Source organism: Ovis aries, chromosome 6 (genome assembly GCF_016772045.2).
Source record: "Ovis aries strain OAR_USU_Benz2616 breed Rambouillet chromosome 6, ARS-UI_Ramb_v3.0, whole genome shotgun sequence".
Taxonomy (NCBI): Eukaryota; Metazoa; Chordata; class Mammalia; order Artiodactyla; family Bovidae; genus Ovis; species Ovis aries.
The window spans coordinates 103,021,286-103,165,464 of record NC_056059.1 but is presented as its reverse complement, the minus strand read 5'-3'; the positions used below and the strand labels follow the sequence as shown (position 1 = coordinate 103,165,464).

Genomic DNA, 144,179 nt, shown 5'->3' with positions numbered 1-144,179 from the left:
TCAAATTATATTCCTAGGATACGTTTACTTTCTTTTGGAGTAAAATATTTCCCTGTCTGAACATACCACTAATTATCAGTTCTCCTATCACTGGGTATAGGGATTTTCCTTAGTTTTTGCTATTTCAAATAGAATGCTTCTGTGAACACTCTTGTGAGTGTGTCTCCTAATATATGTGCAAGAATTTCTTTGGGGTGTATATCCAAGAGTAAAGTTATTCATCATTGGTTATATGAATCTCCAACTTTAAAAGATAATGCCAAATTATTTTCCGAAGTAGTTGAACAAATTTACATTACCAACCAGCAAAGTATAAGGCTACTCAGGCACATTCTCTCCAATATTAAATGATATTAGATGTCTTCAATTTACAAATGAATTGGGCTTAAAATTGTATCTCATTACAGTCTTCTTTTTAGGTTGTAGATGTCCTTTTCATATGTGTGCATGCTTAGTCCTAAGTTGTGTCCAACTCTTTGCTATCCCACGGACTGTAGTTCACCAGGCTCCTTTGTCTATGGGATTTTCCAGGCAAGAATGCTGGAGTGGATTGCCATTTCCTCCTCCAGGGAATCTTCCCAACCCAGGGATCGAACCTGAGTTGCCTTCACTGCAGGCAGATTCCTTACTGCTGAGCCACCAGGGAAGCCCTCCCTTACATATTTTTACTATCAATTCTTTGCCAAGGTGTTGCAATTATTTTGCTTCTATTTTTCTTTTTCACTTTCTTAAAGATACCTTTCATTACACAGAAATGTTCAGTTTAATATGTGGAATTTATTTTATGAGAGAAATCTGCTCTTATAAATATTCAAGGGGTAGCCTTAAAAGATAATAATAAGGGAAATCCCCTTCAGACTGTAGACCTGAACATCCACTTTCAGTGAAGAAAGAAGCAGTGAAGGTTAGAATATACAGGACACACGGTCAGTGGCAAATGCTTGGCCCACTGGTCAGGGATCATGTCAGTTTCCTGGAGCTGCCATACAAATTGCCACAAATTGGGTGGCTTTTTTTAGATATATTTCTTCATACTTAAGGTGGCCAGAAGTCTGAAATCAAAGTATCATCAGGGTCGGTTCCTTTGGAGGCTCTGAAGAAGAAACCATCCCACGCCTCTCTCCTGGCTTCTGGTAACTGCCAGGAATCTCTGGCATCCTTTGGCTTCAGACTCATCACTCCAGTCTCTGCCTTTACTATGACATCACCTTCTCTACGTATCTCTGAGTGTCCTCTCCTTATAAGAGCACCAGTCATTGGCCTTAGGGCCCACCCTGATGTCATCTCAAGATTTTTAACTAGTTACATCTACAAAGATACTATTTTCAAAAAAGATCACATTCTGAGGTTCTAGGTAAACATGAATTTTTGAGAGAATCTGTTAAATTCACTACAAGGCCTCAGAAAGATTAGACTATCAGGGAAAAAGAAAATCCAGGAAACAGATATATCGCTGGACATAAGAGAACAACCGTGAAGTATGAAGAGCTTCATAACACCCACCCAACAGCGGCAACATAGAAGAGGCTTCAAACAACCAAGCAGAAAAAATGCTGGGCCATTTCCTGGCCAATCACAACGACTGTCATTCTCTCCTATCACACCTACTGCCAGCACTGTGGGCAAGTGGATGGAGTGGCTTTATGTCGGGGAGAAAGGCTAAGCATGTGTCCAGTGTATAGTCCTATTCACTAAGACTGATGTAGCCACTGCCCTTGCCAAATGTACAAACCGCAAGCAAGAGAAGCCAACACTAAGGCTCCATTTAGCGTCGTGCTTACAATGCAGGAGACTTGGGTTCAGGCCCTGGGTTGGGAAGATCCCCTGCAGAAGGGAACAGCTACCCACTCCAGTTTTCTTGCCTGGAGAATGCCATGGACAGAGGAGCTTGGTGGATTACAGTCGGTAGGGTCTCAAAGAGTTGAGCAACTAACACTTTCACTTATCTCACTTATTTCACATTTAAATTGTGTCGGGACTTCCCTGATGGTCCAGTGGTTAAGACTTCACGTTCCAAGGCAGGGAGTGCAGGTTTGATCACCTTTTGGAGAGTTAAGAGCTTCCCAGGTGGCACTAGTGGTAAAGAACCCATCTGCCATTGCAAGAGATATAAGAGACACAGCTTCGATGCCTGGGTCTGGAAGATCCCCTGGAGAAGGGAATGGCTACCCATTCTAGTATTTTTGCCTGGAGAATCCCATGGCCAGAGGAGCCTGGCAGGTTACAGTCCATAGGGTGGCAAAGAGTTGGACTAGACCTGAAGCAATTTAGCATACTAACTAAGATCCCACATGTCTCATCACCAAAAAAAAAAAAAAAAAAACCCATAAAACAGAAACAGCATTGTAACAAATTCAATAAAGACTTTATAAATGGTTCACAAAAATAAATAAATAAATAAATTGTGGAAATGCTAGAAATCATTTGGATTTGATCTAATTTATTATTTTTAAGAGCCACACAGTACTCCAGAGTTTCAAGACTTCCTACTATGGCCTCCCCTGACATGACAGCGCTGTGTTAAATTCCTCTTGTGGCAGGAGAGTGGACCAAGCAGCCAAGAGCAATGGACAGTGAGGACACCTGAGAAGAGCCTGTCTGAGTGGCTAGGCCCCCATCAAACAACATTCTTCCTCTTCTCCTGCTCCAATTTCATTTTACCTACCTACATTTAACGGGCTTCCCTTGTGGCTCAGCTGTTAAAGAATCTGCCTGCAATGTGGGAGACCTGGGTTCGATCCCTGGGTTGGAAAGATCCCCTGGAGAAGAAAAAGGCTACCTACCCCAGTATTCTGGCCTGGAGAATTCCGTGGACTATATAGACCATGGGGTTGCAAAGAGTCTACATTTAACTGCTCAGAGCATTGAATTTCTTCAGCTGGTTAAGTTGAATTTTGGGAACTGACTTATGTATTTTAAAGCCATTTGGGGCCACAAATTAGTAAAGCTCCTGTTTTCTCAAATAAATGATGAAAACAGAGAAACAGAACCTTCCCAGGAGACTTGGCCCTAAGGCAACAGTGCTCAAAAAGTTAGCTGCAAAAACATCCTCGGGGTCATTGTACGTAGAGGAAGGTCAAAAGCAAGTACCAAGTTCTGGCGTGAAAGTTCACATAGGTCCTTTTGGAAGATCACTGTATATGCACAGCTTTCTTCCTGATAAGCCTCTGATGGATACAGGAAGGGGAAGTAGAGTGGAAAAAGACACACGCTCGTCTGGCTTCCGGCTGTCCGTGGAGGAGCAGCTGCTGCTGCCGGATGTCCTTACATGGCATGGGTTTCCTGTTGTCCCCAAGAGGAGTCTGCCGGGACACAGCCAGGCAAGTGGTACTTGCCATTTCCTGGAAGACAACCACAGGCCAACTCTGTAATTACTCAGAGGCCCCGTCTAAGCACCACAGCAGTAATCAGGCATTGGTCACCAGAAGCAAAGACGTATTGGGCTCTGGGTAGACGTGTTGGTCGGGGAGGGTGAAGGGTCCAAACCGCACTGGTCAGATTCTATCAGTAAAGTGATCCCCCCACAGATGCTGTAAGAAATATTCTACACAAGACGGTTGACTACCACCTCAGACGGCCCTACTGTCCAGAATATGTGAGTGGGGGCAACATTTCATGGAAGTGTACAAAGACGTCTGGAATGTTTAGAGACTGCCGTTTGTATTGGCAACAAATCCTGTGCTAGGTTAAGCTAAGTCATTTTGCAGCTGCTTTGTCTTGCATAACTGGATCTCAGATTAAAAAATCACTGCTCTACCAACTATCGGCTGGTTTTAAACAACTTCGAGGAAGAATCCACCAACAGTTTTATTTCTCTGCAATGCAACAAGCAGGATACTAGTTATGGCTACCATCAGCATCTGTAATTTCATAACATACAAATTCTGATGCCATGTCTAAAATATGAGGCTATTTGTAATCACTTCCCTTGGAAGTTGTAACCACTCGTTACCATAAATAATAATTCAAACTGCCTTCTAAAGCACAGCTACTGGGAATTCCTTAGCCGTCTAGTGGTTAGGACTCTGAGCTTCCAGTGCCGGGGGCATAGGATCGATCCCTGGTCTAGGTGTCCAAAAAAGACAAAAAAATTTAAATAAAGCATACCTACTTATTTTATTAAAAACTAAATTATTGTACATGATTTGATTTTTAGTGTCTCAAGAAATTTTTGTAAACTTTCAGAAGTGGTTTCTGAACTTTATCCCAGAAACTCTCTATAAGGAATCTTCCCAGAGGTATAAACAGATAAACGTGGAACTACTCTAATGAAAGCATTTTCTCCTCTCCTTGCCTTCTTGTTGTTCGGCCGCTACGTCACATCCAGGCACATTCTTTACTGGCTCAGCCACCAAGGAAGCCCAAAGTGTGCAATAGCCATTTCTTTAAGGGGTATGACCTGGAACTGGCACACAATCACTTCTGCCGCCATTCTATTGTCAAGAACTTAGTCCTAAGGGCATAGCTAGCTGCAGGTGAATTTGGGAAGTAGAGTCTCCAGCTGAAAAGCAGAGTCTCCAGCTATGACTCAGGAGTTTTAATATTAAAGGAAAAGGGGCAGAATAGATATTTGTAGACTCTCTCTAGAGTCAAGAATATGAAGTGCATCCTCTTCTCTAATGTCTTACTAACATTCACTAATTTCTATTGGTAAGTGATTGTACTTCATTGATAAACAAATATATATATATATATATATATATGGATAGGAAAGAGGAGGAAAGTTTTTTAACACTATAAACAGAAGACTGTATAAGAGTAAAGTTTATGGGGTTTTCTTTCCTCCAAACTTGTCACATTGCCTAGTAATGAAACAGCAGTAGATGCAGTGGTCGCAATAATAGTAATAGTAGTAACTGTAGTGTCAAATTAGAGAAGATGTCTTTTATTGCACACTTGTTATATGTCAGGTTTTCCCTAACTTATTTGTCTATGCCATTTTGTTGGATCCTTATCAAAGTCCTTTGCAGTAATTTGCCTCTTGAAAATGAAGCAGAAGTAAAGTAAGGTGAAGCATCTTGTCCCAAGTTGCATAGCAAGTAAGTAACAAAGCCAGAATTTTAATTTTAATGGCTGCCTATGTTATACGTACCTAAGAGCTACCCTTTATTAAGGCACCATGATAGATACTTTGCGTATTTATTAGCTCATTCTATCCTTGTATAATCTCTTGGTATTATTCACAGTGGCCAAGATGAGATTTAAAATGTTAATAACTTTCCTAAGTCACACAACTCTCAAATAATGGAGCCAAAGGACTTCTTTGGTGGTCCAGTGGTTGTGATTCTGTGCTTCCAAAGCAGGGCCACTGGTCTGAACCCTGGATGGAGAACTAAGATCCCACATGCCTCATGGCACTAATAATAATGGATCCAAGATTTAAACCCTGGCAGTCTAATTCCTGTCCTCCAGACTAATCCAGAGCTCAGGCTCAGAGCTGTGCTCCCTAGGAGCACCCTTGTCCTGCAGAAGAATGCATAAACTAATGGAACCTTATTATCTTCTAATAATCTTTCCCTCCTGCCTTCTAATTCAGCCAGCGTACACTGGGATATGAAGTTCAAACAGCTTCCCGAGAGTGAACAGGTGGGTCTGTAACACTAGATTTGTTTTGTCTGATGAGTCATCTTTGTCTTGTGTCTGGTAAAGATGAAGTTGTTTTGTCTCACTGTGGCCCTGAGAGATATTTGAGGTCATATCCAGGGATATCTTGAGTTTGTCATCTTTGTCTGATGATAAAAATAAAACCAGATGGCCTGCTGCAGGTATGAGCAAGAAGGTTGGGTGTAGAGACGTGGAAGGTATGAGAGATTCAGTGAGTGACAGGAAATTTTTCAGCCACACCATTGCAATTTCTTGCAAAAATATCCAAGCATTTTCCTGCATCTCAGATACCCATCAAAATCAACCCTCGGAAAATTCACGCAGTGCAATATATATCACTACTCTGCTCCATCTCTGTCTTCCTTCTGTCCTTGTTTTCAGAGTGTCTTTGAGCTGCCCTCTTGACACTCAGAAGTTCCTCATGAAGCCCCTGCCCGAGCTACAACTCTGTCCCTATCTATGTTTTAACCAACCCACTCTTTTATTCATCAGATATGAAAGACATGGCTACTGTGAGCTGGGCACAGATCTAGGCTCTTGAGACCCACTAGTGAGCAGAACAGAAATCTCAGCCCTTGAGAAATTTACATTCCAGCAGAGGCAGACAGAAAACAAACACATTGCATCATAAATAAATAAATTACTGGACTTCCCTGGCGATCCACTGGTTAAGATGCCACCGTACCTCTGCAGGGGGCATGGGTTCAATAGTGGTTGGGGAACCAAGATCCCACATGCCACGTGGCACAGCCAAAAAAAAAAGGAGTGATTATTTAGCTTGTTAAAAGATTGTAACTGCTGTGTAAAAATGGACAGATGTTGAGCAGGAGAGGAGAGAAGGATCGAGACAGCTGAGGGGTGAAATTAAAGGTGTGGTTTTTTATATTAAATAATGCATTCAGTACTCTTGCCTGGAAAATCCCATGGATGGAGGAGCCTAGAAGGCTGCAGTCCATGGGGTTGCTGAGGGTCGGACACGACTGAGCGACTTCACTTTCACTTTTCACTTTGATGCATTGGAGAAGGAAATGGCAACCCACTCCAGTGTTCTTGCCTGGAGAATCCCAGGGATGGGGGAGCCTGGTGGGCTGCCGTCTATGGGGTCGCACAGAGTCGGACACGACTGAAGTGACTTAGCAGCAGCAGTAGCAATGCATTTAGAAGAGGTCTCCTGGAGGAGAAACTGCAGCAAGGACTTGAGGTTGTCAGAGAATGAGCCAAGTGGGTAAGCAAGAAAAGAACATTCCAGCCTTGAGAAAGAGAAAGTACAAAGGCCCCAGGTCAGAGTGTGTCTGAAGGGTTTAAAGAGCAATGAGGAGGCCTGCATTCCAAAACAGAGTGAGCCGGTGAGGTGAGAGGAGCTCTAGATGAGGTCAACGAGACCACAGTCATCATAGCCTCTGGACCTTGCAGACCAACACCAGAAATTTGGATGTGAAATGAATGCAAACAGAAAGCAAATCCCATTTCCTCTTGAATTTAATTGATCTAGACAGATTTCTCCTTTTTCAAGTTTACTTCAGATCAGTCACTCAGTCATGTCCAACTCTTTGCAACCCCAGGGACTGCAGCACACCAGGCTTCCCTGTCCATCACCAACTCCCTATGAGTTCAAACTCATGTCCATTGAGTTGGTGATGCTATCCAACCGTCTCATCCTCTGTCGTCCCTTTATACTTCTGTCTTCAATCTCCCAGGACTGGGGTCTTTTCCAATGAGTCAGTTCTTCACATCAGGTGGCCAAAGTATTGGAGCTTCAGCATCAGTACTTCTAAAGAATATTCAGACTGTTTCCTTTAGGATGGACTGACTTGATCTCCTTGCTGTCCAAGGGACTCTCAAGAGTCTTCTCTAACACCATAGTTCAAAAGCATCAATTCTTTGACACTCAGCGTTCTTTACGGTTCAACTCTCACATCCATACATCCTTTTTCAAGGAAACATATAAAAACCTAAAAAATACCAGAGTGGGAGGACCAATGACATTACCAACCCAATTTTCCACATCCAAAGTGTTTCCACTTTGCTAGGAAAGAGCCTTGTTCTGGATGCTAGTCACTAATCTCTCCTTAAAAACTTTTAGGCAACTTAACTAGAAAGGCACATAAGCGTAAGTATTAGTCGTTCAGCTGTGTCTGACTCTTTGTGACCCCATGGACTATAGCCCGCCAGGCCCCTCAGTCCATGGAATTCTCTAGGCAAGAATACTGAAGCGGGTTGCCATTCCCTTCTCCAGGGGATCTTCCCAACCCAGGGATCAAACCGGGGTCTCCTGCCTTGTAGGCAGATTCTTTATCATCTGAGCTACCAGGGAAGCCTGGTACATAAGGCACATAAGTCAATCTTACAATATATTCTTTTAGTCTGCATAACTCTTTGAGAAGATGTTCTGTATGTTGAAGCTAGAAGGTTCCAACCCTTCAAGTTTACCAATTGGGATCTCCATTCATGTAGAAGCCGCTGTTACCATGCTCGTTCTATGTCCCAATGAACCTAAGACCTCTAGAAAATTAACAAACAATCAAGGACTTCCTTGTTGGTCCAATGATTAAGAATCCACCTTTCAATGCAGGTGACACAGGTCCAAACCATGGTTGGGGAACTAAGATACTGCATGCTTAGTTGTCTGCATGCCACAACTAGAGAATCCTATGCACTGCTGTGAAGGCCCAGCCAAAACTTAAAAAAAGAAAAATTTTAATTAAAAGAAAGAAAATAAAAAAGATTAACAAGCAAACATGATTTCTTCAAACAGAAACTTGACAATTTAGATTTCGTAGACATTAGAAACTGAAAATGTTAGTCACTCAGTGGTGTCTGACTCTTTGCATCCCCATGGACGGTAGCCTGCCTGGCTTCTCTGTCCATAGGATTCTCCAGGCAAGAATACTGGAGTGGACAGCTACTCCCTTCTCCAGGTGATCTTCCTGACCCAGGGATTGAACCCAGGACTCTTGCATTGCAGGCAGATTCTTTACTGTCTGAGCCGCCAGGTTTAAAGCCACAAACTTCTCTTTTCAGCCCCAAGTTAATATTTAGGTGAAGAGATTCGTTTCTCTGGTTTTAATTTTTTGTGCAATTTGCTATTTACCCATCACTTGAATAGGAAGGATGAGATGGGATCAAATTAATATACATTCAAGGGGAAACATTTATGTTAAGACAAAGAAGAGTTTCTCTATCTAAATTTATTTTGTAAAGACACTATATTTGTTCAGGAAAAAGTGCCGGCAAGCTTCTTGAGTGAAGGCTGAGACCTCAAGGGAATACTTGAGTAACAGAAGATAGTTGATGAAATAACCACTGAATGAAGGGAGAAGGGATGAGAGGTTGGAAGAAAAGCTGTCCTTCAGGGAAAGAAAGGGGCCTGGAATGAGGACAGAGAGGAAGGAAAACGCTGGGACAGAGCAGCCACGGAGACTCCGAGAAAAGCAAACACTCTAGTTGTGGGTTTCTTCCATGGATTTCTACACTCCGTGTCCTGTGACCTTCTCTCTGTGACCCCACAAAGGCACAGCAGACATAGAGGTTTTAAGTGTCTCTAAATTATTTAAACTTTTTAAAAAAGTCTTGAAGCAATAGAGCTACAAAATCTGGAGACATGTAATTCTCTCTCTCTTAATAAAGAGTAATAATTCTCATTGTTAGGAATTTTTAGTGTTTGAATGGTTTACAGTGTTTTATGGTCATTATCTCCTCCCAGGGAAGGAAGAGATGTGCACCTGTTATTAACCTAAGTTGCATATGATGACATCACCAAGGCAACAAGAAAGCAAATGGCTTGGAAAGGAAAAAGGAAAATGCTAACCATGTTATAGGGTAGGGTTTTGCAACCTCAGTACAACAAACATTTTGGACAAGAAAATCCTTTATTGGGATGTTGGGGGTAAAAGGATCCTATCTTTGGCATTGTAGAATGTTTAATAACATCCCTGGCTGATGCAAAGTTGCACCAAGATTTCTAGCAGTGCCTTCCCAGTCATGAAAATGAAAAATGTCTCCAGACTTTGCTAAATGCAAAATCCCTCCAGTGGAGACTAGTTGCTATTGTTATTTTGTTCAGTCACTAAGTCATGTCCAACTCTTTGGGATTCTATGGACTGTAACATGCCAGGCTCCTCTCTCCTTCACTATCTCCCAGAGTTTGCTCAGATTCATGTCCATGAGTTAGTGATGCCATCCAACAATCTCATCCTCTGTTGCCCTCTTCTCCTTTTGCCTTCGCTCTTTCCTAGCATCAGGGTCTTTTCCAATGAGTCAGCTCTTCTCATCAAGTGGCCAAAGTATTGGAGCTTCAGTTTCAGCATCAGTCCTTCCAATGAATATTCAGGGTTGATTTCCTTTAGGACTGACTAGTTGTCAGAGTGACCCTATGGTACTATATGTAATTCTTAGCTCATAGAATTCCTCAAAGAACAGTCAAAAACAAAAAGGAGTCTGATGATATGTATGTAATTTTGAAAATTATAACTGATTAATAGGTCAATAGAAATAAAAAAGAAATTTCATAATTCTGCTTAGATGGGATCCAATTAATGCCTTTGCAGTGACCACGTGGATATTTTGCATAGAAAAGACACTATTTTATATAAACTGGTGCTTGCTGATGTGATCAAAATGTAATTCATGTAAAAAAATGTATCAATTGCTGAAGGAAATGGAAAGCTGAATATTTTCTTTCTTTCGTCAAAAGGTGAGCTTATCCCTTTCCTTCTTCTTTTTAGTGAAATAAAGACATAGTTTGAAAACACACCTACCCATTTGGCTCAATGGTTAAGTCTCGTCTGGCTGTAGTGTAAAAATAGACATTCCTCTGTCTGAACATGAAAATAGTACTTCCCCAACAAAACCCAAACATCTTTGAGCTGCAAAAGATGTTTACTTTTATATAAAAGACTTTTCCTCTGGTGTTTATTTTGAGATTGTGTAGGTGTTCTAGCAGAGGTAAGCAGGTATATAAGGGTCAGAGGCAAACCTATAAGAGCATGCTTCCTGCAGCATGTGAGAAAGTTGTGATGATCACAACTTTCTACATGTTAGGTTGAGAATATATGCTGGTGTAATGGATATCCTCTCCTTTTGAATGCATGAAAATAATGATGATAATTGTAACTAACTGTCTAATCTTTGTGGAACACTTTATACTCACTCACTCATTCAACAGCTATTGAAGACTTACCATGTACTTTTCAGGCCACACTGTTTCTCCCTCTGCCATTGGAGGGCAAAATCAGCCATAGTCAAGACATTAAAAAAATGAATCCGATTGCGTTACAATAAAACTTTATTTAAAAAAACAGGGGGTCATAGTTTGTTGACCTCTGAAATAGGGTGAAAGGAACAAAGAGTTCAAGAAGGCCATCAATTTAAAATGAGATGATCAAGGTGAGACTCATTCTATCAAACACTAGAAGGATTACTCAGCCATAAAAAGGAATGAATTTGAGTCAGTTCTAGTGAGATGAATGAATCTAGAGCCTGTTATACAGAGTGAAGTAAGTCAGAAAGAGAAAAACAAATATCATATTAATATATTAACACATATATACGGAATCTAAGGGCTTCCCTGGTAGCTCAGCTGGTAAAGAATCCACCAGCAAGGCAGGAGGCCCCAGTTTGTTTCCTGGGTCTGGACGATCCCCTGAAGAAGGGATAGGGTACCCACTCCAGTATTCTTGGGCTTCCCCGGTGATTCAGATGGTAAAGAATCCACCTGCAATGCGGGAAACTTGTGTTCGATCCCTGGGTTGGGAAGATCCCCTGGAGGAGGGCATGGCAACCCACTCCAGAGTTCTTGCCTGGAGCATCCCCATGGACAGAGAAGCCTGGTGGGCTACAGTCCACGGGGTTGCAGAGTCAGACACTACTGAGCGACTAAGCACAGCACAGTATGGAATCTAAAAAACGGTAGTGATGAATCTATTTGCAGGGCAGGAATAGAGATGCGGATGTAGAGGACAGATTTGCAGACACAGTGGGGGAAGGAGAAGGTGCGACAATCGAGAGAATAGCATTGGCTTATATACATTACCATGCATAAAATAGGTGACTAGTGGGAAGCTTCTATATAGCACAAGGAGCTCAGCTCAGTGCTCCGTGACGACCTAGAGAGGTGGGATGGGTGGGGAGGAGCCTCAGGAGGGAGGGGATACATAGATACTTACGGCTGCCGATTCACGTTGTAAGGAGAAACCAATACCACAGTGCAAAGCAATTATCCTCCAATTAAAAATAAAGCAACTAGAAGGAGGTGAACAAGTCAGACACTTGGTCATAGACAGGAAGAGCATTCCAGGCAGAGGCAGCAGCCAGTGCCAAAGTCCTGTGGCATCACTGTGTCCAGTGTGTTTAGAAGCTCAGGAAGGAGACCGGTCTCATTAAAACAGAATGAGTGAGCTACTCCATTTCTGCTGCTACTGCTGTTGCTAAGTCGCTTCAGTCGTGTCCAACTCCGTGCGACCCCACACACGGCAGCCCACCAGGCTCCTCCATCCCTGGGATTCTCCAGGCAAGAATACTGGAGTGGGCTGCCATTTCCTTAACCACTCTCAACTGGTCTCTCCAAGTCCTTTTCCTCTTTTCTCCTTTGTTTTCCCCTCGCTTAAATGAAGTATGTTTTATAACAATAGGTGAGGGCTCAGAAAGGGCTTCCCAGGTAGTTCTTGCGGTAAAGAACCCACCTGCCAGTGCAGGAGACATAAGAGACAGCGATTCAACCTCTGGGTCAGGGAGAGACCCTGGAGGAGAGCAAGGCAACCCGCTCCAGTATTCTTGCCTGGAGAATCCCATGGACAGAGGAGCCTGGTAGGCTACAGTCCATAGGGTTGCATAAAGTTGGACAGGACTGAAGCAACTTAACACACACACTCACACTCACACACACACACACACACACACACACACACGTGTTCAGAAAGGTAGCAATATTGACACGCGTTTTGTTTTGTTCCCATGAAAGTCTTGTTTCAACTCAACGCTGAGAACTGGAGTGACAGACCAATTCAAGAACACCAAGCCACAGGGGTTTCCTCTAAGAATCTTTCACCAATGCTTTTCTAATCCTCAGCCCAACTGGCAGAGTGAAGGCTTATAATCAAAAAGCAACTATAGAATACCGCCTCTTTATTCACTCGGCCTGTTTGTTCCTGTGTGTTTTTAAGAGGCCGCGGACGGTAATACTTAACAAAACCAGAAGGCAGGGCTATTATTTCTAAATTGTATATAAACCTGTATTCTAGGAAGAACTCTCTAATTCTTGATCCTGATGTGCTGCAAAGGAGGAATCACTCGGGATACCATCAGAGCAAAGCCGATCTGTTCTCAAGCCCACGGGTTCACTGTGTCTGTGAGTGAAACCCCATGTACACAAGTGAGCCTTGATGGAGTCGTGATACGTTCGTGAGATTTTTTTTAACTTAATGTCTGATGGAGGCAGTTGGTAATGCAATGCAAGTACGGGAATAATGACTTTTAATTTATCCCTCATCTTGTTCCACAAAAATGAAAACGTTTTTATTGTGAAAAGATGACACAGACACAAGATAGAGGGTGAAACAAAAGCCTGGGTAAGCCCAGGGTGGAGTCCACCTGCAGTATAGGAGAGGCAGGAGACACTGGTTCGATCCCAGTGTGGTCAGGAAGATCTCCCTGGAGGAGGGCATGGCAACCCACTCCAGCATTCTTGCCTGGAGAATCCCATGGACAGAAGAGCCTGGAGGGCTGCAGTCCAGAGGGTTACAAAGAGTCGGACCTGACTAACGCGACTGGTCACACATGCACACGTGAAAGACCACCCAACTCGGTGTCCTCTCAAGACTGGCCTCATCCCTTCCCCACCTGCATCTACACTTCAGCCCTCCTGGAATTTATCTTCCAGTTGTCAGGATGCTCAATGCTACTCCCTTCTGGTCAGGAATGCCAGCGCCCCACCCCTCCAACCCCACCCCTGCACCTCAGGTCATTCCTACTCATCCGCAGGTCCAAAGGGCACATCTTCAAATTAAGTCCAGTACCCCTGTTACACATGTCATGCTATAAAGCTTCCTTTCCTTCATCGCCCTTTTCAGTTGACACACTGACCTGTGTGATTAATGAATATCTGTCCCCTCCACTAAGCTGTAGGCTTCATGAGGACAGAAATCCTCTACTTGCACTCCCCATCACAGCTGGCACAGAAGGGGCTCTTCATAGATACCTGTTGGATAAAAGAAGCCTCCTGGGAGTCAAAGGAAAGAGAGAAATATGATACATTAAAGCATTTACAAAGTCAATGAGGAAAAGTAAACAAGTTTTCCAGGCAAAACACAGGTTTTCCTATGTTCTGAGTTTTGAGTAAATTTTCTCCCATAGGCCCTCAAAAACAGAGGATTGTGTAAATTTGCAGGATTGCCTGCAAATCTTTATGTTGATATAATAATACATTTTAAACAGCTGTCTCTTAAAGTATCCCTCAATATAGGCCTCTGCATGCATGCAAAGTCACTTTGGTCATGTCCAACTCTTTGTGACCCTATGGACTACAGTCTGCCAGGTTCCTTTGTCCATGGGATTCTCCAGGCAGGAATACTAGAGTGGGTTTCCATGCCTCCTCCCGACCTGGGGATCAAACTCACATTTCCCTGCATCTCCTGCATTGCAGGTGGATTCTTTACCCACTGAGCCACCTGGGAAGCCCAGTACATATATACCCCTTCTTTTTTTAATTTTCTTCCCATTTAGGTCACCACAGAGCATTGAGTAGAGTTCCCTGTGCTATACAGTAAGCTCTTATTAATTATCTGTTTTATACAGAGCAGTGTATATATGTCAATCCCAATCTCCCAGTTCATCCCACCCCACCCCATCCCCCCTTTCATGTGCTTATATTTGTCAATATAAATAATTAAGGGGAGCAGAACAAGGTGACCTACGAGTGCAGGTTTCTCAGGGTTCTGGCTTAATGCAGAGGTAACATAACGTCAGTGAAACTGAGAGAGAGGGTTGCCTGTCCTTCGGGTCCTCTTCCCACAAATATTTCTTGCAGTCAGGATTAAAGTGTAAATAGACAGCAGAGAGCTGAATGTTATATTCTCTGTGAACATAGAAAGGGCAAACCCACACTCATCTTCTGATGATCAGCTGGAAGGAGTATGATTATTCAGTTGACTGTTGCTCCGAAGGAAGCATGCGTTCACCTGGAGAATTCTTCAGTTCCTCTCATTTGTTTGTGAAAGATGACAGTGGTTCATACTCCCCTCTTGTGGCCACTTCCAAGTTTACTGGCTTTCAGGCACACTATAGGAGCAGAGTAAGGCAAATGAGAAATCATATTCCTTTTCTCAAGTCAGGTAATCTTGGAATCACCCCATCAGTCATTCTAGAATGTCAGACCAATTTTTTTTTAAGTGACAGGATGTTTAACAGCATCTTAAAACAACATTTGAGTTAAAACTGGCAGAAGATTTGATGAAAATACATGAGAGGTCTGATCATTCCTTGTGTATTACCCTTCCTTAATCACATTTGGCTTATCTCAATTTGGGCTTCCTAGGTGGTGCAATGGTAAAGAATCTGCCTGTCAGTGCAGGAGATGCAAGTTCGATCCCTGGGTCAGGAAGATCCCCTGGAAGAGGAAATGGCAACCCACTCGAGTATTCTTGCCTGGGAAATCCCATGGACAGAGGAGCCTGGTGGGCTACAGTCCATGGGGTCACAAAGGGTTGGACACAACTGAGAGACTGAGAAAATGAGTACTTATATCTCAGTTTAGTCCCTTTAAGTGGCACAGGAGTCAATTTGGAATTTGGGGAGGGAAATCAGAAGGAATGGCCTAGTGGATGAAGCAATTGCATCACAAATGCTCATATTACAAATGTTTATTGAGTACTTGACCCTGTAGGGCATCGTGAAAGTCACTCAGTCATATCTGACTCTGTGACCCCATGAGCTGTAACCTACCAGGCTCCTCTGTCCATGAAATTTCCCAGGCAAGAATACTGGAGTGGGTTGCATTCTCTTCTACAGGGGATCTTCCCAACCCAGGGATCAAACCTGGGTCTCTGGCATTGCAGACAGATGCTTTACCCATCTGAGCCACCAGGGAAGCCTGAGGTTGCATTTAAAAAATAATCCTTGCTTTAAAATGTTACCCAGTAGGAGAGATACCCTGGTGGCTTAGATGGTAAAGAGTCTGCCTGCAAAGTGGGAGACTTGGGTTCGATCCTTGGATCCAGAAGATACCCTGGAGAAGGAAATGGCAGTCCACTCCAGTATTCTTGCCTGGGAAATCCCATGGATGGAAGAATCTGGAGGGTTACAGTCGGACACAACTGAGTGAATTCGCTTTCACTCTCAGGGGAGACAGGGACTTATATACATATAACTGTGTCACATGATGAAAAGTGATTGATTCCAAAGAAAAAAATTAAATTAATACTCTCTTCCCCTCTGACACAGGACAATACCAGAGATGAGAAGTGTTAGGGGCACAGTAATATGCTACGTCTTCTGAACCAACACATTCTAGTGCAGGACAAATATGGACAAAGCATTTACTCTGCATCAGATCTTCTAAGCATCTTATCAAAAATAGTATGCTATTCACTCCACACCCATTAGGATGGCTGCTATCCAAAAAGAAAATAACAGAGCCTTCCCTGGTGGTTCAGTGGTTAAGACCCTGCAGTCCCAGTGCAGGGGGCCCAGGTTCGATCCTTGGTCAAGGAATATCTCACCTGCACTGTTACACAGCCAAAAATAAATAAGTAAATAAATTTTTTAAAGTGTGCAATTCTCTTTTTAAAATAGAAAGGAAGTGTTTGCAAGGATATAGGTAAATTGGAATCCTTGTGTACTATTATTGGGGATGTAAAATGGAATACCTACTGTGGAAAACAATATGGCCATTCCATTCCTCAAAAATAGATAAATAAAATTGAATTACCATATCAGCCAGCAGTTCTACTTCTGACTATATTACCAAAGTAATTGAAAGCAGGGATCAAAGAGATATTTGTATATCCATGTTCATAGCTGTAAAAATAAACAATAATAAAAATGTGGAAATAACCCGTGTCCATTGACAGGTGCACAGATAAATGAAAATATGATACAGATGTTCAACAGAGTATTAACCAGCCATAAAAAGGAAGGGAATTCTGACATATGTGCCGACGTGGATGAACCTTGAGGACATTATGCTAAGTGAAATAAGTCAGTCACAAAAAAACACAGTTACCACTGTGCAATTCCATTCATATGAGTTACTTAGAGTAGTCAGAACTGTACAGACAGAAAGTAGAACAGGAGTTCCAGGACTCTGAGGGATGAGAAGGGATAGGGGCTATTGTTTAATGGGTAGGGAGTTTCAGTTTTACATGATGGAGAGTTATGGTGATGGATGGCCTAAAAAGTATTGAAAGTGTTAGTCACTGAGTCTGACTCTTTGTGATCCCATGGACTGTAGCCTGCCAGGCTCCTCTGTCCATGGGATTTCCCAGGCAAAAATACTGCCATTCCCTTCTCCAGGGGATCTTCCCAACCCAGGGATTGAACCCAATTCTCCTGCACTGCAGGTGAATTCCTTACTGTCTGAAAGTGAAAGTCACTCAATCCTGTCTGACTCTTTGTGACCCCATAGACTATACAGTCCATGGAATTCTCCAGGCCAGAATACTGGAGTGGGTAGCCATTCCCTTTGGTCAATATTTGATAAGCACATAAAGTTTCAGATTTTTGACTTCTCTTTAAAACAATAAAATTATCTGGCAACACTGGACATTTATTCCCCCATGGGAATAAGAATGCAGTAGTAGAATGACAGCTGACCCTTTTTAGATCAGGGGTCCCCAACCTCCAAAATCTAATGCCTGGTGATCTTAGGTGGAGCTGATGTAGTCATAATGTAAGTAAGATGCACAGTAAATATAATGTGCTTGAATCATCCCCAAACCATCCCCCACCCTGGTCCATGGAAAAATTGTCTTGCATGAAGCTGGTCCCTGGTGCCAAAAAAGGTTGGGGACCGCTGCTTTAGATGGATCATCCTTTACAGTTCCCAAGTCCCAAGCACTTCCTCTTGTCTTCCTGACACAGGGCCCAATGTCAGCTGCCAGTCATCATTATCCTGAGTGTGTTGCTTTCTTGCTTCTGACCTTCTCCATTCTTGTGTCCTCCCTGGCCCCTGTGGGCAATTACATCTGTGAATGTGAGTCCAGAGGGAGAGAAGAGTTGGCTGTGAGGTGACCAGTTCTTCCAATCAGGAAGGTGATCACAGGAATGAAGAAGAAGTTCATGTGCTAAAAATACTTATCCTGCTGTTTTTCACTGAATCTCAAACTATTAACATATAACCTAAGAAAAGCTGACAAAATGGAACAAAAACCTTGTAATTATGAAAAATTTGACTACATTTCTTCAGAAAAGCAACTATAATGTTTTCAGAAAGTTTTCTGACCTTGTTCCTTTATATAAGTTTTAGAGTAATGAATGCTGTTAGATATTAGAAAAGGTGTATGGATTCATTACATATTCTAATGTGTTGTCTATAGATTATAAGATAAAATCAAGCATGTGCCTGCTGATACTTTTTAAGTTGACCTGTCTTTATACTTAGAAATGTCTCTTAATAGTAGGCTTTCCTGGTGGCTCAGATGGTAAAGAATCTGCCTGCAATGCAGGGAACCTGTGTTCAATCCCTGGGTTGGGAAGATACCCTGAAGGAAATGGCAACCCACTCCAGAATTCTTGCCTGGAGAATTCCATGGATAGAAGAGCCTGGCAGGCTATAGTCCGTGGGGTCACAAAGAGATGGACATGACTGACTATCACTCATATATATTAAAAAGAGTTCAACAGGAAAACATAAAAGACTCAATCTCTCCAACCATGAATTATTATAGTCAATTGAGTGTGTGTGTGTGTGTGTGCACGCACTGTCATGTCTCACTCTTTGCAGCCTCATGTACTGTATTGTAACCTGCCAGGTTCCTCTGTTCATGGAATTTTCCAGGCAAGAATACTGGAGTGGGTTGCCATTTCCTACTCTAAGGGATCTTCCTGAGTCAGGGGTTGAACCCACGTCTCCTGTTTGGCACGTGGATTCTTTACTACTGTGCCACCTGGGAAAGTGATGAAAGTGAAAGTCACTCAGTCATGCCCAACTCTTTGTGGCCCCATGGACTATATAATCCATGGAATTCTCCAGGCCAGAATACTGGAGTGGGTAGCTGTTCCCTTCTCCAGGGGATCTTCCCAACCCAAGGATAGAACCCAGGTCTCTCACATTGCAGGCAGATTCTCTACCAGCTGAGCCATCAGAGAAGCCCAAGAATAGTGGAGTGGGTACCCTATCCCTTCTCCAGCGGATCTTCCCTACCCAGGAATCAAACCCAGGTCTCCCGCATTGCAGGCAGATTCTTTACCAACTGAGCCACCTGGGAAGCTTCAGTCAATTGATTACACTACAATAAATGGTATGTTTTTAAGCATGAGATGTGCTTTAGTCAATTGTTGAGGCTCTTTAGTCAAGGGTGCAAAACTGACTCTTGGGAGAGGTAAAAAATCCTATTCTTTTTTGTATATAAAACAAAATTATGGATAGAATACATAAATGCATGTCCAGTGTAGCTATGATATTACAGTTTCGTGAAGTGGGAAGAGCAGAGGCACTCAGGAAAGCAGTTTCAGAGGGCCTTTGGCAGAGTGACAGTAAAGAAGAAACGTTGAGAACTACTAGACTAGAAAGAACAGGCATTGTTCAAATCACCCATGGTGTCTCCACTTGAGTTGCCAGCCAGTTAACGCCAGTGCAGACTCTGAGCTGTTTGTGTTTAGTTGCCCAGTTGTGTCCGATTCTTTGAGACCCCATGGACTGTAGCCAGCTAGGCTCCTCTGTCCATGAGATTCTCCAGGCAAGAATACTGGAGTAGGTTGTCATGCCCTCCTCCAGGGCATTGAACCCAGGCCTCCTGCATTGCAGGTGGATTCTTTACCATCTGAGCCACCAGGAAGGCCTTCTGATCAGTCCTGATCAGGCTCTCTCATCATTTGCTAGAGATGGAGCCTCAGTTGTAGCACTGCCAATGCTCATGTGTACAACCAACCCACGTGACATCTCTCTAGCAACCCCAGTGCTCTTCCACGACTGAATTATTGACAAAAATACAAATGCCCTTGCTCAAAACCAAGAAGAAAACACAAGCACTGGAGCACATTTCCAGGACAGGATTGAATTATTACACAAACAGGACTTCTCAGTCTAAAACAGCTTGCTCTGGGAACTAGACAGTACAGCCAAAAACACATCAGACAGATTGAGAGGAGGGCGGGCTTTGGCGAAGAACAGCAAAATGACCTCACCCCTGAGATGGCCTGAGCATAAACTTCAGTCCTGGTGAGCAAGACACATCCTGTGAGTCAAATGCACAGAAATGTGAAGTCCAGCTGCACCTCACTTGGACAAGAGATCTGAACACCGAATGTTTGACACATTGCGTTGTGTGTCTAGCCCAAAGTGGGATCAGGATGAGAGCAGCTCACACTGCTAGTACAGGGCCACCCAGATTCCCCCAAACTCAATGAGGGCTCTGTCTGAGAAAAGACAACAACCCAGGCCTCCAGGGACGGATGTGAGCAGCTGCTGTGTTTGTAGAGCTTAACTGAAAGGATGTGTTTTAGCCCTCTGCCTGAAAGCCATCATCCTTCAGAGGGTTTATTAGCAGTTTTTGTGAAAAGAGAGGGCGTTCTAATCTCTACTGCAGAAGGCTCCATGACACTTCCAGCAGTATCCAGCTTCCTTATTGGTGGCTTCACCATTCATTTATTCCCCAAATAAATCCACCACAGTTTATTATTATTATTAATTTATTGCTCCTATTCCAGTCATGCATTAGACAAAGCATTATGCAGACATCATCTCTTCCTCAGAATTACCCTATGAGGTAGGTATCGGGTTGGCCAAAAAGTTCTTTTGGGTTTTTCTGCACCATCTTATGGGAAACCTTGAGCTACATTTCAGGGCAACCCATTATTATTAACATCTTCATTTGACAGATGAGGACCTGAAGACACAGAGAGGTTAAGTAACTCCCTCAAGGTCACACAGCTAGCAAGCAGCTAGGACTTGAAGTCAAGTCCGTCAGACTCATCAATTCTCTACGGTACTTCATCCTGGGAGAAGAAGGATTTTCAATACATGCTCCACCACCTGAGAGCCGGATTGGTATCAATCATATTGAAGGTAGCAGCACTTGTTTCTGGTGATATTCAGTCACCTCAGTGATTAGAAATATCCTGTAGGCCTTTTTAATGTCCTTTGATAATCTGGCATCTGATAGGGAAGTCAGCACAAAAGAATGAAGGCAGAAGAAAATGACAGGCATTGAATTTCAACTTTTAATGTCCTTCAATTTAGAATTTACCAATTTTGAATCAAATCACTGGATTTATGTATCTATGGGTAACTTTTTAGACTGGGACTCAGACATGGGTCTTGCATCTTAGTAACGAATTTAACAATTATGTTAATAGTCAAGTACTATCAGACTGGGTCCTTTAGGAATCTTTCAGTGGTGATTAAAACTTCTCAGGGGACAAAAAAAAAAAAAGAGGAAAGATTTCTCGCTATTGTGATGAAGGACTTCAGAAACACAAAAATGGAGACAGGCACTTAACTACTAAATGAAAACCATCTGCTCACATGCAGGTGCAAAAATATCATCATGAGCTGGGTGGCATAAAAAACAGCTGTGGATTTTGATTAAGCTGAGAATAACCTTAAGCAATTACAGAGGACAAAAATATGTATGAAATTCTCCTGTTTCCTTCATCAGGCCATTGCAGCTTCACTTTTTTGAATTTCAACTTTAGTCTTTAAACTCAGCTCTCTAGAACAGAGATGCAGACATAGAGAGTGGACACGTGGCCACAAGGTGGGGAAGGGGAGGGTGGGAGGAACTGGGAGATGAAGACTGACCTAGGCATACTACCATATGTAAAATAGACGGCTAGTGGGAACCTGCTACAAGGCCCAGGGAGCTCAGCTCGATGCTCTGTGTTGAGCTAGAGGCATGGGATGGAGCAGAGGCGGGGAGGTCCCAGAGGGAGGACATACATGTATACAGGAGATCAACCCTGAATATTCATTGGAAGGACTGACGTGAAAGCTGAAGATACTTTGAACACCTGATGCAAAGAGCTGACTCATTGGAAAAGACCCTGATGCTGGGAAAGATTGAAGGCAGGAGGAGAAAGGGATGACAGAGGTTGAGATGGTTGCATGGCATCACTGCCTTAAAGGACATGGACGTGAGCAAACCCCAGGAGATAGTGGAGGACAGGGAGGCCTGGTGTGCTGCCTGAGGTCCCAAAGAGTCGGACACAACTTAGCAACTGAACAACAACATAGCTGGTTCACGTTGCTGTATAGCCGAAACAACACAACATAGCGAAACAGTTATACTCCAATAGTAAAACAAGAAAAGAAAAGCGGAGCCTTCCACCTGAAAGTTGCACACAATCATTATTTTCCTTATGTCTTCAAAGACTTCTCACATGTTCCCAGATTCTCAGTAATCACATCTTCAACTTTGTAATCTCTTGCATGGCTCATCCGGGGTCATCCACTGTCTGGGAAGCTACTTGAGGTGGGTCCTGCTCTGAGACCCATGACTGGGTCACCAGCCATTGCCCCCTCCTATTTAGCTCCTATTTAGTGCCCCTCTTGGGCACCACTGAGCCACCAACCTCACCAGGCCCTCTGCCTCTGCCCAGCACTGTCGCTGCTAGTCGACATCACTATTGCCATCACCCCAAGGGTCTACACTGCACACTGTTGCTGGAGCCAATGAGATGCTCCAAGTAGCTCCATGTGCTCTGGAGTCATCCATACACCAGAGCCTGCCATGCCTTGCTTGACCCTGAGTCACGTGGTATGCAAGTGGGACTGCTTATCAAATCAAGAGACTTAATTAAATAGCTTGTTCCATTTAAACCTAGTGTCCCCCTCTTCCCAGAGCGCACTTGAGTCCACTGAAGACTGGCTTAGGGTCAAATATAAAAGAAATAAACTATCCCACCACTCCACAGGCTAGATTATTGAGCTAATCTTATCTCCCTGGTTTCCTGTTCCCTTAGAATGAGTCTTTCCCAAGAAGTCCTTAGTTCTTCCCAGAGGATCCATCCCACTCATCCTGCAGGCATGCCCAAATTTTTCAGTTGTGCATACAACTAGGGGCCAACTGAACCACAGAATAGATATCAAAATTTAATTGCAAATAAGAATTACATTTTTTTGGAGTTTTGCTAATATCAAAATGGAAGGATAAAAACCAAACTATCACAGATTGTTACTGTCTCATAGAATCTTTTACTTAACTAGACTTTAACATTTTTCCATTATCTATCCACCTTAATGACGTTGTAGTAAACAGCAGAAAGAAGTGTGATATTGTAAGCATCCTCTAAGGGTACCATTTGCTGCTCTATATAGTGCCTTATATATTTTTCTGAAATTTTTTTACCCTATGAGTTTTACCATTCATCATAGTTTCCACATTCCTTTAGTTAAACTGGAAGTTTATGGTTAAATTGCAACCCACCTTGTAGTGGGTGGAGTTGTGTTCCTCAAAAAGATACATTCAGGACCTCCCTGGTGGTTCAGTGGTTGAGAATCTGCTTTGCAAAGCAGGGAATGCAAGTTCGATCCCTGGTCAAGAAATTAAGATCTCACATGCCATGGGAAACTAAGCCTGTGTCCTGCAACAAAGCCTGGGCCAGTGCAGCCAACATTTTTTTAAAAAAGATATATTCAAACAATTGGTCAATAAAATATGGACAAAAGTGATGTGTGTCACACCCTGGCAGAAACTTTAAGAACTAAGCAGAGTTTCATCATTGATCCTATGTATAAAATAGGTAACTACTGAGAACCTGCTGCTACTCAGTGGTGACCCAAATGGGAAGAAAAAAGAGGGAAATATATGTATATGTATAGCTGATTCACTTTGTTGTACAGCACAACCCTATAAAGCAATTATACTCCAAAAAAAATTGATTGAAAAAAAGAACTGAGCATAGTTTGCCATACTTCTTCCTCCTCTTTCTGTGTTGGTCCACCCGAATCCTGGAGTAAAAACAATGCAGAGCAGAATTTCCACAGAGCACAATAAACTTCATGGCAGATAGACGGGGAAACAGTGGAAACTGTGACGGACTTTATTTTGGGGGGCTCCAAAATCACTGCAGATGGTGACTGCAGCCATGAAATTAAAAGACACTTGCCACTTGGAAGAAAAGTTATAACCAACCTAGACAGCATATTAAAAAGGAGAGACATCACTTTGCCCACAAAATCCTGTCTAGTCAAAGCTATGATTTTTCCAGTAGTCATGTATGGATGTTGAGAGTTGGACTATTAAGAAAGCTGAGGGCTGAAGAATTGATGCTTTTGAACTGTGGTGTTGGAGAAGACTCTTGAGAGTCCCTTGGATTGCCAGGAGATCCAACAAGTCCATCCTAAAGGAAATCAGTCCTGAATATTCCACTGGAAGGACTGATGCTGAAGCTGAAACTCCAATACTTTGGCCACCCGATATGAAGAACTAACTCATTGGAAAAGACCCTGATGCTAGGAAAGATTGAAGGCAGGAGGAGAAGGGAATGACAGAGGATGAGATGGTTGGATGGCATCACCAACTCAATGGACATGAATTTGAGTAAACTCCGGGAGTTGGTGATGGACAGGGAGGTCTGGTGCGCTGCAGTCCATGAGGTCTCAAAGAGTTGGACACAAATGAACAACTGAACTGAACTGAACAATAAACGCGGAGTAGGGATGAAAACAAAACATTTGTTGTAGGCCCCTGACTTTCTGAAGTTCTTTTGTTATTTCAGCATAATCTGTCTTGATAGATGTATTTTATGTTTTTGCCTTCCTACTCTTTCTAATCTTCTAGAGCTCCTTTCTACCTAATGATAAAAGAGCCAAATTGCTTAGCCTGACATACAAAATTCACCCAACCCTAAGCACTCTTCCTCTTTAGATTTTTTTTTTTTGCTTTGAGTTATAAGGAGAAAGATGGCAATTAATCACATTCAGCACATGATATTTAGCAAAATACTTTGCATATTTGCAACTGTCTTACTTTTTAATTACTTCTGTCAGTCAAGCCTCTGCTTAAGACCTAATAAAGGGTGTGACTAAGCCCATGGGTGTGCTGGGCCAGGGGAGGATGGCTACAGCAACGTCTGCAAGTATCCATAGTCAGGAATTGACCCCACATCTGAGACATTGGAAAAACCAATTCAACGTTTCAGCACAGTCATCTCATTTCTAAAACAGGCATTTAATATCTACTGGGCTATTATGAAGATAAAATGTAAAACAGAATGTTTAGTGTTAGTCACTCAGTCATATCTGATTCTTTGGGACCCTATAGACTGTAGCCTATCAGGCTCCTCTGTCCATGGAATTCTCAAGGCAAGAATACTGGAGTGAGTAGCCAGTCTCTCCTCCAGGGGAATCTTCCCAACCCAGGGATTGTACTTGGATCTTCTGCACTGCAGGTGGATTCTTTATCGTCTGAGCCACCAGGGAAGCCGTAGGAAAATAGAAAATAGTGATGGAATAAGTAAAGAAAAACTATATTCTCTAATTCAATAAAAAAGTACAAAGATGAGAAAGAAAAATTAACTGAATGAGTTGATAACCAAGACAGAACTGAGAGATCTGAAATGGTTTGGTGTCAGGATATGATGGTAGTGCAGAGGAATGGAGGAAATTCCATAGAAAGAGGTCAGAGACTAAGCCAGAATTGAGAAATGAGTGTGGTTCTCAGAAGTAAGGCCCATAAAGAAATACATTTTAAAAAGTCCGAAAAATACATGGGATGCTATGGACTGAATGATGTCCCCCCCCATATTCATATGTTGAAGCCCTAAACCCCAATGTGACTGGATTTGGAGAAATAGCCTTAACAGGTTATTTCAACTAAGGTGAAATGAAGTCAAAGGGTGGGACCCTAATCCAACAGGTCCAGCACCCTCATAAAACATGGAAGGGGTCACAGGGGTGTTTGAGAGTAGAAAAAAAGAAGATAAAGTGAGGACACAATGAGAAGACAGCCATCTACAAGGTAAGGAGAAAAGCGTCAGGAGAAACCAGCCAGGCGGCACCTTGGTCTTGGACTTCCAGCCTCCAAGACGTAAAGAAGGCTGAGCACCAAGGAACTGATGCTTTAGAATTGTGGTGCTGGGAAAGACTTGTGAGAGTCCCTTGGACAGCAAGGAGATCAAACCAGTCCATCCTAAAGGAAATCAACCGTGAACATTCATTGGAAGGACTGTTGTTGAAGTGCCAATGCTTTGACCACCTGATGTGAAGCACCAACTCATTGGAAAAGACCCTGATGCTGGGAAAGATTGAAGGTAAAAGGAGAAGGGGGTGACAGAAGATGAAATGGTTAGATAGCATCACCAAGTCAATGGACATGCATTTGAGCAAACTCCAAGAGATAGTGGAGGCAGAGGAGCTTGATAAGCTGCAGTCCATGGGATCACAAAGAGTCAGACACGACTTAGCAACTGAACAATGACAAAGCTTCCCAGCGTGTGTACTTTGTTATGGTGACCCTAGAAAAGTAACACAGGGCATCAGCAAGCAGAAGGTCCTACAGACTAGGTCTCAGCCGAAATAATCGTCGACACTGTTTTCACTACATCTTCCCTTCATCCAGACTCACTTCCTACCTGGGACTTTCCACTCTGTGAAATAAAATTCTTATTTTATGGGACGACAAGAAAAATTTAAACATAAACACTTCTTCTCTGCCCTTCGTTCTCCTCTCTCCCTCACTGTGCACTGTGTATCTGATTATACATGGACCAGCCCTCCCCCATCAGCAGGATTACCTGCTCAACCATAAAGAGCGATGTTCTCTTAGCATCAATACAACAACTTCTTTAAAAAAATCACATTCCTTCTTGATCTTGTGCAGGGTCACATGAACCACCATGAAGACACTCAGATCTGGAGTAGGTAAACTGTCAGTAATAATGTCATCTGATCAATCTATAAGTCTGTTTGTGCTTATATTTAAAATGGATAACCAACAAGGACCTATTGTATCACACAGGGGACTCTGCTCAGTATTCTGTAATAACCTAAATGGGAAAAGAATTTGAAAAAGAGTAGATACATGTGTAAACATAACTAAATCACTTTGCTGTATACCTGAATATAACACAGCATTGTTAATAAATTATATTCCAATATAAAATAAATTTTTAAAAATATTATGTCATTTGATGTACAGCCCTCTCTCTCAAAAAACTTATATAACCATGCTTTGACTTCTAATGGATGGAACAAGTCTCAGAGCTTGCTGAGCTGTTCTTCCTGGGCTATAATCCTCAAATCTGGCTCTATTGAAATTTTCCTTTTTTTTCTTAGGTCAGCTGATCAATTGTTCATCGACAACTTGTCCAAGGTAACCATGCCCTCTTCTGACAATGAGTGTACTCTTGACCCTTAGGTTCCTAAGACGCAGGAACTATGACATTTCTCTCCTATCACCCAGAGATTTGTGCTGTGTATAACAAAAGGACTTATCTGATGCTTGAGGACTGGTGAATATGTTCCGTGGTCCTTAACCTGAATCAAAGGTTCTTAACTTCAGGGAGGTTCATGGATGAACTTTAGGAGCTTGGCCACAGCTTTCACTAGGGTAAAAGGGAGTCCTAGAATTAAAAGCTTGAAAAACCACCAACTTTGAAAAAACACTTCAAGGGTCTGACTTTTGTTGGACCCTTCTGACCGAAGCTGATTTTATGTGGGTCAGTTCATATGTAGGAATGTAATAAGCTCCTTTTTATCAAAGTTCTCCCATTTAGATACTGGATAAGTGTCTAAATCCATGCCACAGCTCCATCTGTTAGTGTGGTATTGGAGTAGGCTTATTGTCCTCAGCTTCATGAGCTGTAAACTATTTTAGAAACAACAATTTTAGAAACAATTAGTTTGGATATCTGCCCATAAACATTTCCAAAATAAAGTCATACTTAGATACTGTGGATTCAAGGTTAAAAATACACACATTGTCTCTTTTCTCTGTTATCTAATTGTAAGAAATACAATGGGTCTTTTTAATCATTTAGATTAATAAGACCTAGAGCAAAATCCTATATAACTGACAGTCAAAATTCTCAAGCTTTGCCACCTACAAATTCCTTAGGTACATATTTACATTTGAGAGATAAATCCAGTTTACTCTAACCAAGTTATTTGTTATGTTAACAGATTTCTGTAGGAAATTTTATTAGGATCATTTTGTAAAAACATAAAATATCAATTTTAATATTAGAAAAAATACTTTTCTTGGTCAAATCTTTTCCCCACAGCCCTCCAGCTGAAACTTTCCCTACGTTCTCAATGAATTGATATAATTACCTGAAACCAATCTCATGAAGACATGTCAGACAAACAGGGAATGTTGTTATAAGAAGTTAACACTTTAGGTCCCAGAGAAAATTTTCTTTAGCCTTTCCAGGTAAAATCTTCGGTAAAGCTCGTCCTTCAGTAACGCTTGTCCTATGTACCCTGTAGGGCTTCCCAGGTGGCGCTAGTGGTAAAGAACCTGCCTGCCAATGAATTAAGAGACATGGTTCCTTCCCTGGGTTGGAAAGATCCCCTGGAGGAGGGAATGGCCACCCACTCTGGTATCCTTGCCTGGAGAGATATCCCGTGGACAGAGGAGCCTGGAGGGCTACAGTCCATGGGGTCGCAAGAGTTGGACACGACTGAGGTGACTTAGCTCACACACGCGTACCCTGGAAGAGTCCCACCACACCTGAGGTCCTCAGAGCCTTTGAAGAATCGGTGCCCATGTCTCCCACACTTCTCAGACCCAGATGTGTGCAGAGGCAGAGGAGAACCAGAGTTTAACACAGCCCACCCCTTTGATCCTTCTCTGAGGAGACTGCTCACACCCCAGACCTTGGCTAAGGAAAAACATCCCATTGTCTGAGGCAAAAGGACATCACGTCATTTCATCCTGCGCCTGGCAAGGCAGTTTGGAACAAGCGATCCTGATTGCAGAGACATTGAGACAGTTCCCAGCTGCACCGTGACTTGTTTGCAGTTCCTAGGCAACTTGCCCAGTTTCCTCTGCTCCCAAATTTTCCCAACTGCAGAACTGAGATAATTCTTATTACCTTTCTCTTGCAGTGATCTGAAAAATAAATAGGGCCAATGTTTCTAAAGTGACTAAAGACAATTGTCTGAGGGCGTATTTGCCTAGAATTACAGGTGGGGTTTTTCTTTCTTTTTGATAATGTTGTTTGCCTTTTGTGCCAATTTTGGCATAAACGTAGTAAAATTTAAAGCTACTTTAAACTCTGACCTACCTAATGTTAATGGAACGTTCACATTATGCCAAACACTGTGCTAGGCACATGGAGAAAACACAGAGACATGTTCCCACCCTCAGGGACCTCGCAGCTCATGGAGAAGGAAGTGTTAGAGCCTAGATATTGAGTAGCGTCAGTCAGCAAGGTAGCTGGGTTGGAATCCTGCTCCACATTCTACAAGCTAGAGACCCTGGAAAAGTCACTCAGTTTCATCAAGCTCCCGTCTCCTTGTGTAAAGCATAATCACTAACATTTGAGGGTCTACTGGGTGGCAGGAGGTATTTACCTACTTAGGATGTAGAACAGCCATCTGAGATGGACACTATTATTATCTCCTTATCTGTATGCACATCTTATAGATAAGGATTCTGAATCATAGAGACTTTATGTGACTCATCCCAGGTCATACACAGTTAGGAACCAACGTGCAAACCCACGTGGTGTGGCCTCAAACGTGCAGACTTTCCCACCAAACCACACTATCATCGAACGGACGTGATGGTCACTTCATGTAGACTGGGCAGGATCAACTGAGACGGATGCATAAAGAACTGTTAACCAATGTCTGACACATAACAAATGTTCAATAAATGTGGAAGTAGCAGTGGAAGAGATGAAACACATATGGAAGTAATGGAAATAGTAAGTCTGTTTCATGGGAAAGCTCCCTCTTACAGATCAATCATTATACAGGGGGTTATGGTAGGGAGTTCTGTTGTGGAAAGAAAGGTTTATGAACTGCAACATTTCTGGATCAACATATAAGTGATCCAGACTATGAAGGAATAGTGCTTCATATATATGTAAATTTCTGAAGGTCATCTTTTGAAAAGTTTAAAGTACCTGCAATATCCTGCTGTTACTAAATTCAGACGCATTCGTGAGAACAGTTTTTGCACAGGAGACGTAAAAAATGCATCTACTACGATTATTCTTTCCCCTTCCTTAACCCCCATCCCCCTCCAAGTTCCTTTAGGAAGAAACCACAGCATGGAGTCTCTTTTCAGTCTCTTTTAAAATTAAAAAACTCCCAAAAAGAGATCCTGCTTGTAAAACCTTTTAGAGTTGTTTGAAAAAGAGAAGGGGGAGAAAAAAAGGCGCATAAGGAGCCAAGTGCTTATATTCTGGCCAAGTTATGAGCCTCTGAGAACAAGAGCTTGAGGGGAGGACAGTTAACCCCATTCTCTCGGGCAGAGTGAGCTCCTTCCCGCGGGTCTGCACTGCCTGTGACGCTCAGCGCACCCTCGCCCTCCTCGGGAGAGGCTGGACCGCCGGAGAACTGCGGGAATCCGCAACAACAAAAAAAAACGATGACAGTCTGAAATATGTCCCAGTGCCAACCTCCGAATTCGTCTGTCACCTCAGACCCTGACGAGTTGACAGAGCAGCAGAATTTCAACTCCAATAGACCTGAATGTGTTTCTGGGCAAAGAAGCAGAGCTAAACAAGGAGAGAGATTTAAAGAACATTGGGCATTTGTCAAACTTATTTCCAGGCTGTGTGCAAAGACAGGATTCAGCTGCAATTTTCTCCCACGGCTCTGGGTCCAGCCACCTACCTGAAGGTAAATTTTAAGAAGTTTACTGTATTGGCTTAATTGTATTTGTTAACCTAGTTTGCATGATCAGATAGAGAGGTCTAATATTTTTGCCTAATACAAAGCCACTTGTTAACAACAACAATGAAAAAAAAAAATCCTTCTGCATGATTTACAGAAAAACTACTTACTAGGGAATTTTAACACTAGAAGTCATGTTTCCTTTCCTTCCCCATGGTTAAAGAGCAAATACTAATAAATGATGTTTACAAATGTAAAAATATTGTTGGCCAGACTAGCATTCAGATCTTGGTGAAGTCTGAAATCCTGAAATGTGTTTTGCAGAAATACTTGACTAACTGTATTAAATAAATCAAAAGAAAGGTGGTTGTTAAAAATAAACTTTCAAATCAAAGTAATTTGGGTGTTTTCCCTGTTTAAATTATCTAAAGTTATTCAGTCATCACCACTTTCCCAGTCTTTTACCTAATAGCAATGTAGAAATGGAACATTTTGCTTCTCCAAAAGATAAGAAAATTTCTATAGTATTATATTCATCTTTGATCGCTTCTTTAGTTATTGTGAATATTTTTTTTCCTGATTCCCTTTTAGAGTTTTCTGACTCATTGTCTCTTGTCTCCTTCCATTATTTTTTTAGGATGCATACTCACATACACAAAATTCCTAATTCCTAATAATGTTTTATTTAGGAAGAGATAAAAGGGGAAGGGAATCAAAGAGCTAAAAAATTATCATAACTCCTATATTGTGAGGTACCTTCATTTCTGACTCTATCTTCTAAAATAAAACAATAATGCAAGCCATGCTTCCTCATTCCTTCTGGGAATTAGAGGTCGCCCTGCAGGAGAAAGCCGTGCTTTCAACTGCAGATCAACGCTGTTGATCTATAACCAAGAGGTCTTGCGGAGAGTGTATCCCTTTCGAACTGCCATTAATCTGCAAAGAGGTTAAATATGTCACCTTGGCATTATATCCGAGCTCCCCTCTGGCCCAGGGCCTAAGTACACTGAATAGAAATGTTCACTTGGTCCAACTCAGCAGAAATCTTTTTTTTTATTCTCCCCTTTCTCATGGATATCAGTCTTTTTCAGTTCACAGCTTATTCAGCTCAGCCCTGATGGTTATGACTATCATTCACTATGACTATTTAAAAAAAAGGACACCCCTTTCAGGAAATATTTAAGTTTATATTTCTGTCCATTCAGTAAGAGCCAGCAAAGCACAGAAGTCTGTTTCATCTACTGACCATCCAGTGCTGCTTTCCACATTTTGGAAAAGAATATATATATGTTATTAATCAATCTTGTTTATTTTCTTTCAGGGAATTTTTGTACAGCCATTTAGTAATTCAAGTCCTGGGCTTTCTTTTCCAGATCCTTTGGTGTTTAATCCCCAATAGGCACTCAGGCACAGTTTTACTTATCAACTAAGTAAAAATAATAAATAGTGATGACAGAAATGAAATGAATAGTGATGTGTCTAGACAGTTTCAAACATTTTTCATTTCATTTCCTCTCAACTGCTTGTTATTTTTATTCAGTTGATCTGTAATATAAAACATTGCTATCTTATTTAAATTTAGCACAAGGTCCAGAATGTGTTGGGAATCTTTTTCCCCCAAGAATATAAGTGACTAATTTTCAGACTCCACATATCATTTTGGAACAACCTCTAGTGAAGGAGAAGGAAGCCCCAAAAATTCAGAGGAACTTCCCCTGTAGGCCTGGATGTCCAATTAGGCTAGGAACTGGTTCACACAAGGCCCGCAGAGCATCTTCTCCCAAGGGCTGTGCTTGCAATGGTGGTACCACCTGAGGCTAGCCTGATTTTTATCTTGGGCATTAAAAAATGGTCAGAAGTCTGGGGAATAGAGTGTGTGGTATGGTCTTGACTGATTGTAGGGAGATAGTGTAATAAAGTGAGTAAGATCATGGGCTCTTTAAACATACAGATCTGGTTTACATCTGGCCTTTACCAGGGTCTGTGACTTTGTGAAAATAACTGTTTGATCCTCAGTGCCCTCATTTGTGGAAATCGGGATCTTAAAATTAGTTACTGCCTTAGCAATCTGTTGTGAGAATTGAGAGGAAGTTAGCTATGCCTGATATATTTGAATCAATCTATCGATCAGAGCTAATATGAATGGAACTCTGTAGAAAGGGAATTCACTCTAGCTTTTCCCTCAGGGTTTCTTCCTTGTAGTTACACACTTGCTGTAAAATAAAATGTCAATGCCAGGTCTATGCCTAGAAGAGTAGGTAGATCATGGGTTTCAGTGTCTTACACGCCTGAGTTTAAATCCTGACTTCTGCCTCTTACAGGCTATGCGAGCTTGTGGGGTCACGTCACACCTTCTGGACTGAATTTACCCATCTATTAAGCAAATAGTGATAATAATGCCTACACTAGGGTGGTTGTAGAATTTAAATAAGGTGTTTTTTTAATGTCAGGTACCTCACTTGGCAGAATACTAGACACAGAGTGAAGAAGTTTTTAATTCATTTTTATTGAAACATAGTTGCTTTGCAATGCTGTGTTAGCTTCTCCCGCATAGCAAAAGAAATCAACCGTATGCATACATATATCCCCTCCTTTCAGATTTTCCTTCTATTCAGGTCACCGCAGTGTGCTAAGTAGAGTTCCCCATCAATTGTCTGTTTTATACGTAATATCAATATTGTATACGGGTCAACCCCAATCTAGTGAGGAACTGTTTGATTACACACTTGGAATAATTTTTCTTGCAGTAAAATTGGGGGTCAAGAAAAAAATATTCTTTGAATTTTCTTTTGATTCAAAGAAATAGAAAAATAAATAAATCTGACCCCTAGTGAATTCCCTTGGGTGTATGTGGGTGGGTGGGGGGAGAAGCTCAGCATAAAGTATTACTGCTTTACCAATTAGTTGCTTCATAATGGCCAAGTCAAGTGAAACCAAAGTGAGCTTTCTGTTTCAGATTGCTGTTAAGAGGGGTGAGACGAAATGGGGCTTTGTGTTCAAATCTGTTTTATTGGCTACTTGGACAGGAGAGAAGGCCCCAACATTTCTCCTTTCTTATCTTTTCTAAAGGCAAGAATAGGAGTTTTGACTTGCTCTTGGGGTTGTTGTTGTTTTTTTTTTTTTCTTGCTCTCTCTAACTGAAATTCTCACGCCAGGGTTTGGGTTTTGTTTTTTGTTTTTGTAAACCTCTCCCCTATGTTCCTAGGACCGAAATGTCAGCTGCTTTTTCTGGCTACATGCAGCAGGAGCCTCCTGTCGTCATAGCAATGAAAGCGTATAGAGAGACTCGAGTTTCACAACCCTCTCTGTGAAATCACTCTTAGTCGGCTTTAAAAAGCCTTCTTTAGAAATGGAGCCTCCCGTCCTGGCTTCTTTCCTTCCTATTATGCAACCAACTTATGTACACCAGTGGCAGTAGCCAAACATTTCCTTTAAAGAGTCAATGAATGGATGTAAAGACAATGAACAAGAAAGTTACTAAATGGTGACCATTTTACTGTGGAGTGCAGGGAACAACCACCGGGAAGGCCAAGGAGGAAAAAAAAAGCAAGGACCTCACTTTCTAGCACAGGCTGCACATCCCACAATAGAGCCATTTTCCGAGTTCCCACTACCTCCTCCCAGCTTCACCATGAGCTTATCCAAATGGTTATCAATCAAGGGGATACAGGGGCAGGTTTCCTGGAATCCTGGCACTCAGACTCTCTAGATTTTTATCGTCTCCACTCTTCACCTCATCCTCCCATATATAAAAGAAAGATAATAGTGGTCATAAATTTGTCATGGGAATTGAATGAGCTACTGTGTGTAAGACTCTTATTACAGATTCTGACCAGTGGTAAAGGTTGGCTATGAAGCTCACCAAGCCTCAGTTTCCCCTGCATCTTAAATGGGAATAACAGCTAACATAGATTGTTGTAGGGTTCACTGAAACAATGGATGGAAGTGCTCAAGAAGCCATAGCTCTTTTAATACTCTTCTCATTAGGTCTAACTCTGATAAGAATGACCTTTTTGAACCTTGAATCTCCCAGTAAGTAAACTATAATGAAAACAGGCCTCAGAATTGTCACTGTATAAACATGAACCCTTGAGTATCTTAAGAGAATAAAAGGGAATAATTGAGGATTTTTACATTTATAAAGAGTAAATAAAAATTCTTCTCATCTTAATTAATGCTAGGGCAAAAGGTATCAAAGCATTTTATCTTTCATTAAAATGCTTTTTTTTTTTTTTTTTTAGTTTCTGGCAGACCAGTGGTTAAACTTGTGCTTCCACCACAGAGGGCACTGGTTTGATCCCTGGTCAGGGAACTAAGATCCTGCTTGCCACACGGTGCAGCCAAAAAAGAAAAAGAAAATTCCATTTTAGTTTCCTCAGTGTTGAAATATTACTTATTTCTTCAGGTCATGAAACAAATAATATTTTTATCTTACATCTCAAATGGCTAATATGATGGCATCACCAAATCAATGAGCGTGAGTTTGAGCAAACTCCAGGAGACAGTGAAGGACAGTGAAGGAAGCCTGGTGTACTGTAGTCCATGGGGTCACAAAGAGTTGGACACAGCTGAACGAATGAACAACAATTCTGTGTGAAATTCCTGGAATACTATAGGTGCAAACAGAGAAGGGTTGTGTTCTTGTAGCACTTACTATGTAGTTAGGCAAACAGGTATTAACCAAATCATCACGGTAATAAAAACTGGGAAAATATATATTTTTGTTAAGAACATATGTGTGTGTGTGTGTAATTGAATCACTTTGTTGTATAGCAGAAATTAACACAAAATTGTAAATCAACTAGATTTTGATAATTTTTTAAAGAAAGTACCTTTGCCCAAACATAAAGTGGCCTCAAACAAAAAGTCATCTTCATTTTTCTAATGAAAAGATCCTCAGGCAAAGTCTTTGGCCAGCCTAAGTGCACAGATGGATAATATATTGTAATGTATACTTAGGACACTTACTCCATTGTTACAAATACATTAAGTCTCATATCATTTTAAATATTTTATGCTTCTAAAAATACTTTTTACCATTCTTCTATTTCCTGAAACGATGTTGTTAAAACTCTCTCTGTGCATCTTTAGATCATTGTGTTCACCGGATCCAGTCTGTAATTATCTAATAGAGAACAGTGCATCATCCATCTTCCCCAAGTCACTTCTCAGAAATCTGCTGATGCTGCAGATTTGAGCCCCAGGCATAAATTCTCATCCTCTGGTTATGATCTCTACATTTAATTACCTGCTATATGACTTTTTTCCAGTGCTCTTTAAAAGGCTTATTTAAAACCACCTGAGTCTATAAAGTGTGGTTTTCTAAAACTGTGTGATTCCAACACTTGCAAAAATGAAGTCATGCCTCAGGAATAATTACCAAATCTGCTTTAAATATCTTCATCTCTTTTTTTCTTGTCCAGGTGACCTTCTTAAGATCAAAAATAAGGCTTGCTTTAGATCATTTCAGGCTGTTTGCCTGAAATGGTACTCTGTTGTTGAAAATGAAATAACTGAGACCATGACCTTTCATGTAGGAGACATCAGAAGTACTAGAATATAAGGCAAATCCCTCTTTTCTATGGCTTCATCTGGGGTGGGGGGAGTTTGCATTATATGGAGCATGAATTGTATATAATTATATGCTGATAAGTGTTAAGAAGGCAAAGCACCTTTGTTCTAAGAATGTATATAAGGAACCTGACCTTCACTCAAGGTCAGTGATGGCTTCCCTTGATCCAAGGCTAAACAAAGATTAACTCTATGAGAACTGTGTGTGCTGGGCAGTGGTGGTTGGGGCAAGTGGGTGCTGGCAAGAGAATTGTGAGTGTGTCAATACTTTGTGCAAGGACCCTGTAGCAGGAGGGATCATGGTATATTTGAGGAACAGAGAGAAGGCCAGCTCTTGTGAGAGGAAGGAGCAAGGCAGTGGGAGACATGAAGTGTAAGCAGGTCCCCATAACACCCTCTTCCCTAAGTACTAAAAGTATTTATCCTCTGCTTGAGTTATGTTTAATATTCAATTCTGGTTAGAATTGAAGATCCAATGGGTATGAACTGTATCCATCCCTGCCTAGACTCGCATAGTTGTTTTTGTTCAGTTGCTTGGTTGTGTCCCACGCTTTGTGACCCCATGGGCTGCACAATGCCATGCTTTCTTGTCCTTCACTGTCTCCCAGAGCTTGCTCAAACTCACATTCTTTGAGTTGATGAGTCAATGAGGTCCAACCATCTCATCCACTGTCACTCTTTTCTCCTCCTGCCTTCAATCTTTCCCAGCATCAGTGTCTTTTCCAAAGAGTCAGCTCTTCGAATCAAGTGGCCAAAATATTGGAGCTTCAGCTCCAGCACCAGTCCTTCCAGTGAATATTCAGGGTTGATTTCCTTTAGGATTGACTGGTTTGATCTCCTTGCAGTCCAAGGGATTCTCAAGAGTCTTCTCCAGCACCACATTTTGAAAGTATCAATTCTTCAGTGCTCAGCCTTCTTTATGGTCCAACTCTTACATCTGTATGGACTACTGGAAAAACCATAGATTTAAATATATGGACCTTTGTCGGCAAAGTGATGTAGGTTCAGTTAGTCAAGATGACAGGCAGGTGAAGGTCATACCCTTAGAAAGGTCTGCATCTGTGAGTCTGAGTGTATCATACACTGGAAGGGCTGGAACACTTTGATATCAAATGGTGATTCAGCAGAGATCTCGAAATAGAAAGCCATCTTTCTTAATCCTTCAGATTACTGTAACACCCAGATACAGAGCTCTCCCAAGAGATTCACTAATATTTTAAAAGCCCTGAAGCAACAGAGTTAACTCTGGATCAGGTAACAACATGTATACCTTAGCCAAAATGTGACTAAGGGATTTGCTCTCTGATAATCTGGCTTTGTGTAAAGGCAAGGTGGAGGAGAATGTTCTGCTTGAGTCTGATTATGAAATATCTATAATAATCATTTTGTTCACTCCATTTCCTTGAAGGGAAAATTTTCCATAGCTGTAATAATTTCTTAAAATAGCAGCCTACAGTCTTCCCCTGATATAAACAAACTTCACCAAAGATACCTGGCCTTATTTGGAAGCGTGGACATACATACTCTGGGAAAGATACTAACAGTAAGAAGAAAAGTGAAGTAACAGGGAAAATGGTCAGTGCAAACCTCTCCTTTTTCTAGGGCATATGTTATGTTGTGTTCAGTTCTTCTTACTTCCAATGAGGCAAGATGATCGGATCAAGTAGTCATCATCTGCCTTGAAAACCGAAAATGGTAAAGGAAGTTTCCTAGGTCTCAAAGAAAAGGAATAGGACTTATAAGTTTGGCTGAGGCTGCCAATGAAGGAACCAACAATGGTAGAGTATATACTGGCTGCCTGAGGAACTCGAGTCAACATGAGAATTCAATTAGAAAAACTTGAAAGGATAACTACCAGAATTAAGATTTCCAAGGAGTCGACGTAGCCAACACAAGAGATGGAAAAGAGTAGACTCCAAGCCCGTTCCTGACTTTAAAGGCATGGAAGGCCATGTTTCCATTCCAGTTCAGTGGTCAGACAGCTTGTCAACGCTTAGGAGAAAAAGGAAGAGCAGAGAGATAAGAAGAGAGAAGAGATATAGCAAGATACGGAGTACCCCATGGAGATAGATGGTTGGAGTAAGTAGGTTTATATGGCAAGGCAACAGCAGAACTTTAAAAATAAAATGTGACATTTAAAATGTAAATTTAAACTCATGTTCTTTTTTAAAAAAAAATCTGTAGGAACTGAAAATAAATCAAATACAGTACCTACTCTGACCCAATCCTATTCCAATTTAGACTTCTAGAAAATATTATGGAAACTGAAATGGAACCAATACAAATAAGAACTCAAAATGAACCACAGTGCCCAAAATGTTTTCTGGTTGTTTGTGTAAATTCTGTCTAAATCTAGATGGAGAATGCCAAATTCTACAATATGCCAAACTTTAGGTGCTCTTGCCTTCTCTAGGAGCTAGAAATTTTAGGAAACCAAGAGACAGAGAGACAAAGAGTCAGAGGGCTTCATTCGGAGGAATGTCCTATGTTTCCTACCAAATGCCAAGCAATATTTAGCTATCACTTGCACTGCTTTCTACCCTCAACCTGAAGGACCACACACTTAGTCTTGGAGACCAGAGCTGAGATTACTCCATCAGAGGTCAAGGGTGGCTGACACCCACATGGCCCATTCTACCCATTCCTTTCAGACCAGTCCCTGCAGGCTTGGCTGGACTACCCTTCTAGCTAGAAGGAAGATTATTCAGACCCTTTGCTTTTTTTTTCCAGTGACAGAACTCATAGACCTGCTGAGAAATCTAATTACAATCTCCTTTCATGGTGAAATCCAATTACAACGTCTCCTACCGTGAAAGCTAATCCTTTAGATACAAAAGGAAACTCAACAAAGCGGTTTCAGACTTGAGGATGTGTCTATGTTCTGACCTCTCTTAAGCAACTATGCAGAAAGGTTGCAGTGACCTTGACCTGCCTTGTTTAGGAACAATGGTCATTCTATTACTACTCCCATTCCCATAGGAAAGAAAAGTATACTCTTATTTGATCCCAGGAGTTTCTAAACTCCTGTCTCAAGGATCTATTAGTTGAGCAAAGCAAATCCTCCATGTACACAGTCTTGATTCCGCAAAATGACTTCTGGAATGTGGAATGTCATGCCAAACAAGAAAAAAAAAAAAAATGAAGAGTTTGTAGTCAATATCTTCCTATAATTTTTTCCTTACATCTTTTTAAACATTTATTTATTTTCATTTCTTTCTTTGGCTGCTCCAACTCTTAGTTGCTGCATGTGGGATCTAGTTCCCTGATGAGAGATCGAACCTGGGCCCTCTGCATTGGGAGTTCAGAGTCTTAACCAATGGATGGACCACTAGAGAAGTCCTTTTCCTAACATCTTTAATGCCCCATGCCACTCTTTCAGCCAACTCATTCCCTTGAGGATAATAAGGAGCTGCCATGCTGCTTGAAAAAGGGTCACCCCAAATTCCTAAAACTTATTTGAGATAAATGGAGACACTTCTCAAGATAGTCATTTATGGAAACACATATTTTACAAATGCCTGGCAAAAGTCTGTAATTGCTGAAACAATGAAACTACCAACCACATTCCAATCACATCATTATTTCTACCACATAATCACTCTAGTCCACTGAATAAGTAAGTGTAAGACCCAGATTTGCAGCCTAGCCCCCCAAATGGGCAATATTTTTAGAAGGAGCATCCAATCAACTTGCAAGTGTTTTTTCAAGGGGTCACTTATTTATTTATTTCCTTTTGGCTCTGATGGGTCTTTATTGCAGTGTGCGGGCTTCCCATTGCGGTAGGTTCTCTTGTTGCAGGGCACAGGCCCTAGGGTGTGTGGGCTTCAGTAGTTGCAGCTCCCAGGCTCTGGAGCACAGGCTCAATAGTTGTAGCTCACAGGCTTAGTTGCTTCAAGGGATGAGGGATCTTCCCAGACCAAGAACTGAATTCACGTCTCCCGCATTGGCAGGTGGATTCTTTACCACTGAGCCACCAGGGAAGCTCAACCCATACGTTTTTAATTGAGTATGAGCAGAACAAGAACACATAAATACTTTTGTTTTGTTTTGTTCTGTTCTGTTTTATAATAGGGTAAAGTTTACTATGGGCTTCCTGGGTAGCTCAGCTGGTAAAGAATCCACCTGCAATGCAGGAGACTCCGGTTCAATTCCTGGTAGGGAAGCTCTCCTAGAGAAGGGATAGGCTACGCACTCCAGTATTCTTGGACTTCCCTGGTGACTCAGACAGTAAAGAATCCATCTGTGGGAGGCCTGGGTTCAATCCCTGGGTTGGGAAGATCCCCTGGAGCAGGGCATGGCAACCCACTCCAGTATTCTTGCCTGGAGAATCCCCAAGGACAGAGGAACCTGGCAGGCTACCATCCATGTAGAGACTATAGGGAAAGGAAAAGGGAAGTTGCTCAGTCATGTCCGACTCTTAGCAACCCCATGGACTGCAGCCCACCAAGCTCCTCCATCCATGGGAGTTTCCAGGCAAGAATACTGGAGTGGGTTGCCATTTCCTTCTCCAACGTATGAAAGTAGAAACTGAAAGTGAAGTTGCTCAGTTGTATCCAACTCTTAGAGACCCCGTGGACTGCAGCCTACCAGGCTCCTCCATCCATCGGAGTTTCCAGGCAAGCGAAGTTTACCATAGTTTTATAATACTGCTATGCCCATAGAGTTAATAAACGTAAATGAACAAGGATAAGAATCCCCCATTCAGAGTGACCCTCAATAGCCCCAAAAGTAATGTATTTTTACTTGATTCAAGTTGAGTTACCTAATTATCTGTATAAAATGATAGACACACAGGGAAGATGACCTAAAATCTACAGAAGTCAGAATTGATTTTGATTATGGGTCAAAGAAAACCTGTAGCTGGTTTCAAGACATCGTGACTGGTCAGATCTTCATACTGCCTCTCTTGTTGTTGTTGTTTATTCGCTAAGGCGTGTCTGACTCTTGTGACCCCATGGACTGTAACCCTCCAGGATGCTCTGTCCATGGGATTTCCCAGATAAGAATACTGGCGTGGGTTGCCCTTTCCTTCTCCAGGGGATTTTCCTGACCCAGGGATCAAACTTATGTCTCCTGCATTGGCAGGTGGATACTTGACCAGGAAAGTCCCTCATGCTGCACAGTGGAATCATTTTTAACTCTCAAACCATTTGTTCAGTAAATTTCGCAGCCCTTTACTGGGGACCAAACAACTTTGAGCTAAATCTAAATCGACAAACCATTCTGTTGGAATTCACAAGGAGCAAAACGCAGGTGCTGAACCCCAGGTGTCTTCTTTCCTTCTCTTTTCCTTCCTTGCTTCCCGGTTCCAGCACACATAACAGCAGGCTTTTAAGGGGATAGAGATTAAGCTCTTTCTAGGACAACATTTCAATGATTTCTAAAATACAGGCAGATAAAACTACGGGAAGCTTTTGTTTTAAACCAGGAGCTTAGAGCTTTTGGCATAGACCTTGGCATGCCCAGTGGTCTTGCATCAGTATCTTTTTAGGGGGACAGAGAAGTGGAAAGTACCAGCATCAGCTCACCTATAAAAACAGATGATTGATGTCTTCCTGTGATAGGAAAACAATGCAAAGCGATTGATTTCTAAAGTAAATGTTTTCTTATAATTTGAAAAATAACCTGGGTAGAAAGTTGGAGATTACCATGGTCTGAGATCTGGATATGACTAACTTCTTTTCTTTCTCAAAAGGTGACACACAAAATTCCAGCCCATGCTTCTTCTAAATTTGATTCTTTGTTGCTTTCTCTTTCCTAAATCCTGTGTTTAGACGGTGGCCACAGTAAGGTCTGACATCGTGGTCATGGCTGGAGGTGGCCAACTCACCTCACGCTTCCCAGCATCTTGTTAGAGGGGTTAATATCTCTAGAGATCCATAGCCAGTTATTGAATGCGGTGTGTACTTATCAGTGCCAGGAAACCCAAAATAGCCATTGTCCAAAAACAATTAACAACAGATTCCCTTGTGCAGTATTTTTCATACAAAATACAATTTGGTTTTAATTTGGCTAAGTAGATTACTCTTGATTGGGCAAATTTCTACCCATTCTGGGACTAATCGTCTAAAATCAGTATTTTTAGAAGTGTTCAGTCAGCCTAAGCTAATGAGTTGTGTTTCCTTTGGTGTGGGAAAGGAAAAGAACAGAGAGACTCATTTACTTCCCAAGTCTCCAGATTAATCCTGGTGTCAGGACATTCTAGAGACTTCATGAAAAGGGAAATGGAAGAGTAAAGAGAAAAATGCCAAGTTCCAACTCAAAACACTCCCAGAGCTAGTTGCCCATATTTCTTTCTAAAAGTCTTCTATTTTATACCACCTTCAAATCCTGTGTGAAATCATTTTAATTGAGTACTAATCACACGTAACATCTTGTAATTTTTTATTGTCTCCAAAGATAAAGACTGATATGTTCCATTTAAAAAGAAATATGTGCACTTGCTAAGATATGTAAGGGAGGAAAAACTTTTTCCTCTACCCTCTTATGTTAAGTAATTGGGGTCTGCAAATTAAATTGACCAAATACAGATTAATAGGAGAAAAAGTTTATTCCCACATATAGAGAAGCCAACAAAGGTTCAGTTCAGTTCAGTCACTCAGTCGAGTCCAACTCTTTGCAACCCCATGGACTGCAGCACACCAGCCTTGCCTGTCCATCGCCAGCTCCCAGAGTTTACTCAGACTTATGTCCATTGAGGCTGTGATGCCATCCAACTATCAAATCCTCTGCTGTCCCCTTCTCCTCTTGCCTTCAATCTTTCCCAGCATCAGGATCTTTTCCAATGAGTCAGTTCTTTGCATCAGGTGGCCAAAGTATTGGAGTTTCAGCTTCAGCATCGGTTTTTCCAATGAATATTCAGGACTGATTTCCTTTAGGACGGACTGGTTGGATCTCTTTGCAGTCCAAGGGACTCTCAAGAGTCTTCTCCAACCCCACAGTTCAAAAGCATCAATTCTTGGGCACTCAGCCTTCTTCATAGTCCAACTCTCACATCCATACATGACTACTGGAAAAAACATAGCTTTGATGGAGCTTTGTTGGTAAAATAATGTCTCTGCTTTTTCCTTAAGCTGTTAAAGTCTTACCTACCTAACACAGTGGGAGAAAGAAAAGGGAGAGAAACAGCTTCCATTGGAAAAGCAAAAAGGTTTGTTTAGGAAAGACAAATAGTTTTTAGAACAAATGAGATAAGAGTTTGTGATACTTGTCTATAAAGATACAAGTGGTTTTTTGGTCTCCTTCAAAGTCATAGAACTCCCCTGAAGAGGACTAGGTCTTGGTCTCTCTTCTGGGAGTAGAAGCCACACTGAAGAGGGAATTTATATGACCGTTCTCACTTCTCAAATTTTCTGTTTGTAGTTAGACAAGGGAAGCTCTGAGAAGGTTTCTTTTTGCCTCTATTGAATTCCAATGTCTTCATCCTAATAATCTGTATATCAACTCTAGGATTCTAAGTGTGTCCCTATAGCTACTACAGAAAGACTTGAAACAGGGCAGGACAGGGGAGCAGGAGGAAGCTTTGTTGGCAGTGGATCTGAATTATATTTAAACCCATAAATCCCAAATTTGAATCAAAGACTGTGTGGTTTAAAGTCCCGGCAAGGAAATGATGGATCCAGGAAGGAAAACTGAATTTGTGGACTTGAGTGTGTTTCAGTTGTGTCTGACTCTCTGTGACCCCATGGACTGTAGCCTCTCTGCCCATGAGATTTTTTCAGGAATAGTGGAATGGGTTGCCATTCCCTTCTCCAGGGAATTTGAGAAGAGTGAAATTAAGGGGTTACTAAGGAGTGAGCAGGGCATAGCGAAGTCACAAGGGGTTGCAGGAATAGGCTAGGAAGAGCTAAACTTGTATGAAGCAGGGAGAGGAAGACTTTTTGAACTCAGAAAATGCTGTGTGGAGAAGGACACTGATCTTCAGGTGAGGGACATAGTCACCAAGAGGGTGCTGAGAATATATGTTCCCTGATTTTACTCTCCTCCTTCCCTCCAATCTCTCCTGACAATGCACCCCATTGGCTGAACCCAACAGAAACCATCCATCATGCAAGGAAACCTGCTGATGCAGTTCACACAGGCCCTGGGGCAGCTCAGGACGGAGAACGCTGGAGAGTGGGTGTGGATTGACTCTAAGATGTGCGGATGTTCAGAGGAACAAAATCTCTTCCCAACGTGGGAAAGGCAGAATGCACAGCTCTGTAGACCAGCTGTGTCTTCTCCTTGCTTGAAAGAATTTTCTAGAACGTCCCCTCTGACAGCATAAATAAGCCTAGGGTTTTCACCCTATTTTCAAAGAACTCCCCAAACCCCAGCCACGAAATCCATTAGGGTTTACTGTATCTGCGGCTTTCACAGAAGGCAGATAAGGAGTAACATTTCACCACTGGGGTGGGCAGTTCTCTGATTCAGCATGTTGGCCGCGTGAGAAGCCACTGTGAGCATGAACTGAATTCTGAAGGGACTTCTGCTTGGAGTGAGTGTTTTCATTAGCAGTTCTCAAAACTGCTCCTCAAAGCCCATCATTGTTCCCCAACACCATGAGAATGAGGTTACTTGGAACTGTTCTTAGGTATGACTTGCTGTTTTTCTTGATCCTGGAAAAGAACAACCCCAGTGAATGATTCTTGGTACATTCACAGAGCCTAAAGCACTTGAAATTCTTTTCCCAACTAGCTGAACTCAACAACGGACTTACTCTGTTAACAAAAGAGCAGAGACAATTTCCATTGAATCCAAAGAGATATTATGTGCTGGTAGAGTTTAACTAATAAGGAAAATTCAAATAAGAGCAGTCAAAGGAGAAAGCTAAGAACCTGGCATTGAGAAAAAAGACATTCCAAGGAGGTTGAGAACAAAATAACTTATGGGGTTGAGAGAGGAACTAAACACCGGCAAAGAATAGGACTAATGTAACTGATCACTTCAGGGGCTAGGTCGGCTTTGAAAGGTGACTCGTCATGGTACCAGCAAATCACTTAGATATTAATTCTGTAATTGACAAGTGCCACAGGCCTTTAGGTGAGCCATACTCAGGAGTGGATTCAGAACTTGCAAACCAGAAGTTGACATAACGTGTGGGAACTTCTTTTTTAAAAATAGAAAAATCGAAAGCGGCATAGGCTTTTGTAAGAAGCCTGTACAAGTAGGAAGCCCTGGAATTTGAGCTTCTTGGCTTTGTGGCACATCCACCTCTGACCGTACTCAGAAGCCTGTGCCTCAAAGGATATGCAAGAAAAGGGAAAGGAATGAATAAATGTAAGTATAACAAACCCCCGCATTCACAGAGAAAGAGGAAATTGACAAATAACAGAATATGATTTGAGGAAAGAAAAATAAATACGGCCCAAGTCATTTCTTCCCTACACCCCAGGGCAGGGAGGGGTGGTGATTTTCCAGAGGACTATCAAATGCCTCAGGAGAACAGAGCACTGCCTCCAGGAGTCCATCCCATACGAAGCTGTGAAATGAGACCAAGATTGCTCCATGTTTAAAGAATCCACCTCCCAATGCAGGAGATGCTGGTTCAATCCTTGGGTCGGGACATCCCCTGGAGGAGGAAGTGACAACCCACTCCAGTATTCTTGCCTGGGAAATCCCATGGAGAGACGAGCCTGGCAGACAGTCCACAGGGTCGCAGAGTCGGGCATAACTTAGCAGCTGAGCATGCACACATGGGATTAGTGGGTAGCAAAGTAAGATAAGGAACTCTGAAAGGAATGATGAAGAGATGTCGAAACAGGGTTATCACACAGTCTTGCCTAAAATAAGTCTGTAGGGATCCTCTAAATATAGTTAAAGTAATCCCTCAATTACACACTACAGGATGGAAAGAATGTACTAATTTCTCCTGAGCTAGAAAGAGAGAGATCCTTGAGAAGGTCAAAGCCACCCCTTTGGAAATTCTTGCATCTTTTGGCTTGCATGCTCCTCATTCACAACTGGACACAGTGGTCAGAAGGATGTGCAGGAAGCTCTCATGGAATGGATGGATGGATGTATGGATACTCTATGAAGCAGAAGTGAGGTGACAAGTGGGAATACATGTATGATACATGGGTGAAATATTTATGATAGTACCTGGCACATAGTAAAATCTCAAAAAAGATAAGCCATCACATCAGTTACTTTATTAACCAGCCAAGAATGAGAACCTATGTTTTCAATAAAATAATACATTCTTGAATATAAGTGATTCTACTTCTAAAGAATGTTTCACTCAAGATATTTAATGCCCATGCCAATTCTTCATTGCTGCTTACAAACTGTGACTTTCAAATAATACTTATTGCATAATTTCTCAAGATTTTGTGGGTTAGGAGTCTGGGCAGGTCACTCAGGGGTACTGAGTTGGCAGGTGAGCCACTCTGCAGGGCCCACAGTGGCTCCACTCAGACACACTGTGCCTTTGCAAGCTTTGAAAGCTGGGGTCAGCAGGGATCATTGAACAGTGTGTACAGTAGGGTGACAGTCTCTTACAAAATGGCTTGGAACTCCCAAAGCAAAATGTTCTGAGAGATTCGGGTCAAAATTCCAAGGCTTCTTATGAGCTAACCTCCAAAGTCCCAGGACATCACTTCCACTTCAATCATGTGGTCAAGGAAGCCACTAAAGGCAGTCCAGATTCAAGGGGAGAATTTGACTTCACTTCTCAATGGAAGATGCAGCAAAGAGTTTACAGTCGTCATTATTATACCATACGTTTATACATATTAAATGAAAAATGTTAGAAATTGTCTTAAGACAACTACTCACATGAATTAGAATAGAGTTGACATTGGTGGGTATTTAGTTCTTAATGGAAGACCTGTTTCTGCCATATCAATGTTTCATATGTATATTTGTTTTGGTGGTCTATGGGCCAGCCAGAAGACCTCCAGGCATTTGAAATTTCAAATCCTGGGCTTCCGCAGAAAGGCTATACTTATAAAACAGAGTCTAGCAGTCATCTTGTAAAACCCCAGATGAGTTTTTCTACAAATTTGGTAATAAGACACTTTGTTTCTAAGAGACGGAAAAGGCTCTCCTTGAATTTCCCTACCATCTTTCATCTTTAACCTCTGTATTCCCACGGCGGGTGGTGGGGGAATGGGACAAAGGGAAGGAAATAATAACTTAAGGGAATTCCCTGGTGGTGCAATGATTAGGACTCCATGCTTTCACTGCTAAGAGCCTAAGTTCAATCCTTGGTTGGAAAGCTAAGGTCCTGCAAGTCAGGTGGCACAGCCAAGAAAAAATAATGATAATAATTTAAGAACTCCAAGTAAAAGGATGAATCAAAGTTTCTGTGCATTATTACGTATTACAGTTATTAAGCCATCTTTATCCTTATGAATATTTCAATGAAATGATACCTTTTTTCATTTTTATAGTTAGTAAAATTGTCAAATGACTAGTTGATCACATTTGAATCTCAAAACAACCCAAAGAGATAAAAAGGAAAACTATTATCGTTTTTCCTGGTTTGTAGATGAAGAAGACAGTGACTTGACCAAAGTCTCTGGCCTAGTAAAAAATATATAGTTCAGGTCAGGGGACTTTCCTAGTGGTCCAGTGGCTAAGACACTGCTCTCCCAGTGCTGGAGTCCCAGGTTCAATCCCTGGTCAGGGAACTAGATCCCACATGTCTCAACTAAGACCCAGCACAGAGCCAAAAACATAAATAAATGTTTTTTAAAATTTATATAGTTCAGGTCTAGACTTAGATCTTCCAATTCCATACTATACTTAAATTCCAGGGCTCGTTACTTTCAGCTATGCTGCTGCCTTTGAATAAATTCATACATTTGGGCAAAATAACATTTATCTAATTTCATATAAACACTGAATATTTAAGTCTTCAAGAATAATAACTCTATATTCAAAATTTTTTCTCACTCCTGCATTTTTATACAGAGTTTTATTTGCGCTTTCTGCAAAAATAACAATTTGTATTCTGTAGAGTGCACACCAAATTTGAATGTCTCAAAATATATGACTTTTTACTTACCCAAGAATAAATGGTATTCATCATACTTAGCAAGAACATCATGGGTTTCATTTTCAAAGTATGTTGCAAGCATCAGCTGATTAAACCTTCTGTAGTCTCCAGTCTGACAGATGTTTTAAAAAACCTCTCATTTCCCAGAAAAGTTCTCCACTCTGTCTTATTTACACAAATCAGTACATTTGTTCAGTTCTTAAAATAAGAAGCAAAAGGCTGTGAAATTATTTTTGATCAGTATGTCGCAAAAACAATTAGCTTTGTGAGACAAAAATGCCCAGTGACCAATCTGAAGGTCAAAGTGGAACACAGCAAGGGAACTCGAGGCCTTTTGCTTTCTAGATACTGGACTATTCCACAAAGCTCTGTCTTTAAAAATACAACACAGGCATCTGCTTTACAATTAAAACTTAAGGTGCTTTCCTGCTTGGGTCATTCTAAATGACATAACCATAGTCTTCCTTTAAATTTTGTTTTTAATTTCAGGTGGAAATAAACATGAGACCCCTAAAAAATAGTTCCATCCTGGGACACAGTAAAGAATCAGAGACCATGCAAGAAAGGTTGGGGGTGGACTCCCCAAAAGCCTGCACAGCTGACCACTGAAGCTCATACAACAAGCTCATCCTGCCTTCATATGTCTTCTCCACAGCTGTGCCAAGATTCTCAGCATTCTATAGTTCATTTGAGATAAGGCGAATGTGAAAATAGCTCTTAACTAAGACTAGAAAGACACTAACTTGCAAATTTTATCTCCTACTGATGGATTAGATGTATGTGCAAAACTAGAATTTAAATGTGTGGAATATAGAGCAAGTGAGTTGGTTTTACTGAGAGAACCAAATGTGAACATATTCTGGAATTAGGACTCCTGGGCAGCTTGAAATCCACAAGGGGAAGAAGACTTGAAAAGAGGGAAGAGAAAAAGTAAGGAACACTGAAGGCTGATTTCTCTTATACCACACAAAATAAAGGGCTTCCCTGATAGCTCAGTCAGTCAGGAATCCACCTGCAATGCTGGAGACCTCAGTTTGATTCCTGGGTGGGAAAAATTCCCTGGAGAAGGGATAGGCTACCTACTCCAGCATTCTTGGGCTTCCCTTGTGGCTCAACTGGTAAAGAATCTGCCCACAACGTGGGAGACCTGGGTTTGATCCCTGGATTGGGAAGATCCCCTGGAGAAGGGAATAGCTACCCATTTCAGTATTCCGGCCTAGAGAATTCCATGGACTGTATAGTCCATAGGGTCTCAAAGAGTCAGATACTACTTGAGCGACTTTCACGTTCACACTAAATATGAGCCATAATGGCTATAATGGTACTATTATTATGGGATTTTTTTTTTTTTTTTGCTTACTGGAACTTTGTTGCTGTGCACGAGCTCCGTAGCTATGGCACCGGGACTTAGATGAGACATAAGAGATCTTAGTTCCCCGACCATGGATTAAACCAGGCCCTTTGTATTGGGAGCATGGACTCAGCCCGTGGACAACAGGGAAGTGGTCCCTATAATGATAATCTTGATGACAAGCACCAGACAGAGCAATAGAAATAATACTCATTTACACATATATGTTTCAAGTTTACAAAGAGCTTCCCCGCCTCCATGGTGCCCTTTGACACTGGATTTGTTATTCCCATTCTGTAGATGAAGTTTGGCAAGATTCAATAATTTGCTCAAAGTAGTATTTAGTACTTGGCAGAGCCAAGGCCCAACGCCAGACTTTGGATTTCTATTCTGCGGCCTATTCTGTGAAACCATATGAGAACCCTGGACTTGGAGTCCAGAGTGCCATGTTCTAGTCCTTGCTCCTGCTGCTGCTGCTAAGTCGCTTCAGTCGTGTCCGACTCTGTGCGACCCCATAGACGGCAGCCCACCAGGCTCCCCCGTCCCTGGGATTCTCCAGGCAAGAACACTAGTCCTTACTTACCTCTTAAGCCTTTACATGTGTGCTGAGTCACACAGTCGTGTCCGATTCTTTGTGACCCCACGGACTGCAGCCCACCAGGTTCCTCTGTCCTTGGGATTCTCCAGACAAGAATACTGGAGTAGGTTGCCATTCCCTTCTCCAGGAAATCTTGCTGACCCAGGGATTGAACCCGGGTCTCCAGAATTGCAGGCAGATTCCTTACCATTTGAGGCACCTGGGATATATATAGCCAAATAAGTTAGATATTTCAAGCTTCTGTTTCTTTCTTTCTTTCTTTTTTTTTTTGGTCACACCATGCTGCATGTGGGATGTTAGCTTCCCAACCAATGACAGAAACCATGCCCCCTGCAGTGGAAGGGCAGAGTCCTAACCATTGGACCGCCAAGGAATTCCCAAGCTTCTGTTTCTTTAGAGTTAAATGTTATCTCTCCTCCTTTCCTTATTGGATAAAATGAGACAGTATGCAAGAAAATATTTTACATGCTATGAAATGCTATATGAATGTGAGGAAGGTGTAAATACATCCAACTTAATGAACTGATATTTCTAGGGGCCTTACCTCAACAGATCCCTACAATTAAGCTTTCCTCCCTTTTGTCTGGAAGAACAAAGAATCTCTCCTCTTCTAAGTAGTATCAAAGGCTTCAGTTCAGTTCAGTTGCTTGGTCGTATCCGACTCTTTGTGACCCCATGGACTGCAGCACGCCAGGCCTCCTTGTCTATCACCAGCTCCTGGAGTTTACCCAAACTCATGTCCATTAAGTCGGTGATGCCATCCAACCATCTCATCCTCTGTCATTACTGAGCAAATATTTATCAAGGGCTTACTGACATTTTATCATCTTACTTAATCTCCATCATCACTTTACAAATGAAGAACTGAGGTTTCAAAAAAGCTGAATAATTTACATAAGATTAAACAAAGCCCAGAAGGTCCCCTTTCAGAGCCTATGCTTTTAATCACTGAGCCATACTGCCTTCCCAAGGACTGAGGCAGCTTCTCTGTTTTTCCCCCAGTTTCATTATCTAATACTGCATAACAATCCACCCCAAAATCAAATGGCTTCAACCCGATCCCCTTATTTGCACATGATTCCACAATCCATCCTGAGCTCACCTGGGTCGTTCCTCTGTTGACTTTGTCTAGTCACTCCGGAGGCTTCAGCCAGCTGGGAGCTCTGCTGGGGCTGAACCTCCCACAGGCTCTCATCCTCCAGACTCTTTTTCGTGCGGCCACTTACTGGTCAGCAGTCTGGACTGGCCTCCAGTCCAGGCCTTTTTGCATCACGGCAGATGGCTTCCACAGGACGACAAATCCCACTGTGTAAGTGCTGCCCAGGCCTCTGCGGTCATCATCCTGGCTGATGTCACATTGACCAAGGTAGTCACAAGGCCAGGGGCAAAATCACAGTGTATGAAACCCAGGAGGCGCGGTTCACTGGAGGTCATCGTGTTTACCACAGCTCCTGTCTTCCCACCTACCTTCTCGTTCATTACTTATGCCTTCCCCTCTGCAAAGAAAATGCTTGGATGACCACGTAGGTGTCCGACCCTCTGTGACCCCATGGACTGTAGCCTGACAGGCTCCTCTTTCCATGGGATTCTCCAGGCAAGAACACTGGAGTGGGTTGCCGTGCCCTCCTCCTGGGTCAGGAAGATCCAGAGATCGAACCCGCATCTTTTAGTCTCCTGCATTGGCAGGCGGGTTCTTCACCACTAGTACCACCTGAGATATGGATCAGCATATTAGAATACAAATAAACATTTCCTGTGCCTGCACTTTCCCCTCTAGCTAACATCTTACTCTCCTTCCTTTCATATCCAGCTATCTTTTATTATTATTATTATTGATTAATTGATTTGGCTGTGCTGAGTCTTAGTTGTGATATGTGGGATCTTCAGTCTTTTTTGAGGCACACAGGATCTTTAGTTGTGGGATGTGAACTCTTAGGTGAGGCATGTGGGATCTAATTACCTGACCAGAGATCAAACCCCGGCCCCCTACATTGGGAGCAGAATCTCAGCCACTAGACCACCAGGAAAGTCCCTCCCCACCAACTGTCTAAAGAGTGGTCTACACTCACTGTCTTCACTCCATTGCTGTCTATTTACTCCCCAGTTACTGAAGACGCCTCCACTGACACTATCACACCAAAACCACCTACTCTTCTTCAACTCTCCACTAACCTCTGCATTTCCAAAGGGAAGGATAATCCTTAGCCGGGTTTACTCTGACCTCTCAGTAACATTCAACACTTTCTTTTTCTTACGTGGCACTCCTGTCTCATCATTTGTATCTTTCGTCTTCCCATCCCCCAACAGCACCTAATGATCTACACTAACCAGTGTGCTGGCTCCTGCCCTCTGTTCTATTCACTGTATGAAAAGTAAGCTTTTCATGTTCACTTCCAGATCCGTTCATCTAAGTATGTGGAAGTCTCAGTTGCTCAGTCATGTCTGACTCCTTGCAACCCCATAGACTGTAGCCCACCAGGCTCCTCTGTGCATGGAATTCCCCAGGCAAGAATACTGGAGTGGGTAACCATTCCCTTCTCCAGGGCCTGGAACCCAGGTCTCCCACATTGTGGCAGGCAATCTCTTTACCATCTGAGCCCCCAGGGAAGCTGCTTATCTAAGTATCAGTTCAGTTTAGTTCGGTCGCTCAGTCGTGTCTGACTCTTTGCGACCCCATGAATCGCAGCAAGCATCACCAACTCCTGGAGTTCACTCAGACTCACGTCCATCGAGTCAGTGATGCCATCCAGCCATCTCATCCTCTGTCGTCCCCTTCTCCTCCTGCCCCCAATCCCTCCCAGCATCAGAGTCTTTTCCAATGAGTCAACTCTTCGCATGACGTGGCCAAAGTACTGGAGTTTCAGCTTTAGCATTATTCCTTCCAAATAAATCCCAGGGTTGATCTCCTTCAGAATGGACTGGTTGGATCTCCTTGCAGCCCAAGGGACTCGCAAGAGTCTTCTCCAACACCACAGTCCAAAAGCATCAATTCTTCAGCACTCAGCTTTCTTCACAGTCCAACTGTCACATCTATACATGACCACAGGAAAAACCATACCCTTGACTAGAAGACCTTAGTCGGCAAAGTAATGTCTCTGCTTTTGAATATGCTATCTAGGTTGCTCATAACTTTCTTCCAAGGAGTAAGCATCTTTTAATTTCATGGCTGCAATCACCATCTGCTGTGATTTTGGAGCCCCCCAAAATAAAGTCTGACACTGTTTCCACTGTTTCCTCATCTATTTCCCATGAAGTGATGGGACCAGATGCCATGATCTTCGTTTTCTGAATGTTGAGCTTTAAGCCAACTTTTTCACTCTCTGCTTTCACTTTTATCAAGAGGCTTTTTAGTTCCTCTTCACTTTCTGCCATATATCTCTACTCAAATTCAACAAGTTCAAAACTAATTCATCATCTTTCTTCTAAAACTCTTATAATCCCTTGTCTTAGTATTAACACTACTGTGTACCCAGTGGCCCAAACTAGAAATATAATAGCCCAACCCTCTTCCTTCTCTTCTTTCCACAGTATACAATTTGTCATTAAGTCCTACCTGTTCTGCTTTTAAATATTTCTCAAAACTATCCACCAGTATACCAGCAAATGTTCAACAACCATTTTTTTGCAGGGAGATGGTGGAATTAGGTAGCATTTGAAGATTTCCATGGTGTAATCTTCCCGCCATGGTTGATTTCAAGCTACTAGTGTGACATCACTGAACAGACTTGGGAAGAGAAGTACATTACCACACATTATATAGTATTTCCACCTACAGATACAACAGGCATAAATAACCTTAAGAAAATAAGTGGTAAAGTAGTAAAAATAAGTATAAAGGGGTGACTTTTGAGTATTTCTTTTGTTTTTAACATAATTAAATTGTAAGTGTATATAATTTAATTTTCAATGATGGCTTTGTTTAATAGCCAGCTCACAAAATTCCTGGAAAGTTAGCAACTGGCTCCCATGAACCAGGACAAGCTGGATCTGTCTCTTTGTTTTCCATTCTCAAAACCAGAGGCAAAATTTAAGGCTCTGACCATCTCTCATCTTGATATTGCAATTTCCTCCTGGTAAGTCTTTCTACTCATCTGTCCCACACATGATTGTACCAAGGATCCTTTCTAACATTCAGATGTGATTATATCACTCCTCCACTTACAATCAGTCATTGAGGCCCCATAGTTTTTCAGCTGGAATTTAAAATTCCTAGTTTAACACACAAAGACTTGCCTTGTTTTGAGCCTTCTCTCCCTCCGCTTCACCCACTAACACCCTAGGAACACAAACATACACTGTCTTATGACTCTGGACCGTCACCCATGCTGTTTGCATCCTCAGACGGCTCTTCTGTCTTTCATACAGCTAACTAGTACTGACTGGTTTTTCAAATCTCAGGTCAAAAACTTCCTCTTCCGAAAGTCTTTTCTATACAGGAGCGGTAGACTGTAATGGTTAAGAACACAGACATAAAAGCAAATTCCTAGGTCTCAAACACTGGTTCTGCCATTTAGCTGAGTAACCTTGAACGCATTACTTAACCTTAATTTCCTTACTAATAAAATGATGAAAATCAAGTGTTAGGTAGTAGAATTATTTAAAAGATTCAAAGAGCTAGTATATGCAAAAGCCTTAGAATGGTACCTAAAATTTAAGCCCTTAAGACTCAGTAAATGTTAGCAGTGTGTGCTAAGTCGCTTCAGTCTTGTCTGACTCTGTATAGCCTGCCAGACTCCTCTGACCATGGGGTTCTCCAGGCAAGAATCCTGGAGTGGGGTGCCATTTCCTTCTCCAGGGATCTTCCTGACCCAGGGATCAAACCTATGTCTCTTATATCTCTTGCATTGGCAGGTGGGGTCTTTACCACTTAGCAACACCTGGGAAAACAATGTTAGCGTTAAAACTACCTAATTGTAAATGCTTCTTATCTGTATTTCCACTGCATCATGCACACACTCATCACATTATACTAAATCATCGATTTACTTGATACCCTCCTTTGTAACTCTTCAGGCAGGAACCAGGTGGCCCTGTGCTTAGGCAGAGTCTAGTAAGAGCTCAATAAATGAGTAAAAGAGTGATTGAGTAATAGTGAAAGAGTGATTGAGTTGGCTCTGGCCAACTGGACACATATTTCTTTTTTACTCATTTGGTTTCATTAGATTTGAGAAAGTGAAGGGAATTTGTGAGATCCTGTGATCAAATCAAAGAGAAACATGTTCTCAAATGTAATTACCTATATATACTGCTATTAAAACTAAAATCAGAAGGAAATTAGCCTTAAAACCCACAATATTTTTGCTGATTCATTCTGCTTTTGTGTTGCTACCATTTTAAAGAAGAGTGGTTAACAGTCTCAGCCTAATTCCGTCATTACTTGTGATGAACGTAGGAAAGACTCCTGGAGTTAAAGGGAGCTTTGGTCAATGTGTGGGCAAAAGGACTTTATATGTTCCACTGGAAAATTCTTCTGACCTCACGGCAAAACTTAGATTATATTATTTTCTGAGGTCCTACACTGTTGTCCAAGAATTGCTATTTGACTTTTACGGAAAATGAAAAACGCAAAAAGATGAATCAAGCACTTCTTAGGCATCAGCCATTTATACAAATACTATTTCTTCTTCTTCTTTTTCTTTCTTTCTTTTTAATTGAAGGAATCACAATACTGTGTTGGTTTCTGCCATACATCAACATGAATCAGCCATAGGTATACTTTGAGCCTCCCCATTGAGCCTCCCTCCCACCTCCCACCAATACTATTTCTTCTAATCTTCACAGAACTGAATTAGATGTTGTACTAAGGTTCTCCAGGGTGGTGGTGGAGGTGGGGGGGATATATATGTTTATGTGTACAGACAAGAGAGAATGATTGCGTGTAAGAAATTGGCTCATTCAATTATAGATACTGGTAAAGTTCTGTGATTTGCCTTCACAAGCTAGAGACCCAGTAAGCATGGTGATCCCAGTTAACTCTGCAGCTCTAGTCTGAAGGCCTGAGCACCAGGGGCCCTGATGATTGTATGTTACATCCAGAGAGCATCCATCCAGACCAGTGTTCCCGCTCAAACGGTGAGGCTGAGGAAGCAAATTCTCACTTATTCCAACATTTTGTTCTATGCAGGTCCTCACCAGATTGGATGAAATCCACCCACACTAAAAGGAAATCAGCTTTATGCAGTTGACTGATTCAAATGCTAATCTCTTCAGAAACACACTCACAAATGCACCTAGAAAAAATGTTTAACCAGACACCTGGGCATCCCACAGGCCAGTCAAGTTGTCACGTAAAATTAACCATCACATAGCCAACAAAGACCTACCGGGAACTCTGCTCAGTGTTATGTGGCAGTGTGGATGGAAGAGAGTTTGGGGAAGAATGGGTACATGTATGTATATGGCTGAGTCCCTTCACTGTCCGCCTGAAATTGTCACAACATTGTTAATTGGATATATAACAATACAAAATTTAAAAATTAAAAAATAAAAATAAAATTAACTATCACAGGTGTTATCCCCATTTTCAGATGGGGAATCTGAGGCTCAGAGGGTTAAGTAACTTGCCAAAGATTCCATGGATGGCAAATGTGGGTTCACGTTCAACACCGTCTGTGTTTCTAATCCCAAAGTACCATGTTCCTTCTACTAAGCCAGTAGTTCCAAATCAGGTGAGTTTGCCCTCCAGGGTGACTTGGCAATGTCTAGAAACATTGTTGGTTGTCGTAACTGGTGGGGATTAGGGGACTTGCTACTGACATGTAGTGGGTAGAAGTCAGTGATGCTACAAACATCCTATGATGCACAGGACAGCCTCCACCACTAAGAATTATCCCACCCCAAATGTTAATGGTGCCAAGATAAAGAGACCCTGTGCTAAACCATACTATTTTATATTTAAACAGTTTTCTAAAACAGTAGAAAAATAATAGGCTGATCTAAAACATAGATGATTCAGTTCAGTTCAGTTCTGTTGCTCAGTCATGTCTGACTCTTTGTGGCCCCATGAATCGCAGCACTCCAGGCCTCCCTGTTCATCACAAACTCCCGGAGTTCACTCAAACTCATGTCCACAGAGTCGGTGATGCCATCCAGCCATCTCATCCTCTGTCGTCCCTTTCTCCTCCTGCCCCCAATCCCTCCCAGCATCAGAGTCTTTTCCAATGAGTCAACTCTTCACATGAGGTGGCCAAAGTATTGGAGTTTCAGCCTCAGCATCAGTCCTTCCAATGAACACCCAGGGCTAATCTCCTTTAGGATGGACTGGTTGGATCTCCTTACAGTTCAAGGGACTCTCAAGAGTCTTCTCCAACACCACACTTCAAAAGCATCAATTCTTCAATGCTCAGCTTTCTTCACAGTCCAACTCTCACATCCATACATGACCACTGGAAAAACCATAGCCTTGACTAGATGGTCCTTTGTTGGCAAAGTAATATCTCTGCTTTTCAATATGCTATCTAGGTTGGTCATAACTTTCCTTCCAAGGAGTAAGTCTCTTTTAATTTCATGGCTGCAGTCACCATCCACAGTGATTTTGGAGCCCCAAAAAGTAAAGTCTGTCACTGTTTCCCCATCTATTTCCCATGAAGTGATGGGACCAGATGCCATGATCTTCGTTTTCTGAATGTTAAGCTTTAAGCCAACTTTTTCACTCTCCACTTTCACTTTCATCAAGAGGCTCTTTAGTTCCTCTTCACTTTCTGCCAAAAGGGTGGTGTCATCTGCATATCTGAGGTTATTGATATTTTCCTGGCAATCTTGATTCCAGCTTGTGCTTCTTCCAGCCCAGCGTTTCTCATGATGTACTCTGCATAGAAGTTAAAGAAGCAGGGTGACAATATACAGCCTTGACATACTCCTTTTCCTATTTGGAACCAGTCTGTTGTTCCATGTCCAGTTCTAACTGTTGCTTCCTGACCTGCATATAGGTTTCTCAAAAGGCAGGTCGGGTGGTCTGATATTCCCCTCTCTTTCAGAATTTTCCACAGTTTATTGTGGTCCACACAGTCAAAGGCTTTGGCATAGTCAATAAAGCAGAAATAGATGTTTTCTGGAACTCTCTTGCTTTTCCATGATCCAGCAGATGTTGGCAATTTGATCTCTGGTTCCTCTGCCTTTTCTAAAACCAGCTTGAATATCTGGAAGTTCACGGTTCATGTACTGCTGAAGCCGGGCTTGCAGAATTTTGAGCATTACTTTACTAGCATGTGAGATGACTAAAGCTCCATAAATTTAATAAATATTGATGGAATGAGTGAGTTAATATTAAATTCTAGACTAAGATTTTAATAGCTTCACTTGCCTTTGAAAATTTAGGAAGAGTAAGTGATGGGTTCATGAGAAATTATTTTTAAAAGGGAGTCAGTTTCTAGATCCAGACAAAAGCAAAATATTGTTCAAGAAAAGAAATTTTAAAATGATTCAACACAAGAAATTACTGTTTTGCTCAGTTGTGAAGAATATTTACATTGTCATAATGTTAAATAATGTTTTAAACAGAAATTGTGATACAACTACTTTAGGAAGAGGGGGGAAAAGGAGAAGAGTATTGTGTATATGTGTGCACGTATGTTGTGTGTGTGTGTGTGTGTGTGAAATGATAGCTGATATAGTATTAAATCAGTTGGATAATGTTTAATATTAATACATTTTTAAATACCACTTAAGCATTTTTTTAAAAATATGAGTAACTAACAGAAGAAACTTCTTCCTTTCCTTAAAACATCAAAGTATTTTTTAAGCTCTAGGGATGCATTTGTACATAAAACTATGATTGTAAGAAAAATAATCTAAAACAGTCATCTCCCATTTGTAAAACTCTGCACTGAATGTGTGTTTCTCCAAAACCAAGAAGCAGTTTGTTGAATCCAAACCTAACACACTGTATTACTTCACTTTGTGACTTTTACGTTCACTGTGAACACTTACAAACCTTCAGACCTAAGATCTGCATACGCCTCCAATTAAGGAAGCACAGTCATCAACAGAGACAAGTTCTGCCAAACACAGCCAGGCCAGAAAATCCAGGAGCATTCTCACTGGGACACGATTGGGTAAAAACTGTCATGAATCTGTCTTTTCAGACACGTTAATCCACAAAGACAAGTGCCTTTAAATACAAAGGACAGTATCAAGCTCAGTATTTGCTAAGCAGAGTATCTTTTAACTTCTTACAAAGAAACTTTTACCCATGACTGTTAATTATCTTCTTGATTTACAGGTCTAGAACAATGAAGACTGTCATTTTTTTCCTATGCATTTTGGGAACTGCAGGTGCTATTCCGGTAACTGTCCTTTTCTCTGTTGTTACTTAAATCTCTCCCTCCTGACATTCAGTTTAGGAATCCTCCATTAAAAAAAAAAATGTTCTTGAGATTGTGCTATTTACTTAGTAATGTGTTAATCATATCACTTGATTTTATAAAGCCCTAAACTGTTAAGAAATAAACAGATCAGGGACAGCCCCAACCAAAAAATAAATAAGTAAATAAAAGTGTTCTTATATAACAGTTTAAAATTCTTTTATAATTTTAATCATATTCTTTTTCCCATGCAGGGAATGAATGACTAGTTAAAATGAAATACGGCACTTTTTCAAAATAAATTTCTTCAAGAACTATCAGGCTCTACAAATATAAATATAAGTGAAACTGTTTGCTAACAGTCTATTAGCCAAATACCAAAGAGAAAAGGAAGAAATAAATTCTCCTATGGAAGTTCACCATACTAATATGAGAAATCTAAGAAATCAGTTTGAGAAATCTTGGAGCAAATACCCACCCTCTCCAGCAGTATTTTCTGCAAGATCAATACATCCTGACTGAGAAATTCTGAGTCTATAATAAAAACAGGAACCAAGAGGTTAGGCACAGGAAAATGATATAAATTAATCAGATCCTAACTTATCCTTGGAGGTACATCCAAGCAAGCATGCTGAAAGCAGACAGGACTAAAACATTCTTTTCTTCACACCCAGATATACTGGCCCCAGCATTCACCCTGTAATAAATCAGCCTCATAGAAATCAGATCATTTGAGACTGTGTCAGCAGCCTCAAAATACCTGAAAGCTGTCTTTGTTTCTTCATTTGATTATAGCTTGGATGATCATTTGGCTGTCTCCCAAGAGATCTATATCATCCTTAATCAAACTAAGGGATTTGTGCCTTTTTTCCCTTTTCACCAAATGAAGGAATCAACCTTAAAACAGACAAAGCCCTTTATCTCTTGTCCCTTCCCTCCCTCTCTATTGCATCCAAGATTCTGTCCTTGCTTTTTGGATAGCTTCTGGTTGCCATCTGTGCCATGCCACCCGGACCAATAGTTCTTAGAAAACAGAATTTGTGACCACCCCTGAGAATCGTGCTTAAGTAGCAAGGAGCTACTCCAGTTGGAATTCTACATTGTCCTCTGAAATTACCGAAGTGGAATCACTATTTTCAGCATAGAGGAAAGTTCCCACAGAACCATTGTTTTCTTGCCCTTGCAGCTGTTGTTACAAATGTAAACAGGCATCAAAAGTATCTTTGAACCAAATGTTTGAATGGCACGCCTGTCTACAGACATATTCCAGATGTTTCCCTATTAGGAAAACGTGTTTTAATACAGATTCAGTCCATTGGCAAAAAGCTAAGTATCTTTTTAAATGATGTACCTATTAAAAATATTGTATCATTTTTTCCACCTGCCTGAATTCTCCAGAAATCAGTGGGTTCTGTATGGTTAGGAGATTCCACACAGATTTCCAGAGGGTATGTTGTTTCAAATGTACACATGGACAGAATGATGAAACAGAATTTTGCCTTTGAAAATTCCTGAAAGATAAGCTGTCATGTTTTTCTTGCATTTCTTCCAGCTTGCTGAGGGGGTGTGGGGGAGGCAGGACGCAGACCAGGGGAGCAACTGTCCACAAAGCCAAGATCCCCAGCCACCACTGTCATCCATCAGGCCAAACCGGCCACCGCTCTCTTTCCACATTCCTCTGAGGGCTTTTCTGGAGGGCCTTCCCTGGTGGCTCAATCAGTAAAGAATCCGCCTGCAATGCAGGAGACCCGGGTTTGATCCCATGGTCTGGAAGATCCCCTGGAAAAGGGAATGGCAACCCATTCCAGTATTCTTACCTGAGAAAATCCCATGGACAGAGGAGCCTGGTGGGCTACAGTCCATGGGGTTGCAAGAACTGGACACTACTTTGCAATGAAATCACCAGCACCACGCATTTAAGACTTTGCCTTCCAGTGCAGGGGGTACAGGCTCAATTCCTGGTCAGGGAGCTAAGAACTCACATGACTTGCGGCCGAAAAACCAAAACACAAAACAGAAATTTAATAGAGACTTTTAAAAATGGTCCACATAAAAGATCTTTTTTAAAAACGGTTTTTCTGGATACTTGATTCAAATATGATCATTCCTTTTAGTTGAAAAGATAATAAGCAAGAGAGGAAGCCACATCTTTAAAAACCTCATACACTATATATTTCTTTATATTATACAATAAACAATATAGGACTTGCTAATGGAGTAGACCAGTCAAACCAAATAAAATCTGAGTTTTGGACCTGCCTGACATCTGAGTGTCCACAATATCTCTCTAACAAAGATCTGTGATAAATACCTGCCTAAGATACCAGACAGTTCATATTATTACCACTGTAGGATATTACTACTGGCTATAGTAATTTTTCACTTGGATTATCCCTTTAAAATTCAGAAAATGTGTTATATACTTAGCCTTATCTCGATATTTCTTCTCATTGCACCTTTAGAGATGAGAAAGTAGAGATAAACAATTTGTCAGACCACCAACAGATAGTAAATAGCACAGTCAAAACTTGAAGGTCTCTTGGCTCTATGTCCAATTGTTTGACTTTTCCATCAAGCCTCACTGCCCAACTCTTCATCTGTGCCTCCAATCTTGCTAGAAATAGAACCATTCCTCTAGAGGAAACAATATTCGATAGCTATTCAACCCTAGTAGACCTGGTGTCCTGTTTCATATAGTTCATTAATTAGTTCAAGATTAAATTATTTTTTACTATTATACATGATTTCTCAATGGATATAAGACTGATAGTGTTAGGAAAATATATAAATACAGAATAAAGGATTTATAACTTTTTCTGCTAATTATCAGTGAGCACTTATAAATTAACTTAAGAAAATATTCAATGCAATGATAACCTATGATTAATCTGACTTCAATCTGACTGTATGCTAAAGAGTTTTCAAAATCATGAAGTTTAAATGCTTTGTAAAAGTTTGAAATAATGCCAAAATTATTTTGGAAATAATTTGAAAATAATTCCAAAAGTCAAAAGTTGCTATTCTTGAGATTATTTTGCCCTATTTTCCCCTAGTCTCTGCATTATAACTTTTTCTTAATCATGACTGGGATTTTTTTATCACTTAAGATTATATTCTGACTATTTGCTTATATCTTTAAAAATTCTAGAGAGTATCTTTTTGCTGATGTTACAAATGAAATATATTACTACTAACAATGATGACAAGAAAAAATAACTAGAAATTGTAAGCATTAACATCTAGGCATGAATAACACAAATCAGTGTTTAATTTTTTTTTTTTCAGACACAAGCAAGGTTCCTATCTGATCATTCCAACCCAACTGCTGACTCCTTGAGTTCCTTCCAAGAGGCTGAAACATCTGAACACACTGCAATCCCCCTTGTAGAGGCTGAAGATGCAGAAAATGAAAAGGAAACTGCAACATCCATAGAAGACCATTCCCATCATAAGGTAAAAGGAATACAGGTGTACTAGTACAATTTTTTAAGTCTCCAAAGGCCTCAATTTTAAAGCATGGTTAAACAGAATACCTTATTCACTCTAAGTTTAATTTTTTTAAGATGATGATCATAGAAATACATGAATATGTAAGACTGAGTGCCTTTGCTGTCCACCTGAAACTATCCCAACATTGTTAATTGGCTGTACTCCAATATAAAATGAAAAGTTTTTTTTTTTAAAAGATAATGATCATATCAACTGCCTCCAATCTCTAAAAGAATTGTGAGGATTAATGAGTTTTACTTCTTGGGCTGAAGTGGTACATAATTCTTATATTTCACAAAAGTCAAATTCAGGTTAAACTCATAGTTGCTAAATGTGAAAAACATCATAAATAAGTTTATAAGACATTGTGTGAAGAAAAAGAATAATAACTATTCAATCTTGCTTATGAATTGCAAATATGACATAGATTAATATTATCATTTGTTTTAAGAATAAACTTTTTTTTTCAGCCTGAAAAATCTTCAGTGCTAAAGTCAGAGGAGGAAAACCATGATCAGTCAGCGGATCAGGAAGAGAGTTACAACCAAAATCTGGGATTGCAGGACCAAGAGAAAACTGAAAGTGACTTAACTGAGAATTTGGAGTATTCACCAACTGAAGGCACATTGGACCTAAAAGAAGACATGAGTGAACCTCAAAAGGAGAAACTCCCAGAGAGCTTCCTTGCTCGTGATGTTAGTTCCATTGTAGATTCTAACCAACAAGAACGCATCACAAAAACAGAGGAAAACCAAGAACAACCTGTAGATGCCTCTCATCCTCAGTTGAACAGTCAAGACCCAAGTGATCAAGGAAACCAAGATAAGGACACAAATGGAGAAGAGGAAGGAGGGAGAGAGCCAGGTGAAGTGGGTACCCACAGTGATGAAGAAGAACGGGAGACAGAGCTTCCCAAGGAGCCTTCTAACAACGAGCAGGAAGAAGACAGTACCCAATCGGATACTGTTTTGGAAGAGTCTTATCAACCAACTCAAGAAAGCAAGATGCAGAAAGAGGAACTTGAACAGGGTAGCCGAGAACAAAAAGAGGAAAACAGCAAGGCGGAAATGGAAGAAGAAACTGCATCAAAAATCGATAAGCCCAGTCAAGATACAGAATGGCAGAGCCAAGAAGGAAAGCCTGGCCCTGAAGTTATCAGCAACCACGAGGAGATGGATAAAAAGACCCTTTCTGAGCCTCTATTGGTGGAGCCTACTGATGGTGTTAATGCCATGGCCAGAAATCATGGGGCCAAGGATAACAGCGATCATGGCCCCAGACACAATGCAAGTGAGGACTACTTCATCCCAAGCGAGGAGTTCCTGGAGAATGAAAGAGCTCAGTCCATTTACTATCACACCGAACATGAAGAGCAAAGAGAAAAAGCACAGGAGAATGAGAACGTAGATACCAGTGAACCTGTAGAAAACCAACGGGTGAGATTATTTTCAATGATGCTTGTCTGATAAAGCAGTTAGCTTTATTAAAAAAAAAAAATAGCCATGACCTTTCTCTGTGTTCTTGCAATCTCTGTGCTTATCTCTCAGTACCTTAGTGAAATATTTTATAATTATGTATTTTTCTCTGCATCTCCATCGTTAGCCTGAAAATACCTGTTTTATTTGGGTTCCCCTAGAAGTAGACCCTGGATTTTAGTGCAGTTTGTTTGAGAGGTACAGGGACAAAGAGGAGTGGAAAAGGGATTTAGGGAAGAAAAGGAAGGTAGGTAATCAGTGGTATATCAGTTAAACCATGTAAAGCATGTTTTTCTGAATTATCAAATTTGGAGAGTGAAGGAGCTATGGCTTTTACATAAGCTGAGAACACTAGGAGAGGTGTCAATTTCCAAGTATTTCCAATCTATCCTTGAGAAGGCCTTCTAGAGTATCATGGTTTTCCAGGCACCGAGATGCAGATACTGGCAGCAGAAAGTTCCTGGTGCTAACTAGACAGGTAAATTCTGACAGATATGAGGATGGGAGATGTGACAACAGCTGCTCTCATGCCTTGAGAGCAGACACCAGGTCAGTCAGGCTCAATCACCAATATCTTGCAAAATGCCTCTAACATAATAGATCCAGCAATGTTTGTTGACTTAGCTTATAGGCAATGAACAAAGACTTGAGCCACAACTTTATTCAGCAGACATGCACCAAAAGGATAATCAGGGAACAGCAACAGGGTGGGGGAAAGGAAGAAACACATTGTTATTTGGTTGTTTAATCATTTGGAGCTTTCATGCAAAACCCTGGCGGGCACCCACCAGAAGCACCTGATACAGCTTTTTGGTAGGCAAGGTGGACAGGAATTTTGATTCCTGAGAACTCTGCTGCCATTCTAAGGTAGGAGTTTTCTTACATTTGAGGAACCTGGTAAGAAAATTTTCCCAACAGCTTCATAGAGATTACTGACGTAATTGTGTCTTAAGAGGATCACATGGTAATACCACATTTCTACTCTCTTCCCAAACCAAAGGGGGAGGTTCCAACTTTGCTTCTGGTGTTGGTTCCAACTTTTACTGGGTAAACCCAGACATGCACCTAAACCCAGTTAATAAAGACAGAAACAAATCCTGTTTTCAAAGGGCTACTGTCTCTTTCCACCACTGTGGCTCGTGTCTCCCTCTGAGATCTAAAATGATTGGGGTAGGGACTTCCCTGGTGTCCAGTGGTTAACACTCTGTGCTGCCAATGCAAGGGGCGTGGGTTCAATTCCTGGTCAGGGAAGTAAGATCTCAGATGCCATGCAGTGTGGCCAAGAAAAAAGTTTTTTTTTAAATAATAATTGAAGTAAAATAAAATGATTAAGGTATGAAAAGATCTGTGAAGGGATGCAGAGTGAAAATATAAATAATAGCACAGCTCTCCTCTAAACATAATTCCACTTCCGCTTTTGTTATTATACAGGCCAAGAAAGCGGAGAGCTCACCGAAAGATGAGAGTTCAACTGAAGGCAACAGGAGGGTGTACAGTGTCGGTGAGAACGGGCTCAGCCCACTGTCTGTGACCGTATCTGGGAGAGATGGAATGGGCCACGCTGGGCTATCCCCACCTCTTCATCCGAATTTTTTCTCTCCCAACTCCTCCCCTAGGAAATACTCCCATAAATTGCTCACATTCTCCTGTGCACATTTGATAGACAACTACGGTTAACTGTGTTTACAAACTGGAAGTCCAGTTGCAATATTACTGATAGAATTATTTTTCTCAAAATCATTTTGCTTTGAAGAAGCATTAATTCTGCCTTATTTACACTCAAACTCATATAACTTAAGAATTTAGATTCCATATTTAATTAAGACCTAATCTCAATCTTTGAGTTTCCCTGGTGGCTCAGATGGTAAAGAATCAGCCTGCAATGTAGAAGACCTGGGTTTGATCTCTGGGTCAGGAAGATCCCCTGGAGAGGGGAATAGCTACCCACTCCAGTATTCCTGCTGGAGAATTCCATAGATGAGTCCAGTGGAGTACAGTTCACAGGGTCTCAAAGAGTTGGACATAACTGAGTGACTTTCAATCTCAGTCTCACACCCCAATCACAAAATTTTAAATTTCAACCAATAAAATTCTCATGGCTTATTTACCTTTTGACCAACTTGCACAGCCTAGCACTATAGATGTCAGACTATGACCATTACAGGCTGGCCAAGAAGAACTGTTTTTTCTTTTTAAATCCCCAATCCAAACTGTACAGAAATCTAGCCTATTGTGTAAAATAGCCTCATACCAGAGAGTCCCACTTGAAAACCAATACATTCATTCCAAGGGAGGGGATGTAAGTAGCAAACAGCTGATTCACTTTGTTGTACAGCAGAAGCACAACATTGTAAAATCATTATACTCCCCTAATAAAAAAAATTTTTTTTTTAATTTCTAATGTTTCCCCACGTTTTCTCTTATTCATGAAAATGGAACTATCTGGGTGAATCTGAGTTTATGTACTCAATTTAGCTTTGTCCGTGTTTCCTGTCCAAATTTTTCTGTTAGATTCTTGCATGAGCTTCCAGTGCAAAAGAGGACACATCTGCAAGGCTGATCAACATGGAAAACCCCACTGTGTCTGCCAAGATCCAGCATCTTGTCCTCCTACAAAACTCCTTGACCAAGTAAGTATTTTACAAAATGATCTTTAAGGGACATCAAACAGTTGGGTGATTTGAATGAAAGTAATTTGCAATTAAAATTTTTATTTCAAAAAAAAAAAATGTAGGGACTTCCCTGGTAGTCCAGTGCTTAAAAATTCACCTGCCAATGCAGGGAACACAGGTTTAATCCCTGAACTGGGAAGATCCCTCATGCCCATGCCATAGAGCAACTAAACTCATCAACAAGAGAAGCCACCATGATGAGCCACCTTGCACTGCAGCCAGAGAGTAGCCTCCGCTGGCTGCAGCTAGAGGAAGCCCAGATGCAGCAATGAAGACTCAGCACAGGCAAAAATTTAGAAATCAAGTTTAAAAAGAAGTAAATGTCCCGGTTATCACCTGATATTTGAATAATAGCCAAGAGAAACAAATACCAACAAAATCAAAGAATTTCAACTGTGCTCTCAAATAATAATGGCATTTATGTAGAATTCATTTTAAAATTCATTCCATCCTTGGAATCATCTGCAGTTTCTATTCTGCGTTTATCAGCTAAATTAGCATCACCATGGGTATAAGTTAGTTGATTTGGAGGGTCAGATGGGATAGTTATGGTTTTAGTACCATCCCCTACCTGACCACATTTTTGGCTCAGCAGTTGGTTAAACAGCCTATTAAGAGCAGAGTATTTTCCCAATGAACATTCATCAACTTGAGGTTTTTCTTATGCTTCTCTTTCCTAGGTTTGTGGCACTGACAATCAGACCTATGCCAGCTCCTGTCATCTCTTTGCTACTAAGTGCAGCCTGGAGGGGACGAAAAAGGGGCACCAACTGCAGCTGGATTACTTTGGAGCCTGCAAATGTAAGAGTCCATCACTACTGCCATCTACCATTGCCAAAAGAGTTTGGGGTGAACCTCAATAAAATGTATTTATACATATATATTCATATATATATATATGGGCTTCCCTGGGAGCTCAGCTGATAAAGCCTCCACCTGCAATGCAGGAGACCCTGGTTCAATCCCTTGGTTGCGAAGATCCCCTTGAGGAGGCATGGTTACCCACTTCTTGCCTGGAGAATCTCATGGACAGAGGAGCCTGGTGGGCTACAGTCCATAGGGTCTCAAAAAGTGGGGTATGACTGAGAAACTAAGCACAGCACAACACAGCACTCATATATATGCAGACAACATGAAAAACAAAATCCAATGTAGTACTGAATTCAGGCTGTACATTAAGATAACTGGGAAGGCTTTTTTTTTTTTCAATTAGAAGAATGAGGACTTCCCTGGTGGTCCAGCGGTTGGGACGCCACGCTTCCAATGCCAGGGACAAAGGCTCCATCCACAGTTGGGGAACTAAGATTCCATGTGCCTTGCACCACAGCCAAAATAAATAAAATAAAAATTTTAAATAAAAATTAGAAGAATAATTCCCAGGCTTTAACCATAAGTGATTCTGATTTAATTGGACTGAGCTGGAACCTTGGCATTGTTCTTTCATTTGTTCTCAAAGTAACCTAGACAATTCTAATGTGCAGCTAGGGTTCAGAACCATTATGATAATGTTATCCACTTAATAACTGAGATGAATCATTGGAATTTTGTTAAATTAGTTGTCCTCTTCCCAAGTGAAAGCCTGCCAAGAAGCTTTAAAGACAACTTATTCTTCCAGACTTTTTAAAAAATTGTCTTCCTTCCCCAGGATACTCTCAATTGTGTTTGCATCTTCTGGTCACTAAATGATTCTCCACATGAGCAATGCTCACTAACCTCTCCTGTCCTTCCGGACACATGAGAGGAGTCAGTTTCTCAACCCCTTGATGTTAGATGCAGCCATATGATTTGCTTTGTCCAGTGAAATCTGGGCAAAAATCATCCACGTGAGCTCTGGGCAGAGCGTTCAAGAGCTGGAATATGGGGACTTCCCTGGTGGTCCAGTGGTTAAGACTTCACCTTCCAGTGCAGGGGGTGAGGGTTCAGTCCCTGATTGGGAAGTTAAGACCCCACATGCTTCTTGATCAAAAAACCAAAGCATAAAACAGAAGCAATATTGCAACAAATTCAGTAAAGACTTTAAAATGGACCACATCCCAAAAAATTCTAAAAAAGAAAAAAAAAATCAGATCTGACTTGAAAAAAAATAATAAATGAGCTGGTGTGTGGCTCTCCATGCTCCCTTCACCTCGTGTTGAAATGGTGTTAAGATGGTGGTGTCTCCCCTACCCTGAACCCCAGAGAGACTGAGATGAGCAGAGCTCAATTGCCAACTTGCATGGGACATGTAGCAGGATTGAGAAATGTTTGATGTGATATACAGCATAACGGTCAGCACTGCTGTCTAATATATTTGAAAGTTGCTAAGAGAGTAGATTCTGAAAGTTCTCACCAGAAGGAAATGAAACATGGAGGTCACTATACAAGGTTATGAATGTTAACCAAGTTTGCTGTGCTATCCATTACACAATATATCTGTATGTAAAGTCATTATGCTATACCCCTTAAACTTACTGGGTGGTACGTCAGGTATGTCATACCTGAAAAAAAAAGATCCCTTAAGTCAAGATTTAATATTATTATCACAGTATTAGCTGACTTCTGCCTTTCTCTCTTTTCTCCTAATAAATACCTCTTGTGACCTCCACCTCTGAATTCTAGAGCAGTGGTTCTCAGTCCTGGCTGCATGTCACAATTACTTACTAAGCTTTTAAAGCATCCTGATTCCTAGGCTCCATACCAGATCGATCAAATCTTTGAAAGGCCGCTGGCATCTGGTATGGCTTTACAATGCTCCTGGCAGTTGTGTTTCGGCAGCAGGATAAAGGACCGCTGTTGTGACGGAGGACCAGTGAGGATGCTATCAGTCACCGGAAGGTGTAAAGCATCCTGTTATGAAGACTTTTCCTGGGACAGGAGTAAGACTTCAAAATTAAAATCAGTGTACTTTCTATTTGGAACAGCTATTCCTGCTTGTACGGACTTTGAAGTGACCCAGTTTCCTCTAAGGATGAGAGACTGGCTCAAGAATATCCTTGTGCAGCTGTATGAACCTAACCCTGAACACTCTGGATATCTGAATGAGAAGCAGAGAAATAAAGTAAGTTATCCACAGTCAGCTACCCCGTCTGTCTACCAGGAAAAAAGGTATGGGGTGGGAGAGAGGTATGGTGAAGGCTTATGTTCCTCTGTAAAATGACACCTGGTTGATACATATGGATGAACAGAATAGTTGAGGTCATTGTTCATGCCCCAAAGTTTGGGACATGGCCAAACCCCGCCCTCCCCCTCCCCCACCCCGTTGCTCCGTTTCTACACACAGGGCAGGGGCCTTACAAGGACTCTGGAACTCATACCCAGAGCAAGCTCTACTGACCTCAATTCAGTGTTCATATCTTCAGGCCCAGACATATTCTTTAAATCTAAACCTCTTTCTTGCCCTCACAGGGCAGATTTATGATATAAGATCAGTTCAGTTCAGTCGCTCAGTTGTGTCTGACTCTTTGCGACTCCATGGACTGCAGCACACCAGGCCTCCCTGTCCATCACCACCTCCCAGAGTTTACTCAGACTCATGTCCATTGAGTTGGTGATGCTATCCAACCACCTCATCCTCTGATAAATCCGTTATTAACAATGTCAGTAATATATTGACAGATGAAAAAGGGCAGAATATTGGTTCTAGAAGTTCCCAGGGGAAAACTAGCATCTGATAGTTATTGAGTGTATACCAGGTACCTGGAATTGATTTACATGCTGGAAATACAACAAAGAGGAACCCCTGGAGGCTCAGAGGGCTCAGAGGGAAAGAACAAGCCTGCAATGCAGGAGGCGCAAGAGACCGGAGTCTGATCCCTGGATTGGGAAGACCCCCTGGAGGAGGGCATGGCCACCCACTCCAGGATTCTTGCCATGGACAGAGGAGCCTGGCAGGCTACAGTCCATGGGCTCGCAAAGAGTCGGACATGACTAAAGCACCAGCATGCACCATACAGCAGAGAAACAAACAAAAAAAATAATATCTGGCTTCATGAACTTATATTCTAAGCAGAGAGACAATATATAGTTATAAACACACATGCTAAATCACTTCAGTCGTGGCCAGCTCCTTGTGACCCCATGGACCACACATAGCCTGACAGGCTCCTCTGTCCATAGGATTCTCCAGGCAAGAATACTGGAGTGGGTTTCCATGCCTTCCTCCAGGAGATCCTCCTGACCCAGGGATCGAACCCTTGTCTCCAGCATTTCCTACATAGGCAGATGTGTTCTTTACCACTAGTGCCACCTGGGAAGCCCATGTATGTGTATATAATTATGGGGCTTCCCAGGTGGTGCTTGTGGTAAAGAACATTAGATACAAAACAGGGACATTTCAGTGGAGATACCACATGGCATCACACCAAGACTAACCTGAGACGCAACAGGCACTGGATGGAAATACTTAGACCAGGGTCTCCAACCTCTGGGATCTAATGCTTGATGATCTGAGGCAGAGCTGATGTAAAGATACTAGAAATAAAGTGTGCAATAAATGAAATGTGCTTGAAAGTGAAGTGAAGTCTCTCAATCGTGTACAACTCTTTGTGACCCCATGGACTGTAGCCCACCAGGTTCCTCTGTCTATGGGATTTCCCAGGCAAGAATGCTAGAGTGGGTTGCCATTTCTTTCTCCAGGAAATCTTCCTGACCCAGGGATCAAACCCAGGTCTCCTGCATTGCAGGCAGACTCTTTACCCTCTGAGCCATCAATCATCCCAAAACCTTTCCCTCCTCTTGGTCTATGGAAAAATTGTCTTCCGTGAAACCAGTCCCTGGTGTCATAAAGTCTGGGGACCACTGATGTAGAGGATTAAGAATGGAGCATACCAATGGGGGAAGAGCAGGACTTTTCACCAACTAAGTGCCTAGATCAGTTCAGCCCTCTTCATTCAAACCTTCTCATTGTTTTAAGAAACATGATGGACATTATTTGGTTAAAAGATCAAAAAAAGATTTAAATTTCTTCAAAAACCGCAGGATTTTTTACTGTTAGCTAGTATTCTATATAGAAAGGCTGTAAGTGTCGATTAGTTAGAAGGCGTGTAATTTATTCTCAAATAACATTCTGGGTTTATTTTCCTCTGTTATGCTACAATGACTCTTCAAGTAAAGTTTATTAAATGATAATCCCATTACACTTGTCTGATTCTCTGATGATCCTCTCCCTCCCGAAGGTCAAGAAAATTTACCTGGATGAAAAGAGACTCTTGGCTGGAGACCATTCCATTGACCTTCTCTTAAGAGACTTTAAGAAAAACTACCACATGTACGTGTATCCTGTGCACTGGCAGTTCAGTGAACTGGACCAGCATCCTCGGGACAGGTAAAAACTCTCCACCTTCCCATCGCTAGGTCATGCCCCTGATGTAATGGCTAGTTGTTTATACCAAGAGAATTCTAAACAGATTTAGGAAACTTCCCACTATCCACTGGAGGACACAGAAATGCCAAACAAATATGGCTAGGAGTCTACATACAAAGCTGCTTTGAAAACAATGGAATATGGCCACACCTCTGCCCCCTAGTTCACTTGTTAGGGTCCAGCCCCCCACAGAGACCTTTCAACTCTTTCTCATTTTTTAAAAAAATTTCTTTATTTGGCTGCACCGAGTCTTAGTTGCAGCATGTGGGATTTAGTTCCCTGACCAGGGATAGAACCCGGGCCCCCTGCACTGCAAACTTGAAGTCTTACCACTGGACCACCAGGGAAGTCCCAACTTGTTCTCATTCTTTTAAAAAAAAAAATTGTTTATCTATTCATACTTTTGGCTGTGCTATTCTTGTTGCTGTACCGGCTCTTCTCTAGTTGCGGCTAGTGGGGGTTACTCTCCAGCTGTGGTACACAGGCTTCTCATTGCAGTGGCTTCTCTAGTTGCAAACCACGGGTTCTAGGACATGTGGACCAGTAGTTGCAGCTCCAAGGCTCTAGAGCACAGGCTCAACAGTTGTGGGGCATGGTCTTAGCTACTTCCCAGCTTGCAGGATCCTCCCAAATCAGGGATCGAACACGTGTCTTCTGCACTAACAGGCCAACTCCTTACCACTGACCCAACAGGGAAGCCCTCTTTCTCATTCTTGATCCTAAATTTCCAAGATACTCTGATGGACCCCACTTGAGTCAAATGCCCACAATCAGGTAGCCCAGTGGTAAGATCTAGGTTGCATAAACATGATTCTTGGGGTGCATCCGATAAATTTAGGGTGGAGGGAGGACAGTTCCTAGTGAAGGAGGAAACCTTATCCATTGGCATTCAAAAAGCTGCATCTTACCCATAAATGGTTTATTTCATTTGTAGCTTTTCATGAATGTACTATGTATTTGCTATCCTTGGCAACCTTGTGAAAGAAAAGCACCCTTGGTGATCAGAAGAGTTCACTTTTCATACCCTGGTTACCCAGTTAACTGGCTGCCATTTGTCTCATTGCAGGGTCCTGACCCACTCTGAGCTCGCGCCTTTGCGAGCATCTCTCGTGCCCATGGAACACTGCATAACGCGCTTCTTTGAAGAGTGTGACCCCAACAAGGATAAGCACATCACCCTGCAGGAGTGGGGCCACTGCTTTGAAATTAAAGAAGGTAAATTGACCATCAGCCCAGGGAGAGGGGTGTTTTCTTCCCCCAGACAAGCCCTAAGCCCTGCAGTTCCCAGAGGGGTCCTGCTTGCTGTGTGTTAGACTGCAACCTAGGAGCCACAAGGTGGCAGTGTCCCCGGTAGAATCGCTATCACTGCAAGGTCATTTCTTAATCTGTTCCAAAGGGTGTGCCAGTGTGCCCAGTCACTCAGTCATGTCTGACTCTTTGTGAACCCCTGGACTGTAGCCCACCAGGTTCCTCTGTCCATGGGATTTTCCAGACCAGAATTCTGGAGTGAGTTGCCATTCCCTTCTCCAGGAGCTCTTTCAGACCCAAGGATTGAACCCAAGTCTCCTGCATCTCCTGCACTGGCAGGTGGATTTTTTTTAACCACTGAGCCACCTGTTCTAAAGGGTAGCATGGGTGAATATTTAAGAGGTAAAGGCACTGAGGTCTCAGAAATTGGTTAAACCTGAGAAAGTGATGTGAACTCCAACAGTTGAGCCAAATCTCAGAAGGCTACCCTCTGAGCAAGGAAGGAAGGATTTTATATCCTTCCTTAATTTGAATATTGGGCCAAACTTTAAAAATTATATGTGAAACTGAAACTCCAATACTTTGGCCACCTGATGCGAAGAGCTAACTCATTGGAAAATACCTTGATGCTGGGAAAGATTGAGGGTGACAGAGGATAAGATGGTTGGATGGCATCACCAACTCAATGGACATGAGTTTGAGCAAACTCCAGGAGATAGTGAAGGACAGGGAAGCCTGGTGTGCTGCAGTCCATGGGATCACAGAGGTGGACACAACTTAGCAACTGAGCAACAACAATGTGAAGGGTAAAACAGCAAGCTTGATTCTGAAAATCGGAGATGCCAGAAGAGTCTTAGAATTTATTACCAACACAAAAGATTTTCACCAGTTGTGCCCAGATATAACTCCTTTAATCCAAAAGGAATTCCTCCTGCAGTGGAGGAATTTAAATTTAGACATATATTTTGCTAAATTATGTCTTAATCTACTTCCTTTTCTTTTCCTAAGTCACAATTTTTTTTGAGCAACCATGCTTTTAATAATCAAGATATGAAAAACAGTTAAAAATGAGCAATCAAATCTGCTTACAGAATATAAATCAACAATGAACATCAAATCTCTATAGCAGAGATTTGACCCATATGTTCACTATATACATGCATGTAGGATGACTATACAACGAAAAAGTAAAAGAAATGTAAGTTCATCAAAGGTCAGAGTTTCCCCAAAAGAGGGAATCTGTGGGAACTTCACTTTAAAAATATTCTTCATGCACATGTGTGATGCCTTGACATTGGAAAGAAAGAGTTGAAATATGAGGATTTAGTCACTTATGGATAAACAGATAAGCATTTCTCTACAATGTTATTCTATGAAATAAACACAACTGTAGTGAGCTAAGAATGAATAAGCACGTGAAAGTGAAAGCTTAGTTACTCAGTCACGTCTGACTCTTTGAGAAGAGATGGACTGTAGGCTCCTCTGTCCATGGGATTTTCAAGGCAGGAATACTGGAGTAGGTTGCCATGCCCTTCTCCAGGGGATCTTCCCAATGCAGGGACTGAACCCGGGTCTCTCACATTGCAGGCAGATTCTTTACTGTCTGAGCCACCGGAGAAGCCTGGTAACATAAGCACAATTGTAATGAGCAAACAATGAAGAAGCAGCTCACTCTGTGTATTAGTTGTGTATTTCTGCACAACGAATTGCCCTAAAGGTTAGAAGTTTAAAACCTCTCTCACAGTTTCTGAGGATCAGGAATCCCTGGTAGTTTACCTGGATGGATCTGCTTTGGGGTCCACGCTGAGGACTGATGCTTTAGGATCCGCTCTAAGCTCATTTACGTGGCTGTCGGCAGGAGCCTTCAGTTCTTTACCACGTGGTCCTTTCCACAGTGCTGCTCATAACATGGTATCTGGTTTCCTCCAGAGCAAGTGATCAGAGAGAGACGGAAGGAGAGAGAGAGTCCAAGACAGAAGCCACAATGTCTTTTAGGAATAATCTCAGAAGTGACGTTTTTCTGCCATATTCTGTTTGTCACACAGTTGAACCCTGCCACGGTGTGGGAGGAGATCACAGGAGATGGGGATCACTGGGGGCCCTCATGGAGACTGGCGACCACATACGGTTTGCACCCTATTAGCATCAATAGGAAGTTAATGGGAAGTTAAGAACCAGACTCAAGCAAATAATACCAATTTCCTTTCTAACACATCTTCTATAAACACAGAATATGTGTTATCTATGTGGCTTAGAAGGTAAAGCATCTGCCTACAATGAGGGAGACCTGGGTTCGATCCCTGGGTAGAGAAGATCCCCTGGAGAAGGAAATGGCAACCCACTCCAGTATTCTTGCCTGGAAAATTCCATGGATGGAGGAGCCTGGTAAGCTACAGTCCTTGGGGTCGCTAAGAGTCAGACATGACTGAATGACTTCACTTTCACTTTCATAGATATCCAACATCTATCTTACACACTCACATACACCCCTAAAAAGGGTTAACACAGTTTTTTCCAATTCCCATTTTAAAAAGACAAAATGTACCCAAGCTGCCTCACCCCTCCTCTCCACCAGAATCAAGAGAAAAATTTAGCTGAGACAGGACATATTTATGCACACCCTCTTAACACAGCACGTGATTTTAAGGGTGTGATCCAAAGTCAAATTTAAACAGAGGCCATTTCAGGAACCCAGTTGCCCTTCACTGTTCATTTTGAAACTTCTGGCAGCTCTTCAGCACGTGGGCCCACTCAGGCCTTGTGCTGGCTGACTGTCTGGGAGAAGCAGAAAGAGCTTCAAGTTCAGCCACTCGCAAAGCCCCTAATGATCTTGTTTGTTCACTGTGGTTTGGCCATGATTATGTTACTTAGAAGAAAGGAAAGATTTATCACAGAGTAAGCCAATAAAGCAGATATTAAATATTCAGTTGGAACATGTAAACAAGTACTGATTTGGGATGCAGCTAGGCGGGGAAAAGAGGCTATTTGAAGGCATACCCTTTACTCCCTCAGGACTGAGAAATCCACAGGGCAAAATACATTTTAGCCAGTGTTGTCCTGAATTTTAACTACCTTTGCTCTGAACTAGATGTGCTCAAATATTCCAGCTCTGTCATTAACGAGCTCTGCAGATTAGGGCATGCCACTTAACCTCAGCAAGTCTCATCTTCCTTGTATGTAAAATGGGATTCAATGCAGAGGTGAGGAGTCTTATTTATTGAATATCTATGACATACCATGGACTGACATATATCCATGTGAATCTTTAGGAAAACCTTCCAAGTAAGACGAAGAAACCAGTCACATCATGCAGGTCCTACTAAGCCAGTTAAAGACGTTATCCTCAGAGTACTGGAGGATCACCAAAGTGCCTTAAACAGGGCAGTGATTTCACTGGATTTGTATTTAAGAAAGATTCTTCTGGTTACAATGTGGATAAGCCAGAGAACCCTTGTGGTAAATCCAGGCAAGAACTGATGAGAACTTGAATCAGGGCAATTGTAGTGGGGGAAAAAGACGAATAAACATATTTCAACTATATTTATTTTATTTTTTATTTATTTGTATATTTTCTTGACCTGGCCACACAGCATGTGGGATCTTAGTTCTCCTACCAGGGATCGAACCCGCAGCCCCTGTGTTGGAAGCACAGTCTTAACCACTGGACTGCCAGAGAAGTCTCCTTAAATATATTTTTAAATATAAACATATTCAAGATATAGTTGACAATATAAACATATTCAAGATGTATAGTATGTAGAAATAATAAGACAATGTTTGATAGGAAATACGTGGGGGCTGGAAGCTGGCAGTTGAGAGCCCAAGAGGAAGAGGCGTACAGTGCCTCGGTTCCTGGCTCCAGCAGGGCAGACCAAGGAGAAGCACTTTCCACTGAAAAGTAAACACAAGAACAGAAGTTGGTTTGGGGGAAATGTTAAATCCCATTTGGGACACATTGAGTTTATAAGTCCTTGGGTGACAGTGTACAGTTGATAGTTGAATATATGAGTCTGCTTTTCAAGACAGAGTTGGGGAGTTGAAATACGTATTTGGGGATTGCAAGTGTACAGAAAAGAACTGATACCAGGGAAGGAAATCAATTCCCTAAGGAAAAGGTGCCGAGTTACGTGGGAAAAGGTCTTGCATTGAGTATCAAGGAGCAACATCCAGACAATGGACAGAGGAGGAAGGATTTAGTGAAGGAGAATGAAGAGGCTCCTGCAAGAAAAAAGAAAAGAGGAGAGGGCCACATCTCTGGAGGTGTTTCAAAGAGGAGGAAGAGACCACAGTGCTACATGCTGCTGAGACGTCAGTTCAGTTCAGTTCAGTTCAGTCGCTCAGTCGTGTCCGACTCTTTGTGATCCCATGAATTGCAGCACGCCAGGCCTCTCTGTCCATCACCAACTCCCGGAGTTCACTCAGACTCATGTCCATCGAGTCGGTGATGCCATCCAGCCATCTCATCCTCTGTCGTCCCCTTCTCCTCCTGCCCCCAATCCTTCCCAGCATCAGAGTCTTTTCCAAGGAGTCAACTCTTTGGAAAGTTGGAAACTCTCCAAAGTACTGGAGTTTCAGCTTTAGCATCATTCCTTCCAAAGAAATCCCAGGGTTGATCTCCTTCAGAATGGGCTGGTTGGATCTCCTTGCAGTCCACGGGGCTCTCAAGAGTCTTCTCCAACACCGCAGTTCAAAAGCATCAATTCTCCGGTGCTCAGCTTTCTTCACAGTCCAACTCTCACATAGTAAAGTTAAAAAGAATTTCCAGTGGATGTAGAAATAAGGATACCCTCAGTAGCCTTGAAAGAGTGGTTTTTGTGAAACAGTCAAGATGAAAGCCAGACACAGTAAGAAAGAAGAGATGATGTGGAAGGCTAAAGAGAGGAGGTTTGAAGGCAGGAATGAGCTAGAGAGGGATACAGAGTTGAGGGAAGCATTTCCAAGAATAAAAGAGGCTTGAGCTCTCACTCATTCACTCATTCATTCATTCCTTCAACAAATCTGTCCTGGCAGTCTGCACAGGGCCAGGCACTGCTCTCAAGGCTGGATATGCAGCATAGTTACACATTAATGGGAAGGGCCTGGTTAAAAAAAGAAAGAAAAGGAAAGACTGAGGATATAAGAAAAAAAGAGGAAAATGGGGGTGAAGGCACCCTGAACACAGGCAGAGGATTAGCCTCCAAGTCAACAGGAGGGCTGAGTGCCCAAGAATTGATGCTTTTGAACTAGAGAAGTGTGGTGCTAGAGAAGACTCTTGAGAGTCCCTTGGACAGCAAGATCAAACCAGTCAATCCTAAAGGAAATTAACTCTGAATATTCATTGGAAGGACAGGTGCTGAAGCTCCAATACTTTGGCCACCTAATGACTCACTGGAAAAGACCCTGATGCTGGGAAAGATTGAAAGCAAAAGGAAAGGGGGGCGGCAGAGGATGAGATGGTTAGAGAGCATCACCAACTCAATGGACATGAATTTCATCAAGTTCCGGGAGCTGGTGATGGACAGGGAGGCTGTGTGTGCTGTAGTCCATGGGGTCACAAAGAGTCGGACATGACTGACTAAACAACAGCAATGGGAGGAACATCTCTCATCCAAACAACAGAAAGAAGACAAAAAGTATGAGTGCAAATATAAGTAAATTTATGAGTAAGCAGACTATTATCCCTACTTTACAAAAGAAGCCAGTGCGCAAGAGAAATACACCAGAAGTCTGTGTAATACACCCCTCCCTGGGGCAAGATGAAGACTGACATCAGGCAGGGAAGCTGCCTGGTGTTCCAGACAGGGTAGTATGCCTCAAATTAGCCCACTTTACATGTCTGCTCAAGAATTAAGAGTGGGCCACCCTGCTAAGGAGTCTTCCATCCCCCAGAGGATGCTGTTTTCTTCCATAAGTGTGGCAACAAGTTCTTTTACAATTACTTGTTTGGAAATTTGAGATAATTGGCACTCAGTTCAGTTCAGTCACTCAGTCATGTCCAACTCTTGGCGACGCCATGGACTGCAGCATGCCAGACCTCCCTGTCCATCACCAACTCCCAGAGCTTGCCCAAATTCATGTATACTTCTATTTATTTGGGTTATAGCTCAGCAACCCTTATAGATTAGTCCAGTAAGTACCCTACATACGAATGAGTTCCATTCCCAGAGCATGTTCAACTGGTTCGTTAAGTCCAACAACGTGTGCCTAGGTACCCATCTAATACAATCAGCTACATACAACTGCTCTTACACTTGCTTCTAGACATCCTGGGTTTGAAATAAAGACACTGTACTACTGTACTCTATACAGTGCTGTAAAGTACACAAAAGCGTGGCTAATTGTAGAGGATGCACGCATGTGACAATGTACACCAGAGATGAAAGAACTTATGTGACTGGACTTGAGAATGTATGTTCACATCTTTGAAAATTTGCAACTTGAAGCTTCGTATGTAGGAGACTTACTATTTAGTAGTTCTTGGCTGGGTTTCCCCTCAACCTCCTCTATCAGCAGTTCTCACCCTACATCAGAACTACCTGTGTGCTCAGTTGCACAGGCATGTCCAATTCTTTGCAACCCCATACACTGTAGCCAGCCAGGCTCCTTTGTCCATGGGATTTCCCAGGCAAGAATGCTGGAGTGGATTGCCATTTCTTTCTCCAGAGGATCTTCCTGCCCCAGGGATCGAACACATGTGTCCTATATCTCCTACATTACAGGTAGATTCTTTACTGCTGAACCACCGAGGAAGTCACAACTAGCTGCACAGCTTTCCTAAATGTATACATGTGATTGATCCATCTAATCCCATGGATGGAGGAGCCTGGTAGGCTGCAGTCCATGGGGTCGCTGAGTCGGCCACGACTGAGTGACTTCACTTTCAGTTTTCACTTTCATGCATTGGAGAAGGAAATGGCAACCCACTCCAGTGTTCTTGCCTGGAGAATCCCAGGGAGAGGGGAGCCTGGTGGGCTGCTGTCTATGGGGTGCACTGAGTCGGACACGACTGAAGTGACTTAGCAGCAGCAGCAGGGATGCTGATTCAGGAGGCCAGGAGCTAGGCCCGAGGATATGTATTTTTTCAAGTTTCATGGGTGATGTTAACACCCTTCCAGGACTGAGAACCACTGTCGTACTGCCTTATTCATGGCTTCTCTGGTGCCCTAGTTCTAACATGGTTTATGTTACTGCTCTGACTACTTTCTAAAAGTATGTTTTGTGTTTGTTTTTTACAGAAGACATAGATGAAAATCTCCTGTTTTGAATTAAGATTTGAAAGAACTCAAAATACCCAGCCTCCTCCTTTGTTCTGACCACTTCTGAAGTATATCCAATGTGATACTTGTAGATTTATATTTAGCAAAATGCTTGCATGTCTGAGAAGACAATGAGAGTAACTGCTTGATAACAGTATAGGCACCAGGCATTTACCATTAGCTTTAGAAATAAAACTTTAAAATTAAAGAGTCAGTATATGTAAAATACTGTACACTGTGAACAGGAGTTTAACTCATTACTCTCTGCATCCATTTATAATATACTTAAAGATTATAAAGCTAAAAAAATACATTCATTTTGTCCATGGTATCATGTGCACTTCAGAAAAGTCAAATAAGTCTCTTTGTTACTGGTGTGTGTTACTGTCAATACCTTAATATCCTAATAAAAATCCATATAAATCCAATGCTTATTCAAGTTTATTTACAGTCATTTACTTAAATAATTATACGTGAATGACCAACCCAGTGCTCATAGTTCATATCAAATCACACTTTCTAGAACCTACTACTTTTTTAAAAAGTGAGAATAATTTCATCAGTACAATTTTTCTAGATTTCTAGTTTGTTTTCTCTTTCTGAGTTACTTCACTCTGTATAATGGGCTCTAGGTTCATCCACCTCATTAGAAATGACTCGAATGGCAACGGAGATGCAGGCATAAGAGAACAGACTTGTAAACACACTGGGGGAAGGAGAGGAGGGGACAAGTTGAGAGAGTAGCATTGAAACATATACAATGCCATGCGTAAAATTAGACAGCCAGTGGGAATTTGCTGTGTGACACAGGGAACTCAGATCTGGTGCTCTGAGACAACCTCTAGGGGTGGGATGGGTGGGAGGTGGGAGGGAGGTTCAAGAGAGAGGGGACATATGTATACCTCTGGCTGACTCATGTTGATGTATGGCAGAAACCAACACAATATTGTAAAGCAATTCCCCTCCAATTAAAAATAAATTAATTAAAAACCAAAAGAAAAGTGTGGTTGAGGGGGATGTTTCCTATGGCAAACAAATATTCAGTTGTTAAATGGTAGCTACTTATTAATGTTTTTTGTCATAATTTAAGTTTAAACAGAAAAAAACTAAAGCCAAGCACTCTTCACCAAATTCAGTTTAAAATAAGGATGATTATACACTGCTTGATACAACTAATTTTAGCTTCTGTGTGGGTGTGCATGTCTGTCTGATAAAAAGGAGGCCCAGCAAAATCTCTACACATTTCATGTCCTCAAAATAAAGAGACTGTAAAGATAACAGACAGTGAAGAGCCCTGAGGAGTCTTGATGTCCAGTGTAGTCAGAGATGAACAGTACTAATATCATTTGATAGCAAGACAATGTGTCCTAAGAGAAAACTGGTATCTTTATTTGAGCTCTTCTTTGGTAACTATTAATACAGTAAAAGCCGGCTTGTACAAAGAAGATACCAAAATAAAGTTTAACAAGGGCTGAAACAAGGCAATAAAAAAAAAACTGTCACCCAGTTAAATATCTACTTACCGTATATTCTTTTAAATATGAAATATCTTTTACATATTATCCCATCTTTTTGTTTTCTGGCCACGAACTTGACATTTGGGATTTTAGTTCCCTGAATAGGTATTGAACTCCTGCACCTGCAGCAGAAGTGCAGAGTCCTAACCATGAGACCACAGGGAGTCCCCACATCCCCATCGGAAATGGAATATGTCAGCACAATTGTCTTTTTCAAATAATCAAAACTGTGTTGTTATTTAGAGATGTTTTGTAATAGTGACTGAAAGAATATTCCCCTGGGAGTTTTATCTGAAGGATATTTGTGGAAGAATTTGTTTTTTTTATCAGAATTGTATTTATTATCTCTTTTCTTAGTTTACTGACTCACTTGTTCTTAATCAGAGCACATCACACCAGATCATGTCTAAATAATTAAGTTCACTGTGATTAATCAAAATCTAATTAAGCTAGCCAGTGAGAATATGCTGTATGACTCAGGGAACTCAAACTGGGGCTCTGAGACAACCTAGAAAGGTGGGATGGGGTGGGAGGTGGGAGGCAGGTTCAAGAGGGAGGAGACGTATGTATACCTATGGCTGACTCATGTTGATGTATGGCAGAAACCATCACAATATTGTAAAGTTATTATTCTTCAATTAAAAATACATTTTAGAAACTAATTAAGCATTGTTTATAATTTCTTTAAAGTACAGAAATAAATTTAGAAATTATCCCCAAATTCAAAATGTTATTTACACGTGCCTACACAGAAATATCACAGGAGGTCCTAACTAATTAGAAACCAAGTTTCTAATTGCACGTTTATTCAGATAAGAAAATTAAAAGACCTGATTTACTATTTTTAATGTTCTAAGTATTTTAAATGTTTTTAAATAATGAAAGTGATTTTAATGCTAAGGATACTACCTAAATATTCACTAAAAATGTTTTATTTGAAAATAACTTTCATTTTGAAATAAAAATATTATTTAATAATATAAAGTTTTAGAACTTTGAAATGTTTATTAGTTAAGGCTCCCACATGTATAACTGTCTTGGATGATCTATTGTAAAAGCACTTTAATATCCTTAATAATCACAATTTTTTATTGTGAGTTGTTTGCAATAAAGACATTAATCCCAGCCAAGGAGATTAAGTTTTTTCTCAGTAATCAGTCTTTAAGCCTGTCTCTGTGTAATTTAAATTCTTTAGACATTGGTGTTCCTAGTGTAGAACCATTTATTCAATTTAGCTTCAAATTCTGTGACTCACATTACCCATGACCACAAAGGCATCAGCAATATGGCTTAAATATGAGATGGGCATAGAGATTCTAGATCACACAGCTCTTTGAATTTGTTGCCCAAGGACCATTTGAAGTGAAGGTAATTGAAAAGACACAGTATACTTTGGACTGATTCTATTGCACTTGGTAAAATTTATTGTGTTGGATAATTTAATGAATAGGTCCACTTTTCAAAGGAAGAAAAAAAGTTGAGGGTTTGAATGCAGAAGGAAGAAAAATACAAAGAAGAAACATGAAAAGGGGAAAGGGAGATGAGCTGCCTAAACTCGGGCAAACTGAAATAGCACAAAGATAAATCTGAGTTGTTTCAAGTACATATGTGGTAAAATAGTTGAGGAGTGACTTGCGTATCAAGAGATATAACTTGCTGCAGATGCTGGGGACAAGTCTTAATAGGAATATGATGAAATTGATCTTTCTTCCAAAATTCAATTCTAGAGTACAGTGATTTGGTCTGAAACTCCTAAGGTAAGTTAATCTGAATTAAATGTGATTTGAGATCATAAAAAGGTTTACTTTCAGAAACTACTGGCCAGTAAAGACCACATGGACTTGCTTTGTTGAGTTTATTCATAATGTGCACTTTCTCTACCAATCCAAAATGCCTTTTAAGACTTTTCCCGTGTCATTTTCTTCTTGAGAAATTATAATTGTCAGTAATAGCATCCATACCATGTGAAGACCTGGTAAATATCATGGGAGTAGAAGCTCAAGGTGGATTTATTTGTATACGTATGAAATCTCACTTGAGCCAGTGGTACTATATCTCCAATAATAAGCATGCTATGACATTGATGTTTGATTTGTGGGTAGAGATCACAAATTTGAATAACTTCAGAGAACAAGCAGTACAGGTTGAACCGTGAGATTACAAGAGCGGTAAGAGTAAGTAACGTTATGAACCAGAGAATGTATGTCTTGTCTAAACACCATTTTTAAAGCACTGATGTAGGCTTACAAAACCCGGATCTAGGGGCAGAATGTGGTCTCATCACTATTTCAACACTCTGACTAAACAGTCTATTAATAACAGGAATAGGACCTAGAAAAAAACTTAAAAAATGATCTCCTAACCCTTCAATTCCAGACTCCTCCTTCAGAATGAAATGTCTTCTCCTGGCTGGCCTTTTGATTATGGCCACTGCTTTGCCCGTCCCTGTGAGTACTGCCCTCAATTTTCCATTCCATTTCTGTCCTAGAGACAGTACCTAGGTCTGCGTCTTTTCCTGTATCTTTTCATTTCATGGAAGAGGAAAGTGGAAAATTGTAGAACCAGGAATTTACCAGTCTTCTTCAGTCCAAAGGTCTTCCCGGTACAAATCCCAGCTCTGTGTGACATCTGCAAGCTGCATGACCTTTTTAAAAGATATACGCATGTGTATATATACATATATATATTTGGTTGAGTTGGTCTTAGTTGTGGCACACAGGATCTTTGATTGCATTGTGGCATGTGGAATATTTCAGTTGCAGCATGCGAACCCTTAGTTGCAAGATATGGGATCTAGTTCCCAGACCAGGAATCGAACCTAGGTCCCCCACATTAGGGGCACAAAGTCTTAGCCACCAGACCACCAGGGAAGTCCTGCGAGTGTATGACCTTGAGCGAGGAAATAACCCACGGCTTCCTAGCCTGTGTCATGAGTTATAAGAACTACCTCAGATCTGTGCAAGGATCATAAAAGTGCATGAATGTGCTTAAGAGTCCTAATTGGGATATAGGAAGCTCTCAAATAAACTTTGAAATATAGAGCAAGTATTCCACACTGACCTAAGTCTTAATTAGGCAGTTTAAATTGTTTCATTTACAGTATCCTCACCCCAACTTGTCTCATGTTGACTATAGATATGCTTCCTCATCTATACAAATGAGATCTGTGAGTTTAAGCTGTGCTTATTATGATCTGAATATGTAGGGCACCAAGGAAGCAGGAGGATTTTCCAGGTGGCACTAGTGGTAAGAACCTGCCTGCCAATGCAGGAGACACAAGAGACATAGGTTCGAACCCTGGGTTGGGAAGATCACCTGGAATAGGAAATGGCAACCCACTCCAGTATTTTTGCCTGGAGGAGCTCCTGCACAGAGAAGCCTAGTGGGTTACAGTCTATGGGGCCCACAGAGTCAGACAGGACTGAGCTGACTGAGCACAGCTATTAATAGTAGGCAGGAACACCTGCTCCCTGCACATTTTGTAACAAAGGAGCTCTCAGAGAAGTGAGGCAGCTTTCAAAGTTTTATTTGGGGATACCAAATTTAAGTTTACATTTCCATACTCTCTCTACTTTGAAGTTCTAAGTGCTGAGAATTAAACTGAGAACATTGTTGATTTGCAGATAAAGAGATATGCAATATGTAACTAGTCGTATGGAAGGTACAGAAGAATATTCTTTGGAAATAAGTTTAAAGGTAAAAAGTACAATGTCTAAATTACTGGACAAAATTAATTCAATCTTTCTTTATTAGACTCAACTGCTTTTTTTTCTTTAGACTTTTTATTTTATATTGGAGTATAGATAATTAACCATGTTCTGATAGTTTCAGGGAGACAGCAAAGTGATTTAGTCATACATACAGACATATATCCATTCTACCCAAACTCCCCTCCCATCCAGGCTGCCACATGACATTGAGCACAGTCCCCTGTGCAACACAATAGACCCTTGTTGGTTATCCATTTTAAATATAACAGTTTGTACATTAGACTCAACTGCTTTTTTATTCCAGAAGGAAAGGTACATCGCTGCTGAGTATAATGCTTGATAGTGACTTGAGGTCCATTCTTATTTAGAATCAAATCTCTTTGTAATGAATAATGCATTGCCACATGTTTTACCTTGATGTGTTGTTGTTTCACAAGCTTGAACAATCTGGAGGAAGTTCCAGTGCTCAGGTAAACTTCTGGTTGTATTTTCAAATGATACGTTCATCATTTTAAGTTTTTAAATGTTTGAAATGACTGACATCATGTCTCTTGTTACAGAGATTTAACTTTTACCCACCCCGAGGAGCACCATTTTTCCCACAGATCCCATTTCCCCCACCTGTACAACTGCCCCTGGTAAGCATGGGTTTGGGGAATCTCAAGTTATGAAAAGTGGTTATTAGTTGGATGATGGTTATAACACTTTGCAGATTTGGACACAGACATAAAAGGCATTAAGAAACCATCAGGCAGCAGCTATTCAGACTTCCCTCCCTGCACAGCTTGCAGAGTGTGACCAGGGGAGCAAGTACCCCTGCAGGGCTTCAGTGACTTCTTCCAACTTCTCCCTACACTTGCAATCAAAGAAGTGGTTATACTGAATTACCTCGACTATGATGAGCTTAGTTACTTTCAGGAAGGGAATGCTAACTTTTGTCTATATTACCTGTTCTTTTTCTCCTTTTAAATCACCTTGTTGCCTTCTCTAAAGTTTCTCCCCCCACCCCTAACATCTTCTCACAGGTCAAACAATATAATTATTTTGCTCTTCTTGTACCCTCTTCAATCTCTAATATCTGAATTCTTACAACATCTTGTTTAATAAAGGCCAGAACAATGCTAACTACATAACAGAGACACCTTTATTGGGACAGACAGGATTCATTTGGCTAATATTTACTGTCTGCCAGATAAAATGGTCTATAATAATCGCTAGAAAAACAAAAAATATGAGTAAGCTTGCAATCTGATAAAGAAAAGAGATTCATAAATGAAAAGAAAAAAAAAAAAAAGTAAATGCATTGGGCTGGCCAAAAAATTTTGCTCAGGTTTTTTTGTAACATCTTAATGGAAAAACTCCAATGAACTTTTTGGCCAACCCAATAATTTGCTAAGTGCTTCTAGATGCAAATACAAAACCAACTGACTTAGGCTGTGTGTCAGAGTTCATTCACAGAGGAGAGGCAGCCAAGCCAGGTTTTGAGAAGTGAGTGAGGCACTCCAGGCACAGGGAACAGTCAGTGCTGAGGACGTGGCAACTCAGGGAACCACCAGTGCAATGAGGCTACAACATAGCCTGGGACATGTAACATAAACAATAGTTAGGCAATGTGGTTTTGAAAAGTTTATGCTATGCCAAGTCGCTTCAGTCGTGTCCAACTCTGTGAGACCCCGTAGACGGCAGCCCACCAGGCTCCCCCATCCCTGGGATTCTCCAGGCAAAAACACTGGAGTAGGTTGCCATTTCCTTCTCCAGCGCATGAAAGTGAAAAGTGAAAGTGAAGTCGCTCGGTCATGTCCAACTCTTAGTGACCCCATGGACTGCAGCTCACCAGGCTCCTCCGTCCATGGGATTTTCCAGGCAAGAGTACTGGAGTGGGATGCCAAAAACAGCATCTTGTTTAACTTCTTGTCTATCATCTAAATACTTTTAAAGTAGAAACACAACTTTGCATAATTTTTTTTCATGTTTAAATGTAACAAAACAACTTCCCTTTGCTTATATTTAATTTCAAACTGTGTCTCCGCTTTAAATAGGCTTTTGTAAGCTGTCACTAAATTGACTGTCCTCAGTGGAACATTCTTTCCCTTTAATGTTTTCACATGACCTAATGGGGTCGCAAAGAGTCGGATACGACTGAGCGACTGAACTGAACTGAACTGAATGGACTCTTAGGCTTCCCAAGTGCCACTTGTGGTAAAGAACCTGCCTCCCAATGCAGGAGACCTAAGAGACACAGGTTCAATCCCTGGGTCAGGAAGATCCCCTGGAGGATGGCAACCCACTCCCATATTCTTGCTTGGAGAATTCCATGGACAAAGGAACCTGGTAGGCTATAGTCCATAGGGTCGTAAAGAGTTAGACACAACTGAAGCATAAGGACTTAGCCTGCATGCAATGAACTCTTAAGACACTAAATTTCTAAGTTTTGCATTTATAACTAACTGCTATTTATTTTGTTTCCAGTCAGGTACACTGGTTCCTTTTTTGTTTTTGTTTTTGGGGTTTTTTTTGCTGAAATCCAGTAAGATTTGTTTTAAATTGATGCAAAACCCTGGAGTCTTGGTTTATAATTTGAATTTATTAATTGCTACTAAAATCATATGCCTAAAATTATGTAAGTCTATGTGTAATTCTTGCCCAGAGAATTCCATGCACAGACGGAGCCTGATGGGCTACAGTATATTGGATCGCAAAGAGTTGGACATGACAGAAGCAACTTAGCACACACATGTGGCAATAAAAAGAATTACTAGTATTTGAAACAGATGCTCTTCCTTCCACCAGATGGCAGAACAGTATTAAAAATCAGGCAAAGATGGCCTACCATAACTTTATCAATGATTAAGGCAGGTTTCTGGGCTTTGTTAGGTTTGACTAATTAAGCAAAACAAGTATACTTTTTAAAAGAAAAATATGACTTGAAGTTCACTCTAGAGTCTAATTTCCACCAATTGGAAGGTGGGCTCCATGAGAGCATATAATTGCTCAATAAATACTTGGGTGGGTGGATGGATGGATAAGTAATCAATGAACACATGAGGAAAAAAACTAAAACAAAATGTTCTACTTTATTTTATTCACAACTCACTTCCCCTCCCCCCTTTTTTTTGTAGATTCCAATTCCTCTTCCTTTTCCATTTCCTAATAATCCAAATCAGGTAATTAAAGTTTTCCTTTAAGAAAGTATTTAAATGGGTATAAAAACAAAAACCTTGAAAACTCTTGAGATTCATTTGGAAAAGAAGTTGATACCAAAAATAATGGTTATCTTTATCCTTTGGGGACCATTAGTGGAAACCATTAGTGAAGCCTTTGAACTAGGAAGGTTATGGTTATGGTATAAAAGGATTATGTAAATTTTACTTTTGACAAGACTTTACTGGATGAGGAAAAATTACACAGAATGACAAAGCCACAAACCAAAAAATAGTGTATAACACAGCATATTAATTCCAAATTTTTCACGATACCTCTATTACAATTATAGAAAATTATAGTATTAAAGTTGTGAAGCTGTTGGGAATTTCCTGGTGTCCAGTGGTTAGGACTGGGCACTTTCACTGATGGGCCTAGGTTCCATTCCTGGTCAAGGAACTGAGATTCTGCAACCTGTGAGTCTTGCCCAAAAAAAAGAAAAAAAAAAAGATTCCCAAATACAGTCTTTTTTCCAATTCATAAGCGTAAGTTTCATCACCTTTCCAAGAAATCCCAGCTACATTTGCAGTCAACAACAACAACAGAATAAAAAATCTGGACTATATGTTTCCAGAGATAGCAGGTGTGAAGGCTAGGTGGGTACCATGGTGTGGTGGGGAGTGGAAGCCTTAAAATATCAGTGAATGTCAATCTTACTGATGTAATTTTATATATGCTAAGAATTCCAAAAAGCATGTTTTCATTAATCAAGTTATTATAAAATATATAACATACAAAAGATAAAATGCTGAATTATAACTTCTTGATTATTTGATTGTATCTTCTTTATTCTAGGTCCTGACACTCAATGATCCCATAGCGGTAAATACTGCCCTGTTAATCTATAAAGTTTATAAAAATACTACATTCAACACCTACAACAACACATTACATTTAAGATGAGCCAGTTCATCCTACAAATTACTGTATTTATTAATCCAGTTCATTTGGAAATGAAATAAAGCACAGTTGTTAAGTTCAAAGCCAGAAAACTACCTCAATGCATGCAAGCAGCTCTACATGCACTTATTCATCTTCTCCAAACTATAAACTGACAAAACAACCTGTTCTATCATTGATGAGGATGAAGGTGAAGAGTCAAAAGATTTAAGAGTTATAGAAGAAACTACTTTAGGAGAGATGAAATAGACTTGACTATTTCTTCACTAATGAAGCATGTGCATAAATGCATAATATATTATAATCAAACTTAAATCCCAATAGATAATTTTTTACTGAACTGCACAAAGTTCAACTTTTTAATGAGGCCCTATATTGATATAGCTATATTGAATCTCAGTTTATGAAAACACAGGTGAAACACTTGGGAGTTAAAAAACAGAAACTAAAAAATTTCATTTCCCACATACTTTGCACACAAACATTTTTTGAAATCTAGATACACCTCACAGCGGATGTATTTAACCTGGGATATCTTTTTCCTTAAGATGCATCATTAACTAAATGGTATACTTTATAGCTGATGGCATCTTATTAGAGACCTGCAGTATTTCATAAAAATGGCAGAAAGTCAGGCCTAAATCATTGTGTGCCTGGGGTAAAACTTTTCAGGATTTGTCTATACAGATTATTTAAAGGCAATCATCTTGAGGAATATTTAAGTGTTCCAAAAACTTTAAGGTCAAACTAAATAAGAGCGCAAGCCAAGTTTTAATTAGTGCTCTTTCTACAATCCACTCTAAGCATTATGATAGCCCATTTCCAAATGTAAATCATAAAAGTTCTAGCATACTCCTAATCATGTTAGAATTTATATATATACATACATATATATATGAATACATGTTCTGAAAATGTCTGGGGAAACTACTGTCAATAGTTAATTATTAATGATTCAAAAATCAGCAAGTTCACCTTCACATCAAAACATGGCTAAAAGAGCACGGGCCTGTGGTGGGTAAGTCCAGATTCTAAGCTCATCTTTAAATTAGCTGTGTGACCTTGGGTAGATGTATTGATTTACCTCCAAAGTCTCTTCCACATATGACTTATTCAAGGGTTACCAAATCTGATTTCATAATACCTATACTTTATTTTTCTGAACTTTATTTAAGGGTATTGTTCTTGCCTAAGAATAAGCAGATCAGTGTTTAGCTTACACATTCTTGCATATATGTTGGGATGGACAGCACTACAAATAGAGGCATTTGCCTTTTTGACACGGGTCAATTCCTCAAGCAAGCTGCCAGTCTCTTAAAACAGGGCCACATGAAAGCTACAAGGCAATACTTAACCAGTGAAACTGCCTGTACAAGCAAATCCTTCAAGCAAAATCATAGCTGTCCTAAAATTCTGGTTCAAGTATTGTTCACACAGGGAATTCACACATAATTTAAGAAAGATAGCACTTGTATGTGAGTGTATACAGCCAGTCTCTCAACCATTCACATCAATTTTCTGTATTTCAGATATAGTGAATACCATTACAAGGCAGTTACAAAAAAACACTTCTATGAATTAAGGGCGTTCAAATCTAAATATTGCATATTCATTTTAAAATCTGACATCACATAAATAAAACACAAGCAGCAAAATGGAATTAATTTTTTAGCAAAAACAAAGATTTTCATATAGAAAATATTTTAGCTTATATACAAAGTTAAAATAAGCTAAAAGTTAAACCCATTGTATTCACTGATCTTTGATATTTTTTTCTTCCCCAGTTAATCATTTCTATCTTGAACCAACTTGGGGTAAGTATTCATTTTTTAGCTACTATAAACTACAAATCTACTTAATGGGCTGAAGCTCTCACAATAATTTTTTTTTTTTTAGGGCTTCTTTGGGTAAGACTTTTTTGCTATGGTTATACTGATAAAAGCAATTGATATTTAATCTCAGAAAAGGTAAGAATAATTCTTCTGAACCATAGAAATTTATGGCAGAATGGAACCAAAGCAATCAACCTAAGGTAAAACTCATGAGTTATAAACTCATTTTCCTCCAAGATCTTTAGATCAGAATTTCAGCAGGTCTAAAAAGGTATTCTTTTCATAATGCCCATAGCATTTGACAAAATTTCAGCTTACAGAAATTAGGTTAAGAAATTTCAAACAGTACATTTTACCTCAAGCTTATTTTTGCCCACTCTGAAACTACCAAATCTAGAAATGCTCTCATCTCCAGGCAAGGCAACAAATCTCCTTAACACAAAAGCGTCAGCACTCTTGATGGGAACTCTACAAACCTTGAGACTTCTACAATGATTATCACCCAAGTTTGCTTTCATTTAAAATATATATAAAAGAGAGAAAGAGACCAAAAGGGTATATTCCTTTTAAATATCTGAATTCATGTCAAGTAAAATTAAAATTGATGCTTTTGAACTGTGCTATTAGAGAAGACTCTTCAGAGTCTCTTGGACAGCAAGGAGATCCAACCAATCCATCCTAAAGGAGATCAGTCCTGAATATTCATTAGAAGGACTGATGCTGAAGCTGAAACTCCAATACTTTGGCCACCTGATGCAAAGAACTGACTCATTAGAAAAGACTCTGATGCTGGGTAAGATTGAAGGCGGGAGAAGGGAACAACAGAGGATGAGATGGTTGGATGCCATCACCAACTCAATGGACATGAGTTTGAGTAAACTTCGGGAGTTGGTGATGGACAGGGAGGCCTGGTGTGCTGCAGTCCATGGGGTTGCAGAGTTGGACACAACTGAGCAACTGAACTAACTGAAGATTATATACAGTATGTATTTATTTTATGTATGTATCTCAAGAAAAACTGATGAATCAAAATATTTTCAATCTGAATTTTGAGAAAGAAACTGGATTTCACCCAAGTTTTCCTTCTGACAAAGTTTCATTGCCCCAAAGTACTTACTCTGTGTTTCTTACCACTTCAAATGATCTTATCAGGCCACTAAGGGTGAAGTAAGAGGAATTAAGCTCTGTGTTGCAAAAAAGACACTTAATGGTTCAATTTATCAGCATTTAGGTATAAAAGAACCACATTATTTTCCTTCTCCCAACACACATGACTGTACCAATACTAATCCATCAATGTTAAATAAACATAATATGGGAGACATGGGAGGAGGCAAGAAAAAAATGATGGCAAGACTACCTAGTAACTGTAATCTGTATTGTTTATTTTGGCAGAAATAATTCTCTTACTACTATGTCAGAAGTTACATGGTGAGTAAAATCTCCAAATATCTTTTTTTTTAATTGATTTAATTATTTGGCTGCATCAGGGCTTAGTTGTGGCACTTGGAAACGTTAATCTTCTTTGTGGCTTGCAGGGTGCTTTTTCAGTTGCAGCGTGTGAACTCTTAGTTGCAGCAAGAGGAATCTAGTTTCCTAATCAGGGATCAAACCCAGGCCCCCTGTGCTTTGAGCATGGAGTTTTAGCCACTGGGCCACCAAGGAAGTCCCTCAAGCATTACTATACATTTTAAATACTTTTATCCTAAGAGTTTAATAGCCTCAGATTATGCCCATACTGATGTTAACAATATGATTAAAGTAGATGTAAACAAGACCAAATAAATTACAAGTGCTTCTTCAAATGATGTACTTTAAAATCAATATCTTTATTAAAACTTCACAAATATTTTAGAAAATAACAGCAACCACCATAAGTTCTTATACTGTAAGACAAAGTAGCATTTAGCCTCTGAAAGTGGTTAGAAATTCTAGGCGCCCTCTTTAGCAGGTTTAGTATCTTGCTTCTATTTGCGTCAGAAATGCTTTAAGGTCTTAAGAACGACCTGCTGCTACCAAGACAAACACTGGGTGCAACCACTCATCCATAGGCTAAGATACCATCAATAAATTGCCTCTGGGCCATGATTATGCCAACAAGTTCAGTAACACTAGCCAAATCAGACATGGCTCTTAAATTTCAAGTAACAAGCCATAAATGTACTATGGATAACATGAGTATTGCTTAAGTGATAAAGAATCTACCAAACTACAAACTTAAAGTAAGAAATAATAAAAGCTTCATAACCTTAGTAAGGAATACAAAAGACAGAATTGTTTCTGGGACCTCGCAAAACCCAGCTGTTGCTTACTGAATAAACCTTGGGGCAATGTTTCTAATTTTCATTTTCATCTGTGAAGTGGGAATAATACCACCTAACTTCATAGGATTCTTGTGAGGATTGAGAGCTATAACACAGATATTCAAGAAATGGTATCCACACTATTTATTTTACTAAATGTCTCTAAAACACAAAAATGTTCCTTATATCTAAAATATAAGAAAGGCAAATGTGAAGGCAATATCACCTATTATAGGAGCAGATATTCCTCCAGAAATGTCTTAAACTAAAATTTTGGTCAGTTTTTTCTCTATTATAGATGGTGCTGGATACTTACAGTGAGAAGATTATCTATCTCTACCCTATCTACAGTGTATAGTAGTTCTATCGTTCTGCATACTTTGGAAATGTTCCAATGAAAACTATAAAATGCAACATGTGGATCATGTGCTTTAGTTATTCATTAAAGACAATTTTTAATACAACCTAAAATCTTTCCTAATGTCAGTTTAGATGCATCGAAACTATTAAAACATAAATAAACATCATTCTTCAGGCAAGTACTCAAGCTTTCTCGAGAGCTTTTGTGAGCAGCTTGTTTTAGAAAATCCTACTCAGTGTCAGTAAGAAGCAATCTCTTCCTGCCAAACAATGAAAGTAGAATCAAACTCTTTCACCCTGGATCAAGGTCGTTCTACCCTTCAGTCAGTGAAGCACATCCTTGACAAGCACAAGTCCCGTATTACACACCCAAGGACCAGGATTTTATGGATTTTAGAAAACTAATACTGAACATAAACCTTATAACTCTTTCAGAGGAGTTTGAGGCAACAACCTGAAATCAAACATTCTAATGTTTCTCAGCAAAACAGAGGGGAAAAATGCCTCCTGTCAGCTCAGTTAAAGTTTACCACCAAGAGCTTTGACACTAAATAAGGGGGAAAAAAAGCAAAACCTTTTTTTGTTAATTTATCTTAGCCCTCATTTTGTTCTCTAGCCTAATACCTTTATCAAATATCTGAAGAAAACAATCATGCCTCTATTCCCTAAACCACCTTTTCTTCAAATGACCCACCTATAGCCCAACCGGAATGAGGATGGAATTATGACAGTCCCTACCTCAGGTCGATAGGTGTTAGTACTATGGGACTTTTCCAATGGATATATAGGCCAGAAAGTGATATAAATGACCACTGAGACAAGGCAGTCTTATTTTCCTTCCTCTTCCCTGCTTCTAAGAACACCTAGAACACCTTTCCTCAAGGAATGACAATGTTAACAGTGAGTCTCAAAAACTTCAGTCAGTCCTTAACAATCCCTTCCTAACAAAGAACACTTGAACTCCAAAAGACCTCCTCTGTCTCTGTCTCATTTCATTTATTTTCTGAACATCATTTTTAATTCCCTTACGGTACATACAGTTACAGTAGTGAAAGTAAAAGTCGCTCAGTCGTGTCCAACTCTTTTGCGACCCTATGGACTATACAGTCCATGGAATTCTCTAAGTCAGAATACTAGAGTGGGTAGCCTTTTCCACAGTTAGAGTAGAGTGGAATGCATATATAAATTTAAATTACTGGTTTTCTGGACACATTTTTGTAATTCAGAATTTTTGGAAATGAGGACATGATTTCTTGTTCATCGATCTTGATCTTTTTTGACTAAAAGAGTGACTGAAATTTCCTCATATAACTTACAACTCTAAAGTCAAGAATACAAAAGGTTTCCGTTTTTGAAACCAGCTTCAACAAGATCAAATAAAGCAAAGTGTGAACCAAATAATTTAAAGATAAATCAAGATTAGGCAATGGTGATCGGCACTCCACTGAGAGACGCTTGATATGGTAGGAATATCCTTCATACCTCAAAAGTCAGTGGAGAAAAACAAAACCGACACACAAGAATTACAGAGAAAGCAGAAATTATGGCTGAACAGAAATTTATCTAAATTTATCTTTGTTCAAATTCTGATTCTTCAAAGAGCATCAGTTCTTTCAATTTGGTTTAAGCCATGCTTAAATAGAATACATACAAAATGATTGTTTACAGCGCTTTTGACAGAAGAGCAGAAAATTCTGTGTTGTCTCACCACACCTACTAATTTTATTCTGATGCAAAACCTAACTGCCTGTCATTTAATGAATAAAGTCATTTCCAAGTGACCTGCCCTGCCCTTTTTATATATGAGTTCTGTGATACTGTCTTCTTCTCCGTACATGCTCCGTTCCTGGCTTTTGGCTTACATGGAGACTGTGAGCTGTTACCCAGGGCAGCCAGTCTCAGAGTCCTCACTCCAGTGTGCATCTCGTTTCTCTGCCACACGTTTGATGAACTGAACATGACTAGCATAAAGCTTGAGTTTATCGCTGATATCCATCCATTTCACCTTTCCAGCATCATCTCCAGCTTCTAAGGCAAGGTTATCCATTATTTCACCTGGTTACCAAAGAAAAAACATCATCAAGAAAATGTAATTTATTTAATCACTTCTGTTTCTGCATAATCCTGTACCTTCAAGTATTCTTACTCAAACTAATTTTAAATCATCATATTAAGTGGCAGACTGAATTAAAAACGAGAATATTTCAAATTTCCCAAATGCTCAAATTTTAACCAAGTTTCTAAATTTCAAGTAAAGGTACCAATAAGAAAGCTTTTCTCAGACTTGCCCAGAGGTTCAGTGGTGAAGAATCTGCACTTCCAATGCAGAGGGTGTGTGCTCAGTCCCCTGGTCAGGCAACTACAATCCCACATGACACAGGGTGCAGCAAAAAAAAAAAAAAGCTTTTCTCTCTCTTGCTCTTTCTCAGTTCAACTCAATCACTCAGTCCTGTTCAACTCTTTACGACCCCAGGGAATGCAGCATGCCAGGCTTCCCTGTCATTCACCATCTCCCAGAGCTTGCTCAAACTCATGTCCATTGAATCAGCGACTCCATCCAACCATCTCATCCTCTGTCGTTGCCTTCTGCTCCTGCCTTCAATCTTTCCCAGCATCAGGGTCTTTTTCAGTGAGTCAGTTCTTTGCATCAAGTGGCCAAAGCACTGGAGCTTCAGCTTCAACATCAGTCCTTTCAGTGAATATTCAGGACTGATTTCCTTTAGGATTGACTTGTTGAATCCCCTTGCTGTCCAAGGGCTTCTCAAGAGTCTTCTTCAACACCACTCTATCTATTTATTTATGTATTTATGGCTGTAGTCCATGGGGTCGCAAGGAGTCAGACACGACTAAGCAGCTGAACAACAACAATTTATGGCTGCATTTAGGTCTTCGTTGCTCTGCTCCAGCTTTCTCTAGTTGCGACAAGCAGGGGCTACTCTTTGTCGCTGAGCATGGGCATGTGGGCTTAGCTGCTCCACTGCATGTGGGAATCTTCCCAGACCAGGGACTGAACCCAGGTCCCCTGTATTGACAGGCAGATTCTTAACCATGGACCACCAGGGAAGTCCAGCTTTTCTCTTTAAAAAGTAAAAATATTACACTTAAACAAAAAAAACCTAACATTAAATAAACATGAAACCTCACGTCAAAATTCCAGAGGGATTAGATTTAAACATTTAAAAAAAGAAAGAAAACAATTATAAATGATTCACTTTAGAGTCATAAGTACACTTTTCCAAGTATTACACCAAATCAGAAACCATATACTTATAAATATTTATTAAAATATTTATAATTATCAAAAGTTAAAAATAAATGTTTTCAATCACAATTCACAATCTAAATGGCATATTTCTGTAGGACAGTTTGGCAGTATTTATCAAGAGCTTTTAAAAAGAAAGTGCTCTTTGATAAGCATTCATGCAACAAATATCAGATTGCCTCTTATGCACCAGACTCTGTAAGAGGCTCTAGGGAGACCATAAACAACCAAATAATTTCTCTTCAAAGGATTTACCCTAAGGAAGTAAAAAGACAAGCTTATTGAAGTATTCAAGACAACACTATTTATAAACAAAGAGGAAAAAGAGGACATGACCAAACTTTCCATTGAGAGGGCACAGATTAAATAAATGATAAGAGTCCATTGGACTCCCATATAATCATTAAAAGCAAAGAAGCTCTCCACATACTGACATGGAAATATGTCCATTATGTATTAATATATTAAGTGAAATTGTAAGTAACAAAGTAGAATGTAGAGTGTTAGCCCATTTTTATTTTAAAAACAGCTGTACAAATCTGGAAGAAAATAAATCAAAATGTTAACAGTCATTATCTTTGGGAAATGAAATAACTGCAACTTTAAAATTCTTTTCACTTTATGTCACCTATTTTCTAAATAACTCATTATAAACACACATATCCTTTATAATGATTACATTTGTAATAATAAAATAATAATGCTGCTTCTTGAAAGAATCAATCGAATAGTTTAGGACATGAAAGAGAAAGTGTTAGTCACTCAGTCGTGTCCAACTCTTTGTGACCGCAAGGACTATAGCCCACCAGGCTCCTCTGTCCATGGGATTTCCCAGGCAAGAATACTGGAGTGGATTGCCATTTCCTTCTCCAAGGGATCTTCCCAACCTAGGGATCAAATCCAGGTTTCCCACACTGCAGAATTCTTTACCATCTAAGACACCAGGGAAGCCCATTTCAGCACAAAGGCTTCTAAATCCCAGTGCTAAAATGACAGCTTTTTGTGTACCTTCATAGCAAATACAATAAACGATAACCAATGGAGAACCACAATTAAGAAGTAAACCTGAATCTAAAAGTTAAAATAAAATATGGTTATCTAAATAACAATATTCTCCAACACGCTCTTTATCAGATCCAATAACATCTGAAAAGTATACTGCCCTCTGGTCAACTAATAAACAACACAAAGCGAAATTTTAAAAAGTTAGTAAAGTTTATACGTCTGACATTTAAAGAGCCTGCGAGTCATCACTCCCATCTTCACACCAAAAAAATACAAACAAACTGAAAATCAACAACTCTTCTTGAATATGCACAGGAGCCTGCTATGTCCTCCTTTGCCTGGCAAACCAATAAAGCTATGCTTTTCAACGTCACCCAAAACTCTCTCCGAGATTCGATCTGGCACTAGCTCAGAGAAGCTCAACTTTTAGTGTCGCTCCCAACTTACCACCCACAGCAACAGAGATTCCATAAAATAACAAGGGAGCATTAACTGAAAGAACTGCGTGGCTCAGACCTTATTTAAGTAGTCTCTAGGGAAATCAAAAGATGAAAGGAGGTAAAAAAAAAAAAAAAAAAAAACACTGGGAGGAAATTTTGGTCTCTGACACCTACAATTATAGCAAATAATAAATATAGCCTAACTCCTAGCTATGTCTGGACAAACATAAAGCCTCACACTAGAGGTCTATTTGCCTCCGTCCCTTTTACTAGATACATCATGTTCACCTTCCAAAAAAACTAGAAGGCATGCTAAAGGGAGACCAAGGATCAGAATCAAACTCAGATACGGCAGAGATTTGAAATTATCAGACTGCAATTTTTTTTTTTTACATTTAGAGAAAGAATGAAACAGTGAAAACAGTGATTTGAACAATGCAGACACTATATAACCAACCACTAGAGGATCAGTCATTGTTTTTTAACTTCAAAAACAAATAGCTAACAAATGTATTAGTACTTACGTTGCAGCGACCTGCTTCTAAACTACATATGCATTATTTTTCCTTCTGAAATATTTAAGTTCTTAATACCAAAATGAATTGTTCTAATACTTTGGTTACAGTTGTTGTACAGAAGTAATGAAATTTGTGCTGGGAGTTTCCCCAAGTTCAGCAAGAATGTAAAAGCGACAAATCTTCTAGTTGCAGCCCATTTTATAAGGAAAAACTTGAGTTCAAGAGAACACGCGATTTGCACAGGGTTATACCGAGACAGGAAAGGGGCAAGGCATAACCTTTAAGAAAATGACACAGCCATTGAGGACACAAGATAAACTGGTTAAACCCAACTAGGTCCAAGATGGCAGACTAGATCTTGAGCCTCATTATATGTTCATTATAATACAACAGCATATGCTAAATGACACACCCACAGGAGTCAGGACAGTTCTGAGGCTAACCATAAAAGGTCAAAAAGTGAGTGTGATCCAATCCCTGGATATCCCCTTCCCCTTTTCCAAAACAGATGGAATAATTCTCCCACTCATTAGCCTATGAAATTACCCAGCCCATAAAAACCAAACACCCCATATTTCAGAGTCTCTTGTTTTCTGAGACAGCCTGCACTCTGTCTATGGAGTGTGTACCTCCCTGAATAAATCTGTGCTCACTCTACTTCAGCTCACTCTTGAATTCCTTCCTGCACGAAGCCAAGGACTCTCATTTGGAAGTCCATCCCAAGGACTCACCTGAGACCTCAGACACACCAGTCTCTCTCCCCCCATGTTTCCAGCAACAGTTCAGCTCAGAAAGGAACCATGAATGCAACAATTAGTTCCCTGATAGGGTACCACTTCATTTTGCTACAGATGAAAACAAAGTATCTAAAAGGTCATCCAATTTAGCAATAAAATGTTTCAAGAGAAGCCACTCAACATATATTAAAATTGCAATTAATTTTCTAAATAGCAGATTCCCCCTTTCTTTTTATACTAACAGATTTCCACCCACCTGCTAAATTTTTTAAATCCATTGACCAGAAAAAAATCAGCCATCTGAAGTTTGTTCAACAGTTGGAATTTTTTTGGTATTATTTTGCACTTTAAGAATGCATGCTTATTATAAAATTATTTCAAACATTAAGACAGACATAAATCCCATTTCCTTTATTATACCTATACTTCCTACCCAAATCTCCAGTTGCTTTTGCTTTTGTTTTTTTACGAATGGACTCAAACAATTTGACAACTTTAAGGCACATAGTTTATAATTCTAACCTTAATTTTATATGCTACCAGTGGATTAAAATAGATTCGTTACTGCTAACACTTTTAAAGCTTTCTTCTACATATTCTTTCTTTTTTTTAAACATATTATTTTAATATCAACAATCTGATTTCATACAAATATACTTCTATAATCACTAGATGATTGACTTAAAATACTGAAATAGTCCAAATTTAATTGTGTCCTAGTAGGCTGCTGGAGAAGGCAATGGCAACCCACTCCAGTACTCTTGCCTGGCAAATCCCATGGACAGAGGAGCCTGGTAGGCTGCAGTGCATGGGGTTGCTAAGGACTGAGTGACTTCACTTTTGCTTTTTACTTTCATGCATTGGAGAAAGAAATGGCAACCCACTCCAGTGTTCTTGCCTGGAGAATCCCAGGGACGGTGGAGCCTGGTGGGCTGCCATCTATGGGGTCGCACAGAGTTGGACACAACTGAAGCAACTTAGCAGCAGCAGCAGGCTGCTGGACTTAAACTGATCCACTAATTCAGTTAGTTTAATAAACATTAGTAAAATTACCTGTTTCATCATGGTAATTCACAGCTTCTGTCTCAATCCATGCATTATCAGTGTTTCGAGGATCATCGACATAACCTTTATATATCTATTTTTTAAAAGGAGACAGATGAAGAAAAAGTATAGGGTGAAAAGGAATGGGTAGAGCAGAGCACACTGCCTTCTTCAGAATCAGAAATATCCGTTGCAAAACAATCCACATTTAATTAACATTAATTAATTGTACACTTAAAAAATGGTTAAGTGGGCATATTATATGCTATGTGCTTTTTATTACACACACACACACAAAAGAAATGTAAATATTACAGAACCTTTAATGTAACCTTCCATATGCTTGTTCTAAATGTCCCAGGGAGGGAATTCCCTGGTTGCCCAGTGGTTAGGACTTGGTGCCTTCACCAGGGCCCAGGTTCAACCCCTAGTCGGGGAACTAAGATTCCTCAAAATGAAAAAGTGGCCAAAAAAAGTCAATGTGAAAGTAAAATTAAGAAAGTAAAGTGATTCCATTTATAATAGCATCAAATAAACAAAATATTTTTTTAAATAAATAAATTTCCCAGGAAACAATAGTCTCAAGAACATTCTGAGGTAGCTCTAACATTCACAAAACCCTCAACACCTCAGATTCTAATTTCAGAATGTGAGAATAATCATATTTGGGCCATATGATTTTTTGACTCTTCATGTAAATATTTTTCTGTTTTAATAATTTCTGCAGGGGGTGTGAGACGGAGACTCAAGGAAGGGATATATGTATACATATAGCTGATTCATGCCACTGTACAGCAGAAACTAACACAACTCTCTAAAGCAATTATACACCAATTTAAAAGTAATTTCCATGATTACAGTTTTAGACATACAAAGAAAGATTCTTCTAGTTAAACAAAGATCTATAAACAAGGTTAGTAAAGACTAATATTTAAGCTCTTAATACATGAAAAGACTTGGATCCAGCCATCTAACACAAATGTGACCCAAAATCCAGACAATATAAACAATTGAAGGTGAAGTCGCTCAGTCGTGTCCGACTCTTTGCGACCCCGTGGACTGTAACCTACTAGGCTTCTCTGTCCATGGGATTCTCCAGGCAAGAATACTGGAGTGGACTGCCATTTCCTTCTCCAGGGATCTTCCAGACCCAGGGATCAAACCCAGGTCTCCCGCATTGGAGGCAGACGCTTTAACCTCTGAGCCACCAGGGAAGGAATATAAACAATTAAGAAATCCTAATTCTAGGAAGAAAACAAAACACGTCAAACAAAAGCCAACAGCAACAAAAAAGAAAATCCATTCTTCTCCTTATTACTAGCGCATGTATACCTGATAGTGATTTTTTTTAATCACAAAAGATACATAAGCAAAACAGACATGAGACTTAAACTGTTACGAATGAGAAAAGCTCTGAACAACCTAAGTTAAAACGTAAATGTCCTCTCAAAACAGCTGAATTCTTGCAAATATTTTAAAAACAGAAAAGATTTACTGTTAGATGGGTGAACTCAGTATCACATTAGCTCACACTGAGTCTAAAGAAAAACTATGAGGAAAAAATGTATATAATAAATGGTGCAAAGTTGGGCTATAAAAATTTAAGTAGGAATCTATTCAGAGAAGAGCTACAATTTAATTTGTTTTATTAAGATGCTATTTCAAATATACAGGTATTTCACTTTATTCAGAGAATAAACTACCAGATTTTCAGGTGAATTGTAAGTAATTTTCATTAATCCCCAGGACTAAATCCTTCTTAGAAATCATTTCTTACCACTAGATGTTCCTGGCTGAAGAGCTTGTGCAGCTTTTCCTGTAATTCTCTCTTTTCAGCACTGGACTTCTGTAAGGAGTTGAGAGCTTCCTCACCAAACTCTCTTTTCAGTGTGGCGCTAATCTTCTCTCCTGGATCCACCATCCCCTGCGAGTCACATTTTTGTTTAAAAAGAAAAAGGAAAAGGCTTTAATTCAATCAATAAATATTTACTGACTGACACAGTGGACATATATTGCTTTGTGGTGGGTGTTGGTTTAGGCACTCAGTCGTGTCTGACTCTTACAACCCCATGTTTTGTAGGCCACCAGGCTCCTCTGTCCATGGGATTTCCCAGGCAAGAATACCAGAGTGGGTTGCCATTTCCTTCTCCAGGGACATGTTGCTCTATCTGCCCATAATCTTCTATAATATGTTCTTTTCAAAATCATTTGTTTCTAGTAGAGATAGCTTAGCAGGGTTATCAACCATATATATACTCAACCACAGTAAATGGTCCAAGGTTAGACTATGATAATTGAGCCTGTCAGACTCCTTTCCTGGTATTTTCCAAAGTCAAGCCACAGAAGGAAGGGCTGGAGGCAAGAATACAATAAACTGATACTTTGCCAACCGGTCATTCCATTCTAGTCACAGTGACCTCCTCAATGTTCCTAGGATGGGCCAGACATATGCCAACCTTAAGGCCTTTGCAACTGTATTGCTTCTACCTAAAGGCACTTTCCCCATATATCTACATGGGTAACTTGTTCACCTCCTCCAGATCTTCACTTAGATGCCACCTTCTCTCAGGAGACCTTCTATAACCACCCTCTATCTAAAATTGCAAGCTCTCCCAACACTTCCTAGTCCCCTTCCTTGCTTTAGTTTCCTTAATACTTATCACCTAACATACAATAATTTATTTATCTTGTATGGTCTCCCTCATCAGAAGGTGAGCACCAAGAAGACAGGGATGCTTGTTCATGTAGCCCTGCCATATGCCCAGGTGCTCGGATGCTCAAAATACACTGAGATGAACGACTCTCAAAATTATATTTAATGACAACAGTTCCCTGACTGATCAGAATTTCGAATGACAATAAAAACAGAAAATCCCATGATGATGATATCATTGTATTTTGCATTCAGCACGTGTGAAGTTTATTTGGCTTGTACAGTCAGCTATAATCTTCATTTTCATTCCATTTTACCCTACAAAGAAAGAAACCATTCTTGCAGATAGCAGAATGTGTATATGATGAGTCATCTTCCTATCAAACTATCTCCATTTAACAATATGGCATAAAATATAAAACCCGCTCTTGAACACATAAACATTTTTTTAAAGCCACTTGAAATACCACTGACGTGAACTCAATAAAAGTATACTCTTCCTGACGATATTATAGAAACTTTAAAAACTGTAAGGAACAGTAAGTAATGTGTTACTTTTAAAATACTGAAAATGTTACTTTGGTCTTAGAGTAGGGGATGGGTTCTAAGTCAAGACTCAGCATTAGTGAGTATCTACAATACCAGGTGCTTTAAATGCTCTCTCTAATAATCCTGTGACATAAATATGATTATTTTTAGAACAAAGGTCTGAACTCCACAGCACTCAGCTCCAAGTGGAAAGGCTAAACACAAGCCCAGGTCTAACATCAAAGTCCATGTTCTTTCTCAAGGATTTTAGAATTAAGACTCAGATTTTAACAACTTTGTTGTATTATTCTACATTTGTCATTAACAATGATACTTCACTGCAAAGGAATTATTAACTGAAGTAGGGAGGAGAGAGACTTAAGGGAGTAGAAAAGATCCATATGCAATAACCTTGCATTATATAAGTAAAGCAACTAAAAAGAACTGAAAACATTGATTTGACTTTATTTTAATGCTTACCCCTGGGATTGCCCATTCTCCACAGTCTTTCCTTTTTATTGCAACAAACTGCAAGATGTTTTTCCCAGAAATGGGATGGGTGATTTTATTTCCACTTCTATCCCTTTTCCACCTATAAACAGTAATGTAAGATCATAAGTAATTCAGAACAAAGATCAAGGTCCTAAATCAAGCTTAAGACAAAAATATAAAGATGTATTTTTCTTTATAATAGAGTGTATATACATTTACCTCAAATCACCTACTTTTATAAAGAAATATTGTTTTGCATTAAAAAATACTCTTTATTTAGCACTGTTACAAACCAAGGCAAATGTCTACTTTCAATAAAGGATATTATAGTTTCCAGAATAAAAATTCAAGATATACTTTTTACTAAAGTAAAATTTATCAAAAGGATTTTAAAGCAGAACAGAATTTAAAGGAAGGTCATTAAGAGTTTCTTTTCTTTTTCATCCAAGGAATCTTTTTAAGACTTATTAATATAATTAGTGAAAAAGATCTGTAATAATTGCTTTTAACAGTTCACCCTGTTTTCGGAAAAGATTATGTGATACAGGTTCAGTTTAGTTCAGTTCAGTTCAGTTGCTCAGTCATGTCTGACTCTTTGCGACCCCATGAATCGCAGCACGCCAGGCCTCCCTGTCCATCACCAACACCCGGAGTCCACTCAAACTCATGTCCATTGATTCGGTGATGCCATCCAGCCAACTCATCCTCTGTCGTCCCAGCCATCTCATCCTCTGTCGTCCCCTTCTCCTCCTGCCCCTAATCCCTCCCAGCATCACAGTCTTTTCCAATGAGTCAACTCTTCACATGAGGTGGCCAAAGTACTAGAGTTTCAGCTTTAGCATCATTCCTTCCAAAGAAATCCCAGGGTTGATCGCCTTTAGGATGGACTGGTTGAACCTTCTTGCAGTCCAAGGGCCTCTCAAGAGTCTTCTCCAACACCACAGTTCAAAAGCATCAATTCTTCTGCGCTCAGCTGTTTTCACACTCCAACTCTCACATCCATACATGACCACTGGAAAAACCATAGCCTTGACTAGACAGACCATTGTTGGCAAAGTAATGTCTCTGCTTTTTAATATACTATCTGCTGTTGCTGCTGCTGCTGCTGCTGCTGCTAAATCATTTTAGTCATGTCCGACTCTGTGCGACCCCATAGACGGCAGCCCACTAGGCTCCTCTGTCCCTGGGATTCTCCAGGCAAGAACACTGGAGTGGGTTGCCATTTCCTTCTCCAATGCATGAAAGTGAAAAGTAAAAGTGAAGTCGCTCAGTCGTGTCGACTCTTCCCAACCCCATGGACTGCAGCCTACCAGACTCTTCCACCCATGGGATTTTCCAGGCAAGAGTACTGGAGCAGGGTGCCATTGCCTTCTCCGAATATACTATCTAGGTTGGTCATAACTTTCCTTCCAAGGAGTAAGTGTCTTTTAATTTCATGGCTGCAGTCACCATCTGCAGTGATTTGGGAGCCCCCCAAAATAAAGTCTGACACTGTTTCCACTGTTTCCCCATCTATTTCCCATGAAGTGATGGGACCAGATGCCATGATCTTCGTTTTCTGAATGTTGAGCTTTAAGCCAACTTTTTCACTCTCCTCTTTCACTTTCATCAAGAGGCTCTTTAGTTCTTCTTTGCTTTCTGCCATAAGGGTGGTGTCATCTGCATATCTGAGGTTATTGATATTTCTCCCGGCAATCTTGATTCCAGCTTGTGCTTCTTCCAGCCCAGCGTTTCTCATGATGTACTCTGCATAGAAGTTAAATAAGCAGGGTGACAATATATAGCCTTTTCATACTTCTTTTCCTATTTGGAACCAGTCTGTTGTTCCATGTCCAGTTGGTCTCAAAAAAAAAAAAAATGCTTCTGAATCTTTATCCCCTTTTTTGATAAAAGAAATCTCACTCTATCCTTTAGTTCTATATTTCAAATTTAATTGAATATTTTTAAAGCATCAAGGCAATGTTAATTTCAAAATGTGCATTTTGTAATCAGAGCCTCCTTCCCAAAGATGTTGATAAATCTCCCTTTTCCCTTCCCTACACCACATCTACCTCCCCCTGTCAAATGTTAAGAATAGTTCTAATAGTCCCTTAGGCAAAGATAAAAATTTTGAACTTGCAGTACAAAACCAAAACAGAAAGCCTACAATCTAATTTTCACTCTGCATGAGATTAAAATACACCAGCTTAGATATGAGTGTCCAAGTCTTTATAATGTGGCTGAACACCACATCTAACCCATGAAAGTGACAGTCACTCAGTCATGTCCTACTCTTTGTGCCCCAATGGACTACACACTCCATGGAATTTTCCAGGCCAGAATACTGGAGTGTATCCCTTCTCCAGCAGATCTTCCAGACCCAGGAATCGAACCCAGGTCTCTTGCATTGCAGGCGGATTCTTTACCAGCTAAGTCACAAGGGAAGCCCAAGAGTACTGGAGTGGGTAACCTAGCCCTTCTCCAGCTGATCTTTCCGACCCAGGAATCGAACTGGGTTCTCCTGCATTGCAGGTGGATTCTTCACCAACTGCGCTATCAGGGAAGCCCCATCCGTAATTCCCCCTAAAAGAGTTCACAGCCTAGCCGTGGAGCTAGATATGTAGGTGAATAAACTGCAAGACTGATAGCTTGATGAGTACAGATAGCTAGAAATGAAGGAACAGCTAGTATAAGACAAATCTGATTTTAAGGATGCAGAGGGAGGAAACAAAGTTATAAAAATAAAATAATGTATTCAAGAAACTGAAAGCATACACGGGAGTATGAACATCAGTGAGGGAAAGATAGATGATGAGGTTGAAGTAGGCAAAGAATTCATCAAATTAATCTGCTTAGAGAGCCAGAAAATGTTTTAAAGCAGGTTAAAAGCTGTTAGCAATTTGTATTTCAGAAAACTCACTCATTTTGACAAAAGTTTGGAAGTTGGTTTGGAGGTGATCAAGACTGAAAGCAAGAAAAGCCAGCTCAGTTCAGTTCAGTTGCTCAATTGTGTCCGACTCTTTGTGACCCCATGAACCCCAGCACGCCAGGCCTCCCTGTCCATCACCAACTCCCGGAGTTCACTCAAACTCATGTCCATCGAGTCGGTGATGCCATCCAACCATCTCATCCTCTGTTGTCCCCTTCTCCTGCCTCCAATCCCTCCCAGCATCAGAGTCTTTTCCAATGACTCTTCGCATGAGGTGGCCAAAGTATTGGAGTTTCAGCTTTAGCATCAGCCCTTCCAATGAAAACTCAGGACTGATCTCCTTTAGGATGGACTGGTTGGATCTCCTTGCAGTCCAAGGGACTCTCAAGTGTCTTCTCCAACACCACAGTTCAAAAGCATCAATTCTTCGGCACTCAGCTTTCTTTATAGTCCAACTGTCACATCCATATATGACCACTGGAAAAACCACAGCTTTGACTAGATGGACCTTTTTTGGCAAAGTAAGGTCTCTGCTTTTTAATATGCTGTCCAAGTTTGTCATAGCTTTTCTTCCAAGGAGCAAGCACCTTTTAATTTCAAGGCTGCATACATACATATATATATATGTCTGTGTATATACCAACACAAACACACACACATGCAGTCAGCTCTCTCTATCCACAAATGCAGAACCCATGGATAAGACGAGTCAACCGTACTTTTCCATTTTATGTAAGCGACCTGAACATCCACAGATTTTGCTACCTGCTTGAGGCACAGGGGCCTCTTCGAGAGCCAATCCCCTAAAATATCAAGGGATAACTATATATATAAACACATACATATGCAGACATACATTTGCATATGTATATGTATATGATGGACATGTAGAAACATGGTTAGTGTCTGTATTTTTCCAATTACTTGTCTCTTTGTTACTGAAATGTGTTTTCAGCTCTTACCTGGTTATGATGGGATCTGCAGCATGATTGGGGCCCCATCGCCCCAAAAGTCCCCGGCCAACCAGTCCAGTCCGCCCTGCAGGATTTCTGGAAAAACAAAAAACCATAAAACCAACTGAAGGTACTCATCTTTTTGAACCAAACTTGATATGGCCCAAAACAAGGTACTAAGAGGGAAATAAGATCTCCACACAAATCCAGTAGCACTACTACATATTTGACATTCAAAGTATGTATTTCTTTACAGTGTTATTTAACTTTTCTTTCATGCCTGGGCTTGATCCAGGAGGAGGATCTCATTTCCAAAGTTGTTTTAAATCTGGAAGGCTGAAATGCTCTGCACCTAATCACAGTCTAACTCTGCAACAGCAACACTTTATCCAGTATATCCACACCTCTCTTCCCTTTCTCATCATCCTCTTTTCATACTTCACTCTCTTACAACCTGACTCACTCATATAGTTTTGATTACATTTTAAAGTCCATTTTTTTCATAGTGGGTTCTAGATTTTTATTATCAGGAATAGATATTGTGTGGCATATAATGAGAGCTTCCCAGGAGGTGCTAGTGGTGAAGAACCTGCCTGACAATGAAGGCAGACATAAGAGACACAGGCTCCATCCCTGGGTCGGGAAGATGCCCTGGAGAAGGGCATAGCAACCCACTCTAGTATCCTTGCCTGGAGAATCCCATGTACAGAGGAGCCTAGCAGGCTAGAGTCCATAAAGGCTGCAGAGTTGGACACGACTAAAGCAACTTAGCCCACAGCACACAGCATATAATGAAGTAGAAATACTTAATATTTTAAGATTTCATATATACCAAATTCAATTTTTAAAAACAATTTTATATAAATGCCAACAACTATTTAACCTAATGCCATAACCCAATGTATAAAAGTCTGTCAGATAAACAGGGCACACTCACGCCTGAGTAATTTTCTTCCAGTCAATATTCCTTAAATGTTTAACTTTCATTATATAAAATGAAATGCCCTAATCTGCAATCTTGTCTATTTAATATCTCTGGTCCTCCCAGTATGTGAAAGTAAATAGACAACTTGTCAAGTTTTCCCTTTCAGCTATCTTTTTAACTATTTCTTATTTATGGTTGCACTGGGTCTTTGTTGCTGCAGGGGCTTTCTCCAGTTGCTGCAAGCATGGGCTACTCTCCTCGGCAGTGCTCAGGCTTCTCATTTCAGTGGCTTCTCTTGTGGCGGAGCATGGGCTCTAGGTACAGGAGCTCCAGTGGCTGCAGCACCTGGGCTCAGAAGTTGTGAGTCACAGGTTTAGTTGCTCCACAGCATTTGGGATCTTCCTGGACCAGGGATCGAACTCATGTTCCCTGTACTGGCAGGTGGATTCTCAACCACTACACCCCCAGGGAAGTTCCAGCCACTCTATTTTATTTTGCTCTTCCTTGCAACTGTTATTAAAATTGAGTCAATCTTTATATTGTTTTATACTGGACTCAGAAATATTTCAGCAAGACTTAGAAATAAAAACAGAAAGGCAAGACACTTGGCCAGGATGCAATTATTCTATTTTTCAAATCCAGGAGGAGGGGCAGGGTGGTCAGTAACTATGTTTTATTCCATGTAACCATACACCCTTGAATACAAATGATCAAAGCCAATATTAAGAGAGAGAAAGACCAAGCCTGTAACTGATAAACTAAAAGCTGTAGAAAAGACATATAGATTACTGTACGGCCTGAGCAACAGCGAAAGCTATTTGCAGAAAAAGCAAAACAAAGGCAACATATAAAGGAAAGCAGACATAAGGCAGAGACAGTTCTAATGGATTTCCAAACTCTACCCTTTCCTAAAGTTAGCTGCATTTCTGCTTTGGATTCCTGAGATGATTCTACAGTCGTGGAGTAAAGTTCACTTTTTTACTCAGGCAAGCTAGAGTTGGTTTCCGTTAGTCAAGAGAGTCTTGACTAAAACAATAGGCTATCTTTCCTTTGCCTTTTCTGTCCTTTTATATGTGTACATATCTTCTAATATATTTTGCCCAGAAGAGAACTTAAGGAGTAAGTCAAATGCAAGGCAACTTTGACTTGAAAAGACTCAGTAACACAGAAAAGTGAGTAAGCTATGACCAAAGAAAGAATTTAGTAAAGAGCAGGTTGGCATGAGAGGAGCACTACTACATCCTTGCTTTAGAAGAACTAAAAATATTTTTAGCTTTTGCAATATTTTACAAGGTAATACATATGATTACCAAACCTGTGATTTTTCTATTTTTTTATTGGAGGGATGCTAATTTTTACATTTCTTCCTTTTATGATGACTTGAGAAAAACTGAAAATTTTTGAGTTGTGTAGAAAAATCACTTTTAAAAGTACAAAAAGAGAGATTTCCTGGTGGTCCAGTGGTTAAGACTCCATGCTTCCACTGGGCACAGGTTTGATCCCTCGCTGGTGAACTAAGATCCCCACATCCCACCCACTTGCCACACGACATGGCCAAAAGAAAAAAAAGATGTTACATTTTTGGGTTGTTTTTATTTTTACTTTTACATATTTGGATAAATTCCTAAAAGTATTATCTCATTTTATAAATAATCACTGAAATACAATTCTTAATCCTTTCCTTCTGTTAATTTATTCAATTACAGTTGACCCTTGAACAATGCTTCCATATAAACTTATAGTCCACTGTCTATACACAGTTCCCCTGTATCTGTGGCTCCACATTCAGGTATTCAACAAAACTCAGATGGAGTAGTGCTGTAATATTTACTACTGAAAAAGAATCCATGTATAAGTGGGTCTGTGTAGTTTAAGCCCCATTTTGTTCAAGAGTCAACTGTTATTATTTCTATTTCAAGGTAAAGTTATCAGAAGATGCATTCAATTCATTCTAGCACTTACTCACCATATGCAAACTACTCACATTCTCTCTACTTATCTGTAAATGGAACTAAAAATATCCACCCACAGGGTTATTACTATGATTTAATTAGATCACATATATAATTCCTTTCAGACAAGGCCTGGCATATGCAAGCCCTCAATAAATGTTAATTACATTGATAAAATAAAATGTGTATTTTAAGGCAGGACAAAAAAATTTAGACCTAAAATTTTCTGTGTCCATCTGGGCCTCTCCTAGCATCCCTAATGTGCAGTGTATCTGCACATTAACCAAACCTCCTCCAAGATGAGAGTGCTTTCTTGACCATAAAGATTATTATTTTCCCTTTCTTCTGACACTAGCAATGTAACTTCTTAAAAAAACAGCATGCTCTCCCAACTCTGCAAGGCGACATGGTGACTCACTGCTTGCTTTGCACATGCTCACCTGTACTATGTATCTGTGGGGAACCTTATGTAAAATATCAGTATTTTATCCCATTTTGATGTACAATCCTTTGTCTAGAAAATGTGTATGACTACACCTTCTAACAGGGCTTCCCTGGTGGCTCAGTGGTAAAGAAGCCACCTGCTAATGCAGGAGATATGGGTTCGATACCTGGGTCAGGAGGATCCCCCTTCTTGCCTGGGAAATCCTAAGGAAAGAGGAGCCTGGCGGGCTATGGGATCACAAAAGAGTTCACCACAACCTAGCGACTAAGCAACAGTATCTTCTAACAGGTGGAACACTTCTCAGAGCTTCTTGAGAGTCTGTCTTCCAAGTTGTAACTCAGTTTGGTTTACATAAAATCTGCTTTTTTCTTCTTACCTTGATTGTTAAGTGAATTTTCGTTGACAATTATTTTCTATCTTTTAAAGACCCATTATTATAAGATGCCCCACCCCAGTACCTACCTAGGTCTTCCATTTTCAACCTCATACAGGCCATTCTGGCTCTTTCTCTCAACCTGCCCATCCTTTTCATTAAACTTGGGAGAGAAGTTGCTTTCACTGTAATGAGAATACCAATGCAAAATAAGAAATAATGATCCAATACTACCAACAGCTTAATAATGCCAGCCAGTTATTTATAACAACCAGTATCCTTGAAACTAAATTTTTAGTTACAAACTTAGTTTTCATTTACAAACTCATCAACTCCTTCAAAACACTTTCTGGCAAAAATTTTTTGTTTAATCAAAAGACCTTATAAGACAAGAAGGTATGCTGTAACCCCTGTGGGGAAGGACTAATGGCAGGCAAACTGGAGCTGCTCCTACATACTACACAAAATAACTTACTATCAGTAAAGCAGATTTGTGCCAATTGGCACAATATGGCAGTTACTGGTTCCTATTAACAAACACTTCTAAAAATAAGATTCCTTCTGATATTTTGCTGCTTCTACTGTCTCAAAGTAATTTTAATGTCTTCTAATGCACACTGATTAATATCTGTATCGAAGTAAACCCCACAAAACATGAAAACACCCCACAAACTTCATAATAACCATGATGCAGATTAAAATAGATATAATAAACTGGAAATAATAACCATGATGTATATTAAAACAGCTATAAGCTGGAACTACTCCAGATCTTGATCTGGACACAGATCTGGATTACAGAGTTAGATAAATATAAAATCTAACTGAGCTACACCTGCACACCTAAGAAATGTATAGTTAATTGCATTTATGTCACACTCAATAAAAATATTTTTTAAAAGCTATAAACAAACTACTTTCCTCGCCATTATGAAACTGCTGACATAACTGCACTGACAGTGAATAAAGAGTTATATAGCATTGGACAGTTCATGGGCAGTTCTGACACAAGTTTCACTTCCTTTCTTGCTTTAATTCCAGTAAGCAAGAGCATAGAGATATTTGTGCTCTGTTTTGGAAATAGTTTCCAACTTGAATGATCCAGTCATTTTCCCAAGACTTCTAACATACCTATAAAATTAAATGGTAAAAATCATGAAATTACAAAGCCAGAGTTATAATGTTCTTGGGACTCTAGAATTTCACCATTAAATGTGGAATCTTAAAAGAAAAAAAATGGTACAAATGAACTTATTTACAAAACAGAAATAGAGTCACAGATGTAGAAAATAAACTTATGGCTACCAGGGTGGGGTAGGGGGGATAAATTGGGAGATTGGGATTGACATATACACACTACTATGGATAAAACAGATAACTAATAAGAACTCACTAATACAGCACAGGTAACTTTATTCAGTACTCTGTAATGACCCATATGGGAATAGAATCTAAAAAAGAGTGAATATACGTATATATATATAACTGATTCAAACCAGTCAATCCTAAAGGAAATCAGTCCTGAATATTCATTGGAAGGACTGATGCTGAAGCTGAAGCTCCAGCTCCAATACTTTGGCCACCTGATGAGAAGAACTGACTCACTGGAAAAGACCCTGATGCTGGGAAAGATTGAGGCCAGGAGAAGGGGACGAAAGAGGATGAGATAGTTGGATGGCATCACCGACTCAGTGGACATGAGTTTGAGCAAGCTCTGGGAGTTGGTGATAGACATGGAGGCCTAGTGTGCTGCAGTCCATGGGGTCACAAAGAGTTGGACACGACTGAGCAACTGAACTAAACTGATAACTAACACAATACTGTAAATCAACAATACTCTTTTAAAATTTTTTAAAATAAAAGAAGCTAAATAAATATTGAATGCTAGTTAATGAAATACCTGTTGAAGTATACAGGCAAAAATGTACTAATATATCAAAAATCAAGATGGATGAAGGAGGGATAGATGGATATATATGTGATGAAATAAGTATAATAAAATGGTAATAAGAAAATTAAAGTGGTGAGTTATGAGTGTCCCCTGTAAAGTTATTTCAAATTTCTTATATGTTGGAAATGTTTCAGAATAAAACTTTAGATAAAGAGAGCCATTTTCTGCGGAGGGGGAAGCATGAATCTAGTTATAATTTAAACATTAACATTAGTAAGGCTTGATTTAGACAGTGATACAAATTTAACTTATAAAAACTAAATTGAATGAAACAGAGGAAGACTCATTCAGTCTTCCTCTATTTATACTGTATAGCACCCCTTGTAATGTCACTAATTCTAATTGTGCATGCTTGTAGCTCAGTCAGTAAAGCATTTGCCTGCAGTGCAGGAGACCCGGGTTCGATCCCTGGGTTGGGAAGATCCCCTGGAGAAGGAAATGGCAACCCACTCCAGTATCCTTGCCTGGAAAATCTCATGGGCAGAGGAGCCTGATGGACTGCAGTCCATGGGGTCACAGAGAGTCAGGCATGACTGAGCGACTAACACACACTCACATGTATAATGTACATGTAAATATATATTAATACATCCTCTAAAACGAGGGAAATGGAACTCATTTACAGGTAATAATTTCTCCACAAGTTGGCTTCATGATTAATTAACAACCCAAATACTATCACAAACACATCTTTGGATTAAATAAGGAAACTGTGGATCAAAATTAAGTCACAGCAATATGTGACTGGTAAAGTTTAACAACCTAATGAACTAATACTAGATCAACCCAACTAGCAAAAATGTTTATTTAACTGACTAAATAATGCCTTGAGAGGACTGTCATTTACAATAAATTTACCAATTAAATCAAACTTATAAAATATTCCAAAACTAGAATGGCCATTTAGCAGCAGAGTAGTTAAGGGCATAAATTCTAAAGTCATACTGAGTAAAAGGCCAAGCTATCCCATCTACCAGCTCCATGACCATATGTAAAGGACAAACTTTCTGTCCTTCCATTTTTGTGTGGTTTTTTTTTTCCCTATAAAGAGGAAATAACAACCCTGTCTGCCTTCCAGAATAGTTATAATAAAACAGTGCTTATAAAACATTTAGTATACAGTGCCTAGCTTGTAGTCAGTACATTTTACAACTCTATCATTATATTTATCAAAAGAAACATAAATATAAAATGTGAATCAACACAGCACTTCTCTGAATTTAGTCAAAGTATTTATTTTAATCGAGGTATACCTGCTTTACAATGTTGTACAACAAAATAAATCAGCCATATGTATACACATACCCACTCCCTCTTGGGCCTCTCTCCCACCCCCTCCCATCCCACCCATCTAGGTCACCGCAGAGCTCTGAGCTGAGACCCCTGTGCTATACAGCAGCTTCCCACTGGCTGTCTATTCTATACGTGGTAGTGTATATAGGCCAATCCCAACCTCTCAATTCACCCCACTCCCCCTTCTCCACCAGTCCATGCCCACATGCCCCTTCTCTACATTTGTGTCTCTATTTCTGCTTTGCAAAATAAGATCACCTATACCATTTTCCTATATTCCACATACATGTATTAATATATGATACTTTTTTTCTTTCTGACTGACTTCACTCTATGACAGACTCAAGGTCCATCCACGTCTCCACAAATGTTACCCAATTTTGTTCATTTTTATGGCTGAGTAATATTCCCCTGCAGATACGTACCACATCTTCTTTATCCATTCATCTGTAGTTGCACATCTAGGTTGCTTTCATGTCCTGGCTAATATAAGTAGTGCTGCAATAAACACTGGGGTGCATGTGTCTTCTGGAATTATGGTCATATGGTAGTCCTTTCTCGGTGGCTTTCATTTGCAAATATTTTCTCCCATTCTAAGGTTGTTTTTTCATCACATTTATAGTTTTCTTTTCTGTACAAAAGCTCTTAAGTTTAACTAGGTCCCATTTGTTTATTTTGTTTTTATTTTCCTTATTCTAGGAAGTGGGTCAAAAAAGATTCTGCTGTGGTTTATGTCAAAGAATGTTCTTCTTATGTTTTCCTCTAAGAGTTGTATAGGTGCCTGGTCTTACACTTAGATCTTTATTCCATGTTGTTTTATTTTTATATATAATGTTAGGGAGTGTTCTCTTTCATTCTTTTACATGTAGCTGTCCAGTTTTCCCAGTACCACTTGTTAAAAGACTGTCTTTTCTCCATCGAATATTCTTGCCTTCTTTGTCATAGATTAGGTGACCACAGGTATGTGGGTTTATCTTTGGGCTTTCAATCCTGTCCCATTGATCTATATTTCTGTTTTTGTGCCAGTACCATACTGTACTGATGACTATAGTTTTGTAGTATAGTCTGAAGTCAGGAAGCCCAATTACTCCAGTTCCGTTTTTCTTTCTCAAGACTGCTTTGGTATCTGGGATCTTTTATTGATCCACAAAAACTGTAAAAAGTTTTTTGTTCTAATTCTGTGAAAAACTCCATTGGTAATTTGATAGGGAGTGTACTGAATCTATAGACTTATATTAAGGAAATTAAAATGGAGGAAGTCTTGTGCAGACATCAAAAGGAGGAGAGCCAGCCTCTGATCTCCCTGGATACTGCAAAGATTCTGTGCCTGCCTGCAAGGAAAGCAAGTCAGGTGGCACTTTAGATAAGATAGGGAATGGGTCTTAGATTCTCTTAAGCCCCTGAGGGTTAATGGGTCTAGCCAATTCACCCAACCCCACCTCCCACCTCCAAGGTCTAAGAAGCTGGCTCCTCTGTCCATGGAATCTCCAAGCAAGAATACTAGAGTGGGTAGCCATTCCCTTCTCCAGGGGATCTCCCCACCCAGGGATTGAACCCAGGTCTCCTGCATTGCAGGTGGATTCTTTACTGCCTGAGACTTCTCTACCCTTTAAGACTCACAAGGTGAAACAAACAGCAAAAAGTTAAAGTAAAACCACAGCTGCATTTTTGTAGACAAATTGATGATGATATCAATTGCTGCTTGGGATTGTAAGTGGGAGCCCCCAAAACTACAATCTGAAGTCTCACCCACAGGGTAGACACACCACCTAGGACTTTTTCCCAATTAGGACTCCAGATTGCTGTTAATGAGGGACTTACCAGCACTGTCTAGGTCTGGAGGTTGGCTGACCCAAATTTGGTGATGTACATACTATTACTTTTCTCTTTGTTTCTATTTCTCTTCTTTTACTGACTGTATACAGAAATTAAGTCAAATAACCTTCTATTAAATACTGAAATTGTTTGTGTGATGTGTGGTTTCTTTGGTTAATAAATCCTTCAAAACAAAAATGAAGGTAAAACTTTCATCAAAACTACTGCTTTAGGTAGTATAGTCGTTTTTACAATATTGATTCTTCCAACCCAAGAACATGGTATATCTATCTCTCCATCTGCTTGTGTCATCTTTGATTTCCTTCATAAATGTCTTATAGTTTTCTGAATACAGGACTTTTTCAAGTACCTCCTTGAAAGTAAAAGTGTTAGTCACTCAGTCGTGTCCAACTCTTTGTGACCCTATGGACTGCAGCCTGCCAGGCTCCTTTGTCCATGGAGTTCTCCAGGCAAGAATACTGGAGTGGGTTGCCATTCCCTTCTCTGGGGATCTTCCCCACTCAGGAATCGAACCCAGGTCTCCTGCATTACAGGCAGATTCTTTTACCGTCTGAGCCACCAGGGAAGCCTTTTACCTCCTCATGTAGGTTCATTCCTAGGTATTTTATTCTTTCTGTTGCAATAGTAACTGGGATTATTTCTTTAATTTCTCTTTCTGATCTTTCATTGTTAGTATATAGGAATGTAGGAGATTTCTGTGCATTAATTTTGTATCCTGCAATTTTACCAAATTCATTGATTAGCTCTAATTTTCCGGTGGCATCTTCAGGATTTTCTATATATACTCATATCATCCACACACAGTGACAGTTTTACTTCTTCTTTTCAATTTGTATTCCTTTTAGTTCTTTTTCCTTTCTGACTGCCACAGTTAGGACTTCCAAAATCATACTGAATAACAGCAAGAGTGGACATCCTTGTCCTGTTCCTGATCTTAAAGTTCTTCACCACTGACGTTTGCTGTGTGTTTGTCATGTATGGACTTTATCATGGGGAGGCGGGTTCCCTCTATGCCCACTTTCTGGAGAGTTTTTATCATAAATGGGTGTTGAATTTTGTCAAAAGCTTTTCTGCATTTATTGGGATGATCCTTTTTTTTTTAATTTAACTTGTTAACATGGTGTATCACACTGATTGACTTACATATATTGAAGAACCCCTGCATCCCTTGGAAAATTTCACTTGATCAAGGGTGTATGATTCTTTTAACACGTTGCTAGTATTTTGCTGAAGATTCTAGCAACTATGTTTATCAGTGATATTGGTCTGCAATTTTCTTTCTTCGTGGTATCTTTGGTTTTGGTATCAGGGAGACGATGGCCTCACAGAATGAGCTTGGGAGTGTTCTATAATTTTTTGGAAGAGTCTGAGAATGATAGATGTTAGCTCTTCTCTAAATGCTTGATAGATTTCACCTATGAAGCCATCTGGTCCTGGACTTGTTTGTTGGACAATTTTTAACTGCAGTTTCAATTTCATTACTTGTGATCGGTCTGTCTATATTTTCTATTTCTTCCTGCTTCAGTCCTGGGAGATTGCACCTTTCTAAGAATTTGTCCATGTATTCCAGGTTGTCCATTTTATTGGCATAGAGTTGCTTATAGTAGTCTTTAATGATTCTTTGTATTTCTGGGGTGTCAGTTATAATTTCTCTTTTTTCATTTCTAACTTTATTGATTTGAATACTTTTTTTTTTAATGAGTCTGGCTAAAAGTCTATTGATTTTGTTTATCTTCTCAAAAAAAACCAGCTTTTAGTTTCATTGATTTTTGCTGTTGTTTTCTTCATTTCTATTTTATTTACTTCTGCTCTGCCTATGATTTATTTCCTTCTACTAACTTTGGGTTTTGTTTGTTCTTCTTGGTCTAGCTGCTTTAGGTATAATGTTAGGTTGTTTACTGGAGATTTTTCTCATTTCTTGAGGAAGAACTGAATTACTATTAACTTCCCTCTTAGGATTACTTTTACTGCATCCCACGGTTTTGAGTCATCCTGATTTCACTGTCATTTGTTTCTACACATTTTTTTATTTCCTCTTTGATTTCTTCATTGATCTCTTCGTTATTCAGTAGCCTATTATTTAGCCTCTAAGTGTTCGTGTTTTTACAGTTTCTTTTTTCCTGTAATTGATTTCTAATCTCACGGTGTTGAAGTCAGAAAACATGCTTGATACACTTAAATTCACCAAGGCTTGATTTGTGACCCAAGATATGATCTATCCTGGAGAATATTCTGTGTGCGCTTGAGATGAAAGTATATTCTGCTGCTTTCAGATGGAATGTCATGTAAATATCAATTAATTCTATCTGATCTATTGTGTCATTAAAGCTTGTGTTTTCTTATTTATTTTCTGTCTGGATAATCTGTTCATTGGGGAAGTGGGGTATTAAAGTCTTCCACTATTATTGTGTTGCTGCCATCTTCCCCTTTTAGGGCTGCTAGCATTTGCCTTATGTATTGAGGTGCTCCTATACTGGGTACAGAAATATTTATAATTGTTGTATCTCCTTCTTGGATTGATCCCTTGATTATTATGTAGCATTCTTGTTTCTTGTAAGTCTTTAAAAGTCTTGTTTATCTGATAAGAATATTGCTACTCCAGCTTTTTTTTTTTTTTTTTTTTACTTCCATTTGCATGGAATATCTTTTTGCAACCTCTCATTTTCAGTCTGTGTCTCTGGGTCTGAAGTGGGTCTCCTGTAGATAGCATATATACAGGTCTTATTTTTGTATTCATTCAGCCATTCTACTTCTAATCAAAACATTTCTGCTTGAGTTTTTTGTTTTCCTCTTTCCTCTCTCCTTTATATCCCTTTTCTATCTTCACACACTGGTCAAATCTTATCATCATCTTGTTGTTAGTAATCCATAAAAAGTTTCTGAAAAACATTTTCACTATTCAAACACAGTCTAGCTATGTTGGAAAATAACCACAAAAGATGTTATTGATAACCTAAACAGAAGAAATGAAAACAGAAACTACCACTTGTCATTTCATAAAATAAAAAACTCCACGATAAAATAGATTTACCTGTTTGAAAAGATCATCATAAAACCCCCAAAAGAATAAATAAACATGAACTGAATAGCTTTGGCAAATTTCAAGTACATGTGGAAACAGTTAAAGTCAAGCACTAGATAAAAATTATTTTTCTGCTATCAAATGACAATTTACAAATACAACCATTATCTTCTCCAAAATCTCCTACCCAGCTAACACCAGCTAATTTACTCACTTGATCTGAGGATCTGCCCACTGAGGTCCAGCCAAGACAGAAACTGCAGTGTATTCCACAGGATTATAGTCGTGCCACTCAACAAGCCAGCCCACTTTATCATTGGGAACCTGGCTGCGCTGAACTTTTGAACCTGGGTAAGGCGATGTCCGAGCCTTGTTGTGGGAATTCTCTATGGCACCATTAATACCAGACATCATGTTGGAATTAACATGAAATCTGCAGGATGAAAGTGAGTTTCTGAGAGGGGAAAAAAAATAAAAATGTTTTATGTAAGTACAAAATACTTAAATTAACTTAAAAACCTAATTCACAGTCTCCAAAATACAACTTTCCAATTTCAAAATCAGAAAATCCTAATTTGATGCATACTGGAATAAAGGTCCAACATCTGTGAAACTGTTTATAAACATAAAAATATTGCTAAATCTTACTAACTGAAACTTACTCACAGAGTTTATTTTAGCTGAGAAAAAGGGATAGAAGTTTACTTTTGTTAGCACAAATGTTGGAGAAGATAATTTTATAATAAAAATTCAACCATAAAAACAAATGTAAAGAAAGACTATTAAAGCCTACATGAGAGAATCCATTTTAAAAAATAATAATAATCTAATGATCTAACACAGCAATCCCCAAGCTTTTTGGCACAAGGAACTGGTTTCGTGGAAGACAATTTTTACACCGATCAGGGTGAGGGGGCAGGGATGGATAATTCAGGCCCAGTGGTAATGGGAGTGACTGAGGTGGGAACAGTTCAGGTGGTAATACAAGCAATGGGGAACAGCAAGTGAAGCTTGACTTGCTCGCCCACCACTCACCTGCTGTGTGACCCAGTTTCCAATGGGGCCCAGGGGTTGGGGGTCTCTGGTCTAACATACATATGTAAAAAATGGATGACAGAAATAGCACAAAAGAAGAAAAGGAAATGGAGATGTACTGTTATTAGGTTCCTACACTGTACTCAAATTAATGTAATAGCACTTGAAGCCAGACTCTGATAGATGTACATTTTATAAACTTTAGAGTAGGGCTTCCTGATGATCCAGTAGTTAAGAAACCACCTGTCAATGCAGGGGACATGGGTTCAATCTCTGGTCCAGGAAGATTCCATATGCCATGGGGCAACTAAGCCCATGCTCTGCAACTACTGAAGCACACACACTCACAAGCCACAGCTACTAGGCCCATGTGCCTCAACTAGTGAAGCCCACGCACTCCAGAGCCTGTGCTCTGCAACCAGAGAAGCCGCCATGATGAGAAGCCCAGGGACCACAACTAGACAGGACCCTGCTTGCTGCAACTAGAGAACACCTGCATGCAGCCACACAGACCCAGCACAGCCAAAAATAAACGTAAATAAAATAAACTTTTTTAAAAAGCACTTTAGAGTAAAGTAAGTGTAGAGCTAAAATAATTAGATAGTATATACACAAAAAGGCAAACAAAAAACTGAAACTTAACCTTTACACCATAATATACACAAAAATCTTTCATTTCTCCTCCTGACTAAAAATTTAAATGCCTTCTCATTATTCTTAAAGATCAAAATCCCTAATGGCCCTAAGTTAGGGTCTCTAGTATGACAGAGGGGATGCTTGAACAGGTCCCTTCTGTTCTCACAATAACGATTAGCCCTACTTGAGATCAATGGCCAATGGGAAAAACACTAACTTGATGGGGTGTTGAAATAAGTCAAATTCATGTGATATCATACATACACTGAGAAGTATACAGCAATGATTCCTGAGGATTCCTTATAAGAATATACGATCAGAGTCTAGATATAAGGAAACACAGGACACATTCACAATAAGGGATATCTTACATAATAAAGGTCCATACTTTTTAAATCGCTATGGTCATGAAAGATAAAAGTTGAAGGAACTCATCCAGATAGAGAGCATGAAAACTAAGTGCAATCAATGATCCTGGGTTATCTCATGAATCATTTAAAAAAAAAAAAAAAAGGACAAGTATTGAAATGTGAATGGGGTAGGATAAATAATTTTTTTAAAAACTTATTTACATGCAACAAGGAAAAGCTTAGGAACAGATGGCTTCACTGATAAATTTTATTAAACATTTAAGGAAGAATTAACACTGCTGCTGCTGCTGCTGCTAAGTCGCTTCAGTCGTGTCCGACTCTGTACGACCCCATAGACGGCAGCCCACTAGGCTCTTTCTGTCCCTGGGATTCTCCAGGCAAGAACACTGGAGTGGGTTGCCATTTCCTTCTCCAATGCATGAAAGTGAAAAGTGAAAGTGAAATCCCTCAGTCGTGCCTGACTCTTTGCCACCCCATGGACTGCAGCCTACCAGGCTCCTCCACCCACGGGATTTTCCAGGCAAGAGTACTAGAGTGGGTTGCCATTGCCTTCTCCGCAAGAATTAACACTAACACTCCTCAAATGCTTCCCAAAAACACTGAAGAGGAGTGAATACTTCCAAATTCTATGAGATCAGCATTATTACCCTGATACCGAAGCTAAACAATGATATTACCAGAAACTACAGACCAATATCCCTGGAAAATATCAAAGAAAAAATCCTCTACAACATAGCAGTGAACATGACTTCCCTGGTGGTGCAGTGGATAAGAATCCACTTGCCAATGCAGGGGACACAGGTCTGATCCTGTGAGATTTTGCATGCCAAGGAGCAACGAAAGCCCACGAGCCACAACTACTGAACCCACAGGCTACAACTACTGAAGCCCGTGCACCACAACAAGGGGTGCCCCCACTCACCACAACTAGAGAAAGCCCACGCACAGCAACAAAGACCTGGCACAACCAAAAATTAATGGATAAATAATTTTTTCAAAAAGATAGTAGTGAACGGATTTCAGCAACACATTAAAAGGATTATACATCATCATCAAGTGGGATTTATTCCTGAAATTCAAGAACAGTTCAACATACAAACATGAACCAATATAACATATCACATTAAAAGAATGAAGGGAAAAAGCATGTGATACTCTCAACTGATGCCCAAAATTGTCTCTGTCAGACAAATGCTGTATGATATCACTTATACGTGTGAAACCTAAAATATGACACAAATAAACATATCTACTAAACAGAAACACACTCAGTCTTGGAGAACAGACTTGTGGTTGCCAACGGGCAGAAGGAGGGGGAGAGGGAAGGAATAGAGCCTGGGATTAGCAGATGCAAACTGGTATATATAACATGGACAAACAACCAGGTCCCACTGTATAGCACAGGGAACTATACTCAATATCCTGCGATAAACCATAATGGAAAAGGAATAAGAAAAAAGATATATATGTGCGTGTGTGTGTGTATACAGGCCAATAGGATAGAATAGAGAGTCCAGACACAAACCCTGACATATGGGAGGGGGAGGGAGGTGTGAGGGGGGTTCAGGATTGGGAACTCATGTACACCCGTGGCGGACTCATGTTGATGTATGGCAAAACCAATACAGTATTGTAAAGTAAAATAAAGTAAAATTTAAAAAATAAATAAGTAAATAAATATTTTTTTAAAAAAAGACTGTTAGGAGCTAAAAAAAAAAAGCCTTACATATATAGTCAGATGATTTTCAAAAAAGGGTGTCAACTCTCAAAAGGGCAAGGACAGTCTTTCCAACAGATGGTGCTGGGAAGGTTAGATATCCACATGCAAACAGATGAAGATGGACCCATACCTTACATATACACAAACATTAACTTGAAATGGATCAAAGACCCAAACATTAAGACCTTAAACTATAAAACTCTGAAAAGAAAACAGAGGGAAATTTCATGACATTGAATTTGGCAATGATTTCTCAGATATGACTGAAAGCACAAGCGACAGAAGAAAATCGTTAAATCAGACTGTATCAACACTAAAACTTCTGTGTATCAAAGGACACAATCAATGGAGTGAAGAAAGCAAATCACAAACTATACTGTAGATGACATTCAAAGGGTTATAACTATAATATACTGAGTTTGTATAAACTGACAAAGGCTGAACTGGAATAGGAAATTGGGCAGATTATGACCAAACAATCAAAAAAAGCAGATCCAACTGGCTAATAAACATAAAAGACAGCTATAACCACTAGCAATTAAAGAAATGAAAATTTAAGTAACCTTAAATTCATTTTTCCATCTAGACTGACAAACCTTTAAAAGGTAACACCATCTCCCATACATTGCTGGTAGAGATGTGAACTGCTACAGAATTTCTATTAAGTAAATTGGCAATTAAGATGAATATACTTACATCCTGCAACTCAAGTAATTTCATTCCACTAATCTACCCCGTAAAAATGAAATAACCAATTATACATACAAAAAGTGTTTATTTCAGCAATGTTTAATGAGAATTAAAGGAAATGCCCAATAATGTAAGAATGGCTTAATAAATATTAGAACAGCTACACCATGGGATGACTATTAAGTAGCTATTAAAAATAATGATATCAAGTGACAGTATTTTATGATATTGTTGAAAATGAAAAGCAAGATGCAAGAAACTGTGTATAACATGATCCCATCTTACACAGAAATGGTAGAAAAAATACAGAACATATATTTAAGAGTATGTACATAATGTATTCATTTTTTCACTGCTGCCATAACAAATTTCCACCAATTCAGCAGCTTAAAACTATACAAATTTATTACTTTATTATCTTTATCTCCAGGTCAGAAGTCAGACAAAAGTCTTACTGGGCTAAAACCAACATGTACACAGGGCTGCAAGACTTTCATGTAGCCCCAAGGCTTTCATTCAGATGTCACAGAGAGATCAGAAGCTGATCTAACAGAGCTCAGCACCACCAATCCCAATGTAAATCTACTTTTTACTTCTGTTTTATTATTTCTTAGCACGGTTTATTTTCTAAACAATTTTATTTTCAATCAACTTCAGAACAATTAAAGGACCTGCAGTTCTAAGAAGGAAAATAAAAGTTAGTCATGTCCGACTCTTTACGACCCCAAGTTCACAGTATTACAAGCCTATTTTGTGAAACAAGGTCTCTTGTTTCTCATAAAACAAAAATCTCAACCAACCAACCAACCAACCCTTACACCTAAAGGAGCTAGAAAATGAAGGACAAACAAAACCCAAAACTAGTAGAAGCAAAGAAATCATAAAGACCAGAACAAAAATAAAAGAAACAGAGACTAAAAACCAACAGATGAATGGAACAGAAAAGAAAGCCCAGAAATGAACCCACACTTATATGGGCAATTCATCTACAACAGAGGAGGCAAAAATACACAATAGGGAAGGTAGCCTTTTCAACAGATGCAAAAGAAACAAACCAGACTACTCTCGGACACCATGTACAAAAATAATTTCAAAATGAATTAAAGACTTAAATGCAAGACCTGAAACCATAAAACCTCTAGAAGAAGACATAATCAGTACATTCTTTGACACTGGTCTTAGCAAGATTTTTTTGGGTATGTCTCCTCTGGCAAGAGAAACAAAAGCAAAAATAAACACATGGGACTGCATTAAACTAAAAAGCTTTTGAGCAGCAAAGGAAACTACCAACAAAACAAAAAGGCTGCCTACTGAATGGGAGAATATACTTGCAAACAATAATTCTGATAATTGGTTAATATCTAAAACATACAAAGAACTTAAATAATACAACACTAGAAAAAAACAAAGAACCCAACTTAAGAAATGGGTGGAAGCTCCAAATACATATGTTTTTGAAAGAGGACATAGAGATGGCCATCAGGAACATTAAAATATGCTCAACATCACTTTTCACTTTCATGCATTAGAGACGGAAATGGCAACCCATTCCAGTGTTCTTGCCTGGAGAATCCCAGGGATGGTGGAGCCTGGGGGGCTGCCGTCTATGGGGTCGCACAAGTCGCACATGACTGAAGTGACTTAGCAGCAGCAGCAGCAGCAACATCACCAACCATCAGTTCAGTTCAGTCGCTCAGTCGTGTCCGACTCTTTGTGACCCCATGAATCGCAGCATGCCAGGCCTCCCTGTCCATCGCCAACACCCAGAGTTCATTCAAACTCATGTCCATCAAGTCAGTGATGCAATCCAGCCATCTCATCCTCTGCTGTCCCCTTCTCCTCCTGCCCTCAATCCCTCCCACCATCAGAGTCTTTTCCAATGAGTCAGGTCTTTGCATGAGGTGGCCAAAGTATTGGAGTTTCACCTTCAGCATCAGTCCTTCCAGTGAACAATCAGTGCTGATCTCCTTTAGGACGGACTGTTGGATCTCCTTGAAGTCCAACGGACTCTCAAGAGTCTTCCCCAACACCACAATTCAAAATCAATCATCAATTCTTTGGCACTCAGCTTTCTTCACATTCCAACTCTCACATCCATACATGACTGAAGGAAAAACCAGAGCCTTGACTAGATGGACCTTTGTTGGCAAAGAAATATCTCTGCTTTTCTATATGCTGTCTAGGTTGGTCATAACTTTCCTTCCAAGGAGTAAGCGTCTTTAATTTCATGGCTGCAATCACCATCTGCAGTGATTTTGGAGCCCCAAAACATAAAGTCTGACACTGTTTCCCATCTATTTCCCATGAAGTGATGGGACCAGATGCCATGATCTTATTAGCTTTCTAAATGTTGAACTTTAAGCCAACTTTCTCACTCTCCTCTTTCACTTTCATCAAGAGGCTTTTTAGTTCCTCTTCACTTTCTGCCATAAGCGTGGTGTCATCTGCATATCTGAGGTTGATATTTCTCCTGGCAATCTTAATTCCAGCTTGTGCTTCTTCCAGCCCAGTGTTTCTCATGATATACTCTGCATATAAGTTAAATAAGCAGGGTGACAATATACAGCCTTGACATCCTCCTTTTCCTATTTGGAACCAGTCTGTTGTTCCATGTCCAGTTCTAACTGTTGCCTCCTGACCTGCATACAGGTTTCTCAACAGGCAGGTCAGGTGGTCTGGTATTCCCATCTCTTTCAGAATTTTTCACAGTTGGTTGTGATACACACAGTCAAAGGCTTTGGCATAGTCAATAAAGCAGAAATAGATGTTTTTCTGGAACTCTCTTGCTTTTTTCATGATCCAGCAGATGTTGGCAATTTGATCTCTGGTTCCTCTGCCTTTTCTAAAACCAGCTTGAACATCAGGGAGTTCATGGTTCACATATTGCTGAAGCCTGGCTTGGAGAATTTTGAGCACTATTTTACTAGCATGTGAGATGAATGCAATTGTGCAGTAGTTTGAGCATTCTTTGGCATTGCCTTTCTTTGGGATTGGAATGAAAACTGACCTTTTCCAGTTCTGTGGCCACTGCTGAGTTTTCCAAATTTGCTGGCATATTGAGTGCAGCAGTTTCACAGCATCATCTTTCAGGATTTGAAATAGCTCAACTGGAATTCCATCACCTCCACTAGCTTTGTTCATAGTGATGCTTTCTAAGGCCCACTTGACTTCTCGTTCTAGGATGTCTGGCTGTAGGTGAGTGATCACACCATCGTGATTATCTGGGTTGTGAAGATCTTTTTTGTACAGTTCTTCTGTGTATTCTTGCCATCTCTTCTTAATATCTTCTGCTTCTTTTAGGTCCATGCCATTTCTGTTCTTTATCGAGCCCATCTTTGCATGAAATGTCCCTTTGGTATCTCTAATTTTCTTGAAGAGATCTCTAGTCTTTCCCATTCTCTTGTTTTCACTATTTCTTTGCATTGATTGCTGAAGAAGGCTTTCTTATCTCTCCTTGCTCTTCTTTGGAACTCTGCATTCAGATACTTATATCTTTCCCTTTCTCCTTTGCTTTTCGCTTCTCTTCTTTTCACAGCTATTTGTAAGGCCTCCTCAGAGAGCCATTTTGCTTCTTTGCACTTATTTTCCATGGGGATGGTCTTGATCCCTGTCTCCTGTACAATGTCACGAACCTCATTCCATAGTTTATCAGGCACTCTGTCTATCAGATCTAGTCCCTTACATCTATTTCTCACTTCCACTGTATAATCGTAAGGGATTTGATTTAGGTCATACCTGAATGGTCTAGTGGTTTTCCCCACTTTCTTCAATTTAAGTCTGAATTTGGCAATAAGGAGTTCATGATCTGAGCCACAGCCAGCTCCCAGTCTTGTTTTTGCTGACTGTATAGAGCTTCTCCCTCTTTGGCTGCAAAGAATATAATCAATCTGATTTCGGAGTTGACCATCTGGTGATGTCCATGTGTAGAGTCTTCTCTTGTGTTGTTGGAAGAGGGTGTTTGCTATGACCAGTGCATTTTCTTGGCAAAACTCTATTAGCCTTTGCCCTGCTTCATCCTGCACTCCAAGGCCAAATTTGCCTGTTACTCCAGGTGTTTCTTGACTTCCTACTTTTGTATTCCAGTCCCCTATAATGAAAAGGACATCTTTTTGGGGTGTTAGTTTAAAAGGTCTTGTAGGTCATCACAGAAATGTTCCACTTCAGCTTCTTCAGCGTTACTGGTTGGGGCATAGGCTTGGATTACCGTGATACTGAATGGTTTGCCTTGGAAACGAACAGAGATCATTCTGTCGTTTCTGAGACTGCATCCAAGTACTGCATTTTGGACTCTTTTGTTGATCATGATGGCTACTCCATTTCTTCTAAGGGATTCCTGTCCACAGTAGTAGATATAATGATCACCTGAGTTAAATTCACCCATTCCAGTCCATTTTAATTCACTGATTCCTAGAATGTCAACATTCACTCTTGACACCTCCTGTTTGACCACGTCCAGTTGGCCTTGATTCGTGGACCTGACATTCCAGGTTCTATGCAATATTGCTCTTTACAGCATCGGACCTTGCTTTTATCACCAGTAGGAAGTAGCCTAACTGCCCATCAATAAGTGAATGGATAAAGATATCATGCACACACACACATAATGGAATATTACTCAGCTATTTTTTTAAAAAAAGAAATACTTCCATTTGTGATGACATGGTTGGACCTAGAGGGTATTATGCTAAGTGAAATGTCAGAAAAGAGAGAAAGACAACTACTGTATGATTCTACTAATATGCAGAATCTAAAAAACAAAACAAATAAACGTACCAAAACAGAAACACAGTCATAGATACACAGAACAAACAGGTAGTCACCAAAAGAGAGGACAGTAGGGGGTGGAAAGAAGTAGTAAAGGGATAAGATTAAGAGGTACAAACTTCTAAGTACAAAATAAATGAATCATGTGTATGAAATGTAAGATGTGGAGAATAACTGTTATCCCTGTATGGCAACATATGGTAACTAAACACCCTGGAGATCTTGTTAAGATGTATGGAAATATCAAATCACTATATTGTATAACAGGGAACTAACATAGTGTTATACAGGTCAATTATACTTCAACAAACAAACTAACTCATAAAGGTTGTGGAGGGGAGGGGGGCACTGAGTAAAGGTGGTCAAAAGGTACATATGACTTTCTGGTTATAAGATAAATAAGTACTCGGGATATAATGTACAACATGTACAACTTGATATATACAACAAATACTGCTCTATATTATATATAAAGTAAATCCTAAGAGTTCTCTTCACAACGAAAATTTTTTATTCTACTTCTTTAATGTTGTGTCTATAGGAGATGACAGATGTTCACTAAATTTATTGTGACAGTCATTTCATGATGTTTGTGTTTCAGATCACTATGATATACACATTAATCTTATACAGTGCTGTATATCAATTTTATCTCAATAAAACTGGAGGGAAAATAAATTTTATATTACAGGTAAGTAGATTAAAACCAAATCTATATACTAAGTCTTCAAACAAACAATTCAATTTTTGTTTTTATTCTGTTTGTTACATTTTATACATAACTGCATTATACAACAAACTTTACTTTTATACCTTCATAGTCAAGAAGACTCTTGAGAGTCCCTTGGACTGCAAGGAGATCCAACCAGTCCAGCCTTAAGATCAGTCCTAGGTGTTCATTGGAAAGACTGACGTTGAAGCTGAAACTCAGTACTTTGGCCACCTCATGCGAAGAGCTGACTAATTTCATTGAAAAGACCCTGATGCTGGGAAAGATTGAGGGCAGGAGGAGAAGGGGCCGACAGAGGATGAGATGGTTGGATGGGATCACCGACTCAATGGACATGGGTTTGGGTAGACTCCAGGAGTTGGTGATGGACAGGGAGGCCTGGCATGCTGTGGTTCATAGGGTTGCAAAGAGTCAGACACAACTGTGCGACTGAACTGAAGTCAAATCAGAGTCAAATCAATTCTAGTAAAAGTATTAGAAGCCTTTATCAAAATTTCCCCAAGATCTCCTTTACTCCTTTGATACTCAAACCATTCTTGCTTGAAACATTATGCTTTCACTGGTTTTGTCAACTTTAAAAAAAAAAAAAAAACAAGAGCATTATGTCTTTTATTTTCCACATACCAGTCCCTCTGTGCTTTGAGGAAAGTAACAAAGGATTCTATCTGCTTTTTTAATACTTTTGTTTTTTTTAACAAAAAAACAAAAGTTTCAGCGTCACAGCAAAATTGTGCAGAAAATAACAGAGCTCCCATATAACCCCAGCTTCCTCACCACAAACACAAAGAGCCCCAACACCACCACCAACATGCCCCACGAGAGTTACATTTGAAATAAAGTGAAGTCGCTCAGTCGTATCCGACTTTGGACCCCATGGACTGTAGTCTACCAGGCTCCTCCATCCATGGGATTTTCCAGACAAGAGTACTGGAATGGGTTGCCATTTCCTTCTCCAGGGATGTTCCCAACCCAGGGATCAAACCCAGGTCTCCCACATTGCAAGCAAACGCTTTACTGTCTGAGCCACGAGGGAAGTTAATACCTTTGAAATAAGGGGGCCGAAACATCCTACATGAGCAGTGGGACAGTAACCACAGAAATCAGCCCTCTCTCTCTCCCCATCCTACAAACAAAGTCTGCAGTACTTGCTGATCCCCAGGACAAAACCAAAATGTAAAGAAAAGGGCTAGAACCTCTGTGGTCAATTAGGTATTAAAGAACACAGCAGAAACTTCGGCTTAATATCTGTACAGTTCACACTGAGGAAATAAAGTTGAGGCAGCTACAGTCAGCAGGGAAATTGTTCCACAAGTGTAAAGTCTGGACCAGAAGAGGAAGGGGACGTTTCCAGCCTGTCCACCTGCTGCAACTTGCTCACACACCCTCAACCGAAACCTTCCAGTCCAGAGGGCTATCACTGGAGTTGCAGGGGGTGGGGGCGGGGGGGGGGGGGGAGATAGAAGAAAAAAATGGAAGAAATAGAAGAAAATTTCCTTGTGTCTAATGAGGTGACAAAAGTAATTAAAAACACACACACTCCTAGAGGCAGCCTCACAACACTTGTTTATTACTCAGTGCCTAGCATGGGCATGGTACCTAGGACATGTGTTCAGAAACCAGGAGAAAAGAATAAGAGGAGACAGTATGAGATACCACAAATCCCTAAATTTATCCAAGGCAATTTTTTTTAAAGAGGTAAAGAATAAATATATACTGAAATGGAGAAGTAGAGAAATGACGACTTGCACTTTCCATTTTACACCATTTAAACGGTTCGCTATTTAAACTCTCTGGGGACAAACAATGTTAGTGACTCACGGAAGACGACAAATTTCAAGTATCGTAAGAAAGCGTGCCACCACTTGCTTTTCTCAAAAGGCAGGTAAAAATTTTAGAGTCTTTTTTAAAAAACGTGCGTATGTCTGTAAAAAGCTGGGGCCCAAGCGGAGCCTCCTCAAACCACCCGACCAGAAGCTGGATCCCAGCCGCATCGGAAAGACTCGGGAGAAGGAGTCAGCACTAGAAGCGGGAATACCTGCACGCCGCGACGCTGCAACCGCCCAAGGACTTGACAGTCACAGAGGCCAGGGCGACAGAGAGGGACACGGCGGCTAAAGTCTTCCCAGGAAGCCTCCGGCCATCAGCGGCCCGCGGAAGATTCGCGGAGCGAGGTAGCTCTTAGCTTGAGCCGCAGCCTCCACCTGCCCCACAGCCCCGAGCCCCGAGTGTCCAGCGGGTACTGGGACCGGGCAGCCTTCCGGTTCCGGAGAAGAAGTAGCTACGTCAATCTCATTAACACACAGCGACTAGACACCCTCCCAAAGTAACAGCCCACTTCGAACCCCCAAGTGACGCGCAAGGTACCAGCTCCAGTTGCCTGGAAAACAGCCGCCGCGGCCGTAATGCCCGGCTGCGTGACGGCACTTTACGACAGCGCCGCAAAGCGAGGAGGTGCGGGCTTCGTAGCGCCGACTTTCTTCGGCTTCTCATTCATGTGGATCCGGTGATGATGAGGGCGGTTGGACAGGGGTCTCGGGGTACCATCGAGAAAGCGGTAGGGAAAAGGGAGGATGAAAGAAACCGAGAAGTTGGAAAGGAGAAGAAAAAGGAAGGGGATTAAGAAAAGTGTGCCCTCCTTTTTTTTATTTTTTTCCCCGGGGAGGAAGGGGTTACAATCCAAGTCATATCTGATTACAAGTGGTTACAGGGAAAGGAGGTAGGTGACAGACTTGGAATTCCCATATCTGAGGCTTTTCAATTCCTTTTTTACCAAGATGTTCACATCATGGGTAAATTTCACGAGGCTTTGACGTGTGTGGCCTTAGCAAACCTGCGGAGGAGTAAAACCAGCTGTGATAAGCACACAGCGTGGAGGGAGGGACAAGGCAACATCTGATATATAACTCCAGAGGCAGCGATTAGCCGAACCGGAAATTGTAAGTCAACATTGTTCAGAACAGTTTGTAATGCGATTTTTGTTTGACACTTGGTTTGTCATTATCTTTTTTTAGGTCTGAAATGATAAGACGCAGTTCAGTTCAGTTCAGTCGCTCAGTCGTGTCCGACTCTTTGCAACCCCATGAATTGCAGCACGCTAGGCCTCCCTGTCCATCACCAACTCCTGGAGTCCACTCAAACTCAGGTCCATCGAGTTGGTGATGCCATCCAGCCATCTCATCCTCGGTCGTCCCCTTCTCCTCCTGCCCCCAATCCCTCCCAGCATCAGAGTCTTTTCCAATGAGTCAGCTCTTCGCATGAGGTGGCCAAAGTACTGGAGTTTCAGCTTTAGCATCATTCCTTCCAAAGAACACCCAGGGCTGACCTCCTTCAGAATGGACTGGTTGGATCTCCTTGCAGTCCAAGGGACTCTCAAGAGTCTCCTCCAACACCACAGTTCAAAAGCATCAATTCTTCCGCGCTCAGCTTTCTTCACAGTCCAACCCTCACATCCATACATGACAACTGGAAAAACCATACTAAGACACAGTAGTTAAATATATTTTTTAATATATTTTTAATATTCTTTTTCAGTATAGTTTATCACAGGATGTTGACTGTAGTTCCGTATGCTGTACATTAAGGCCTTGTTTTTTTCTTTATTCTAAATGTGATAATTTCTATCTACCAACCGCAAGCTTCCAGGAGCAAGTCTCTTTTTCCTCCCCTACCCCTCGGTCACCACAGATCTGTTGTCTATGGCTCTGCTTCTGTTTCATAGATTCCTATGTGTCATTCTTTTAGATTCCACATAGGGGTGATACCCTATGGTTAGTATCTTTCTGACTTACTTCACTTAGTATGATAATCTCTAGTTATACAGCCCCAGGTTCTCATTAGTCATCTATTTTATACATGATAGTGTATATATGTCAACCCCATTCTTCCAGTTCATTCCACTCCCACTCTTTCCCCCTTGGTATCCATACTTTTTTCCCTCTACATTTGTGCCTCTATTTTGCTTTGCAAATAAGATCATCTTTACCACTTTCCTAGATTCCACATATATATGTTAATATACTATGTTTGTTTTTCTGACTTACCTCACTCTGTATGAAAGCCATCCACATCTCTGCAAATAACACAGTTTCATTCCTCTTCAGAGCAAAGAAATATTCCATTGTATATATGTGCCACATCTTTATCTGTTCTTCAGCTGATGGACATTTAGGTTGCTTCCATGTCCTGGCTGTTGTAAACAGTGCTTCTGTGAACACTGGGGTGCATGTATTTAATTATCTTATTAGAGTGTGTGGATATTTACCTTTTAAGTATGTAATCCACTATTTCAGTGGTGGGGTATGGACACTGACATAAAACTCACCATCTCAAAAGCCAGATTTATCAAACCTTACCAACTTTTCTGAAGACTGTAGAGTTCTTGGCACATGAAGGCTCCATCTGAACCTCTGTACTGAGAAACTGAACAAAACTTTTGTTGATGAAAATTCAGTTAACTATCAAGTTAAGATGAAAAAAGGGAATTTTATTTCAGCCAAACTGATGATTTTAACTGATGATGTGAGAGCTGGACTATAAAGAAAACTGAGCACCAGAGAATTGATGCTTTTGAACTGTGGTGTTGGAGAAGACTCTTGAGAGTCCCTTGGACTGCAAGGAGATCCAACCAGTCCATCCTAAAGGAGATCAGTCCTGAATATTCATTGGACGGACTGATGCTGAAGCTGAAAATCTGATACTTTGGCCACTGGGAAAGACCCTGATGCTGGGAAAGATTGAAGGCAGAGGGAAAAGGGGATGACAGAGGATGAGATGGTTGGATGGCATCACCAACTCAATGGACATGAGTTTGAGTAAGCTCCGGGAGTTGGTGAGGACAGGGAAACCTGGCGTGCTGCAATTCATGGGGTCACAAAGAGTTGGACACAACTGAGCAACTGAACTGATGATATTAATGCAGGAAGAAGATTCTCAGAAAGCTCTGAGAACCGTTCTGCCTGTTAGAAGTTGAAAGTATAGTCATATGTATTTTTGAGACAAAGGGTGATCCATCAAAATCATTGATATATTTATATCAATTTCACCAAAATACATACCCCAGATAAGCACATGCCAAGACAGCATCAAGTTACTATGACCCCCTACAGCGCTGGGAAAGAACATTTTTTAAGAAGTTACATCGCTAGGATTAGAATAAAGGGGAAAAGTTTATCTTTATGGTTGAGAACTTTGTAAATTCTCAAACTGATCTTTGAGAAGTTCTAGTTAATGGGTAATACACACTGCACGTTAGGAAGGGAAGAGCCTCAATTCTCAGAGAATTTTAATTTTTTTCTTGTCCTGCCTGAAAAGATAAATTGTATTTCATTACTCTGTTATGGATTCTAGTACTTCAGGTCTTGTCCATGGAGTGATCCCAGCATCAACCCCCACCCCCACCCTCTGCTTCAACCCCTTTTGTTCAAGGCAAAACCTAGATAGGCAGTCAGACCCCAGACACCTCTCTTGGGGCAGTTTAGAACGCTTGCAATTAGAAATCTTTTCTCTGCCCTGGTGGTATAAATCTACCACCCAGAACTTTTCTTTAGCACTGCTGCTTCTCCTCTGACAAATACCTGTTAAACTCAGGTGGCCTAGTCACATGGATCACCCACCCACCTCTCTACCACCCCTTAGCACACTCCAGCCTTTGAATAGTCTCCAGCCTTCTGTTTCAGGGAAGTGGAGTTTCCTGAAAGACCCTATGGTCCTTGTCCCTCACATCCTCTGCCTGCCTTTTGTCTGTGGAAGAACTTTAGCCAAAGATTACGTTTGATCAGAGAAATGAGAACATGCAGAAACAAAGGAAAATAGTCAAAGGGACCAAAGAATCAGTTTAACAATTAAGTACAGTCAAGGACCTTTAGTTCCTTCTCAAGGGCTATAGGGAGACGGCAATGGCAACCGACTCCGGTACTCTTGCCTGGAAATTCCTGTGGATGGGGAAGCCTGGTAGGCTGCAGTCGATGGGGTCGCTAGGAGTCGGACGCGACTGAGTGAATTCACTTTTCACTTTTCACTTTCATGAATGGGATAAGGAAATGGCAACCCACTCTGGTGTTCTTGCCTGGAGAATCCTAGGGACAGCGGAGCTTGGTGGGATGCCGTCTATTGGGTCACACAGAGTCAGACATGACTGAAGCGACTTAGCAGCAGCAGCAAGGGCTGTAGATGATATTCTGAGCCATATGCTATGAGCTGTCATATAGCTACTGAAAGCTTCACAAGGCGGAGAAGTTAACACATGATGACCAGACGGTAAGTGTGACATAAGCCGCCACCATACTTAGAACTGGCCTCAAGAAGTGGAAGTGAACCGACCCTAGAACTGAAAATTCAGTTCAGTTCAGCGGCTCGGTCGTGTCCGGCTCTTGGCGACCCCGTGAATCGCAGCACGCCAGGCCTCCCTATCCATCACCATCTCCCGGAGTTCACTCAGAGTCGCATCCATCGAGTCAGTGATGCCATCTGACATCTCATCCTCGGTTGTCCCTTCTCCTCCTGCCCCCAATCCCTCCCAGCATCAGAGTCCTTTCCAGTGAGTCAACTCTTCACATGAGATGGCCAAAGTATTGGGGTCTCAGCTTCAGCATCATTCCTTCCAAAGAAATCCCAGGGTTAATCTCCTTCAGAATGGATTGGTTGGATCTCCTTGCAGTCCAAGGGACTCTCAAGAGTCTTCTCCAACACCACAGTTCAAAAGCATCAATTCTTCCGCGCTCAGCCTTCTTCACAGTCCAACTCTCACATCCATACATGACTACTGGAAAAACCATAGCCTTGACTAGATGGACCTTAGTCGGCAAAGTAATGTCTCTGCTTTTGAATATACTATCTAGGTTGCTCATAACTTTTCTTCCAAGGAGTAAGCGTCTTTTAATTTCATGGCTGCAATCACCATCTGCAGTAATTCTGGAGCCCCAAAAAATAAAGTCTGACACTGTTTCCACTGTTTCCCCATCTATTTCCCATGGAGTGATGGGACCGTATGCCATGATCTTCGTTTTCTGAATGTTGAGCTTTAAGCCAGCTTTTTCACTCTCCTCTTTCACTTTCATCAAGAGGCTTTTTAGCTCCTCTTCACTTTCTGCCATAAGGGTGGTGTCATCTGCATATCTGAGGTGACTGATATTTCTCCCAGCAATCTTGACTCTAGCTTGTGTTTCTTCCAGTCCAGCATTTCTCATGATGTACTCTGCATAAAAGTTAAATAAGCAGGGTGACACTATACAGCCTTGACGTCCTCCTTTTCCTATTTGGAACCAGTCTGTTGTTCCATGTCCAGTTCTAACTGTTGCCTCCTGACCTGCATACAGGTTTCTCAACAGGCAGGTCAGGTGGTCTGGTATTGCCATCTCTTTCAGAATTTTCCACAGATTATTGTGATCCACACAGTCAAAGGCTTTGGCATAGTCAATAAAGCAAAAATAGATGTTTTTCTGGAACTCTCTTGCTTTTTCCATGATCCAGCAGATGTTGGCAATTTGATCTCTGGTTCCTCTGCCTTTTCTAAAACCAGCTTGAACATCAGGGCGTTCACGGTTCACATATTGCTGAAGCCTGGCTTGGAGAATTTTGAGCATTACTTTACTAACATGTGAGATGAGTGCAATTGTGCAGTAGTTTGAGCATTCTTTGGTATTGCCTTTCTATAGGATTGGAATGCAAACGGACCTTTTCCAGTTCTGTGGCCACTGCTGAGTTTTCCAAATTTGCTGGCATATTGAGTGCAGCACTTTCACAGCATCATCTTTCAGGATTTTAAATAGCTCAACTGGAATGCCATCACCTCCACTAGCTTTGTTCATAGTGCTAAGTGTTCGTGCTTTCTAAGGCCCACTTGACTTCACATTCCAGGATGTCTGGCTCTAGATGAGTGATCACACCATCGTAATTATCTGGGTCGTGAAGATCTTTTTGTATAGTTCTTCTGTGTATTCTTGCCACCTCTTCTTAATATCTTCTGCTTCTGTTAAGCCCATACCATTTCTGTCCTTTATCGAGCCCATCTTTGCATGAAATGTTCCCTTGGTATCTCTAATTTTCTTGAAGAGATCTCTAGTCTTTCCCATTCTGTTGTTTTCCTCCATTTCTTTGCATTGATCGCTGAAGAAGGCTTTCTTATCTCTCCTTGCTATTCTTTTGAACTCTGCATTTAGATGCTTATATCTTTCCTAAAATTAACTGTACTTAAAACAGTCAAGATGATGCTAGTCGAATCACCAATGACCAATATCCAGATGACTGTCAGAACTGACTGTGCTGTTTCTTCAGGTAGCCCCTTCCTCAGCCTAGAAAAGCTCTAGCCCCCTGATTGTCCATGGGATGCTGCAGGGGGCAGCCTTTGGCCACACCCACTGCCCCTCCCACCCCCCATCCCCTTGCCAGCATCCAAAGTAAAACACAATTGCCTTTCCACCAACCTGGCCTAATTATTGGCTTTTGCATGGCACACCCCAGACCCCACTTTTGGTTACAGTGTTACTAAACAAAATATGTCCTTCCCACTTTAGTATCCAGATTTGATGATCAACCCACTCCAGTACTCTTGCCTGGAAAATCCCATGGACAGAGAATCCTGGTAAGCTACAATTCATGGGGTCGAAAAGAGTCGGACACGACTGAGTGGCTTCACTTTCACTTTCAACAATCTAATCCAGGTTGCAAAGTACTTTTATTAAGATATACTTAAACCTTTTGAAAAATAATTATCTGGACTTAGCTTCCTGAAGTCAGATAAACTTTGTTGTCAAAGTTGTTGATAGCCATTAACCTCTGCTTAAACTTAAAAACAAAATTCAACTGAGTGAATTTGAAGATCTAATTGGCTTTGTTCAATGATTCATGAATCAGGCATTATCCCATCTAAAACAGAAAGGAGCTGTACAAATGGAAGGTTTTTAAAAGCAGAAAAGAGGAATTCCCTGGTGGGCCAGTGGTTAGAACACTCTGCTTCTGCTGTAAAGGGCCTGGGTTCAATACCTAGTCAGGGAACTAAGATCCCCCATGCCTCACAGTGCAGCCAAAAATTTTTAAAAAGCAGGAAGGAGCAGGACAAGGAAGTAAAAGAAAAAAAAAAGCATTATTATTTCAGGCAAGATCACCTTTCTTTGGGAGAAGCGTTGGGGTTTATGATGGGTATCACCTCACTGGTGTTGGTCAGGAAATTCCAGGCTGATTGGTGTTAAAAAATTATATTTCAAAGAGGCTGAAACCACAATTGGGTATGAAGTTTTAGTTTGCTTCTGTGGGGCTTAGCATAAAGTGAACAAAGAGTTAGTTGCTCAGCCATGTCCAACTCTTTGTGACTCCTTGGACTATCGCCTGCCAAGCTCATCTGTCCATGGGATTCTCCAGGCAAGAATACTGGGGACTTAGCATAAGTGACTTCAGTGTGGACCTGTTGTCCCTTTTTCAACACTGGAAAAGTACTAGGCAGGCTCTGTTAAAAAAAAAAAGGCTCTGCTTACCAACCAAATTATCAATAGTTCAGCTGACTTATTAGTCATTAGGGAGAAGAGGGACGAGGCAGTTTGAGTCACAAAACCTCTGACCAAAGAACAGGAAAAACAGGAAGGTGTTCTCATAGAAGTTCCTCAAATCCTAGTCTCCAAACACTACATTCCTCGAGGGGAAGTTGGAGTGGACACAGTTTAAGAAACTACACAACCACTCAGACAAAACCAAGTCCCACGCAGAAAAAAACAAGTCCCACGCAGACAAAACCAAGTCCACGCAGACAAAACCAAGTCCCACTCGGACAAAACCAAGTCCCACGCAGACAAAACCAAGTCCCTGGCCCTGGCCCTGCACCACAGTTGGTTCCACCAGCCATGTCTCCTTCAGGTCTCCATCTCCCTTCAGAGATGTCTACTCCCAGGTCTGCACACACTTAAGGGCATCTTATAATAGTGGGTGAAACAGACAAAAGACTCTGAGAAATAAATGCTTTTCAGTAGGGAAGCAGTGTAGGAGATTACTGGAATTGATAAACATGCTAAAAGAATTCCAACTGTTTCCCCCCTTTTCCATTTATTTTGTATACCACAGATATTAACTGATCACTTACTTTTTACCAGCAACTGTTTCCCAGGTGGTGCTAGTGGCAAAGAACTCGCCTGCCAATGCAGAAGACGTAAGAGACACAGGTTCCATCCCTGGGTCAGGAAGATGCCCTGGAGAAGGGCAACTCACTCCAGTATTCTTGCCTGGAGATACCCATGGACGGAGGAGCCTGGCAAACTACTGATAGCTTATGGTGAACGATGTTGGGTTCATGATCTCCAAAGAAGATTTAGCTTCAGGACCAGGGACCAGGCTTGATCACTCAAGAGTTTTGTGTAGCAGAGTTTTATTAAAGTATAAAAAAGGACACAGAGAGTTTCTGACATAGACATCAGAAGGGGAACAGAGAGTGCCCCTACTCACTAGTCTTATCAAGGCCTTATATAATTTTACCAGACCCACGCCTACAACATAGATCTTAAATTAGCAAAATTCAATTCAGTTAAGTTTGTCACTGAGTCGTGTCCAACTCTTTGCAACCCCATGAACCGCAGCACACCAGGTCTCCCTTTCCATCACCAACTCCCAGGGTCCACCCAAACCCACGTCCATTAAGTCAGTGATGCCATCCAACCATCTCATCCTCTATTGTCCCCTTCTCCTCCTGCCTTCAATCTTTCCCAGCATCAGAGTCTTTTCAAATGAGTCAGTTCTTCTCATTAGGTGGCCAAAGTATTGGAGTTTCAGCTTCAACATCAGTCCTTCCAGTGAACACCCAGGACTGATCTCCTTTAGGATGGACTGGTTGGATCTCCTTGCAGTCCAAGGGACTCTCAAGCGTCTTCTCCAACACCACAATTGAAAAGCATCAATTCTTCAGTGCTCAGATTTCTTTATAGTCCAACTCTCACTCCATATGTCACTACTGGGAAAACCAAGATTAGAACTAACAATAGAAAGGTCTTACTAGACCCACTCCCACAACATAAAATAACAAGATTAATTAGAAGTTCCTGTTAAAAAGGAGAAACATGTCCTTGAGCAACCACGGGAGATCCCATCCATGACAAGGTCATGTGGAAGAGAACTGTTAAGCAAGGCTTCAGGACTCAATGGGCTACCTAGGCTTTCTTGAGCATCTACCCCAAAACCAGAATCTGTCGGTTTTACTATTTCATGACTTTCACCAACTCCTCTGACATTAACAGGGAGCTATTCCTGACCACCTTTCTCTGGAGAAAATCACCTTAGGGCTATAGCTAACAAGTCTCCTGGACATGAGAGGAATATTTCAGATCAAACCCCCTCTGTTAGCATTCTAGCTTGCTTGGCAGGTATATCCAGACTCTTGCAGCTACGCATATGATTATTTACAGCCTCCCAACTATGAGAGGCACGGAAAGCCTAAAACATAGAGCCTTTTAAAGAGTTAAAAGTTAGAGTAGTGCTGGCATAGGATTTCATTATTGGGCCAATGCTTGTTGCTAAGTTCTCATATCTCTTACCCACTGTGCACCTGGGAGTGCATTAGTTAACATAGTTGGAAAGTAAGATAAACAAGTGTAGCCTTGAAATTAACCACATCAGACTTTTGAGCTAATTGGTTCTTTCTTGTAACTCACTGCACCTTTGCTCCCTGAGAAATGTAACTTGTTTAATACTTTCTGAGGTTGACATAGATTAGAAATATAAAGAAAAAACATTTCAAGGAAAAATAAGTTTTCTGGTTGAGCAGCCTTTATCAAAAGAGGGTCATAAAATGTTCACAGGCCTCCAAGGCCAGAAGATAATGTGCACAATATTGTTTATGGGAAAAGTTTGCAGAAAAAATCCTGGTTTCAATAAAGACAAAAAAGATGTAATGTTTGGGCTGACTCTGTATGACTTTGCATCTTTCATTTCCCTCTATGTATAAGACAAGGTATAAAAGTACCTTTTAAAAATAAAGCTATTGGGCCTTGCTCAAAGAAGCTTGGTCACCCCATGTTTTTCTTTTTTCTCTTTTTTTCTCTCTTACTTTCTTTTTCAGGCTGATCCCTTGGAACACAGAGGCTCTCTGTGTTCACTTTCCTGCCTGGGCTTCTAAGACTTTATTAGCTTTCTATGTAAACCAAGGAATATCAGCCTCTTTCTCTCCTCTATTTTTTTATCTACAATATTCTTTCCTTATCTCTCTCTAAATCATCTGCTAACACCGTTTTTCCTTCAGGTTCCCCTGGATCCTGCAGGGGCTGGACCCCAGCACTTGAGCAAGATACATTGTTGTTATATAATCCTTACTACTACTACTAAGGTGCTTCAGCAGTGTCCGACTCTGTGCGACCCCATAGACGACAGCCCACCAGGCTCCCCTGTCCCTGAGATTCTCCAGGCAAGAACACTGGAGTGGGTTGCCATTTCCTTCTCCAGTATATAATCCTTAGTACAGAGCTTAGGATAAGAGGCTTATGGAAGCTTCCTGCTGGGAGAAATTGACTGAGGGGGAAACTGGGTCTTGTTCTGATGGATGGCGCCTTGCTCAGTAAATCTTTAAGCCAATTTATTGTTGGTGGGTGGAGCTGTGTTCCTTCCCTGCTATTTATCTGGGGTCAAACTAAATAAGCAGAGTGACAATATACAGCCTTGTGATCCACAAGTCTGTGATTCTTTGACTGTGATCCACACAAAGGCTTTGGCATATCAATAAAGGACAGAAATGGTATGGACCTAACAGAAGCAGAAGATATTAAGAAGAGGTGGCAAGAATACACAGAAGAACTATACAAAAAGATCTTCATGACCAAGATAATCACAATGGTGTGATCACTTACCTAGAGCTAGACATCCTGGAATGTGAAGTCAAGTGGGCCTTAGGAAGCATCACTAGGAACAAAACTAGTGGAAGTGATAGAATTCAAGTTGAGCTATTTAAAATCCTGAAAGATGATGCTGTGAAAGTGCTGCACTCAATATGCCAGCAAATTTGGAAAACTCAGCAGTGGCCACAGGATGGGAAAAGGTCAGTTTTCATTTCAATCCCAAAGAAAGTCAATGCCAAAGAATGCTCAAACTGCTGCACAATTGCACTCATCTCACACACTAGTAAAGTAGAGCTCAAAATTCTCCAAGCCAGGCTCAGCAATACATGAATCGTGAACTTCCTGTTGTTCAAGCTGGTTTCAGAAAAGGCAGAGGAACCAGAGATCAAATTGCCAACATCCGCTGAATCATGGAAAAAGCAAGAGAGTTCCAGAAAACATCGATTTCTGCTTTATTGACTATGCCA

At 40.5% G+C, this 144,179-nt stretch overlaps 2 protein-coding genes and 2 long non-coding RNA genes across 6 annotated transcripts; 3 read left to right on the top strand and 1 right to left on the bottom strand.

Moving 5' to 3' along the window:
* The first annotated feature begins 30,131 nt into the window (after window positions 1-30,131).
* Window positions 30,132-81,234, top strand: SPARCL1 (SPARC like 1). 2 transcript variants are annotated; one of them, XM_004009982.5, is made up of 11 exons: window positions 30,132-30,550; window positions 59,265-59,328; window positions 62,632-62,799; window positions 63,306-64,271; window positions 65,742-65,811; window positions 66,822-66,940; window positions 67,663-67,783; window positions 69,883-70,019; window positions 72,136-72,284; window positions 73,390-73,538; window positions 80,786-81,234. In XM_004009982.5, exons 2-11 carry the CDS (start codon window positions 59,275-59,277, stop codon window positions 80,812-80,814), a joined length of 1,962 nt encoding a protein of 653 aa, XP_004010031.3. In that variant the 5' UTR covers window positions 30,132-30,550; window positions 59,265-59,274; the 3' UTR covers window positions 80,815-81,234. The 2 variants fall into 2 exon arrangements, with proteins under 2 accessions (XP_004010031.3, XP_060273396.1); XM_060417413.1 differs by lacking the exon at window positions 80,786-81,234 and having other exon boundaries at window positions 73,390-77,807.
* A 15,267-nt stretch (window positions 81,235-96,501) lies between these two features.
* On the bottom strand, window positions 96,502-133,068 carry NUDT9 (nudix hydrolase 9). Its single transcript, NM_001202421.1, is given in 9 exon segments — window positions 96,502-96,684; window positions 101,645-101,729; window positions 103,413-103,559; window positions 105,297-105,408; window positions 109,179-109,265; window positions 112,954-113,049; window positions 121,181-121,420; window positions 132,948-133,033; window positions 133,036-133,068. Coding segments are annotated over 9 exon segments (1,047 nt in total). The 5' UTR covers window positions 133,054-133,068; the 3' UTR covers window positions 96,502-96,508.
* LOC132659975 (uncharacterized) lies at window positions 121,419-131,507 on the top strand. The gene is made up of 2 exons (XR_009601100.1): window positions 121,419-130,873; window positions 131,004-131,507. It is a non-coding gene; the product is annotated as an uncharacterized LOC132659975 (long non-coding RNA).
* A 314-nt stretch (window positions 133,069-133,382) lies between the features above and the next one.
* LOC132659974 (uncharacterized) lies at window positions 133,383-142,776 on the top strand. 2 transcript variants are annotated; one of them, XR_009601098.1, is made up of 2 exons: window positions 133,383-133,848; window positions 140,989-142,776. It is a non-coding gene; the product is annotated as an uncharacterized LOC132659974 (long non-coding RNA). The 2 variants fall into 2 exon arrangements; XR_009601099.1 differs by having other exon boundaries at window positions 139,423-142,776.
* The last annotated feature ends 1,403 nt before the right edge of the window (window positions 142,777-144,179 follow it).

Coding starts and splice junctions, on each gene's coding strand:
- SPARCL1 (XM_060417413.1), top strand. CDS start 59,275: ATGAAGACTGTCATTTTTTTCCTATGCATTTTGGGAACTGCAGGTGCT. Junction 64,272..65,741: donor AACCTGTAGAAAACCAACGG/GTGAGATTATTT, acceptor GTTATTATACAG/GCCAAGAAAGCGGAGAGCTC. Junction 70,020..72,135: donor ATGAGAAGCAGAGAAATAAA/GTAAGTTATCCA, acceptor TCCCTCCCGAAG/GTCAAGAAAATTTACCTGGA.